General features: G+C 41.4%; 2 protein-coding genes across 2 annotated transcripts; one reads left to right on the forward strand and one right to left on the reverse strand.

The window, feature by feature from the left end:
* Positions 1-1,051: 1,051 nt before the first annotated feature.
* LAMB1 (laminin subunit beta 1) lies at positions 1,052-68,575 on the forward strand. Its single transcript, XM_019745333.2, has 34 exons — positions 1,052-1,201; positions 1,341-1,454; positions 2,505-2,680; positions 5,262-5,397; positions 8,458-8,531; positions 13,905-14,093; positions 14,184-14,247; positions 18,144-18,346; positions 20,295-20,415; positions 22,020-22,208; positions 22,472-22,651; positions 22,788-22,900; positions 24,518-24,597; positions 32,368-32,503; positions 33,780-33,938; positions 34,823-34,950; positions 35,160-35,280; positions 35,712-35,916; positions 37,066-37,209; positions 37,414-37,645; positions 40,366-40,529; positions 41,531-41,755; positions 42,717-42,931; positions 43,656-43,752; positions 52,517-52,886; positions 55,652-55,836; positions 56,774-57,015; positions 60,100-60,303; positions 60,975-61,119; positions 63,051-63,258; positions 63,475-63,616; positions 66,305-66,481; positions 67,932-68,091; positions 68,283-68,575. The coding sequence occupies exons 2-34, from the start codon at positions 1,391-1,393 to the stop codon at positions 68,417-68,419; spliced, it is 5,385 nt and encodes a 1,794-aa protein (XP_019600892.2). The 5' UTR covers positions 1,052-1,201; positions 1,341-1,390; the 3' UTR covers positions 68,420-68,575.
* A 2,647-nt stretch (positions 68,576-71,222) lies between these two features.
* On the reverse strand, positions 71,223-94,051 carry DLD (dihydrolipoamide dehydrogenase). The gene is made up of 14 exons (XM_019745334.2): positions 93,896-94,051; positions 92,298-92,376; positions 85,763-85,842; positions 85,198-85,266; positions 84,561-84,630; positions 82,756-82,856; positions 82,318-82,461; positions 81,775-81,876; positions 75,172-75,362; positions 74,111-74,281; positions 73,609-73,798; positions 73,046-73,183; positions 72,090-72,179; positions 71,223-71,997 (listed from the first exon to the last, which is right to left on the reverse strand). Exons 1-14 carry the CDS (start codon positions 93,932-93,934, stop codon positions 71,932-71,934), a joined length of 1,530 nt encoding a protein of 509 aa, XP_019600893.1. The 5' UTR covers positions 93,935-94,051; the 3' UTR covers positions 71,223-71,931.
* Positions 94,052-144,179: the final 50,128 nt, after the last annotated feature.

The raw sequence follows: 144,179 nt of genomic DNA on the forward strand, positions 1-144,179 counted from the left end.
TTTGAAAACAAGCACAATCTCCTGACTGGACTAACAACTAACTACACTCCCCTCATTCCAGGCACTTTTGCTCAGAGCAGGACTCAAGAAAGCTCAAGACTTGACCCTACCCATAGCTAAGGCAGCAGAATTAGGCGAATTCACAGAATGGATGACAGTCCTGCCACCGGCCTCTCTTCCCGCTCCAACCCCCAGAGGCGGGCGAGCTTATATTTACCCTTATTTAACCAGGCAGGTCACACACTCCTGTTTGAGACCCCATTAGAGACCGCCTCCCCGACCTCAGCATTTGTGTATGTACTATGGCGTTTCTGTCTAGAATTGCCGAGGTGGTGCTATGTGGAGATTGTGGGCAAGTGCGTCTCATGAGAGACCTCCAGCTTCGTGGCTGAGTCAACTCTGTCAAGGAGAGATGGGAAAAGGCGTCACGTAACAAAAGTGTCATTCGAGAAATTATCTGAATTAGAACCATCGTCTAGAATTAGGTAAGACGTAGATTTTTAAAAACAGAATCAGATGGTAATGCATTGCCGTGGCCACCTGGGCAGGTCCTGGATAAATGTGTGCGCCAAGGAAGCATAATGAAGAGCAGTTAAGTTCCTTCCTTCTTATGAAGGCGTGTTTAAGAGGAGCGCCGAGGCCAAGCTCAGCTGTACCGGAGGGTTCGATTCTTTCTCAGGAACAAGCCTGACAGGTAGACCCTCTTTCTAAAGGGTTAACCCTTCTTGCCGGAGTACAAAGTGCAAAAGTTTGTAGCCTTGGGCACCTTTTCGTGACTCATTCCTTACAAATGTAAACTGCACAAGTGCGCGGGAGGTCCCGACCAGTACCCCCACGCCAGGCGTTCTGAACGCCCTCCTCCGCGACCAGCCCAAACGCAAGCCTCCCCGCCACCCACCCACCACCGCTCGGGAAGCGCAACGGGTGGCAGTTCCGCAGCTCCTCGCTGGGAACTGAAAGAGCCAAAACCCCGCAGCGATTGCAGATGCGGCCTTAAAACAAAAGCGCCCCCGGAGGGTGGGACCAGGACCTCACCCCCTCCTGGCCAACTTGTGGCCTCCCGCCGCCCGCCCCTTTGGCCCCGGTTCTCCGAATGCGCATGAGCAGAGGCGCCTCCCTTGGATCCTCCCAAGGCTAAACTTTCTAATTCCCTTCTTTGGCTCGGGGTTGCCGGCCGCCGGGAGAGCGCTCGCACCGCCGGGTGAGCTGAACAAAGTGGCTGCGCGATTTTCCCCCCTCCCCACCGTCCCATCCCCCGCTTCCGTGGGAGCGGCAGGAAATGGAAGGGCCCCTCTCCTCTCTCTGAACATTTACCTCTCCCCCCCACCCCACCTCTCCAGAAAGAAACACGGGAAAACAGGGCAGGCGGCTCGGTGATCACTCCTCTGCGATGTCCTCTCGGCTGCAGGGACTGGACATGCTGCTGTTCCAGGTGTTCGCTCTCAGTGTCTTAGGTAATTCCGAGGAAACGGTGGGGGAAGGGGTGGACTTGGATGTGGGAGAAGAAAACCCCAAAGCCGATTGACCCTGCTTCGAGGGCACCTGGGGGATCGGGAGAGGGATGGGGTGGAAATTACGCCCTGGGATTAAACGCCCGCGCCTTCGGTAGCGGCTGAAGACGGCGCGCGAGGATCGTCCCGGACCCGCATCCCGGGGGCTCTGTGGCCAGAGCTCCGGATCCCGCAGGCTCCCGCGGCCACGACGCGGGTCTTTACACCTTCGGCCGGTTCAGGCTGGGGCTCTCCACTGCGCGGGACAGGCTCCCTGAGTTGGAGGGACTCGCCATGGAGCTCTTGCCCCAGGAAAGTGCCTGAGCTGAGCGCAGGCTTCGTCCTGGGAACAGATTGGGGCCATGTGGCTTTAATTAACCAGCTCTGTTTGCCCCCGGATGGCGCCAGAAACAGCTGGACCCAGAGCTTCCCTGGAATGGCGAAGCGTTGAAACCTCTCCAAAGTCTCAGGGATTGTCCTCTCGCCTCTTGCTTGGGAAAGCGGTGTCCGGGGCGCGCCCCGCCACTTTGTCCCGCACGCCCCCGCGATCTTTGCGCGCGCACGCGCGCACACACTCACGTGCCCCCACGTTCACGAATTTACGCGCTCACAAACACTGGCACTCACACCGAGGATGCACGGGCTGCCACGTGCACACGGGTTCACACGCGCGCGCCGTTGTGCGGCGTTTGGCCACTCGCGTCCCTGTACCAAGGTCTGGTCACGTCGGAGTGGTGGGTCGGCACATCCATCTTTTGTGGCCGGAGGTGCTCCCCAGGGGCAGATAAGGGTGGGCGCGATGCCCTTGGCTGCTGGACAAACCTGAGGTGTCTGTTTCTTTCCGAATCCTCTCCACGTCTTTGCCTTCCCGGCCTTTCCCTCGCTCCTCTCTCCATTGTGTCTTTTATGTGCGTTCTGCTGTCTTCCGACTCTACTCTGTCCCCGCCCCTACCTGTTCCTTTTGCTCGGGCTCGCTCTATCTCCCTTCCCCAACCCACCCTGCCCCTTCCGCAGCCCTGTTTCGAGCCCGAGTGCGTGCTCAAGAACCAGAGTTCAGCTACGGCTGCGCGGAGGGCAGCTGCTACCCAGCCACTGGCGACCTTCTCATCGGCCGAGCACAGAAGCTTTCGGTGACCTCGACGTGCGGGCTGCACACACCCGAGCCTTATTGCATCGTTAGCCACCTCCAGGTGAGGGAGGAGAGCCCAGCTGGACGCTCTGCTCTGCGCGTGCCTCCACCAGTCCAGATCTACCGTCAGAGGCAGGCCCAGGGGACTATGTATCCTGCCAGCTATCCAGATAGGAAGCGCACAGCCAGCCAGGGAGGCCCGGGATTAGGCTGGTAGCTCACCCATTTGCCCCATCTCAGTTTGCACAGTTGCATCCGCCAACCGTTTCCTGCCGGTCGGCACAGGCAGTATGGAATGGCAGGGCTCCAGACAAATCAGGCCCCTGCACCGTGCCCTGACCCAGGAGCTCCGAAAGTCCTATGTGTGTGTGGTTTTACTCTTTCCCTTTTGGAAATGTGTATAACAGATGGTTTATCCTTTCTTTTTTTTTTTTTTTTTTTTTTTTTCAACACTGAGTAGTAATCTGGGGTTTTTTTCCAAATCTTTCACTTGGGTGAAGGATGTATTCCAGCACTGACAGACACCTTTAAGGTCACTCTAATCACTGAACCCGTTTTTCTCTCCTTTGATGCTGTTCTCCCATCTATCTCTGTTAGATATTAACATCCGGTGCTTTCTTTTTCAAAATGCTCTCGTTGTCACGGTACCCTTATAGATGAAGACCAAAATAAAATTTCAGGGTATTTTCTGTGTCTGAAAGTAGAACCAGATTTTAGATTTCAGAAGTCACATTTTCACAAAATAAAAACTAATTTTAAAATAAAAACTAATTTTAAACAAAGTGTAAATTGTCCAGAATCAGAATCCCTTTCCTGGATTTTTCAAAAGGAGAGTGATATCTCTGGCCTCTAAGGAAAGCAGAAGGTGTCAATCCCACAGGTAGGGCAAGTTGTTCCAAGCCAATTGCTCTACCTTTGGTCATGTCACCCAACTGTAACCCCTGCCCTTCAGGGGTAGGACAGAGTGATGCGGGTTGCACAGCAGATTCCTTAAAATGGAGTCACTTTTACAAAGCAGAGAGCCCATTCTGGAGTCCTGATAAATTAAACTGAAGGAAGGTGATAAAGTAGATTCCACTCATTTGCTTCCAGGTTTGTGCAGAAATGTCTAGACGGCTTCCTCTTGATTAGAAATGAGGCTATAATTAAACTTTTTTTTTTTCTAAGTTCTGGTAATTGTTTTTTGGTATTAGTTTCCTTGACTACAAGTTAATGAAGGCAGTTGATGTTACCATTTCTAATATTAGCGTGTAAATTTTACCTAAAATACTACGCTAACGTTTACCTCAGAGGCCAGGACATCCTGTAAATGAATCATCAGATTCTGGAAGCAGCTTTGACCATTATGAGAACTGGTCTGTTTGTGTCAAAATCAAGTAGAGCTGGGCACTCTGGTTTACATGATTAACCATGAAATTGTGGCGTGCTCTCCACAGATATCAGAACCTAAAGAAAGGGACTGGGTACGCACTTTTCTCAGGCATTTAGTGGGTGTACAAAGTGAGTCTTGAAGCTTGCGTATTTTGTCCAGGGCCCCATTGTTTGCATCCCTGACTTTTGATCTCTATATTGTAATTAGTACATTTTGCCAGTCTCTAAATTCTTTTGGGAGGAAGGAGATAATGTATAGCTAAATAAACATATAAAAGTACAATCAGTTGCTGGTGTCCTCATAAGAATATCACCTTTGCTTAAATGTTTGTAAGACGTGTGTGGGTCTCTATAGATTTCAGTCTTAGCATCATTTTCAGATTTCAGAATAATCTGCATTTCGGAAAATTTAGGTAGAGAGAAGAACTCCATGTGGAAAAGCGAACTAAGTTATGCTATTTATGATTTACCATGATGCAGTGCAAAGAGGGTTTTTTGAACTCTCCTGACCCAACTCCCAGGGGGTCCTGTGTCCCCCATTTTAGGGAGAAGGAAGATGAGAAGAGAGAAGTTCAAAGCTACTCTAAACCCTAAAGTATACGTTAATTCCAGTTCAAGTCTGTTTTGACATTCTTTGAGTTGCTCCCAGTTTATAGTGATCCCAACACAGCAGGACAGCCTGACACCCCCTTCCTCAGATACTCGGAGCAATTTGCAATCTGCACACCATCACCCACCACCGCTGGTTCTCCACTGGGGCAAAGAAGAAGCTAAGAAATCTTGTTCTGTATTTCCCAAAGTTTCTTCAATACCTCTGCCTAATTCTTGGCTTCTGCCTTATGTAGGTTTTAGAAAATCAGGACAAATGACTTGTTTGTTCTTTTTTTTTCCTTTTATTTTCAGTTTGCTTTATGTCAGCAAAAATTCTCTAATACCTCTTTTGCATTTTACTTTAAGAGCAAGCTTTTCTAGCTATTAATTGAGATTAAGAGATTTCATTTTGATTAAGTTAATAACTGGTAGAAACAATGCCTTCTTGTACTTTTGACCTTGAATTTGCAAGAGAAGAGGACATTTTCAGGAGAATTCCATGCTCAGTATGTTAAAGTGAAAGATATGTGATATGTCATTTAAGTAATTTTGGCACATTCATTTTTCTCGAAACAGGTAGATTTGATTTTTTTATTGTAGGCTTGATTTTTGTTTTAGTGTGTGTGTGTATGTGTGTGAGTGATTCTTTCCTAGACTCATGAAATTAACTTTGCTTTCAGGAGGACAAAAAATGCTTCATATGCAATTCACAAGATCCTTATCATGAGACCCTCAATGCTGACAGTCATCTCATTGAAAATGTGGTTACTACGTTTGCTCCAAACCGCCTTAAGATTTGGTGGCAATCTGAAAATGGTATGTGGTTGGTGTGGGAACAAGTTGGTGAAGTGTGATTGGTCACTTGGGATGGGTTTATAGGCTCCTGGGTGTTTGTAATTACGATGGACCAAGGAATCCCCGTGGCTTTTGGAAGATTTATTGCCTGAAGCACTAACCTCTCTGGGTAAAATCTGGTTCTTCTTCCTGAAGCAGGCACTTTCCACAAGAAAGCAGTCTTTCTTGCTAGACCAAAGTATTCTGTAGTTCTCATTCTGAGGGGAGCTTTGGGGAGTGTGTGTATGTGCTGGGGAGGGCGTGGGAAGGCTCTGTACTATCTCAGGCTCTTATTCTTCCACAAAACATAGCATCTCTCATTTTGGTCAACCCCAAATGAAAGGGCAGAATCAGCCCCCACCACTAGCAACATCTTCCTTCTATCTAAAGAAAATTGAATAATAGTACTATGAGTAAACACTAGATGTGATTTTTCAAAGACTCTTTGATCATGGATATGACTCCAAGTCAATTTCCCCAATGAGTGTGTAAATTCATTCCTTTGTCCTTTCTTTGCCTTTTGGGTTTTGATTTAATAAATTCATCAAATCTGTTACTATTGCTGTGAAACTAAGCCAAAATTAATTTTCATTTGTTTCAAACTTGAATGCTGCACTTTGGGGAATAAAGATAGAGTTATTGTGTTTTGTTAATTAACAATGTGTCAATAGCTCTTTTTTAAAAAGTTATGAGAAAGGGCTCTGAGAAGTGAACCTAAGCCTGGCCATAGAAAGCATGGACACCACCAGATCTCTTTATTCTATGCCCTATACCTGAGAACCTTTTGGATGCTCACAGTCATTCATCATTCTGTAAAGAAGAACTCCCTTAATAGACTTCCTCATCATTGACTGTGAAATCCCACATGCTTTCTAGAAGACTGTTGGTTTCCAGGGAGGGTTAATTATTCATTGGTTGGCCTTGAGACTCCATTGGGGACCAGCTTGACTGAGATAGGCTGGTCCTCAGAAAGCATGTATCAGAGCCTTATTAATTCTTATAGGAGGATATCTTGGTTGATAGTTCAGTGTGAAAGAGAAGTTTCTGTAAACCTGCAGCAGAATCGCAGAGGACTTCTAAAATAGCATAGAGCTTATTACGAATAGACCAGGAGCATTTCCTGACTGCACATTCTTCTAGTGAAATGGAAAGACAGACGGAGGATGCCTCAATGTGACAGTCAAGACTGTTCCTCTTTTAGGTGATAGACATTAAAATAGCCCATCACGTGTTGTAGTTCTAGAAGAGGAGTTTTTCTTGGTTACATCAGGAGTTTATAAATTTCTACAACTTTGATTTTGTGTGGCAAGAGAGGCCAAATGCCAGAAGGAAGGATTTTCAATTAGAGGGGCTTGAGTTCGCTCACTCTCTGACATAAGATTAGATGAAATTAGACTGATGGAACTGAGTTTTTAGAAAGACCTATTGTTACTGTCCCCTGTCATGTCTCTGTTGTCTGATAGGTTACAATTAAGGACTCTCTTCGTCAATGTGATTTGATCTGTTTTCTGTGTGTTTTGTCCAAGTTGAGCTTTACGGGGCGGCATTAAATAATCAGTGCTCAGGCACAGACTCAGGCCTGGCATGTCTGGTTACTTTTAACTTACCCTGCGTGATGGTCTAGTCTGGAGTCTGGCAGAAATCAAATGCACCAGAGAAGAATGATCTTGTTTCTCTTCTCCATGGATTTTTCTTCCCACGTTAAAAAAACTGTAGTGCTTTATCAGGTTATAAATCTAAAGTGGAATGTGCTTTTAGGGCACACGCTGCAGAGTATGTTCTTATGTTACAGAAATGGTGCTAGTGTTGTTTGTACTTTACATTATTTCATTATCTCTTCATTTTAAGCAAATACTGCAGGGTTTTAAAAGCCTGGGAGGGGAGAGACATATAATTGCTTAGCTAACATTTCACTCGGAAAGAAATGTCCAAAGTAAGTTTTAATATGGTTCTTTTTATTAAAGTTAGTATGATTATAATATTTTTCTTTAACATTCCAACTAACTCATATCCGTTCCAGTGACCACTTCCCCCTCCCCGCAATTGACTTGGCAGTTTTCCAGAGTAGAGTTTATTTCAAAAGTCTACTTACTAATTTCCTGAAAATACACCAGCCGGTGACATAATTCACTCTGACACGTTTCTGTCTTCCTACATTTAAGACTTCTTTTGCTCTGAAAGATGGACCCCCAAAGCTCTCTGAAGTGCAGGAAAGGTGGAAAGGTCACCTTTACCAAACAGGCAGGCTCCAGGGCCCAAGAGATTTGGGCGGAGGTTTTTCCATCTCTGGAATTCCAGTGACCTTTTTAGTGTGTTAAAGCGGGTCCGATGGACCCTCAGGGGATAGTGCAAAGGCTCATTTGTTTGTTCAGGCTCCCCCACCAAAGCAAGGATGTTAGTATTTGTTCTGGGCCAGTTTATTTATTGGACTGATCCTTTGTCTCTTTTGCATTGTTTTTTAATTGTAGAAATGCATCCAAAGCCTTCCCCATCAGGGCTGGGATTTTCTAAATCTGAGTATAACCAACATGTGTGGTGGACTCTTATTTATTTTTCCTTGCTGCTGAATAGAAAGAAAAAGGAGTATTTGTGTTTCTCCTGGAGAAGGATTGTGTCCCTGTGCTTCAGACTGCAAGCTGAACCCCTGCTGTGCACAGGAAGTACCCCCTTTTTTTTTCCCCTTGGAGAGCCTCTTGGCTTAGAGGCTTGGGAAGATGTTTCACTGTTTCCTAAGTAAAGATGTCCTCCTTGACAGCAGCTAGGGGCGTCCTGCCAGATGTTTTCTTGTTCCAGGGAGCAGATTCAATATGTTGAGCTCCAGGCTTTGTGGAAGACCGAGGGATCCTTCCGGCACTATGTGCTTGACCACCTAAATCAGGACAGAGGTTTATTTCATGCTCTCCTCTGCAGCTTCAGCGTAAGATAGAAGGCAAAGACGATTCTACGAGGAGCATAAAGATAACTTGGGAAAATAGTCTTATCTGTCCAGAGATATTCCTGTTTACCTTACTGTTTCCTTTGTTATTTTTAAAAAATCTATAGGCGTGGAAAATGTAACCATCCAACTGGATCTAGAAGCAGAATTCCATTTTACTCATCTCATAATGACCTTCAAGGTAAGGAACCCATAACTTTCTCACAAATGACACGTGAGAACACCATGTGATCCCCTTTGAAAACGGATGTCTGTTGTGAGTTGATCTAAATGGAAACTTAAACATTATTGTTGCCGTAAATTGGGATAATTGAGCAGTTTTTTAAACACGGGCATGAATTACTATGCTTAACTAATACTCTGTCTTCATAGCAATAAGCAGAGAAAGCCACTATTCTAAGGTAATTCAACTGTAAACTTTTAATTAGGTATGTTTTTATTTCCCCATGCAGTGAGACTCTCTCCCAAACCACGATAAAACATCTGGGGAGTAAATCATTGATCCCTTGTGTTGATGATTTAATGCTGAGTTTGGTAACTTAAAATGAAGTGGATTATCTTGAGTTTCCAAGGGTTTGCAAAATTTGTGGGAACAGTTTTATAGTTCCTTAAGAAATGTGGATTTTCTCATCCTTTTCCTTTTAGAGATGTAAAATGACTCCAGGACTAGGGAATGTCTCTGTACAAAGTCCCTTTGTTTCTCTTTAAGCAGCTGCCTGGAAATGACAGACTTCACATGGCTTCGAGTACTTGTTGGTACACACAAAACCCATAATTTACTTATTGCTTCTCAGAGTAAAATCACTTGTGAATAGTTTTCATTTGGAGTTGAGAGCCTTATCTATACCCTCTCAGGTTAGGAGAAGGTGCCGGGCATAGATTTACTGTGTGGGCAGGTAGCCGTGAATGTCTCATTTGTGTTCTCTACCGAAGCCTGGGAGGCCAGGGGCATGGGTGGGCATAGAGGTCAGGATGTGACCGGGAGGGGTACTGAGCTGCTGGTTCCCAGACCCGAGCTCTTCATCCCCTTGCCCCCCACCCCCAACCCCCAGGAACATGCTGTTACTGGTTTACACTGTGACACCTGATACTGAGACGGGTAGGAGGGCTTCCATTAAACACACTTCTTGTCCCCTCATTGATCACACACTCAGCCTGGTGGTTAGTCTTCACGTTATATGACAACAAAATACACTTGGTCATCTTTATTAATGTTTACGGTCCTATCTTTTACTTTGGAAAGGGCATCTGTTTGCAGGAACACATAGTTCTGAGTTTCTTTTCTTTTCTTTTTTTTTTAATTTATTGGGGTGACAATTGTTAGTAAAATTACATAGATTTCAGGTGTGCAATTCTGTATTACATCATCTATAAATCCAATTGTGTGTTCACCACCCAGAGTTAGTTCTCCTTCCATCACCATATATTTGATCCCCCGTACCCTCATCTCCCACCCCCCACCCCCCTTACCCCCTGGTAACCACTAAACTATTATCTGTGTCTATGAGTTTTTGTTTCTCATTTGTTTGTCTTGTTCTTTTGTTGTTTTGGTTTATATACCACATATCAGTGAAATCATATGGTTCTCTGCTTTTTCTGTCTTAGGTATTTCGCTTAGGTTCTGAGTTTCTTTATCTCCAGAAGGCACATATTTTGTAGTTGAAACTTATTCAAGTAAATACAGTGGGCCAAAGATGGAGTTCTGCTCAGAAGTACAGAAGGTGGGGTGCGGGGGGGGGGGGGCACAATTGAACTGAGATGTGAAGATGGGTACAAGTTGTCAGACTTCAGTGTATGAGAGAGAGCTCACCCTTTGGGTTCTAGCTCATGTGTGAAAAGCAGCATCTGTGGGGTTGGACAGACTTGGGTGTGAGTCCCCTTTCTGCCCCTTACTGGCATGTGTGGCCAGAGCTTTGGCCTCCCCCATGGTGAAGTGGGAAGAATAATAACACACATAGGGTTGTGTGACATACCCTTCTGCTCAGGAAATAGGGACAATCTTGCTACCCTGGCTTATAGTGGGAACATGGTCAAGTGTACAAGCTGAGTAACTGGGAGGGTGGTGATACCACGAATAGTCGTGAGGATGGGAAGGAGGTGAGGCTGAAGAACATGTGTCATTCTTATCTGAGTTTGCCATGGAGATGGCTGATTGCTAAGTGGACTGGGTTTTCTTAGGCTAGCAAAATTCGTTTAGCATATACACAGTATGTTTTTGTACACAGCCTGGTGTTTCCACACTCATAGCTTTTTTATTTCGTATAAATTCAGAGGCAACTGTGCAGCAATGTGAGGCCTAAAAATGTTGGTGACAAAGCAGAGTGTGGAAAGGCTTTTGTTCTGTAGGTAAAATGTGTTGTTCTGGTTTCCAGCGGTTTCTTAATTCCGCAGGAAATTGGAAAACTCGTCAGTGGCCCTTTGGGACTCAGAAAATTCCAGAAGGGAGGGAGAAGGAAGCACAGCCAGGACTGCCTGTAAGGCTTTTCCTCTCTGCTGCCTTGTGATGTAGGCGTTAGGCTCGTCTCCCCAAGTGTCACCACCCAGGACCCTGCTCTCATAGGGAGTTTGCCCTGGTTCACTTAGTTACTGGAGTGTTTTCCCCTTACTTTAAAATTCTTAGCCTAATACTCTTGAGTCTGATAAACTGTCATTTTCTTATTTTCCTGAATAGGTAAAAAATAAAAAATAAAAATAAGAACTTAACAACTAATAAGTCAAAGAATCTGTCAAAATGTGATCTTCCCTTTTCTTGCCTTGTCTCCTTTTATCGGTGAAAAAGACCATCAAGATCATTAAAGGAGGTGAGAGGAGGTCTGGGAATAGTTTTGACCATTAGTCGTCCCCCAAAGTGCTGTCAAACACTGGCTTTAGCTCAGAAGTGTCTGTTCAGGTTGTGTTTGGTAGGTCGCCTTGACTTTCTTGATCTTCCTCCACTGTGCCCTGACTTCCACTTCCTGAAATGCACTTACTCCGGTCATCAGTGTTGAAGGATTTGCCCACTTTTAATGCTCGTTCTGCTTCGTTTCTTATTTCCCGTTGACCCCGTTCACACCCTCCTAAACCTCCGTCCTGCCTTGGTTTCTGGGATTGTTGTCTTTTTATTCCTTACTCTTTGGCATCCATTTTTCAGTCTTTTATTATGCCAACGGCCAGTGAGGTAGGAGGAGAGGTTTGGTCTTAATTCAGCTTGCATTTGAATCTAAGCTCTACCGATAATTGGCAAGTGAGCTGATGTCTCTGAACCTCGGTTTACTCATCAAACGTGAGGGTGTGTTATGGTCTGCCATGACAAAGGGCTGCCATAACAAAGGGCTGCCATAACAAAGGACCACAGGCAGCATGGCTTTGGCAACAGTCTGAGATCGAGGGTCCGCAGAGTTGGCTTCTTCTGTGGCCTCTTTCTTTCATTGACTTGTAGATGGCTGTCTTCTCCTTGTGTCTTCACATGGTCTTCCATATGTACATGTCTGTATCCTAATTTCTTCTTATAAGGACACCAGCCATAATGGATTAGGGCCCACTCTAATGACCTCATTTTACTTTAATTATTCTTTTAATGACCCTATCTTCAAATACAGTCACAGTCTGAGGTACTTGGGGTTGGGTTTTCAACATGAGAATCTGGGGAGGACACAATTCAGCCCATAACAAGGTTAAATGAAATAATATAATTAAGGTTCCTGGCACCACTCTCTTTCTTTGTCTAGCCCTTTGTTGCTGTGTTTTCTTGGAGCACCAATTTTGGATCTCTTTTATGTTGCCCTTTGAATTTTGGTGGAGAATTATATATTTGAAGGTTTCAAATATTGTATGTGTACAATACTCCCAAATCCATGTTTCAAGCTCCATTCTCGTAGCCATATGCCAGCCCACTGTTTCCAGTCGTCCAGTGGGCTCCTCCATGTCTCAGATGTTACTAGTCCAAAACCAACGCCCTCACATCTCTTCTGTGTCTTTGTTATTAGCAAACACAGTACCCCCAGCTACCCAAGCTCACGTGCCCATGTTTCACTCTCTTCACTGAAATCTACTTGATCACCAAGTGTAATTCAATATATTTTACTTTCACTAAATTTTCAGAGCATTCAGTTGCATCCCTTTATCTCTATCCAAACTGTAATACTTGAGTTAAGACCTTCATCTTTTTCTATTACTTGGTTTCCTTGTCTCTTGTTTTGTCCATGTCCAGGAACTCTGCCACAGTTATTTTTCTAAAGTGCAATCTGATCATTTCACTCTGTCCATTTAAATCTTCCAGTGTTTCCCTTTCATTGCATAAAGATAAAGTAAACCTGTTAGCATGACAAACAAATTCCTTGCTACCCTGCCCCAACCAACATCTTCTGTCACCTGCAGCCATCTACACCCCTCGCCTAGAAAACACCTACTTACCCTTTTAAGGTCCAGTTTGATGCCATCTTCTCTCTGAAGCATTCCCTAGCTTTGTGTGTGGTAAAATATACATAACACAAAATTTGCCTTTTTAACTATTTTTAAGTGTACAGTTCGGTGGCATTAGGTATATTCAGAACATGATGCAACCATCACCACCATCTACTTCCAGAACTTTTTCATCACCCCAAATAGAAACTCTGTACCCATTAAGCAGTAACTCCTCATTGAGCCCTCCCTGCAGCCCCTGAAAACCTCTGATCTACTACCCATCTCTATGTACTTGCCTGTTCAAGACATTGCCTATTCATATGTGTAGGGTCATACAGTATTTGTCTTTTTATGCCAGGCTATTTCACTTACTATAATGTTTTCAAAGCTCATCTATGTTGTAGGAAATATCAAAATTCCATTCCTTTTTATGGCCAAATGACATTCCCTTACATGTATACAAGCCTTTTATTTATCCATTCATCTGTTGATGGACATTTGATTTGTTTCCACTTTTTGACTATTGTGAATAGTGCTGCTGTGAATGTCCATGGACAGCTGTCTATCTGGTCCCTGTTTTCACTTCTTTTAGCTATCTAGCTAGAAATGGAATCGCAGGATACCCCAGATTCTCCAGTTAGTAATTCCCTCCTCTGTTTCCCCAGGCGCACACATGTGGTTCTATTTTGGTGTGTGACGTATCGTGTTATAAATGGCTTATACCCATATCAGTTTCTCACTGGGCTATCTACAGCATACAGACCACTGTCTGATAGTGCAAGCAGTCATTACACATCTACTGAAGGATCAAATGAACGAATGAAAGAATAAGCACTCAAGCTAACCAATCATATTATGGGACTTGTGACTAAATATACCAAAACTTGTCTGCTATTAAGGCCTGTTTATAATCAACTTCTAAAGAGAAACAGCTTACTGATCTGTGGTAGGATGGGAGAAAGTACAAATTTAGAGGCTAGACACTTTTCCTTACAGGCGGGGGCTCCGTGGAACAGCTTGAAGTATTTGAAATCCAGCCATAGCCTGAAATACCAACCACATGCAGTCAGGGTTGTGGCACACAGTTGAGTGGTATTTTCATCTGAGATTAAAAAATTAAAAAGATAACCAATAAAAAATATCAAACGAACCTTTTCCACCCTGCCTCTAGACATTCCGTCCAGCCGCTATGCTGATAGAACGATCGTCTGACTTTGGGAAAACCTGGGGTGTGTACAGATACTTTGCCTATGACTGTGAGAGCTCATTTCCAGGCATTTCAACTGGCCCCATGAAAAAAGTCGATGACATCATTTGTGATTCCCGATATTCTGACATTGAACCCTCAACGGAAGGAGAGGTTTGTTTGCTTTTTGGGGATTACATTCTACTTGCAAATCTAGTTTTGGATCATTGCAAAAATACCAATTACTCTTATATCTGTTTTTAGGTGATATTTCGTGCTTTAGATCCTGCTTTCAAAATAGAAGATCCTTATAGTCCAAGGATACAGAGTAAGCTTGTTTTCAAATAAAAGTTTGATGGAAAACAGCAGTCATGGAAGAACTCTTACCCATAGCACTCCTACCCAGAATCTAAATATTCAGTGCTAAATCCACACTCTTCTTTTCTTTCTTTCTCTGCAATACCCTAACAGAGGTGCTTGAAATTGGCAGTAATCCAAGTCCTGATGGGGAACACATTTTGATAAGTAAAGAATTTATGTCATAGGTACTCAAACAGTTATGCTGGTCATAATACCTTATTTATTTTATTGCTCAGTATAATATATATGTGTATATATATTATAGATTAAGCTGTTGTAACAAAGTGTCCCAAAAAATACAGTGGCTCAAATAAATGGACGTTTATTTCTCTTACAAAATCACCCAGAGGGATTTTCAGAGAAGAGTAGCTCAGTTGTCAGAAGCAGGCTTACCAGATAAAATGCAGACTGACACACAGTTAAATTTGAATTGCAGATAAACAATGAATTTTTTAATATAACTGTGTCCCATGTAATATTTGTGACTAGTACAAGTATATCCCATGCAATATTTGTAGTTAGTATAACTATGTCCCATGTGATATTTGGGACAGACTAACACTGAAAAATGATTGTTGATCTGAAATGCAAATTTAACTGAGCATCTCATATTTGTATTGCTACATCTGGCAACCATAGTCATTAGGTCACCCAGGTTCCCAGGTTCCTTCTGTCTTATAGTCTTCGTCCAGATGTTTGAGCTGGACCAACACCATGTCCTTGTCCCAACCTGTGAGAGGGAAGGAAGTAAAGAGCAAGTGACACAGAAGCTGTTATCACTTCTGTTCACATCCCATTGGCCAAAATTAGTCACATGGCTATTCTGCCATGTGATACTGGGATACTGGGAAACATCTCTAGCTAGGTGGCCGTGTGCTCTCTCAAACTTTTTGTCTAGGGCTCTTTTTGTCAAAGGAAGAAGAGAAGAAAGTACCGTGTTTCCCTGAAAATAAGACCGGGTCTTATATTAATTTTTGCTCCAAAAGACTCATGAGGGCTTATGTTCAGGGGATGTCCTCCTGAAAAATCATGCTAGGGCTTATTTTCCAGTTAGGTCTTATTTTTGGGGAAACACGGTACTGAGGGGAAATCAGAAGTCTCAGCCATGTTCAATATGCTCAATACAGTGAAGGTTGTATTTCCATTTTACAGATGAGTAAACTGAGTCTCAGAGAGTTAGAAATCATTTATAAGGTGACATGGCTATTTAATGTCAGTCAGATCCTAAACTTATATGTTACGATTCTCAGTTCAGAGCTCTTTGCAGTATTCATCGACTATTCTTATGTTTTTTCAGAATTACATTTTGATCGTGGGAGGCAGAGTGTGCACTAATTAAAAGAATGGGGTTTGGAATCAGAAGATTTGGGTTTGACTCCCGGTTCCAGCATATTATAGCTGTGTGACCTGGGGCAAGTCGTTTACTTGAAACATTTTTTTAAGCCTCTGTTTTTTTTCCATTTGTTTGTAAGTGTAGAGAACACTATTGGTGTTAGGGTTGTTATGGAGGGAAAATGAGATAAGGTATATAAAACACCTACCACAGTGCCTGACGTGTAGAAACTTCCGTAAATTCAAGCTACATTGCGGCTGTTGGTGACGTTGCCGTCAGCTGTGGCTTAGATCTTTGTAGACCTGGTCCTGTAGTCAGAGCGAAAGGGTGAGGGCCTCCCGCTCTTGCTTTCAGGGTGCAGGCAGGTGAACAGAGGCAAGCCTGGCTGCTCCTCAGCTTTCCCTGCTGAGTATGGCCCTGTTTTTGACCAACGCCCCGCGGAACTTCCCAGTCTGAAGTGTGGAAGAATAGAATGGAAGAAGTCCAGGAACTCTTGCCAGAGGAGTGCCGTTTCCCCACTTAACTTAATCTCACATGTGGCCCAGACTGTCTCTTCTCTATGATTTACTCATTCATTCTGTTGTAAAACAAATATTTAATGGCACGTCCAGCCCTGTGCTATTGCTGAGTGAGCTCAGTGAGGCCCACCCTCCCTGCTGTCAACATCCATTTGTGAGAAATGTCCATTTGAGCCCCCTCAATAAACTGCCCCTGGGTCCCTAAAAGGACTCACAGTCTGCTCTTTTCTTAGGTGAAATTTGTGGGACTTGGGGACTGTGTTGACATTATAATTCTCTTGTCTTCTATTGTTACCTGGCATCAGAAAACCCATTTCTCTATTAAAGAAGCATCCACTTTAGCTGTTTATGCTTTTGATTTATTAGGTTGGTGCAAAAGTAATTGTGGTTAAAAAGGTTAAAAATAATTGCAAAAACTGCGATTACTTTTGCACCAACCTAATACTTTGTTTCCAAGGGAACAGTATACCTTTGGTTGCCCCTATTGTTGAGGCCTCTGAAACTCACTTCAGAAGTGATTTTGCCTCTTAGAATTAGAATAGCAGTCAATGCAAGGCGTAGTTGTTGGTGAATATGGCAGGAGAGAGTGGAGAGGAGTGTATTTGCTCTTCTGAGAGCTTCCACAAAGATCAGTTCGAGGGTTTCTAAATACTCCAGCTGCTCTTCAAGTTTGTTGTTTGGCCTCTCGTCAATAGGCGCTTGTGCTTTCTGTGCAGGAGCATTTGTGAAGGAGGAAATGCTGGCATCCATCAATTCCATTCAGCTCAGGAGGCCACTGAGGTTTCTCTGTTTAGTTTTTGATGTTACAAAGAGCCCAAGTTTAATGCATGGACTCATGGACTTTCTCTTTCAACCCACAGCTCTTTCTATGGTCTTCATTGTAAGCTATGCATAGATTATAAGTATTTAAAATTATATTTGGACTTTGAAAGGATCTGATGCGCTGGGCCAATTCGCTGTTGTCCTGTGTTGGAAATGATAAGACCGCATCAGCAGAAATGAAAGTAAAGCTTAGGCTACAGAGCTAAGTGGGAGGATAGGTGGACCTATCAATCTTTTGGGGTCACTTCAGCAAGGGCAACTTAGTAATGAATGAAAACACTGGTGGAGAAGGTTGAATGGCTCTTGGTTTGTAAAGGTACTGTAGAATGTAATTGCCAGCCCAGCTTCTATAATCAGCATAGGTCTATAAGCCCAGGAAAAAGAAGATAAAATAAGAGAAATTGATGCACAGGTAACATATTTAGGAAAAAATTATTTGCCCAAGCACCCTAATACTAAGCTCCTTGATCCTTATGCCACTATCTAACATTGGTAATTATATTGGTAAATTTATATTGTAAAACTAGAACAGAAAAAGTTATATATTGTCATGTTGCTTAAAAACTTGGTTGAGATATTCTGTTCCTGGATTGTGATTATCCTATAGTGTTAAACCTATTTTAGTAACTTGGACTTCATCTAAATGGTGGGAAATTTCAGATAATATTTTCCTCTCCAGAAATAAATACAAAATATGTTTCTCTCTAACTATCTTATAGTAATGAAACTTGGGGTGATTTAATAAACCCTTTCTCACTTCCATGGAATTTTCAGGTTTTGAAACTAATTGCTGTGGGAACCAGATGGTATAGCAATAGTTTTGATTATTAGTCCCAGTGGGTTCTGGCAATCATGTGATCACATTCTTAAATTTTTCTGCTTTCACACTTCTTCCTGAAACATCAATCTGCAAACACATCTATCATGGAATAAACATTCTCATTAAACTAATGAAAAGGTAGTAACCTTCCTTCCAGAGACTGTCACATTATGTTAAACTTTACTATTATGATCATGTAGATCGTACACGGGGGGTAGGCTTCACTTAAGCCCTTATGTAAGCTTACAAATTATGTAAGCTTCACATTATTATTTGTCACACCTTTGTATAAAGAGAAAAAATGTCGTGTAATTGCAAAAGAAGTCTTACTTGTTTGAGCAGACTTTTCATTTTCTTGGTGCCTTCCATAGATCTCTTAAAAATAACCAACTTGAGAATCAAGTTTGTGAAACTACATACTTTGGGAGATAACCTCTTGGATTCCAGAATGGAAATCAGAGAAAAGTACTACTATGCAGTTTATGATATGGTGGTTCGAGGAAATTGCTTCTGCTATGGCCACGCCAGTGAATGTGCCCCTGTGGATGGAGTCAGTGAAGAAGTAGAAGGAATGGTAAGCAAGCACTCCGTGAGGCGTTCGCCTGTATACAGGCGACTGAAAAGCCAAAGCCTTTCATGTTTTCTAGGGGTTTCTTTCTCCAGACTTTCATTTCGCCCATGTGACCATTGTAGTGGTTGGTTATTGATTTTCTCTTTGCTGACTTTCTTGGACTATAAGAATATAAGGACTGCTCATTTCATAGACACAATGAATTTTTGGAAATTGTTGCTGCGGGCTGCTGCTGCAGTAGATATTTTAATCAACAAGGATTTAAAAGCTTTCAAAATAATATTACATCTTTCTTTATTTTAGGGAAGATTGAAAACCACAAACATTCCAGTCTTTATGCTAGTAGGCATAAATTAATCCCAGCCCAAAGAAACTGGAAGTTTGAACCTAGAACCACAGGATGTCATATAGGAATCAAATGGACTTTGTTTCTTTATATCTTCTAATTTCATTCTTTTCCCACTTTTATGCTGTGCTTTCAAATTATGTACTTTTTAAAATTTGGAATTTGCAAAATGGATAAAGTTAGGTTATTTTTCCAGTTTCTAAGTAAACTAGTTATTCTTATAGACCCATAGGATTTTAAAGCCAGGCAGGAGTTATTAAACCAAGTGTCCTTATTAGAAGAAGCCAGGGATTAAGTAATTTGCCACAGAGCCTGAGTATTATAAGTAAACGGCAGGTGGAAATTCAGCTCCGGCTCTCCTGTTTCTGCCCCAGGGTTCCTTCCACTGGGCTGTGGGTCTCCCTTCCTAGTGAAGGGTGTGCCTGGCTGCCCTGCCGTTTGCCTTTTCACAGTTTGTTAGTCGTCATCTAAGAAGGTACAGGACTGAGTACATGCGACTGGCTGAAACTTCTGCTTTCCCTTTACTCCAGTTAAAAATTTATTGCATAAATAAAGTTGAATTTCTGATAAAGCCTACAGGGTAGATGTTTCCTAATCTTGTTGCTACATCGTTCAGAGAACGCTATGAAGACTATGTTTACTTCTCAGTGTAATACATGTGGTGAGGAGCTAATGTCATACAGCCATGTCACTATCACACATCTCACAGTACATTGGACTGTTTATTCAGACACTGTAGAGTCCTGTGGTATGTGCGTTGAAACTGTTTTTCAGTCTATGTGCAACCACCTTGTAATGACAGGAGTTTAGTCTCCTGCTAACTGCATTCCTGTCAAACTAAGTCTAGGGTGGGACCTGTCTGTCCTGTTCCCGAATTCCACTGTATAGAAACTAATGTTAAGGTGAGGTGTCTGTGTACGTGCATATTTGGTAGACTGAAGGAATTTACTATTTATGTGCCTCAGGCTTCAGCGTGCCTTGGAGTGGCACAATGCAAAGTAGTGTATCATGGGCCCTCATAAAGCAAAATAATTTGTATCTCTTTCTGAGATTCTACATTTTCTTTCTTAAAGGAAAAAAGTAAATGTAAAAGGAGAAATATAAATGTAAAATAATTGGTTGAAAAAAATTTTAAGTGTGTGCCTGAAGTCAAAAACAAAACAAGCCAACACAAACCTTTCTTTTATATGGCACAGTGGTAGAACTTATAGTAACGTGGTGTGTATACATTTAGTTCTGCATTATAACTTTTGTTGATGTCTATCATAATAATATGTTTTTTAACTCTTAAAAAACTTTTTTTTAAAATTCTTACATTACTAATTTTGTTTATCTGGGTTCTTTTCATTGATACTTCAATAAAGTGTTTATTAAGTATCCATTATATAATAGGAACTGTTCCTAGAGATGGGCATTACAGTATTCAACACGACAGAATTCACAGGGCGGGGGGGAAGGAGGGACAAGATAGAAACAAAGAAACCCTCAGTGTGTGTGCTAGAGATGAGGATTAGTCTGAAAACGGGTTTATATTTCTCACTGAACGTGGAGAAAACCTGACCCTTAGTGTATCTCTTACTTCTCCCTGTTTTTATAACTTGCAAGGTTCATGGACACTGCATGTGCAGGCACAATACCAAGGGCTTGAACTGTGAGCTGTGCATGGATTTCTACCATGATTTACCATGGAGACCTGCTGAAGGTCGGAACAGCAACGCCTGTAAAAGTAAGTCTTGGTCAAAGGGACATTTCGAATCAATTCAGACTCCAGTATCCATTTTTTGATTAGAGGTAAAATAATAGTACCCTATTTTGCAAAAGTTACTACCCTTTACCCAGCTTCACCCTGATAATCCTAGGAAACCAATATCCACTCAATTAAATTAATAAACTAGTATTTACTGAGCAGCACCTATGTGTTTAGCAGATTCAGTAGAAGATGGAGATGTTTTCCCTACTACTGTACCTGCTTTTAAAGCAAGATGAGCATGATAGAAAAATGAAAGAAAAATATGGCATGATAGATCATCTGGAGTGTTTGGCCTTGTTTCTTTGCCAGCCCAGCTGCAGCCTCTGGCTTCCTTCCTTCCAGCCATCCACCCATCCATCCACCTATCCCTCCCTCCCTCCCTCCCTTCCTCCCTCCCTCCACCCAGCCAGCCAGCCAGCCAGCCAGCCAGCCAGCCATCCACCCACCCAGCCATCCATCCAGCCATCCCAGTGGTATTCTCTGGGCAGAGGTGTTGTTTAAAACCACCCCCTACACACAGTGATTCTGATATACTATCCCCCCCTTGAGTGGTCCCCCACGGAGAAGGGCTGTTGTAGAAGAAATTATTGAGAACGCAGTGAGGGCTGGAGTGGTCACGGTTTTGTTAGTAAGTACCACCCAGCTGGCCCTTGGTGAATAGTTAAGATTGTTTAGGTAAAGAGAAGGAAAAGTTAAGAGGAAGGTGTAAGGTACTTCGGGTAAGGAGAACATTTAGCACAAGGCCCCAAGGACCTTCTTGTGACCACAGCAGTCTATGCTGGGAAACGATTCTGAGGTTTAATTCAACCAGTGTATCAGGGGCAGTACTCTGCTAGACGCTGAGCCCACATCAGCGGGTAGACCCAGCCCCTGTCTACAGGACGTCGTGTTACAGCGAGGAGCCCGATAAGGCTCCAGTGCAGAGCCCCGTGAGGGCCAAGCTGAGTTGAGTTTCGTTGTGAGAAGATAAGAGGAATCATGTGGCTTGTTGGCCATGAGAGTGAGATGATTAAAGCTAGGCTGGACCAAAATGACTGCCAAATAGGCTAGAGGAGGAACGACTGCACTCAAGCAGGCTAGATGGTTGTTAAGCAAACCTTACTTCTCACTAAAGAGCCTGGTTTGGTGTGGTGATGGGAATGGGGGGAAGGGCGGCAGGCCTTCATACCATGTTCCTCCAAGCTGGCCTCCCAAACAGACTTTTCAGGAGCGTACTGCCTAGGAAATCCTCTAGAGGTATATTCCCGTCCCACCCTGAGGGGACCCAAAGGGTTCTCCATGCAGTTACAGCTTCCCTGTCAATAACCTTCCAAGGGGACTTTCCCTAAAGGTTTTCAAGTTGTTGTAGCCCATTGTCTTCCAAAGAGGGTAGATCATTGTGTTTATTTCGTGAAGTACACACTTTGAAGGTTTCCAGGATTGAAACTGATATCATAAGTAGATGTGTCCTTTTTCATCACAAGTGCCTTCTTGTTAATTGCTGTTTTGCCTGAACTGAATGAGCTTTCTTCCTAGCAACCCCATCCTCCATTGATAAATAGATTTAAAAGGCTTTTCTTGACATCGGTCTTGTCACGCAGAGTGTAACTGCAACGAACATTCCAGCTCATGCCACTTTGACATGGCGGTCTACTTGGCCACTGGAAACGTCAGTGGAGGAGTGTGTGATGAGTGTCAGCACAACACAATGGGACACAGCTGCGAACAGTGCAAGCCGTTTTACTACCAGCACCCCGAGAGAGACGTCCGAGATCCCAATTTCTGTGAACGTACGTGGGAAAGGCCATGAGATGGGACCTATTTCGGGCCACCTTTCTATTTGAATAGTCTGGTAGTCACCATCCTGCTCTTGGAACTCCATCTTGGCATCAGACCCAGCGTTGTTTTATCTGCTATATAGGATGCTGGGGGTGGAGTTTACTTGGTAGTCCAGCCTTCTTTCGTCTATTTTTGTGACATTTGGAGGATGAAGGGAATATATGTATTTATACAAACACCGATTGTGTCACCTGGCACTTTTCGTTCTTCTTAGAATGTACCTGTGACCCAGCTGGTTCTCAGAATGACGGAGTCTGTGACAGTTACACTGATTTTTCTGCTGGCCTCATTGCTGGTCAGTGTCGGTGTAAATTATACGTGGAAGGAGAACATTGTGATATTTGCAAAGAAGGCTTCTATGGTTTAAATGCTGAAGATCCATTTGGTTGTAAATGTAAGTATATTTGTTAAAAAGTTTGGGAGTTCTCATATGTGCATAATTCCTGTTTTACTTTGCAATTCTAAATCCAGCCTACTTCTTCAGATTCCCTTGGTTTATGTTTCTTTCCTTCATTTTATTTTCAACAAAGCTTGTGCCTGCAATCCTCTGGGAACTATTCCTGGCGGGAATCCTTGTGACTCTGAGAGTGGTTACTGCTACTGTAAGCGTCTGGTGACTGGACAGCATTGTGACCAGTGCCTGGTAGGTAAATCCTCATTACACGGGGTGTGTAGTTAGTGAACATGACATGTTTTAATATAGAATGCTTTTCGCTATTCTAGATTCTACCATCATCCTTATATGTAAATGTTAGAAGACATGAGTGGACACTTCACAAAAGAGGGATTGCTAATGAATAAGTTTGACAAGATATTCACTATCACTGTTAGAACTGTAAAAGAAAACCACAGCGAAATATCATTTTCACAAAGTTAATAAAAGTTTTTAAAAATAGGAATGCTGACTCTTTGTGAGGACAAAATAAGGGCCTGGTACTCATGCTGCTGATGCAAATGCAATTTGGTTAGTACTTTTTGAAAAGCATTTTGGAGATAATGTATCAGTAACCTGTGGAAAAACACATACTCTTTGACCCAGTAATCACACTTGTGGGAATCTATCCTGATGAAATAGTAAGAAAATTGGACAAAGATATATTCACCAAAAGGCTTATTGCATCTTTTTTTTTAAATTTACTTTTCAATTACAGGTGACATACAATATTATATTAATATTAGTCTCAGGTGTACAACATAGTGATTAGACATTTATATACCTTATGAGGTGATCATCCAATAATTCATTGCATCTTTTATTACATAGCAAAAAACTTAGAAGCAACAGTGGGGAAAATAGTTAAGTCAATTTTGAGACTTCTGTACAGTGTGATATTTGGTTGCCACTGAAAATGACTAACGCGGAGAAATGCTTGTGCTGGTATTTAAAAAAAAACCCTCAGAATATGAGTAGTATCTTGATTATGTAGGAAAAACAAAATCTGGAAGGAAATACACCAAGAAGTTCACTGTAGTGAGTACAGGTAGAATAATTACGAGAGAAATTTTTAAAAATTATTCTGTATCTTTTATAACATTTTTGTGATTGCTTTTGTAATATGGGAGAGGAAATCTCCTGAACCCAAACTATGCTTATGATGACTAAATATGCATATTTGCATATATCCTGATTGATTCTTACATTTCTGGAAGTCTGATTTAAATTGGTGTACCTGGTTTTTATCACTCATTAGGAAATAAGTATTTGCTGAGGTGCAAAGAGACCTTCTCCCCTGTATAGACTCTGTCCCTACAGAGATCTCATTACCATCTCCCGTGTTCTCAGGACTTGGTGATCTCACTTTTCAGTTGTGAGAACAGTCCTTGCTTTACACTGTTTCCACACAGACAAATCCTTGAAGAACTATGTGGAATTTATGACAGACTGAACAAAAAAATTAAAGGCCTGCCAAATAGTTGCCAAAACTCTTACTGCCAGAGTAATTTTAATGAAGAGAATTGGTGTCTTTGCTGTTTTCTCATGGTTATTATTGGATGCATGCTATCTGCAAGGGCAAAGAAACACCTCTGATCTGGCATTACCGTGTGATTATGTGTAACCCTCTCCAACCTCAGTGACCTACAGCTTGGGTTTCTTTTTTCAGAATACTCATAGTCATTTCTTTTGTATGCTTTCTGCTTTCATGGTGCAAATGAATGTTTGGTGGAACAAACAAAACATGCCATAACTTGTTTCTTGCTCTTGAGTCTATTGTGTAATTACAAGAACCCACCGTTCGATGTTTAATCTTTTGTTCTGCAGCCAGAGCATTGGGGCTTAAGCAACGATTTGGATGGATGTCGACCTTGTGACTGTGACCTTGGGGGTGCCTTAAACAATAGGTGAGTGTAGCTTCATTTACATTCTTGTACTCAGTCACCCAGGAAAGCCCTCATGAGCCCTAGGAGAAGTGACTTCAGTCTCTGAAGAAGATATGAGAAGTACATTCACCTTTGGTTTGAATGTCTGATAATCACTCTTATTTGTGGTCTCAATGTTTTCAAAGATTTTTTCATTCCAAGAGTTAGCTTTGAAACCTTCTAGTATGTTTCTGTTTCTCATTTTAGTAGTGTTGTTACTTGCTTTTGTACTTTTACTTTACAGTAGTTTTTTTTTATATTATGGAAACAATGTATGCCCGTATTTTTTTAAAAATCAGACAGTTCAGACAGGTATCCCGCCCTTTCTCCCCGCAGGTTCCACTGCTGAGAAGTTCCACTGTTAACGTTTTCTTGGATCTCTCCAGAAGTTAATAGTAACACTCAAAATACCTGTTAAAAATTTCGATTTCTTTCCTCTAATTTCTTTTAAAATAACATGTTAGGTTTTTTTTTAGACAGACAAGTACAAAGGAAAAAAATGATTTCCCACTTCGCTTCACTGACATTTTTGAAAATCAAAGTAACATATGTTATGTACATAATTCTGCAACTTGCTTTTTTTAATCTGGAGATCTTTTTCATATCAGCGTGTATTCATCCACTTTTTTGTGTTCTCTCATGTGAAAGTACAATGATTTATTTATTGCCAGTATTTTTACTTTTTAAAAATGTTTCAGTGAACACCCTTGTAGATGTAACTTAATGAATGTTTATAGAGATATCTATTGATTAGGTTCCCAATGACAGAACCATAAGTCAAAGTAGACGTGCATTTTTTATTTTAATGGAGAATGTCAGATTCTTTTGCAGATTGTGCTAATTTTTCTACCAACCAATTATAAAAGTACCTTTTTCTCTGTTCCTACCAGCAGTTGGTACCATCAAACATTTTATTTTTCACCAAAAATGAATTCCTATTTTGATTTGTGTATAGAATCTCTTCATTTTCTTCTTCTTTTCTTTTATTTTTTTCAACATCCAAGTTTATTATTGAAAATTACGTATACTAACATTTAGTTACTTAAATATGTTGGTATTCCTTGAATAGATGAGACATGAAGCTCTATCAGAAATTATCATAATGCACATTTGGCAAGATGTTTAATTTGTCGGAGTTTAATTAACCAACTTTGAGTCAATGAGAGTTTTGGTCTCTGTTGGTTGTGGGATCAGATTCAGAACATCTGGTGAAGACAGTGTGCGTGACTGCTGAGAAAAGGCCAGATGTTTCCTTGCAGCCCTGAGTCTGCCCTGAGAGAACATGTTGAATTCACTGAGCTTCATGGGCTCAGGAGCTGACTGTCTCACAGGATTATTTCCCAACGCCATAGTAAGTAGTCTGCTGGGAAGGAAGGAGATCTTAGGCAGCAAGAACATGTGCTGTTTGGCCTCTGTATTTGGATTTGTCCTATTCCAGATCATGCAGTAAACAAACGCAGGACAGCATGTAGCCTCTGAAACTCCAGTGTGAATGTTTGTTCTTAGAAAACCTCCAGAGTTGGAAGGAAGCAAGGATAATTCCATCCAAGCAGGGAAGAAAGGCAAACCGCTTGTCTGCTTATGGAATCTCTTCTCTGCCTTTCCTTTGTGACTCCCAGAACCCATGCTGATTCCTTTAGTAATCGATTCCTCAATTCACATCTTCCATCACAACTAAAATTCTTCTTGATTAGATGACAATGGCATCCATAATTCTCCAAATTATGTCATAAACTCAGGAATGTCCTATGTTTCTTTACTCTAAATGGTTTCTATTACTTACATTCTTTTCCTCTATTCCACACATGCTTCCTCTCTAAATCCACCCACACACTGCCTAGGCTGCCCCTAGTCGCTCCTGCAACAAGTTATAAAAACCATAATGTGCTAAGCAAGAGAGTCTGTGAAGCAACATTTTTTAGTGAAGATTTTAAAGCAGGTAATTTGATCTCTCTAGCATGATTGATGAGGCATTCTATCTTTTGGCATCACTGATGGGAAAAAAGCTTTCAAGGTGCCTCTGGTCCTGTGACTCTGCAGTGTTTTGTAGTGATCCTTTTCAGAGTTTCCCCCACGAGGACTCTCTCTGGGAGCCCATAAGGGTGGCAGTGGCTCCTCTGAAGCACCGATTCTGCTTGGAGAGTGCTTAATGCTGAATACTTGCTGAATGAATGATGTGTTGTCACCACTCATAAATATCTTCTCCCTGATAATATTCCTTTGCTTTGCCTTGGACACATAGTAGGTATTGAATACATGTTGATTGAGTTAAAGAATTTGAGAAACAAATGATTCTAAAGATACGAATAGAAATATGCACTCCTTAAGAGAGGCAATCTCTAAAGGTGATCCCAAGCTTGCCTAGTTACTTTGGCCAGAGACAGACTCAATGTCAAAGTCATGTGAAGTGGGAAAACTGAAAATGCTTTGTATCATAAGCCAAATGGATTTTGGTAGAAAAATTAAAGCGTAGTAATCCATGTCTACTATGTTGACAGCTAATCTGAACTTTTGAATATTTTCAAGAGGTAAGACTTAATTAAATAATGTAACTCAAGCCAGGTTAATGAAGCTTTTCTTCTAGATAACCTGCTTTAATGAATCAATAAGAATGGTTGCTAGGGAAACACTACTTGCAAATGTTTAAAAAACATTGAAATATACAAACATCTTCACATCATCCTTCAAAATCATTTCAATTAATTTAGGACTTTGATATCTGACTTGAAACCCACCACTTTTTTAAAGGCTTCTAACTTCCTGGTCTGAAGTCCCTAGCCCTCCCTTGATGTTTCAGAAGCACATTACTTCTGCATCTCTTTAAGCACTTATTCAGTTTTGTATTATAGGTGTTTGTATTGCAAGGGTCTCTGGACAGGGATTGTGTCTTATTTGTTTTTGCATCTCCCTTCGTACCCAGCACAGTACACCTTGCAGGTGCTCAATAAATGAGCAACTGAAATGTATTATACTTTGAAACAAGAGCAGAAGTTAATATGTGTATTCATCAGTATATTGAATGATTATGATATCTAACCCTTTATTAATTATATGGTAGCTGGACATAAAAGGATTAGAGAGCACAGCTCCTACCACTTAAGAAAGTATCCAAGTCTGCGGGGTGGGACTACTCTGGATAAAAAGGATGGATAATGCTGACTGTTAATCAATGTAGAGCCAACTCTTATTTGTAGTCAGAATTTTGGAGGAGAAATCAGTGTTGAAAAGAGTGGCGATTCTTCTGAATGATGCTTTTTATCCTTTCCCCCCCACACCCCGATTTCTTAGTAATAGAGAAAAGTTGAAACTGTACAGTATTTACTCTGCTCATCACTATTTGAATGAAATAGAATTTTCCTTCCAATAGAATCATTAAATAAGTTGTTAATTTCTATTCTTATGAGAAATCTGTGTTTTTAAATAATAATTTTAGCCTTCATCCATTAAGAAAAATTAGGTCTTGTATTAGTTTTCTATTGCTGCCATAGTAAATTACCACAACTTAATGGCCAAAAACAAATACATTTATTACATTTATTATATTACAGTTCTGTGTGTTAGACATGGTCTCCCTGGACTAAAATCAAGACGTTGGTAGGCCCTGTTTCTATCGTAAGGCTCTAGGGGAGAATCCTGCTGATTCGAGTTGTTGGCAGAACCCAGCTCCTTTCAACAGTAGGATGAGGTTCCTGGTTTCCTTCTGGCTGCCAGCACAGCATTCCCAGTGTCTGCTGGCTGCCCACACCCCTTGACTCATGGCCTCCTTCTTTCATCTTCCAAGCCAATAACTGTGGGTCAGATTTTTCTCATGTCACATTTTTGACCCATTTTTTGGCTTTCCTCTTCCACTTTTAAGAACTCATGTGATTAGATTGGCCCCATCTGGATAATCCAGGATAACCAACCCCCGCCCCCCATCTCAAGGTGCTTAATCATATCAGCGAAGTGCCCTGTGCTATGTGAGGTCACTTATCCCCAGATTCTGCGGGCGAGACCAGGGACATCTTTGGGGGCTGTTATTCTGCCAGCCACAGACCCTGATTTGTTTTGTCTTAAATCATTGCATCTTATTTGTTTTTGCATCTCATTACTGATCCAATGAATTGAATCTGTATCTAGTTACAGGGAAATTTGTGGGCTGGAACATATAAACTTAAAAAGTGTACCATTTCTATCCAATGTGATTTTTACTTGAACACAGAAAGAATAATTAATTACATGTAATAACTTTTTTTATCTCACTATGGAGGAGGTAGGATTTGAGCTTGGCTTTTGAAAGATGAGTGAGACTTTGAGAGGTGTGACAGGTGGGCAGGAGGGCCTTCTAGCTGAGACTGGTGAAGGCACAGAGAATGAGTATGTCAAGGTCAAGATCTGGTTGGATCTTCACCATCTCTGCTCACATTCTTGCGTTACTCCTCCTTGCTCCTGTCATTCCTGTCCTCTCTGCCTGTCAAGATGCTCTGACCAAAAAAAAAAAAAAAAAATCCTCTGCAACCTTCAGAGACACCTCTCTCCTGATGCTGCCTTTAATCAGATGAACAGTGTTTTCCTCTGCACCCTTAGTATTTTGGTTGTAGCTCTATCTAGGTACTTGCAACATTTTGATTTGTTGTATTGGTCGATTGCTTTATTATTTATCTCCCCAATTAGATTGTAAGTCCTTTAGGACAGGGACTATTTTCCCCCCGCTTTTCTTTCTCTTTATCATTTTGCCAGAAACAATGGACTTTACCAAGAGAGTAAGGATTGATCTGGAAGAAAGTTGACAGTGGACTGAAGAGTGTGAGTGTTAACACCAGGAAGCACAGATTCCAGCACCTGTATTTGCTCAGTAAATATTTGTGGAAGAGAATGAGGAGTGTGGCTCTTCTGAAAGCCAAGGGCAGGCACCACAAGAAGCAGCAGTTGTTTTTAGAGGATGGGTTATAGAGGCTGCTGGAGACCAGGCAGAGGCATCCTGGCTTGGTAGGATAAGAAGGAACAATCGTGGATTTTTGTGAGATGATGAAAGCAGTGCTATGGGAAGATTGGTTTGGCAGTGCGGACAGGATGGCTGGGCAGGGGGAAGACAAGTGCTTGAGAGGTTGGGTTGGGAGGTTGCTAGGGTAACAGATGTGGAATGATGTCATACTGGACTAGGATAGTGGCGAGGACAATTAGCAGAAACTGCTAAGTTGAGAATCATCTGGAAATAAGACTTGGATATTGGGGATAAAGGACGGGGAAGGTTATGTCTCACCTACATCAGAAGAATTTTAAATCTGCTGACAGAAATAACAAGATAAGAAGTCAGTAGGAGTTGACGAACAGTTTGGGACAAGATAAATTCGAGCTGACTGACACCATGGAAATGTCCCATTCATGGCTGGAAAGGTACAACCAGAGCACAGTTGAGTAAGAGCTAAGAGCTGTAGATGTGAGGGCCACATGCACAGAGCCAGGTAAGCCACGAGAATGAGTTCACTGAAGCAGTAGGTGTGGAATTGGAGCCATGCCTGGGAATGCCAGCAATTCAGCTCTGGACACGAAGTGATTGCCAGGGCTGAGGTTAAGAGAATTCCTTTTACCTGATCAGGGTCTCCTGAACTTCTTTAGAATTGGGCTGCAGGAAAAAGGCCACCCCAGGAGTCTGCCCACTCTCCTTATCCTCAGCTTTATTTGCTAATTCTCTAGTGATTAAGAACTCATGTGGTTAGATTGGCCCCATCTGGATAATAGTGATGGCTTGGGAAGAATCCAGTTGTTTTCTTCTTCGGTGGTTCATGTTTTGGACATTTGTTCCCTCAGTAAACAGCTGGGGAGGAAAGAAGGATTTTTTTCTTTTTCTTTTCCATATGGTGTAATGTCTGATGCCTGGATTTTTGCAAATGGCTTTTGTTGGTGGACTGTACCAAAAGAGGCCTAGGTCCTAGTTGGAACAAGCTTTCCTCCTCTGGGAATTGGCTACAGGATGTTAACTATTCGTATTCTTGTAGGATAAAAATGGTTTTACATGATATACTGAAAAAGACTTCAATTGGACTTGCCTTAGGCACTTGGTTTAAAATGAACTTTGGGATGAGAAAGAAAAAATAAAATAAGTCTGGGAATGGGTTTAAATTAACAATTTCAAACCACTTGACTGTAATGAAGTAAAAATGGATGTATGTAATTTGGTTTTACCTGGTGCACAAAATCATGATACTACTAAGGAAAAAGACCGACATAGGCTGAGAACAAAATGTATATATTATAGGGGCCTTTATTACTGAAAAGAGCAATGAGTAATTTAAAAAAATTTTATTATTTACATTAAATCTCCTATTTTTCTTTTTTTAATTCAGAACTATTCTTCACACGTTTATTTGTTCACCCAGTGTTTGAGTGTACTGCATGTGCATAGCACTGGCCAGGCCTTACCGGGGGCTGACCAAGGTGAATAAGTCACAGACCGGGTCCTCAGGGAGTTTACAGTCTAGTAAGGGGTTGGGTTGGTCTGTCAATAATTGCACTGCGAGATAAGGCGATAAATGTCTGAACAGTACAGATAAGGAACAATTGAAGTCTCAGGCAGCACTAGAGACTGGTAGAGGGACAGAACCAAGCAAAACCATGAAAGGGGTGAAAGTTGAACTAGGATTTGAAGATACAGGGCCTCAACTTTAACAAACACCTACTGTGTGACAAGCTTTGTTGCGGATGTTGTGAATACATTTCTTATGCAAGGAGGTGGTGGCATGAAAGAGAAAATGTGTCATTCTGTGAAGTGGAGGGTGATGGTTAGGAAGTGCCACCACAGGAGTCCTATATGAGCTGAATCTGGAAAGAAGGGTGGTCGTTTGCTGGGTCAGTCAGGGGGAGGGGCATTCCAGGTCGTAAGAACATCACAGGCAGAGGGAGGGGTCAGGAATCACCCAGCACATTTGATAAATTGTCAGTAGTTCAGTGTGGTTGTGAGGGGAGGGGTGGGATGAGGCTGAGGAGGTAGAGAAGGACAGATTATGGAAGTCCTGTTGTACCTCCCCAAGGCCACTGTGCTAGGAAGTGACACAGTTAATGCACCTTAGGAAGAAAGGTTCACCTGGGCAGCTCTGTGTGTGGCGGTTTAGGTCGGGAAGTTGGAAGAGTGGCAACAAGTGTACTGAAGAGAAGACTAACTGCTTTTACTATGAGAGAAGGGAGAAAGGCGTGGTCTAACCCATGGAAAGGGAGGAGAGACGCACAGATGCTGGGAGGTGAAACACAGGAGTTGCTTCCTGGTTGACTATGAAGAAATCCAGAGAATAACTGCCCGGTTTCTGACTTGGTTGACTCAGCGGCTGGTGGTGTCTTCTCAGCAGAGTCGGGGGAGGGATTGAGTGCTGCCCTGTCGGATCAATTGTTAGCCTCAGGGACAGCGAAGCTGGAACTGTCCTCCTGGGTCTGAGGCCCAGGAAAAGAGCTGTAGTTGGAAATAAAGCAAAAATGACAGGCTATCAAAGCAAGAAAAGACTTGTATCTACAGAAAACCCCACCCGGGTGTGGATGCAGCATAGTGAAGAGAAGGCAAGGGACATGCCCGTGAGCAACCAGGTCATGCAGAGCTTTCAACCTCGGAGTTTGGGATTCATTCATAGGCAGTATTTTTTCCATGTACTTATTTTCTGAAGGAAATACGAAAACCCCCCTGAATATTTCACGCCATTTAATGTATAATACCAAATGCACAATTGCCCCCCGCGGTTCCTTAGTGAGCGGTGAGCGTGGCTGACCAGCTGTGGTTCCTTCCAGCTGTTCCCCAGTGTCCGGCCAGTGCTCATGTCGACCCCACATGATCGGACGCCAGTGCAATGAAGTGGAATCTGGTTATTACTTTACCACCTTGGATCACTACATCTACGAAGCAGAAGAAGCCAACTTTGGGCCTGTAAGTAGGGGGCTGCTTGGCAGACTGGTAAAGCAGTGTTTGGCGGCAGTAAACGGCATAGACACATTTTGTAAACAGACCATTTAAGAAGTGTTTTGTCAGTGAGCCCAAAGAAGGATCAGGACCATGCCTTCTTGAGAACAGTCATATTTAAAGCCAACTAAATCTGTAAGTCCCAAAGAAACTTTGGAACATTCACTCTTTACGCTTTTGGTGTTTGGGGGGCAAGCTTGGGTTTTTTTTTCCTTCCATTTTTCTCTCTACTTATGCCGCAGTTATTGTTGATCTAGTAGAGTACTCAGAGAGACTATGGGTTCATTTATCAATTGTTGTGTAATAAGCCATCCCAAAATTTAGTGGCTTATAATGTGTGTCTGGCACTTCAGCTTGGATGGCTGAAGCAATTGGTGCTGGCTGGGCGTCTTTCTCTGCATGACCTCTCTCCCCATGCAGCTGTCCTGAGCTGCCTCACAGCACCGTGGGTCAGCATCGTGAGATTTCTTACTAGCTTCCAAGAAGGTGTCTAGTTTCCAAGGAGGAAACAAAAACTGCTCAGTCTCCTAAAGCGTGGGCTCAGAAGTCCCAGAATGTCATTTTCTCACATTTTTTTAGTCACAAGTCACAAGGCCAGACCAGATTCAAGGGCGGGGTAACATAGATACCACCTCTTGATGGTAAAGCCGGACACACATCCATATGGGAAATGAAGGACTTCATCTTTGGAGATGACTACTCACAGGTATTATATATAACCCTGTGAACAAACTCAAAAGCATGCTGGAATTAAGCAATTCAAATTGATCAATGCTCATTCTCAGTGACAGTCAGAATTAACTCATCGCTAGTGAACATTCATGACTATATCAAGTTTCTTCACTTGTACTTGGAGCTTCAAACAAATGCCAATGAGAAAGACAGACAGAAATAAATCCACTAGATACTGGACTGACCTTGTAGGAAATCTGGGACATCCCTTGTCACTCCTAGGCTCCCTTATAACAGCAGTTATGATGTTCTCTTTCCTTCCTTTATGCTCATTCACCTGGTGACATCATAGAAAGTCTGCACGAGACGTTTGAGTCCCATCACCAATGTCCCAAGACTACCTTAACCAAAACCAAAAAGAAACCAATTTGCTGTTTATATATCAAAACTTTGTACAGTCTACTGGGAAGATGTGACTGCAAAAACTAGGGATAATATCTACAGTTTTGGACCTTTGGGTGACTTCAGATTTCTTTGACTGTTACATTTCTTTGAATTTCATTGTCCTCAGGGGGTCAGCGTAGTGGAGCGGCTGTATGTGCAGGACCGGATTCCTTCCTGGACTGGAGCTGGCTTCGTACAAGTGCCTGAAGGGGCTTATTTGGAGTTTTTCATTGACAATATACCATATTCCATGGAATATGACATCCTAATTCGCTATGAGCCACAGGTAAACCCTTGGTGAACTATTGTGGTTGGGGAGAATATTGGTAGAAAAATCTTTCTTTTAATGGACATGATGGTTTTGTGAAACTTGGAAATTACATTGGAATATGGGAAACCCTCTCTGACTTCTAGCCTCCATGGAAGTGAAAAATGTACATTTTTCTTGAATTCAGTTTCACAAACTTTCAGCTATCTCTTACTAGGCACTTAACATTGCTGAGAACTGAGGTGGTGATGAGAAAGTATCAGATCCTCTCCTTGCCCTCACGGACTGCACTGCCCAGGAACAGACACACACCCCTAACTATAGTAATACACCAAAGGTGGAAAGTGTGCAAGTAGAGATACAAACAGTGATGGAAGATGAAAAGTTCATACCAGCTGGGCTGGGCCAGGGGCTGCCAGAATGTTTCAAAGAATCAGACGTCAGCCTTAAACACAGATGAAATTTTGACCTAAGAGGAAGTCAGGAATAGCATGAGCAGAAAAGAGGAGAGTGTTTTGAGAGTCGTTCCACGTAGATAGATAAGGGATATGGTTGGACATGCTGGTAGAAAAAATGCCAGGATCGGTAAATGAACTTGGGCTCTATATTAAAAGGAAGCTATTGAAGGGTTTTGAGCAGGGGGTTGTCATTATCTGAGCTGTGTTTTGAGGTGGGTAGAAAGGGACATAGGGAGAGGCTGGGAGGCAGTTTCAGGGATTAGGGCTAGAACTGGGACAGTTCTAGAGGCAGTAGCAGAGGAAACGGTTAAGAGGGAAGGGAAATGCCAGCAAGTGTTTTTCAATTAAACTTGGCAGGTGATCGATCAGGGGAGGTCTTCATGAACAGACAGGCAGCAGTGGGCCAGTGTGGATGGTCCTTTTGATTATTGTTTCTTATTCCAGCTGCCTGACCACTGGGAGAAAGCTGTCATCACGGTACAGCGACCTGGGAAGATTCCAGCCAGCAGCCGATGCGGTAACACCGTTCCCGACGATGACAACCAGGTCGTGTCCTTATCGCCTGGCTCAAGGTCAGTGACACAGTGGTTTGCAGCTCAACAGAACTGATATGCAAATTACTCTTTTCCGGTATCTTGCCTTGTGAGTTGTGCAGTTACCACTTCAGAGCCAGAGCCAAATACTGACTATCGACTTTCTTCCTTCGGAATGAACTGCGTAGAGCTTTGATTGACTGGATACTTAAAGGATGACTTTTGTTGTTCTCTTTGTCACGGGGCAGGTACGTGGTCCTCCCACGCCCTGTGTGCTTTGAGAAGGGTGTGAACTACACAGTCAAGTTAGAGCTGCCCCAGTACACCGCCGATGGCAGTGTGGAGAGTCCATACACACTTATTGATTCCGTAAGTGCAAGGTCGTTTCTGACACGTGCAGGGAGGCCTGGGCAGAAAGGGTTCCTCTGCTTCTGCAGAGGGTTTTGTGGAGGGGTAACCCTGAGAGACTCAGCAGAATCATGTTTTTTTGCCTCCAAGTCCACTTTGCTTATATATTTTAGCAAAACTCGACCCTCTGATAAGGTTTTACTCAAGCTGATTCTTTCTGAAAATATGAAGTGTCTTTAAAAATGACATTTCCAAAAACCATCAAACTGTGGAAGGTCTATCTAAACTTTTTCTGGAAAGAATATTTTAAGAATGGGCAGGTTTATTGAGTGAGTCTAGTTTTTCCTTTTCAAGAGTCAAAGAAGCATTTGGGGTTTTATGTGTTTACTTGCTCTAACTGATGACATGGGACACCACCATAAGAACACTTTCCTGTTCTCATGTCTTCGTAGCTTGTTCTCATGCCATTCTGCAAATCACTGGACATCTTCACTGTGGGAGGTTCAGCAGATGGGTCAGTCACCAACAGTGCCTGGGAAACCTTTCAGAGATACCGTTGTCTGGAGAACAGCAGAAGCGTCGTGAAAACGCCAATGACCGACGTTTGCAGAAACATCATCTTTAGCATTTCTGCCCTGTTACACCAGACAGGCTTGGGTAGGTATTACTGTAGCTAATTCTGCCCCCTCTTTCTTGAGAGCCCAAAGGACACTTGGCGCTACGAGATCTGGAGGAAAGCAGGCCCTATCGCTCTATGTGAGGCAATCAGCACAAAGGCGAGAGTGTCTCAACTACCGTTGGGCTTTATTTTTTTATTTTTTTTAGATTTTTTTTATTGGGGAAGGGGAACAGGACTTTATTGGGGAACAGTGTGCACTTTCAGGACTTTTTCTCCAAGTCAAGTTGTCCTTTCAATCTTAGTTGTGGAGGGTTCTGTTCAGCTTCAAGTTGTTCTTTCAGTCTTAGTTGTGGAGGGCGCAGCTCAGCTCCAGGTCCAGTTGCCGTTGCTAGTTGCAGGGGGCACAGCCCACCATCCCTTGCGGGAGTCGAACCGGCAACCTTGTGGTTGAGAGGACGTGCTCCAACCAACTGAGCCATCTGGGAGCTCAGCGGCAGCTCAGCTCAAGGTGCCGTGTTCAATTTTAGTTGCAGGGGGCGCTGCCCACCATCCCTTGCGGGAGTCGAGGAATTGAACTGGCAACCTTGTGGTTGAGAGCCCACTGGTCCATGTGGGAATCGAACCGGCAGCCTTCGGAGTTAAGAGCACGGAGCTCTAACCGCCTGAGCCACTGGGCCGGCCCGGGCTTTATTTTTTTTTTAAGAATATTTGAGTGATAAAGCACCATTGCAAATGCGATCAATAGTCAAGAAATACACACCAGGTGACCAGGGGAAAAGTCCGTGAGGATGTAGCGCTTCCATAGGCAGGTGGGCAGTTGGGATAACTGAAGTTTGTTTTTCTCTTTGAAAGGTCAGAGCAGCCCCCAGAGGTCGCTGGGCTTTTATCTAAGGTCCTGTGATATTTGAGCTTTGAAGGCAAGGGGAGAAAACCTAAATGACATTCTTCATAGAAAAACTGTTTGTTATCTGCCAATTCAGCCTCCTGTGGTACTCTCCTGCTTACCACAGGGATGAGATTGTATTAAATGGGAATTCTGAATATACCCAGGTATTAAAGGATCAGGAAGAGCCCAAGGGAACGGACAGGCCAGTTCAGAGCCGGGTGTGACGTATTGCGTTCATTTCTCTGGGGGGGGGAGAGCAGTTGCTCTGTGTCACAGGTTCTGGCGTCTTTTTCCCCTGCAGCTTGTGAGTGTGACCCTCAGGGCTCGTTAAGTTCCGTCTGTGACCCCAACGGAGGCCAGTGCGAGTGCCGGCTAAACGTGGTTGGAAGAACCTGTGACAGATGTGCTCCCGGCACCTTTGGCTTTGGCCCCAGTGGATGCAAACGTAGGTTAATCAGAAGAATTGTAATGATTATCTGAGGAATACTGGTGTGGGTTCCACAGCTTCAGGAAGCAGTGCTTCATTATGGAAGTTGATCACGTGAGCCCATGAGTATTCTGAACTAGGCACAAGGGTGCTTACATGAGGGATGTGTTTACATTTAATAAGTTTCTCAATGTGGTTCCTCGGTTGCCTATCTCTCTTCAGCTTGTGATTGCAATCTGCAAGGATCTGTCAATGCTTTCTGCGACCCCATCACTGGCCAGTGCCACTGTTTCCAGGGGGTGTACACTCGGCAGTGTGACCGGTGCTTACCTGGGTACTGGGGATTTCCGAGTTGCCAGCCCTGCCAGTGCAATGGCCATGCCGATGATTGCGACTCAGTGACAGGGCAATGCTTGAGCTGCCAGGACTACACCACGGGCCATCACTGTGAACGGTACGTGGACATGGCCTCTCAAAAGTAAGAGAACGAGATCATTTTTGGCTGAACAAACAGCGTCTTAGAGAAACCCCAGGATGAACCTCTACCAGACTCCAGATGGCTCATTCATTTCTGACCACCTCAGTATTTTCTAGGAACTCAATCATTTATCCAACACATATTTAGTTTACACCTTCTGTGTGCCAGGCATTGTTCTGGGGCTGGAAATACGGCAGAGAACAAACCCAACATGAAACTGCCATCTTGGCGAGTCATCCTAGAGGTCACCATAGACCTGTACAGAAATCATCTCTCTGTCTCAGCAGATTCTGGCCTAGGATGAGAGTTGTGAAATGTCAATGCCTGATTCGGTCCAAGTAGAAACCCAATCCAAACGGGATTAGTCATTTTCAATAGCTTTGTTTTTCTAAACATTTTATGCAGCTACAGTTTCCAGGAGACCACATAAAATGTGCAAAGTAGATCTGTTCTCCAGTTAGCAAATGTGAATTGGATAATTATTATGGATGCAAGGCACCGCAGTAGATAATAGTAAGAATAGGACATAGAATGTGCTTCTAATGACTTTAGAGTCCCACTCAGCTGATAAGAGATAGTCCACATAAGAAAATGACATGCTGACTTAGACTTTTATTGCTAATTAAGAAAGCCAGACATGCTATCAGAACCTCCTTTTTTTGGAGTACTAGTCTCCACTTTCCATGTCAATAAATTTTCTCTTTTAATATCCATCCACCCTGTATAGGGTTTTTGTTTTAAAAATCTCAGCAAGTGCTTTAGTCAGTACAAAAGTTGCTGATCAGATGAAAGAAATCGTTAGTGAAAATTGAACATGTGATTAACTTATGGCATGAAAGTAAATATGTGGCTCTTGGCTATGCTAGAGTGTATTCAAGGACTTGGAGGTTCCAGTGATTACTCCCTTAAGTAAAAATGACTCCTTCCAACCACAAAACCGTGTAGTAAAAGGATAGCAAGGAAACAGTTATACAAGACTGAAAGGAAGGCATTAATATATTACTGCCATCGTTTGTTTCCTGCATGAAGTTTTCCATTACTGTTCTTTCAATGGAAGATGGAAAATAAGTTTGAGAAAATGAGACAGATGAGAAAACCAGAGTATAAAGGACATGAGAGTGGGATGGGAAACAGAAAACAAAGGTGGTTGTCCACATGCCGATTTGAAATCAACACACTCTGCAGTGTATTCATAAGAACATCCTGTGAGAAAGGCTTGGTTGATATTTGTGACTGTTCTTGGATTTTACTTGTAAGCATTTTTATTTCTTGCAGGAGAATGTGAGAGGGTGTGGGAGGAGGAAAGATTTTTCGCTCTAGTTTGATTCTGCTGTCTGGTTTGAGCCAATTTCTCATCATTCTTTTTCTTTTTCCAAGATAATTAGTGTCATCCCCACGAATTTAAAAAGAAGCTCTCGGCTCAGATTGTTCCCGAAGTGGGAAGTGGGCAGGGAGGCAGGAAATGAACACTCAGTTTCTATCATGATGCATTTGGATTTATTTCACCTAGAAAACTTTCTCAGAAGCCGTTGTACACAATTGCTTCATCACCGCCAATTCCCCCAGCGTATAATTGGGGAACATGTTCTTGTATTATGTCTGTGTATAATTTCCTCTGAAGAATTTTCCCCTTCTATTTCGTCATCCTTTCCCCCCATTTAAAAAATATTACCTCTGCCTCAAAAAAAAAGAAAAAAAAAAAAGAAGGAAAGAATAAAGAAAAACAAACTGAATTGGAAACCCTCAGACCTGAGCTCCAGGCTCGGTTCTGCTTCTAACCCACTTTATTGCCTTGAGTGAATTAGCTCACCGCTCCAAGTATCCCACTTTCTGTTAGTAGCATAACTGGGTTGTATTAGGTGATCTTCAAATTCCTTTCAGCTTTTATGGTCTAGGAAGTAAAAAGACTCACCTAAGTACCATTCGTGTTCCATGACATAGTCAAATAATTCCTTGCTGAAAGTCCGGAGGCTGAATTCAAATCCTGGCTCATTACTAACAAATTGTGTAAACCTTGCAAATCACTTAACCTCCCAGAGTTTCTTATCTGTGAGGAGAGGAGATGGGACCTGCTGGGTTTGGGAGTTGAAAAACAGCATCCATCATCCCCGCCCAAGTTTGAAACCACAAGAGGCAGTCACAAGAGTCATGCAGCTGGACAGCTTCCTTACCAGCTCTGTTACTGGGAAAGGCTGGATTGCTTCATGCCACCATGGGCTTGCCAACCCGTCACCTTCTCAGGCAGAGGCAAAGAACAACCACAAGCTTCACTCCCGCCCCCACCCGACTCCTTAATGCAAAGAGGGAGCTGGCTAGAATGCTCAGGGCGGATAGGCAGCTCATAGGACAGTAGGGTGCATGTGGGAGTGAGGGAGGGTCCAGGTGAGGCCAGGGGTGTCACCCTAATGCAGTAGCCCTGCAAGTGTGATTCCCAGAACAGCACCCTCAGCATTACCCAGGACCTACTAAGTCAGAAACGGGAGGAGGCCAGCAATCTGTGTTGTAACAAGCCCTTTTAGGGGATTCTGATAGGAGCTAACGTTTGAGAACCACTGCTCCAATGGAAAGTCCTGCATGTAGACCCATGAGGAATGGGGAGTGAATATTCCCAAGCAGAGAACACAGTTCCTAAAGCTTTTTTGTGACAGGTTCCTCACAACTCTGGCTTCTGGTCTTCTCTTCTGTGACTAATGTAGGTGCTTGGCTGGTTACTATGGTGATCCCATCATTGGATCAGGAGATCACTGCCGTCCTTGTCCTTGCCCAGACGGTCCCGACAGCGGACGCCAGTTTGCCAGTAGCTGCTATCAAGATCCTGTTACTTTACAGCTTGCGTGCGTCTGTCATCCTGGGTACATTGGTAAGTCATGTGGAGACTCTGGAAGGAAAAGAGGTGTCTTCATGAGTTAGTTGTTAATGAAGAAAATAGATGTGAAGAGTGAGCCAATTTAGTTTCATTTTTGCAATCCTTAATTAAAAGTGAAGGGATCTAGAAAGATGCTCTTTTCCTGCTTGGGGTAGAGTAATTCTTGAGTCTTTATGATAATGTTACAGTACAGAGCACGAGAGCAAGCTTGTTTAAATCCATAAATGAATCCCTGTGAACATTTCTCTTATTAGGCAGTAGAAAAATTAATTTACATTTGACTTCTCCTTTCCTTTCCAACTCCTAGCCAAAGAGTCTTAAAGTAGTGATGTGGCCCAACATTCGGCAGAGGGAAGAAAGCGTGCTGGGGGTCCCCAGATAACTGAATCGGTCAATGCTAGTCCAGTCTTCATTGTTTGTTATACTCACATTATCGGTGACACTCAAGGAGTGTAGCAAGGTGTGAAAATAAACTCCCTTTGTTTCATGCCACCCTTTCACATACTAGTTATGCTAATCCAGAGCTCAGTAAATGTTTGCCTGTAGTTTCAGGATTTCTTAAACAGGAAAGTTGGTCATCATGAAGGACCCCATTTTTCATGCAAGAGCAGTGATTTTTCAGTTAATGTAGTCCTTGGATTAGGATTTAACGCCAAGCTAAACTTTCCCCTGCTAGGTCATTATCTGCTCCTAATCTGCTCCGTCCCTGTGTAATGAGAAGCTAAAGTGCCATGCGCTGGAACACTTACAGCTGTCCATGCCCCACGGTGGCCTCTGAGCCAGGCTGCAGCAGTGTTACAGGGGACAGAATACTTCTTTCCCCTCAAACTAGAAGCCGGTTTTTCTCCCCAGACCATGTGGTCACCCCGAGCTCAGTCATGGGTGCTGTGAGGAGTGCAGCACAGCCTGGGTTGGCTCTCTCGGCAGGAACGTGGATGGACTAGACCTTTCAGTCCGTGAGCTAAAGGTGTTGTGCTTGGTTTTATGGATGATAGGTTCCAGATGCGACGACTGTGCCGCAGGCTTCTTTGGCAATCCCTCGGAGGTTGGGGGCACATGTCAGCCTTGCCACTGTCACCACAACATTGACACGACAGACCCAGAAGCCTGTGACAAGGAGACAGGGAGGTGCCTCAAGTGCCTGTACCACACGGAAGGGGAGCACTGCCAGCTGTGCCGCTTCGGGTATTATGGGGACGCCCTCCAGCAGGACTGTCGGAGTAAGACGCACGTTCATTTTGCCTGCTCTTTGGAATGTTTTCCACTTTCTTCTGCGTTGGGGCATTTCATTCTTCTGGGATTTATTTCCTTTGAGAATACACTTGTTCAGAGAGGTCAAATTTCACTTTCAACAAAAGGAAGATAACACGGATCTTTCTTTTTTTCTTTGCATCCTCATTTTCTAGCAGGACTGAAGTCTTAAGATGTGACTCAGTACCTGACAGAGACAACCAAAAGGAAAAACTATGTAGCTGTCACCATGATAAATGCCATCCAATAAAGTGTGTTGATTTTATGTTCTACCCAGGACCTGATTGGCTAGGACCATTGGTCCACACCTTTTCTCTGTCACTGATGGGTAGAGCCTTCCAGTTTAAGGAAAAGTAAGAAGTAACAGCTCTAAAGTCTCCTTCAGCCTCCATATTTCTCTCTTATCAAGCGATCAGCCAGCATTTCCTCCTGCTCCTGCTGCACAGCCAGCCCCCAGGCCCCTGTCTTCGTTGATCCAAACACGTGTGGAATGTTGAGGAGCAGTAGGACTGGATTCCTGCGAGCTATAGTAGCTTAAAGGGCTTCTACCTGCTCTGTCTGGTACATCCATTACTGCTGCTCCCTGCCAAGGGTTTGAAATCACTAGATAGCTCAACTCCAATGACATATTTTTTATTATTTCCAGTTAAATCCTCAATTTAAAAATGATTCACCAGCAGCTTATTATATCTGTGTCTTTTGAAAATACTGCTGGCTTGTCTGCCTGGGAGATGTCAGAACATCATCAGAACTTCCGAAGAACAATAGTCGTAGATTTTATCACCTCTATTCCTTCCGCGGCTTGTTTGCGTTTCCAGGTTGAAATCTGGAGGGGGAAACATCATAGCTGTTGGGCTGGCACTAATCTTTGCACATTGCCTGTGTGTTCTATGAATGTGACAATATACGTAATTGTCTGCTCTTTTTCAGAGTGTGTCTGCAATTACCTGGGCACTGTGCAGGAGCACTGTAACGGCTCCGACTGCCAGTGTGACAAAGCTACTGGCCAGTGCTTGTGTCTTCCGAATGTGGTTGGACAGAACTGTGACCGCTGTGCGCCTGACACCTGGCAGCTGGCCAGCGGGACTGGGTGTGACCCGTGCAACTGTGATGCTGCTCATTCCTTCGGGACGTCTTGTAATGAGGTGAGGTGCTACGGCCGGCCTGGGTGACGCCGTCATGCCACAAGGAGAGATGCCTTTATGAGTTCAGGTGACAGATAGTTGGTGCGTTTTCCCCAGTTAGAGAAAGGCACACCCTCCTGTGGTGGCAGCCTTGCCCCAGGGCACACAGCTTGGCAAACAGCACAGACTGGATGTCAGCCCTCACTTGTCCCACTTGGCTGGGACTACATAACCACGCTGGGAGGCCCCATCTGATGCACCCACAGCATTTTAATATGGGGCCCCAGCTGCACACTCAGATTAGAATGGAAGGGCTGTGCTGTTTCTCGTCAATCCCGGGCTGCTGAATCAGGCTGTTTTCTTAGCCACACAGCCTGAAAGGAACAAACAGCCACACTCAGCATTGTAAAAAGTGCTTGTTTCCTGACACACACTCAGAATGAGGGGCTCCCCATGGCAGATGAGTCCCAGGTGGCCTAGTTGATTTGTGAAGAAACATGTAAATAAACAGTAACGTGCTCTGGGCCTTTCCAGCCTCTGTTGCAGAAAAGCAGTTAGCAGATGCTGGCAGGGGGCTCTCAGCACCCAGGATAGAGGTACGAGTCCCTTTTCTTGTCCAGGATGTGGAGACCTTCTCAGGCACATGGTGGGGTCCCACCTCCCCTAACTGGCAGCTGACAAAGAAAGTGCAGGCTGGCTTCTGCCCCTCAGCCACTCTTGACCAAGCTCTGTTTTCTGGCCACAGTTCACAGGGCAGTGCCAGTGCATGCCTGGGTTTGGAGGCCGCACCTGCAGCGAGTGCCAGGAGCTCTTCTGGGGAGACCCCAACGTGGAGTGCCGAGGTGAGGCTGTGGGCGATCTTGGTGTGGTGCTTGATCAGAGTGGAGGGAATAGATGTCGGCTCGGGCATTTTGTAAATTCTAAGCACATCATAAATTAATTTATCTATAAAAACTCTTCAATTGCAAAAGAAATTCATGCTCATTGTTTAAAAAAAGAAAATCTAACAATCTAGCCCCATAGATATGTGGGCAGTAAAGAGTGGGCCTGCTCATCTCTCCAGCTCCATCCTCCAGGGGTAACGTTGGTTTGTTTCTGTGCAGAAAGACACACTTACACACCACAGATATACACAAAACTGCTTTTTAAAACGCTTTTAACCCAAATGGGCTTATATTAATCAGGGATTTCGGTTAAATTGATTTTCCCCCCCTGTGAACAGGATTTTGTGGCCAGCTTTCTCGTCAGTACATGCAGAGCTAAATGGTTGTTCAAGTAAGATCGTTTGATTCCGGTGAATCGAGTAGACTCTGCTGCTGACAGAACCCTCAGCGTTTGTACTTTGTGTAATGTCCCTACGAGTGGGAACCAGAGGGTGTTGTCATAGCGCCTCTTTGAACAAGAAGTCAAATAGATGACACAAGCTCCAAGTCTATTAATGAGGATAAAACCCAGGGTCCCACTTAGGCTTATAATCAAATAGGACCAGGAGGGAAAACTTGACTTTTTTTTTTAAGAACAAAAACTTGTAAAATCATATGAATCATAAAGATTGCTTAATTTTTATGCTGTTGCAATGTTTTTTATGACCTGCTGGATTACTTTTCATATCTTCAAGTAAAAGTGTTTACAGAAAAGATTTTAATAGATTGTTTCTATTCTTTACTATTTGGGTTTTCATCCCTGTTTTAAATTTATAACTATGGATAAATATCTTTTATAGTTTCGTATTTCTTCTTTGTTACACATTTTCTTTGTTTGTTTTTCTTTGTTACACATCTGAAATTCTAGGTCTCTGTTGGACTCTAAATTTTAAAAAATGACCTTTTTCTTTCTTGGATACAACTGTAGCAAGAAATAACACAGACCTTCAAGTTAGCAGTTCATTCAGGATCTCTTCCTATCAGAGGTCAGAAGCCTAGAAACAGTGTGTTCCTTCAGTCAATAGGGCTGTTCCTTAACAGCAGGAAAATTTCAAACAGTGGACAAGACCAGAAGAAAAGGCATGTGATTTGTTTTTCCAGTTGAGGCCCTTCCTATTTAGCTAGAAGGATTTGGGCAGACAGATTAGATTAAGGTTTGTTCCACAGAGGAGACGATGTTTGCTGTGTTAATAAACAGGTGCTTTTTCGTTCATCCTTCTTCAGCCCCAGTGTTGGTTCTTAAATGGAGCTGATTTTCTCACCTCCCCTAGAAGGACTGTGACATTCAGCGCAGCACATGCTCCAAGCCTCTTCTGCAAGTATAACCCTGCTTGAAATCTGGCTTCTCCAGAGTTCTAACCACTGTTCTGTTCAATTCCTCAATCTTGTAATGGCCTTAGCGCCCCAGGGACTTGATTTTTTCCAGATAATGGTTCTATCGTTGCTTATGGCCTGATTCTATCAGCATGTGTCATTGGAAAAATAGCTTTGGCTGCCAAAGCTTTCTGACCTTTTGCTCTGTCTAAGCTTTGTTAGTATGAAAGGCCTGTTCCCCAGAATCAGAGTCAATCAGAGAATTGTTCATCTAGTCCTCAGAAATTTACCCCCTTACCCTTTAATCTTTGCTTTAAACTTTCAGCTCTCAATCTGCCAGAGAAATTGTGGCTTTTAGGAACAGTATCAAACGGGTTTGGGTCAAAAGTTGACCATGTTTTAGACACTTTGCAAAGAATGAAACCCATGGCATCGATGTTTACCACTCGTTTGTTCATTTTCTCCAGAAGAAAGGGCAGCCCGTTGCAGTAGAAACTGTTGGGACCCCCGTGCTTTTGACACCGTGTGGAAGAAGCTCCTAACTTACAAAACATCAAGAGACACTGAGAATTGATTGAACAGTGGGGACTCATTGCCAGCCTTGTGCCAGGCTTGTGCGTGCAGGCGGGCAGTGGGAGCAGGACCAGTCAGATTTGATAGGGTAGAGACAACATGCAGAAGCACACAGAGTTCAGGGCTGTTAGATGTCCTCGTAGGTCGTCACACATGGAAATGGGAGGACAAAGCCTGAAGGGACTGGGTCCAGCAATCAGCAGGACAAGAAGAGATGTCATCCGAAATTAGGTGGAACTATGGGCAAAGAACATGACCACTTTTCTCAAATTACATAAGTAATTGCCAGTCTTCCGTTTCAAATCTCTTCATTGAACAGGGTACAAATTTAGACTTTCTGGTGCCATCTCATTAACAATAAGGTTATAGAAAGACTTACATTATAGCTAAGTATTCTCCTTATGGGAAAAAAAAAAATGTAGTTATGTAAAAGACAAATGAGTTGAGCCTCAAACTTATAAATTGTTGAATGTTGCTATTGTCCAGGCGGGTTGGGGCTCTTGGCCAGTCGTGCCAAGTCTGAACAAGCCCACCACTGTGCTGGGATGGGGAGAGAATCTCATCCACCCACCACCGAACGTGCCAGAGGAAGCCTCAGCTGGGAGCTCTGCGTGGTGCCCCCACCAGTCACACAGTCACATGAGGAATCTTTCCGTTGATTCACAGATAGCAAAGAGCCTCTGACTCTTGGGAAAAGCAGTGTCTCTTAACCCCAGGAAGACTGGAAATGTGGGGCCTAGGTAGGGGGCTCTGGGTAGTGGCCAGCATGCTTGTTTTTCGTTTCAAAGTGTTTTAGCAGAGAAATGAAGTCCATTTCTTTGCTCAGACATAAGTGTTTACAATGCTTGTATTCTTTTCTCAGCCTGGAATTCATTTACAATCACCCACCTTTTTATTTCTTGTCAGTGTGACTCAGGAAACCAGATTTAATTTGATTCTTTAGAGACCCACACATACTCTTGTTAGGAGAGGGAAGGCTTGTCTTCTACGATCCGAAGCCCAGAATCTGGCCCTAAGTGCAGGGCTAGACCAGAGTTAGGCAAACTGACCATGTGCCAAATCCAGCTTACTCTGTGTCAGTCAGGTTTCTGTGGACCCAGCCAGGCCGTTTGTTCCGTGTCATCCTAGGCTGCCTCAGGCTGCATGGCCAGAGCTGAGTTGTGTGACAGAAACCATACGGCCTCCAAAGCCTAAATATTTACCATCGGGGCCTTTATAGAAAAAGTTTGCCGACCCCTGGACCAGACAGCCAGCTCATTTCTGCAGGTGAGGTCAGTCATTCTCTAACTTGCATTTCAAAACCGAGGTTGTATCACTGAGTTATATTATCAAAAAAAGGTGGGGCTGAGGGACATAGAGGGTGAAAGAGAAAGAAAATCACATTTAAGAAATTAAAAAGTATTAAAATTTCCCTTGCTTATAGTAAAATGGAAATGCCTAGGTAAAGTATCAGGAAACCGTTCGGCATGAGCAAATCCTGGAGTCCCAGGTCCCTTTGAGACAAGGTCCATGGCAGAAGAGAATGGGCCCTGTTCCTGACCGTAGGATGCAGCACTTTCTCTGTTCCCAGGCAGACTGAAGTTTCCAAAGGAAACATAGGGAACCAGCACGACACTGAGTGCTGCCCATGGGGTGTAGACACTCAGCAGAGAAAAGCTGGCGCCTGAACAGGAGGCGTTTGCAGGCTCCCTGGGGAAGTGGGTGCGTCATCTCGTGATGGCAGGAGGCAGGAAACAAGTGGTGCAGGCCTTTTCACTGTCAGGCAAGACGTGTAGGAACCGGAGTCCCTCGGCAAGGTTTCATGGGAAAGGTTAGCTCCAGTGGCCATTTATAGAGGCTCTGCTCTCTGTGTGCCGAGCACTTTTAGGGCGATTACATGCATATTCTTGATTTTATTCTTATAACAACCAACCCGTGGGTGAGTATCATCTCTGTCCACAGCTGAGAAATCTCAGGCTCAGAGAGGTTAAGTGACTAGCCCAAAGACACACTACAAGTAAGGACAAAGCTGGGATCTGAAGTCAGGCCTGGTGGTTCCTCGATGGCAGTGATAGTTAGAGAGGGAATTACTATCCTGGAAAAGGGGGTGGGGATGCCCTCAGGAAACCGTCTTACTGGAGAGTCATGGAGAGATTTGGTCTCACCAGATTGTAAAAAGCCTTGGATGCCAAGTCACTGAGGATGGACTTTCTTCAGTGGGCAGAGGAGGTCTGGAGATGCAGAGGGAAGGATACAAAGAAAGCAGAAAAGTTGTACCTACTGGTGAAGAGGTACATAAGCTGTTTTCCTCTAGACATCAAGGTCTATAAAATGGGTGCAATAGTCTTCATTTACCTATCTTTCAGAGGTCCTGTTTTAAATGATGAGAAAACTTAGTAAAAATAGAGGAAACCTACTGGCTACGTAACAAAGAATGTATTTATAGGTGAAGGTAGAATTCTTATGGCTCAAATTAAAATGATTACTGTCTCCTTTTTAAAATGCTATTCTTCCTCTTCATGATTTGTTCACTTTTGCTATACACACTGTCTTTTCCAAGAGAAAGTTTTTGCTCCTCTGCCCAGTAATCCCATTTCTTAAAGCAGTGCTGAGCTGCAGGTCCGCCTGGACCCCTGTCCGTTTCCCGTCAGAGAGGAGAAAATCCATGGACCTGTCGGAGACTGCCTGAACCGTTAGTCTGGAATGTCATAGGTCCCAGTGAGTTTGAGAGGTCATTGGAGAGTCTCCATAATATTAGTGTCCGTGAAGTTTTAAATTGTCAGGTGAGAACCAACCTTTCTGCTTCAGTCAGAAAAACTCTTGGGGGTTCTTTTTACAAGGTTGTAAGTGAGGCTTCTGGTGCTTGCCTCCCAGGTGGTCCCATTAGAGAAGCAGTTCTGGAAACTCAATAGGCAGGGAAGGAGGCATGTCCACAGGGGCTTTAGCAGTTTCCCAGCTTCCGTTTGAAATTAAAACCTAATGCATGTTAGAGTAGTCATTTGGTATCCTTCCAGAGAAAGTTCAGGATCGATGTTTTCTATGATGAAACTGCACTCCAGCATCTGTGAAATGTGACTCTTTCCTTTTCAATAGAAGGAAAGGACTGTTGGTCAGTTGAGCTGAACCGGTCCTTGTCTTCTGGAGAGAGCTGAAGCTCTGCTGGCCCTTCAGAATGCTGGCCTTTAAGGGACAAGGCACAGGGTCCAGAGATCAGAAAGGACAAGGACAGGTATCCTCCAAAATCAGATGGCGCTATGGGAGAAGAACGTGACCACTTTTCTTAATTATGTAGTTAATTGCCAAGTATGTCTTCAATAGCAAATCTTTCTGTTGAAATGGTTTGTTGGATGGTGCGACTTTAGACGTTCTGGTGCCACCTTGGTAACAATATGCTAGAAAGACTTGGGTCATGGCTCAATATTCTCCTTGTGGGGAAAAAAAATGTGGTCATGTACAAGACAAATGAGGCAAACCTTAATGGGAGATCACTTGCCTTTTAAACCGTACTGTTTGGGACCAGTATTTTCCCCCTCAAAGATGTCCATGACAAAATGAGAGCAAGATATGCCTTTACCAATGAAACGAATGAAACATTATTAGCAAAATTAAAAATAAACATATGCACACATTTCCTTGTCCCAAGCATGAATCCAGTAAAAACCTCTTTAGGACTGAACTAAATAATACCTTTGCATTATCTATGGAAAAGCAATAATTTTACAAGCAAGCTGAAAGCATGTGCAGCGTCTGCCTCAGTTGTCCCAAGCCTGCAGGGGCTGGTAAAGTAGGCACAAGCCTCTTGAGACCCATAGACCCCACACAGGCAGCCAGTGGGCCTGCTGGCAGGAGCAGACCGAGAAGCTCATTGACTAAATGGCATCATTAAGGACCTCTGTTTACAGAGGTCCTCAGGTTAGTGCATCAGCCTGCATTGCTGAACTTCCAAAGGCATCACTACTGCAGGCCACACACACTCTTTCACCCCTAAACAGACACATTAATGTACAAAAGGAAGGCTGGAACAGATGGGAAAATAATAGTCAGTACTCCTCAAGATGCCGTGTAGTGACCCGCCATCTCGGCATCGCCTGGCAGCTCTTATGCAGATTACCAGGCCCCACCCCAGACCTACTGATTCCAGATCTGCAGGTGGAGGGTCGGAGAGCACTTGTGTTTCATGAACCCTCCAGCTGATTCTGCTGCATGCCTAAGTTTGAGAGGCAAGGACCGAGATGACCCAGGTACCTCGCTCTTTGGAAGGTGACTTAATTTTACCAGATGATATGGAAATCCATTCCTGAAGTCTAAACAGCATCGGCGTTCAGACACAGCATCATCTAAGTTCTTCCCATTCTCCTGATCTCAGAAACTGATGAAGGCAGTGGTTGTCCCAAGTCTTCCTCATTAAATCTCTGGGCATCACTAGGCATTCCGCTAGAAAAAACTCCATGGTCAAATGAGTTTGGGATATGACTGGGTAAAAAAATGTGAAACAGGGTTTTTCCCACAGACCTCCTCAGAGTCTTTAATTTGCTGATGTTTGTTTTGAATCTTTAAGAGAATGATGTAGAATTTCCCAAACCTACTGGATTATGGAACTCTTATTTCCGGGAACATGTCCTCGAACTAATGATCTAGGGAACACACTTAAATGTATCCTCCAGCTCCCCTACACTGCTTCATGACTCATGAGAATGCCCCAGAAGAACGCAGGAAACATGAAACATGCCTGAAGTGCCTGGAAAGAAACAATATGCTTAAGGGAGAAAAGTTTGAAAACCCAAGACACCAAGAGAATACTATACACATATATGTTTTAGATCCTAAAGATTGAGAATATTCCAAATTTCAAATATTTGAATACCACGATGTTATTCAGAAATATAAAAAGATAAACGTAAGGAATGCCATGACAACTTTTCGTTCCCCTTTGTCCAGTGGAAATGTGACCAAGCAGGTCTTTGTGCAGGAGACCACCTGACACTTGCATGGACACAGCAAGTGACAGTAAGGAGAACATTTACTGAGTGCCTACTATGGGTCAGACACTCCTTGAAGCAGTTTAGAATTGTTATTTCATCCTGAAAGCACTCCTGTGAAGGAGGGGTAATCATTACCCCTTTTGTACAGACGTGGAAACTGTGATTCAGTCTCCTTGCTGCCCAGAGCCCCACAGTTGGCATGTGGGGAAGCAGGACTCAGCCAGGCAGCCTGAGCCCACAGCTGTGCTCTGACCATAGCACTGTGCTACTCAAACTTGCAGCTTGAGAGCTTGGAGTGTAGTTGGCCAACAAAGGCAATGGAGAGAGAAAGCAATGGAATGGGACAGGCCTCAACACATCTCTCTGGGTTTAGAGGATGGAGGCCTTGCGAGCAGCTCTCAGGGCCATCAATGAAACTGGTTCTGGAAGGTGTTGCATTAGAAAGTCTTTCAGAGGCAGATCGTATCTAGTGACTACAAAATCTTAAAATGTAAGATTTTATAAAGATTTTTGAGAGACTATGAATCTGTTGTACTTTGTCACGGTTGACATTTTAGGAGGATTATTTTATAGGGGCACGTGAATGTCCCTTGCATACATGTACCAAAAATGAGGTTAGGGCCTCGTTGGGCGAAGACAGCTGAACTCCAGTTTGCAGGTTAACCCTGTGTTCGGTGCTGAGAATGGAAAAATGGTTGAAGATGGACCCCTGCCCTTGGAATCCTCAGTCTAGTTAAGAAAACAAGATATTTGTTTGTTTGCGGGGTTTTTTAATTGTTTGGGGTTTTTTTTGCCCCACATTTTTCCAGAAAGGATTGAAAGCCAGAGGTAAGATGTGTGTACAGGCTTTTTGTTATTCAAACACTATACAAATACTCAGAAATGTCAAGCATTGATAAAATGAGTTAGTCACCTGAGAATTGGGACTCTAAGCCAGGGTTCAGTGGCACAGGCATTGTGACAAGTAATCTCAGTCACAGTCCATTGGCCAAGCACGCCAATTTGACTCTGTACCGTTGGAATCTACCTAAAATGCCAACCTTACTGGGCCAGCAAGAGATGGGGACTTGAGTGGCTCCCCAGGTCCCTTCTATCACTCTGATAGTTTGTGAGCCTGTGCATTTAGTGCTGGGGTGGTTATCACAATGGCAGATACCCAAGAATTAGATTACATACAGCGGAAAGCCTTTGAACTAGATGCTTAGAATTCCTGTGACTTCTCCCTGATTTACTTTCCGTTTTCTCAAGTTTGTTGCATTTCTCCAAGTATTCATCCTTCTGTTTGGGGACCAGGGAGGGTGAGGTGTGTTAGGAACTGCTCGTTTGTGTTGTATCTTACGCCAGATGCATCATAGCATCAGATGTCGCCTGAATTGTCTATATTGATAGGATCCAAAGGAAGTCAGAGGAAGAGGAAGGCAGAGGCAGGACAGAGCTTAAAAGCACAGGCGCTGGAGTTGCAAAGTGCTAAATCGGAATCGTGTTTCAGCCATTTCCTTGCTGTAAGACTTGGGGTGGGTAACATGTCCCACACGGTTATTGAGAGGGTTAAATGAGATGATTGATGTGTGTAAACCATTTCTACAATGCCAGGCGCAGAAGTGTGTGTTACCTTACAAAGAAATATTTGTGTTCTATTATCATCAAGAACTGTCAGCGAGGGTTGAGGTGATGCATGTTTTGGCGAAGCTGCTGCGGTCACTACAACAGCCGCTGGTAAATGGTCATCAGTGGTTGACACCTTCCCATTGTAACAGTGACGATTCTAAATGCCAGGTCTTGTCACTGCAGTGTATGGTCCAGTAGATGAGCGAGCATTGCTGTTTCCCTTCCAGCCTGTGAGTGTGACCCCAGGGGCATTGAGACACCGCAGTGTGACCAGTCCAGCGGCCAGTGTGTCTGCATCGAGGGTGTCGAGGGCCCACGCTGTGACAAGTGCACGCGAGGGTACTCGGGCGTCTTCCCCGACTGCACTCCCTGCCACCAGTGCTTTGCTCTTTGGGACATGATCATCACTGAGCTGACCAACAAGACCCAGAAGTTCCTGGAGAAAGCCCAGGCCTTGAAGATCAGCGGTGTGATCGGGCCGTACCGGGAGACTATGGACTCAGTGGAGAAGAAAGTCAGTGAGATCCGAGACATCCTGGCCCAGAGTCCAGCCGCCGAGCCGCTGAAAAACATTGGGAATCTCTTTGAGGAAGCAGAGTGAGTAGTTAATGAGCTTGCCTAAGAATTCACGGTATTATTTCAACTTAATAATAAGCAGCAGCGATGCCTTGGCATGGTGCTTCCGTCCGAAGGCGTGGTTAGTCATGTGAGTACAGACAGATGCTGGCCATTCACTTCCCAGCAGTCTTTACTCTGAGCATTTGGGCCCGTGAATGTTGGCCCATCACTGGGGACCAGATCTGTGGAGGCTGCGTATAGAATGTGTGCGTGTCGTGTTCGGCGCTCCTCTTTGCAAATGGTGCTCTAAGGCAGTAGAATGGCAAGAACATGGAATTCGGAGACTGAGGATCCACGAGTCCCAGCTTGGTTCCTTGCTAGGCTTGTGAACTTGAATGACTCGCTTATTCCTGAGCCTCTCCTTTCTCTCCTGTGGAGGAGTGGCAGATAATATGGCCTTTACCGTACAGAGTAACAAAAGGATTGATCTATGAAATGGATAATGTAATTGCAAAATGCATTATAAATATGAATTGTTACTGTATGCTTTGCTACTGCCAGGGAAATTCCATTACCACAAATAAGACTCCAATTTCCGAGTTCCTTCCGCTGCTCAGCCGTTGGTCCACCCCAACAGTGCTTCATTCATTGAACTGTAACAATTCTCTACAATGAAAAATCCTCCTCTTAGCCCTTCTCTAGGTAAACCTCTCTCTGACTGGGTAGTGTTTATTTTGCCAGTGAAAGCAGAGAGAATTGAGCTGAGTGATGCCTAACTTCTCAGGGATCATTTTTCTACCATTTCTCCTAACCGTATCTCTCATGCTCTCAAATACTCCAGCTGCCTTTACCAAAACCCGCACCGTCAGTTCTAGGCTGAAGGACAAAGATAAAGCAGGAAGGGGTAGGAAGTGTTTGTGTTTCCTTAAGAGCTGTGTTTTTTTTATTGTAGACTCACCATTTGGCGTGAGCTAGGGGACTGTTTCATAGCTAAATCCTATACACTGAGGTGATTTTACATTATGATAGAACTACAGGAATATTTTTTGTGTGATGGGACTGTAGTCAGCATCTCTAAGATGCCAGATGGACTTTTCATCTCAACATGATGTATGAGAAGCAGGCAGGGAACAGCTGACCTTAGCACAAGTTCCTTGCAGAAGGTGTTTCCTAGACCGTCTCGATTTAAAGCAACTGGTCCCTCCACTTCAAAGCTCAGTTTTGGTGCCCAAGACCATGTGGTTGCCCTCGGTGCTATGTAGTGTCTTTGTGGGGTAATAGGTATTTAATGAGGAGTTTCACCTCATCAAAGACTGTGGTGCTGCTCAGCCTCCTAACAGAATGAAAAGTTTTGGGAGGCCGTGATCTGAGTGCAAGCCTATTTAAGAAATGATTCTTGGCCTTGGTCTCATGTACCTAAGGGAGAACAAAAATATATGGTGTCCTTTGAGAGCCGTCCAGAAGAGAGACTGCACTCATGAAACAAACAGCTCGTTTCAATTTACAATCAGGTAGATCGTAAGCATCTCAGGAAAACTAGTTTCATTGATCTTTTTTCAATAGGATACCCAAGAATGCATGTTTTAGGATCCAAAGTGGCACTATTTAAAAATATGCAATGTTCAATTTGATTTTTTTTAAAGTTGTAACATGGTGTGAGAGCTGAGAAGAAATGAAAGCTTTCTGTGAATCAACAGATTAATAAGAGTAAAGCACTGAAAAAAACAACTATAATAGCCTCAGGAAAAAAGTCTTTGGGTTTCTAAAATGTAATTGAACGTACAAATCCTTTTATGTACTTATTTTCTGAATTGGGGCATGGTATTATCTCAGCCTTAAATATCATTTTTCTAGAGGCCCTCAACCTTTCAACATCTCTAAACTTTCCCAGTTTTTCATACTGTTATATTCCTGAGAAGACAATTATATTCAGTAAGATGACCCAGTAATACCCAGAGCAGTGGTCTTCGCAGAGATTACTTTCATAGTCACACACACACACACACACAGACACACACACACACACACACACACGAATACTGTATGTACAAGTAATATACATGTAGATGCCCAAAGTACAGATTTGGAGATAGAAAGACACAGAACAAAATGCAGTTTAGATTCCAAATGAAATATTGCGAAAATTAAATGTTACCATATTTCTTTCTCAGTGGATGCTACCTTCTTCCTTATAAAAAATAAAAGGGTTGCTTGTTGTTGGAAGGAGGTTCCTTTGATGGACCTTGCTTAAAGGGGAAACTGCGTGACCAGCCTGCCGGCTCCTGCGTGACCAGCAGACTGGCTCCTGCCAGCTTGCTGCTGGCTGTGGGGCTTCCTTTCTGCATGTTCCATCTTGCAGGAGATCCTTGAGGTTCAGATAAGCATATTTTTGGCAGGGGCTGGAAGGCATAATTCTGCACTGGAGTCACTTATGTCTTCTGAGTTTATGGGATTGAATGGGCTTGAAGCTGTTTACGTGCGGAGGTGGAACTCCACAGTCTGGACCCATGCTCATACTGCAGCAGAAATCTAGACTCCTTCAAATGGTCCATCTGCCATAGCACAGCTGAGAGGTGCTTCTGTGCTTTTCTTCAACGTCTTTGAAGAAAGAAAATGTGTTGGATTTAGTACAGTCTCTTGATAAGGAGATAAAACCAGTACTAAGGGATAAATTGTTACCAACTATTGAGTTAGTTTGAAAGTACAGAGTAATGGATACAGTATTAGGAGAAAATGTGAAAATGAGACTTCAGAATTCCCCTTTGGTTTATTTCACTTGGGTAAACTTACCCTTCTCTGTACAGGAAACTAACCAAAGATGTTACGGAAAAGATGGCTCAAGTAGAAGTGCAATTATCTGACACGGCTTCACAAAGGAACAGCACAGCCAAAGAGCTAGATTCTCTGCAGACAGAAGCAGAAAACCTAGACAACACCGTGAAGGAGCTTGCTGAACAATTGGAATTTATCAAAAACTCAGATATTCGGGGTGAGCATTTTCTGTGCAAAGAGTCAATCCTGAACCATGGATTTAACCATCTGTCTAACCTCTTTAATGCGGCACTTTCAGAAAAAAAAATTGAGTGCTTTCTAATAATTTTAAAGCTTTTTCTCATTGAGTCTCTGACACAAATGAGAATTAAAGTCTTCATTTTATAAATGTGGGACCTGGGCCACAGAGAGGCTAAGAGGCACAGCAGACGTCCCAGTGTTCATTTCATTGGAATGGCATTTGTGTCCTGATTTTTTTCAGTTGGTGGTTTAACCTCCTTGGCTTTACTTGAAAAGGAGCTCTTTTGAATAGTTAAGAAATTCGGTTGATACTTCTGCAAATGTCTTACATTCAAGAATATTGCTTGGTCAGGAAATAATTTTGGCAAATCCTTCATCTATTATTGTAGTCCATAATAGAACCCTCCCCCCAAAAGCAGAAGAAAGTAGAAATAGATCAGATCACACTATCCATCCTGTTTAATGCATGATTACTTATTTGTTTTTTGGCTAGGTCCTTCAAGCCAAAACTTGTCATACTATTTTATGTATATAATACAAATCATTTGAGTGGATCTAAATAAATGACCGAGGAAGGGAAAAATTAGCTGGACATGTAACTTACAGGCTGCCGGACACCAGCTGCTTAGAAAGAACTGGATGCTGGCCTGTGTAGAAACAACATCATGCTTCACTTAATTTTCCATCCAGATGTTTGGCGTCCTCTAGAGCCAGAGTAGGTGCTAACGGGACAAAGTATATTCATTGATCGTGAGAGGAAAGTTGTATTTCTTTCTCCATAAAGATTTTATTTCTTGAATTTTCAAACAAAACCATACAGTAAATTCAGGGCTGGAAGATACCCAATATGGACACTGCTTAATGAGGAGATTGAGTCCAAGGGAACTAACTGGGCAGTTCTATTTCGTGCTTAGGCGCCTTGGACAGCATCACCAAGTACTTCCAGATGTCCCTAGAGGCTGAGGAGAGGGTGAATGCCTCCACCATAGACTCCAACAGCACTGTGGAGCACTCGGCACTCACTCGAGACAGAGTAGAAGACTTGATGCTGGAGCGAGAGTCCCAGTTCAGGGAAAAACAAGAGGAACAGGCCCGCCTCTTGGATGAGCTGGCAGGCAAACTACAAAGTCTAGACCTGTCAGCCGCTGCGGAATTGGTAAGTATAGGGGGTGTGGCCTCAAGGCTATCCGTGATATTGGAGAGGATAAAAACACTCTGCTTTGTCTTTAATATTGTTCACTTTGCAAATGAATCAGCAGGAGTGAAACTCCCGGGCTAGTCTGTCACAGTACGGGGTGTCCATGACCAAGCCAGATTATAAACCACAGCTGTGTGTGTCCCATCTTCCTTCTCTTCAAGCGGTGCCTCTGGGACAACCAGAGAATCGTGACTACTCTCCTGTACTCTTGTACCGACTCATTGACTTCGTATTTAAACTTGGCCCTTTGTATACTGTGGCATTTCTTTTTTACTTTGTTCTCATTTGAAGTGCAAACTCCATCTCAGTGAAGCAATTCAGAATCATTCTGGGAGGAATTTCCTAAAAAAATTTAAGGGAGCTAAAGAATTTTTTCCATGGGTGTTAGTTAAAATGTTCCTTTGTTCCAGTAACTTTACCTGGTGAAGATTAATCCTGAGACCAGCCCAGAGAGTAGATTCATTTCCCAGAAGCTTTTAAAAAGTAACCCTGGAGCCAAATGAAATTGAGTAGCGACTTTAATGAAAATCAGGCAGAAGGCCAAAAACAGCCACAGTAAGCCTGTTTACTCCCCCTGATTCCTTACTGGTTTTCGCGGAAGAGGACCTATCTGAGAGAAGTTGGAGGGTGTTTTTATAGACTTTTATTTTGTAAGGGTTGTGCGCCCTTAGCTTAGTAACAGGAACAGTAAAAGAGGGGGATGTGAGTGCACAGGAGACTGAAGGGTTCAGACTTCATTACAATTATCTTAGTGACGGTTCCTCTCCCTCCCTGCCTCCTTCCCCACCACTCTGAAATAGACAAAAACAGTCTGTATTGTGATGAAGTTAATTGATGCCTACAGTAGATATTCATTAAGAAACTAGCATCTCATGGAAATAGAGAGTAAGTAGATCTCCTGTCGCTATTTAACACAAAGAAAAATGGAGGCCGGGAATAGTACGTAAACTGCACCTACCGTGTTTCCCCGAAAATAAGACCTATCCGGACAATCAGCTCTAATGAGACTTTTGGAGCAAAAATTAATATAAGTATATTATATTATATTATATTATTATATTATATTATATTATATTATATTATATTATATTATATTATATGTTAAAGACCGGGTCTTATATTAATTTTTGCTCCAAAAGATACATTAGAGCTGATTGTCCGGCTCGGTCTTATTTTTGGGAAAACACCGTACTAGGAAATAAAATTGTTATATTTAAGCATGAAATGCCAATTCTTCAAATCTTATTTCCTTTCGATCTTGATTCCTTCCTTACAAATTCCAATAGAAACCAGTAATCACAAATAAAATCTCAGCAAACTATAATGAAAAGCAGCTAAGCATGCTAAAGGATGTTTACTTTGCTATGGAGAAGGGTCTGGGGCGTGGCTGGCCGATGGGCTGGTCCCTCCTGCCACGTGTGAATGGGGCCGTGCCCTTCCCTGTGCTTGGTTTCCTTTTTTTTTTTTAATTATTTTTTTCAGTTAGTTGACATTCAGTATTATTTTATATTAGTTTCAGGTGTACAGCGTAGTGGTTAGACACCTATATAATTTATGCGGTGATCCCCCAGTTGGTCTAGCACCCACCCAGCACTCATAGTTGCTGCCACATTACTGACCATACACTCGATGCCGTCCTCCACATCCCGTGACTGCTCTGACTGCCCATCTGCATCCCTCCACCCCCTGCCCCAGCCCTTCAACCCCCTCCTTTCCTGGCAACCATCAATTTGTTCTCTGTATCTACGCTCTGTTGCTTACTTTTCCATCTGGTGTGCTACCTAGGGATTAACCAGTTTACCGTCTCTCATTGTATGTTTCTCTCTGTTAATTAGTTGTCCTATGAGAACTCCATACTGCCACTTCTGAGCTAAACAGATTTTTGTCCCTTTGTGTTTTTTCAAGTGCCTTCAGTTCTTTGTCTTGTCTGTTTAGCTATACCCATGCTGTTTTTTCATGCCTGCAGAAGTATTTAGGTTGGTGCAAAAGTGATTGTGGTTTTTGCAATTTTTTTTTAACCTTTTAAACCACAATTACTTTCCCACCAACCTAATAAAACATAACTACATGTCTTCTAGTGTTTTGTCAGATTGTTTTTAGAAAGCATCCCTGAGGTCTCCTTAAACTGCTCTTGATTAAAGCTCATCTTCCTCTGTAACACACAGAATACATTTTATTGCCTGAAGTTTTTCATGTACTGTAAGCCAGCTATATAAAAGATTTTTATTATTCTGATATACAATGGGATTGTAATTATCACAAGATTATTGGGCTCAAGAGTTGATTCTATTTATTCAAAATGCACCAATTTGCCATGCGCATGCCATGACCAAGCCCTAATCTTTGGAAGTTTCTGGTAGGCAAGAAAGGAAGGAGTTGCTTATTCGGAAAAGTTCGTCCACCTTTGTTCCTGTTTTCTGTCTCCCTCGCACACCTGGAATGTCCTCCCACTCCCCCTGCTCAGTCTCACCAGCAGACACATCCTTCCCCAACTACCACGGCTGTGGTCCTCGGTCCTCCTGCGTGGTCTCTCCTTTGTCTGCTTTCCTTCCTCCTTCCTGCATCTGACCTATTCTTGGCTGTTTTATGTAGAGTGAGCCTGTCTTCCTAATTAGAAGGGAAGGTACTAAAAGGCCAGAGCATGGGTCTTTTATGTCACCCCTTCACCATGCTAAAGAAACTTCTCAACGCCTGTTTCTTTTGTTGAAATCCAACTGGTTAGAACAAAGGGGCAGCGTTCTGTGGCTCTCCTGTTGGCAGACTTGAACTGGTTCCGGCAGACGTTTGTGCCCTGTGCAGAGCCCGTGTGGTACCCCACTTCATTAGGGGAGAAGGTATTGGTGAGGGCATAAGTGTTCGTTGTGTCCTTGAAAATAAGCAAGTTTGTTTATTCCTAAACTCTCTGCTCCTCTCTCCATCCTGAACACTGTTTGCAAGTTGGGAGCCACCTACTCGCTCTCTGGCCCCCCGGGCCCTGCACATCTGTTACGCTGCTACAGCATTCACTCTCTGAATCTTGTGCCTGCCTCTTGCTTATTGCAGACCTGTGGAACGCCTCCAGGGGCCTCCTGTTCTGAGACCGAGTGTGGCGGCCCTAACTGCAGAACTGATGAAGGAGAGAAGAAGTGTGGGGGGCCTGGCTGTAGCGGGCTGGTCACTGTCGCACACAATGCCTGGCAGAAAGCCATGGACTTTGACCGAGATGTCCTGAGTGCCCTGGCTGAGGTGGAACAGCTCTCCAGGATGGTAATTCAGTGGATGGCCTCAGCTTTCACTGTTTGTGTGGTTTCCGTTATGGACTGGAGGCTCTGAAAGGGAGAAATCAATTCTAAGTGCTGGCTAACATTAGAAGGGCATTTCACACCACGTATGGAAGCTCACGTTTTTGTGAGGTCAGGGAAAGAGATGAGGAGGTTTTATTCACAGATAGTTTAAGAATTTGCTTCCTTCGCATGATAATAATTTGAGATACCATGTTATTTACTGGGTCCAAGGTTAAGAATACATCCAGCTGTACTACAAAAATTCTATACTCAGCAATTGAGCATTTATTCTTCTAAAGTGATACATGAAGTATTAACTTCATATTAACTGAAGTATTATTTATGTTGATACCAGAGAAAAAGACTAAAGAACATTTTATAAGTACCAAGTGTTTTGAAGGAGTTAAAAACAACTAGAAAAAAATGTATGTGCTAGTCCTATCAATATGAGAATACTGTATAGGAATCTGAATACTGGATACTTTCAGTCTGTATAGGAATATAATACAGTTGAATGGGAGACATTTGTTTCTAAAAGCCGTGATTCCAAATGCTTAGTTTTCAAGATCATTTTCTGGACCATTTTTAATATTCCTGTCTGCTTTAGGAAGAGTGAAGTTGTTTCCTGGGTAATTTACTTCTTTTAATATTTAGGTCTCTGAAGCCAAACTGAGGGCAGATGAGGCAAAACAGAACGCTCAGGATGTCCTGTTGAAAACCAATGCCACCAAAGAAAAAGTGGACAGGAGCAACGAGGATCTGCGAGGCCTGATCAAGCAGATCAGGAACTTTCTGACCCGTAAGGAATTTTTTATTTTACTTTTAGACATTTCTTCCTATCTTGGAATCTAAAACTGTTTTATACCAAGACTGTTTGAGAGGCCATAATTCAAATCACATTGTTAGAAAAGCAATTTCTGAATTTCTGGCAGGGAATAAAGTAACATTTCCAAATTTAAAAAATTCCATGTTAAGAAATGTTTCCATTCCTTAAGAAGTTTATATGTGTGTATGTCAGTCACCTCCCATTTTATGCAGATACAGACACACCTGATGTGATGATACCCAAGCAGCAAATCGAGAAGCGAGAGCAAATCATGTACTATGAGAACTGAGTTTGAAATTTATTAGATCACATATATATCATTAGAACTTTAACTTGAAGTAGAGTTTATTTTCACATTGCCCCCAAAGCTTTGTAATCGTATTACTTACAGGATATTATACCTACGGTAAGACAGATATGTATATATATGTATTTTGTTTTTTTTGGAGAGAGAAAGAGAATCTCTAAAATCTGTGGTCTAAAGTATTGCTGGTCAGTGTTATCAGTAAGGATGGTTTTGGCTGCAAGTTACAGAAAACTCTCAACTGAAATTGACTTAATCCAAACAATGTAACACATGACAGGAAGTTCAGTAGTAGGACAGCTCCATGGTTCTGGCCCATGCACTTTTCATCTTTCTGCTCTGCCATATTAAGCATATCAGCTTTGTTCTCAGGCTAGCTCCTCCTGGTTACAAGGTGGCTGCCAAAGTTCCAGACTTCATATAAAGACACGATAATAGCTAATGGAAGAAGAGCACACCTATTCCTTTGTTGTGTCTGTTTTTAAAGGGAGGAAATCTTCCCCAGAATCCTTTGAGCAGTCATCTCCATAAATCTCACTGGCCAAAAATGAATCCCATGCCCATGCATAAATGTCACTGGCATATGGAATGGGACTACCCTGTTTGGCAGACTAATCAGGATGTATGAGGGCATCACTCCTTCATAGGGTCGCTAGGAGTTGGAGCCGACTCAAGGGCACATAACACGCACAATCAGGATTGAACTCTGAGTTGGTGAGCTCACCTTACCTTAGAGGTAGGTGCCTGAACAAAACCAATGTTCTGTTAGCAAGGAAAGGGTAAGGAGCTAACTGTTGATAAAGATGCCTTATGGAATATTCAATGATATAGTTTTCTAATACTTAAATCATCAGGGGTCCATTTTTATGTTCTTTGACAGTTAAAAAGCTTAAAAATGAGTGACTATTGAAAGCTTAACATCTTTGGGGTTTTTTTGTTTTGTTTTATTTTGTTTTCACCTTTTACATTTAACACTTGAAACTCCTTGGTTTCTGATGGATAATACACTGCCCTGATTCTCTTGCTTCTGACTGGACTTTATCCCCTTCTGCCATTTCCTGAATCCAGATCTTTTATAAGGAATACTGCATTTACAGTAGTTTCCTAGCTATTCTTTCAAACTCCATTGAAAGTTTTCATTGCCTGTTAGGACCTACTGCCAGGTTTCTGCCCTGGCCTCTGCTGTCTTCTACAATCTGAACCATTCACTCCACTCCAATTTCACATAACAGGCTCTGGCCATACTGTTTCTCTAGCCAAAGATGTCCTTTTTTCTTTCAAATACTATTATCCTTCAAAACCTAATCAGTCCCTCATCCTCCGCAAAGATGTCCCCGACTACACATTCCAGTTGTGTATAGTTGGTGCAAAAGTAATTGCGGTTTTTGCAATTTAACCTTTTAAAACGCAATTATTTTTGCACCAACCTAATACTTGTCTGCATTACTTTCTCATGTGCAGGTCTCATCTCCTTGCTCAATTAGATTACAAACTCTTAAACAGGAAGTGTGTGTTGGTGTAACCCCACCATGCTGTCCACATAGATGGCCAGTAAATGGTTGAACGAGTGACCCATCCATGATTTCCACCTTTTTAACAGAGGACAGTGCGGACTTGGACAGCATTGAGGCCATTGCTAATGAAGTATTGAAAATGGAAATGCCTAGCACCCCAGAGCAGTTACAGAACTTGACGGAAGATATTCGCGAACGAGTCGAAAGCCTTTCTCAAGTGGAGATTATTCTACAGCAAAGTGCTGCTGACATCGCCAGAGCTGAGATGTTGTTAGAAGAAGCTAAAAGAGCCAGGTATCTGAAGACATACGGCATTTAGGGGGCTGGTTTTGTGTATCTACTCGTAGCTTGGAGTAGAAAAGCATTTCTTTAACCAGTGAAATTTCTAAGAGCGACCTCTGTGAGTCTCTCTGGGTCATTTCAGGAAGGGTGTTCTTTACAAGAAACAGTCTTTTCTGTAAGGAAGTACTTCTTTCATTTTCACGTATATTGCCTCCTTCTTTTACTCAGCAAAAGCGCCACAGATGTGAAAGTCACTGCAGACATGGTAAAGGAAGCTCTGCAAGAGGCAGAAAAGGCCCAGGTCGCAGCAGAGAAGGCGATTAAACAAGCAGATGAGGACATCCAAGGAACCCAGAACCTGCTGACTTCGGTGAGCTATTACAGCCATTATTATTGTGGGAGAAAACACTCACACGTACTCTTCCGTCAGAAAAGTAAGTGCATGCGATAGTTATCTATGAAATTCTTGTAACTGAACATTAAAGGATTCCTTTAAATAAATCTGAACCACTCCCTTAGCAGACCGTGTTTCCCCGAAAATAAGACCTAACCAGAAAATAAACCCTAGCATGATTTTTAGGATGACGTCCCCTAAACATAAGCCCTAATGCATCTTTTGGAGCAAAACTTAATATGAGACCCGATCTTATTTTCGGGGAAACGCAGTAGATGCTAAATATAACGTTTTCAAGAAAAGACTGTGAAAACACTGGAACATTAATCTCTCTTCCATTTTCACCCCCACAAAAGTTTAAGATAAAACCACAAGTTTCCTGTTCTTTCAAGGAACCATATGGACTATTCAGTAGTATGACGTGCAGTATTAATTTCAGTCCAGTGTTAGAAAACTCCTGTAATAAAGCAGCCCAAAAGCAACTACATGGTTCAGACCAGTGTCTCATGACTTATGAGGTGATCACTTACAAAACCTTAACTATAGTTCTGAAAAGGACTGGAAAGCAACAAAGGTCAAAATGTGTTTCCCATTCATTCTAGAGGAGCCTAATAGATCTTACAGCTAAACAAGCTGTTGTGTTCAGAATGCATGGAAAACTTAATGGTTTGTTATCAGCTAAATACTCCTAGAGACTAGGAGATATTAAAGGCACCCACTAACAAAAGAAGTTTTTCACATGCATTTAAATGCTTGATTCTAAAAATCCTCTTATCTCTTAAAAGTAAGGTAAACATAGTCCTATTATTTTTTTTTTTTAAATCAGTTGTACCGTGTTTCCCCGAAAAAAAGACCTAGCTGGACAATCAGCTCTAATGCGTCTTTTGGAGCAAAAATTTATATAAGACCCGGTCTTGTAACAAAATAAGACCGGGTCTTATATAATATAGGACCGGGTCTTATATTAATTTTTGCTCCAAAAGACGCATCGGAGCTGATTGTCCAGCTAGGTCTTATTTTCGGGGAAACACGGTATAAGCAAATTTTTTTCCTTCCAATTGTGGGAAAGTTCATTTCTTTAATAGTGGGTAAAGAAAATTGATGACTCATTCACGCCTCTCCATCTTCTCAGAACGTACTCTGAAATTAAATACTCTCAGTACAGTCAGCCTTGTCAGGCCAACAACTCCTTAATGTTTAAAACCTGGGAGATGGTTTCTAAACCTGCTTTTCCTGCCCTTAGTTGATACAAACCTGTCTGCCATACTCTATTGCTCTCAGTAAAGTGAGGCCCAGTAGTTCGTCAGCCACTTTCCCTTCTTAAATTCTGAGCATATACAAGGCTTTTTCTTCAGGCTACTCCTTCAAGTTTAGAACACGATATTTTCCCACCAGTCTATGTCCTAACCCTTTAATTATTTTGATTTTTCTGTGTCTAGGTTTTTCAAATTTCTCAGTGTGTTGCTAACATTTTAGTGAAATGTATTTCAGTGACTTTTTAAAAGCTACTGTGTTTTGAAAAGCAAGTTAGAAAATATTAATCGAACTATAGATGAGGTATTTGGCTTGAGGATGTACCATTAATAATGGTGGTTGTGTGTCTCAGACACTGGGCGCAGGACGCGCTTGGGTTAGTAATAAGAAACTGAGAACCTCTAACTAAACTATATACGCTGATTAATGAAAAGCTTGTCAGAAACTATTCACTCATCTAAAAATGAAACTGTAAAACTCATCTCCTAAGAATTATATCTATTCTCTAAGAATTTATTAGGTGAGCTTTTAGGTCGAGTTATTTGATCTGAAATACAAATTTTAGAATGTCCATACTGACCCATTAGTTTCACTGACATTGTTATTCAGAGTTAATTCTATAGAAATTGACCCATCCTTGAAGATCATTTTTAAGAAAAAGTGAATGCTCAGTGAAACTGGTTTGTCTATCATGGGCCAGATTGCTTATTTTGGCTAGCTTTAAAAAAAAAAAAAATCAATGTTTATTCATTATAATTTGAAATCACCAGTTGCCCAGATGATATTTTTTTCCCTAAAAAATTTTATTTATAGTTCCATCTCACAATCCTATAAGTAACTCTTAGGAGTTTTAAAGAATATTCCTGGTCTCCATGTCTTCAGTAATTAGCTAAAAACACTAAAATTAACTTTCTAGATAGTTTCTGAAGTGCCATAGTGTCCACTACTAGTTTCATTTAAAGTTGACAGAAAAAAACTAAAGGTACCTGGAAGTTGTAATTTTCCCACCCACATTAACTGGGAAATTTATGTGGAAATCCCTGTTCTCACATCTGCTTACCTGTGAACGTTGGCCAAAGTTTGCAGGCATCCTTAAAATGCTTCTCAATGCATCCAGCTGCCTACGGGTAGTTCTTAGTGTAAAGAGAAGAAATCATGTGAAAATTTCAGCCTAGATCACCAGAAGTACCAAAAGAATAAAGTTAAACTATGAGATGTAGTAAAGAGCATTTAAAGTTAGGCACTTTATATAAGTGTTCTTGGAATTCTATTTTCTTTTTAGTGATTATTTTTGGTTGAGAGGAAAATGGTAGAGTAGTCTTTTAAATCTTCCTCAACACTTGTGTTCATAGCACTTTCTACCACTTCTCAAATTAATATCATGCTGGATGGTTGACATTATACTTTTAGATCGAGTCTGAAACAGCGGCTTCTGAGGAGACCTTGTTCAATGCCTCCCAGCGGATCAGTGAGCTGGAGCGGAATGTGGAAGAACTTAAGCGGAAGGCTGCCCAAAACTCTGGGGAGGCAGAATATATTGAAAAAGTAGTATATACTGTGAAACAAAGTGCAGACGATGTTAAGAAGGTGAGTAAATCTTTGAACTTCACAGCTATGTTGGTGAAGGGGCCTCCCTTGGAATTGATAAGGGATGCAGACCTACTGTGGTTAGTCTCAGAAACATCCCAAATGACTGTTTGCCTAATTGGCAGTCTTTGGACAGAGATGGAAGAAAATGGGAGTGGACATGCAAGTACCCAATAAGCAGTCCTAGGCCCTTAAACCCAAACTTAAGTGAGAGTTTAGAAAATGAAATTAACTTAGTGGTGGAAGTCTGAAAGCAAGCATATTGGGCATGTGTTTCTGTATTTAATCAGGAAGATGTTTATGGCATACAATAATTTCCTGGCCATTTGGAAAATCTTTAAAAGCAGGGTAGAAAAGCTTAAGAGTTCATGACAGAGAACAGCTAGGAGGAGAAAACTAACATCTCACTCCTGCACTCATTCTGAAATAACCATCCTTGCCTCTCTCTCATTGCAGAGAAAATCTCACGTGACCCAAATTTTTCACTAGAAGCCAAAAAATAATTGAAATACACATTCAATTTCTAAACTTGTATGGGCTTTGTCTCCAAAGAAACCTTTTTAAACTTTTGGAGGAGTGTTGAAACTTTTAAATGAATAGTAGGAAGTTATAAACTGACAAAGTCAAGATTTTCTTGTACGTTATTTTGGCTTGTGGGCATTACATAAGAGTGACTACCCCTCTGGGTTGGGAAGAGAACAGTAAGAAAAGTTCACTGCCACATCTGTCTTTTCCACTATGGTGTGTACTTTCTTTCCTGCGGTTCTGAGAGCATGAGTTTCCCTGGTAGTCTTCTTTCTTACACAGCATTTTGCATAAATCCGATATTTGATTGCAATAGAGGAACAAAAACCCTTGACATGAAATCCTATTATCAGTGGCTATTGTTTGAAGTTTCTCAAAAGAATCACTTGTAAGCATCTTTCCAAACCCACACCAACTTCTCTCAACCACCCTGCATATGCTACAACCTCGCCCTTCCTTTCATTACATCTGCATTTTCCCTCTGAATTCCTGATATCGTTTCTATAAACCCTAGTCAAGAATCCAGATGATCCTCCCATTTCTTCAAAATGGGCCTTTTCTGAGGTCTAAATATTTGGATCTTAGCACATCTACTTTTGGGAAAATCAATTTTTCCACAGAAATATGCTCATTAGCAAAAGCGAACTCCTTGATTTCAGACACCTTGTTGCAACTCCAAGGTGTCTGAAATCTTGTTTGTAAAAATCACCTTAATGTTGTAGGTAATGTTACTGTTTCAAGACCATGTTTTCAGTGACCTACCATTTGAGTAGCTTGAAGCCTGGCGCCCCTGATGGTGGCACTAATCCACCACGCTTGCTGTGCTAATAATGGTCCAAGCTTGCTGTCACACTATGTGCTGCTCTCCACTGTCATTACTGACACTCACTTTATCACCTCTTTGTGTCTAAATGTGGAACTGCAGACTCTGGATGGTGAACTTGATGAAAAGTATAAGAAAGTAGAAAATTTAATTGCCAAAAAAACTGAAGAGTCAGCTGATGCCAGAAGGAAAGCTGAAATGCTACAAAATGAAGCAAAAACACTTTTGGCTCAAGCAAACAGCAAGCTGCAGCTCCTGAAAGGTGGGTCTTTTCATATAGGTTCATGCTTTCATAAAGAATTTTAAAATTAATATATCCAGTTTGTTTTAAAGGGTGAAAATCTATTCACTTTGTCTCAGGCACTTCAAAGAGCCTTATAAGCAGAGAATCAGTATTAGCTTTTGAGATCATCATAGTATAAATTACTCAGACTTTTCCTTTTTATCTCCCAGATTTAGAAAGAAAATATGAGGACAATCAAAAATATTTAGAAGATAAAGCTCAAGAATTAGTAAGACTGGAAGGAGAAGTCCGTTTACTCCTAAAGGATATAAGCCAGAAAGTTGCTGTTTATAGCACCTGCCTGTAACAAAGAAGGGCTGTAAGATGGCTAAGGTGACCAAAGTAAAACAGCTACATTTTAAAAACTGACAGTAATCTTCAGAGTAAAACTCATTGCCTATTTAATGTTTGTAATCGCCACATTTTATATGGAGTTGAATAAAGTATAGTGCTTTTGTATAAATACATGTTTAGTGTAATTCTTAAATTTACTTTACTGATTTAATGTTCATAAACCCCTGAACAAAGAATGTTATTTTCACTGTAAACAAGTTGATTGGCTCCAGGGAGACCCTAATGTCTGTTATGTCTTTAAACAAGCTATTACTCTTCTGTTTGCTAGGTCAATATCCTCCACAAATCTACCCCCAAATCACCTCCCAATGATTTCTGGCCAAGGTGAGAATCACCATTTCAGTGGCTCCTCAGTTGCTCTAATCTCACAACTTCCATAAGCATTCCTTGCTCTAGGACAGAGAAAAGTAGCACTTTTTAGAAAATTGTGGCTTGTAAGTATTACCACCCAGAACAGGGCCAGGGTTGCTGAGGGGAAGGTGAAAATTAAATTGGGCCAGAGTTTCGACATTGCTCCTGCCACCTGAGCAGTGCTACTCAAAGTACAGAACGATACTGTAATTTCAGCTCTCCTGTATTTTATTTCATGAACTAAAGATTCTCTGCTACATTTATGGGTGAGGACAAAGCAATTATGTAACACTTATTCCACAGGCTAAAGAAAATAGCTGGAATGCAACTGCCAAGGCTCTATCAGTTTTATAGCTGAGCTAGCTGAGTAACAGGCCAGGCCTCAGTGATTTTTTTCACACATTTTTCTTAGAGCAAGACTCTTCTGCGTACCATTTCACAACCACCCACATACCCAACACAGCTACATCTGAAGCTGGGCCTGAACAAAAGTTATGTACACAGCTGTGATGTAAATAATAAGGCAACTTCCCTCGGGTGCAAGGCAATTATTTGTCACTTTTATTAAGGTGGGAATCCTAGTACTGTTAACAAAGTGGTCATACCTCGTCATCTACTAGAGCAACCATCTTTCCCCCTAAGTATTTTACTTATAATAGTAGAAACCTTCACTACTCACCATTCCTTTTCAGCTAAAGATCTCACTTTGAAATTACTAATCAGCTTAATGAACTTTGCCCTACTTTTCACAAGCCAGGGAAACATTAAGAATTTAGTTAAGTGAACATTTAAAATTTGTTTTATGCCTAGGAATTCATTCCCACCCAGGTAAATCTGCATTCTCGTATTGAATGGGAACCTTAAAATAGGGTATTCAAATAATAGCCTTAGGTATTATTTTGTGTCTCTACAGCTGGGACTTCATATTATATTTCACTATTTCCTAATTAGAAACGTTTTCCCTAGAGTAGGAGACACGTTTCACGTTTAAATAAACTAGCACTTAAATAAATCACATAATACTGGGATTTCAGAATTTAAAAAGATACAGAGCTCCTTTCCAATACTGGCAAACGGCACATTCAGACCAACCTTCCTGCTGATAACAATCGCAAACTCTAATCAAAATGATTTCCCCCTAAACATCCTGGAGAATAATCAGAAGCAGCCAGAAGATAGAAGGGAGTTCACACTCAAGAAAGATCTCACCGGGTGTAATTCTCATTCTTAACGTTCACTTGAGGGGAGATCCCAGTAAGTGGCAACTTGAGCAGGAGCCGTTTCATTTACTGGTTAAGAAATTGGAGGAGTTTGGAACAATTACAGCAACTGAAATATGAGGGAGGGAAACCCCAGAAAAGAGAGGCACAGAGGAGAGGGCCCCCCAAATTCTGCATAATACTCTGCCCAATCTCTGGTTGACCAGTGAACTACACATGGGGGGTGGGGGGAGCGGCAGTGCATGTATGTATAGCTAAAACTGAGCAGAGGTTTCAGCTGCTGCCCCCCAACAAAGATGAGTTTGGAGTTGGAAATCAGCCAAGTTTACTGCCTACTAAAACAAAAATTAACTATTTTTCAGAGATATGTAACACAATCAAGTTTTTACAATGTATCATTCATAATGGCTGTAATATTAGGTTGGTGCAAAAGTAACTGCAGTTTAAAAGGTTAAAATCGCAAAAATTGCAATTACTTCTGCACCAACCTAATACAATCCAGGACCACTGGACATATTAAGAAAAAGGAAAATGTGACCCATATAAATGCAATTAAAACCTGAAGACTATTATACTAAAGATTTTCCTTTCAGTTATGATCAACTGATGGTATCTATTCCATACGGCTTTCTGATAAATTACATGCTCCAAACTTAAGACTGGTTAAACCTTTAAATTGCAATCAAGTGACTCTCCAGTTTGCGTATTTCTAGTACTATAAGATAGTTTATTTTCCTCTTCGAATTTATAATATCCCAAATTTGAGAACTACTTAATCTGAAATGATTCTTGTATTTAACTATATACAAAAACTATTTGTCATTTAACACTTTAAGTATTTCAAGAAATGGCCATCTTAAATATTTATCAGTAAATACAATTTTATAGCATTCTTTAAAGGAACAGTTATTTACCCGGCCAAGAACAAAATGGAAATGTACACAGGAAAAGAGATTAAAGATTCCTTTTACAGTCTTTCTCCAAAAGTATATGCTCAACAATTTAGTAAGATCACTATAACAGGTGAACGGGTAATAACCTTTTAAGTAACTTAATACTGTCCTACAATGTGGGGAAAAGATACATTCAGGCTTATAAGAGCAATAAAAGTAATAAATATACACACAAAACGCATCATAAAAGAATTCGGACCATTTTGATAATCCACTTAGAATAACCAGTGAATGGATATTTAAGAAATGTTTATTTTCAGATCTTCATTTCCTACTGAAATACATTTGAGTCAGCACTGAATATTTGAATTTTGTAGCTATACCTATACCTCCTTAATTTGGTTTATTTTATACTCCAGACTATAAACCTCAATGGTACCTTAAAAATCTAAACAAATTCTACTGCTAATCTACAAGAATTTGGGGATTAAATAAAACAAGTGAGAGACCATCAGTTTTTATTTACATGAGTTTAGTTTACACATATTTTAATCTTACTCTAATGACTGACTTGTTTCCAATATGAAAACCAAGTTTAAAAGAACTTGATCACCTTGCTTCAAATACAGCTGTTCACATATCATACTCCAGTTCCATCCATGTAGTAAATCCAACTTTACTGTATCAGAAAAAAAGCTACTTAACATAAATTCAGTGAAGTTGAACTTTTCACAAACAGCATGGAAATATGCGTTGAAAAAAAATTTCCAGGATGCTACTATAAGTAGCTTTTTTTCTTGGGAATAGTAATGTACTGAAATAAAATATATTTAAAATATAGATGAGATTATTCCATTCAGTCCAAACCTATTAGACACCTTCCAAAAGTTTCATAATTCAGTCCTAGAAATTCTGTGAGCTGTGAGCATTTCCTGTCCAGAAATGTGACCTCTACAAAAGCTCCCAGAAAATTTCAGAAAAAATATATGTAATCTTCTAATTTAAAAGTTGATTGGTTTGCCAAATGATGCAGCCAGGTTTGCTTCTCTAAAAGCTTCTGATAAGGTCTGCAAAGGAAGAAATTTAAAATTAAAAACCAAGTATTTGTGGGTCAAAAGAAAATTTAGGTAGCAATTAATTCTGTTACATTAATAGTTACCGGATGCGCATGACAGACTCTAGCTATATCTTCACAGGATGCCCCATATTCCAATGCAAGAGCAGCTTCATTTACCATTTCACCAGCACCCTTTAAAATAATAAAACAAGAAGTAATTTTGTCTCCATGGCAAAACTACACACTAATGGGACAAATTAGTTGTGAGAGCCGTTAACTAACCGCCTCTATTCAGGAAACACTTGGCAGAAATGGTGGCATGGAAGTTAAGAGCTTGGATGGCCTGGATTCAAATCCTACCGCTGACCATCTCAGCCACTCAGAGACTGTGCTTGATTCCATTTATTCTCCTCAGAAATGGGAAAAGCAATGCCGACCTCACAGAGTAAACACTCAAATGTTCTATTATCATTACTGTACGGCAGATACCTAGGGGGAAGGCGTACTGCAGATTCAGTGGTAGGAAAGGCTTCTCTTAGAAAGTAACATTTGAGCTGGCCTGAGTAACACAGGAGCCGCTCATGCAGAGATCTGGAGGCAGAGCGATCTAAACAAAGGCTACGACTACAAGCACAAAGGTTCTAAAGTGGGGAAAAGTCTGGCCTGTAACGACATTGAGAGAAGGCCCATGAGGCCGGGAATTACTTAATAAAAGGGAGGAGTGGAAAGAGATGAGGTCAGAAAGGTAGGCAGGACTCGAGTTAGAGGGGACATGTATGTAAGTCTGCAGTTGCAAAGAACCACTAGAGAGTTTTAAGCAGGCACATGGTGCATATTTTAAAGGGACAATAATAGCTGTGGTGTGGAAAGTAGGTGACGTGGGCAAGAGGAGACTGCTGCTGGTACTTAGCTAGAAATGATGCACAAAGAGGCCACATTCAAACTCTACTGGTAAATAATCACCTCAGAATGTAAACCCCAGGTGGTTTTAAATTAATCTACTGAATAGCAATGCTTTCCAGAAATCCTAATGGGGTTTTTGGTTTTACAGTACTCACTGGTCCTAGAATATGTGCTCCCAATACTCTGTCCGTTGATTTCTGCCCAAGAATCTTCACCATGCCATCCGTGTCAGCATTTGTCTTAGCTCTGCTATTAGCAGCAAATGGGAATTTCCCAATTTTGTACTCAATACCCTGTGAGATAGAAAATAAGAACCTACATAAACTCTGAAAAACTTCATTTGCCATGACTGAAATCATCTACCATTGGTTCAGAAAATAAATCCCAAAAAGGTAATTCTTCACACAACATAAAGAAGGAAAGACCAAAAGGCTTGTTAATGAAATATATTTTGGGTGCAAACACAAGCAAATGCAAATTTCGCTCTGTGTACATTTCAAAGCCAAAAAGAAAAGCTCTGGAATTACTAGTTTTTTAATACAGGCAAGTGAATGATCTCCTTTATAATACTACAAAGGAAAAAATACATACACTAAACTATAATGCTCCACATAGTTACTGAAATGCATTAATGCAATATTAATAAAACAATTCTCAGCTCCCAGTGTCATTAAGTCAGCTCACACACTGGAGTAAAACTACCCTCATCCAGGATTACCTCTTCTTTCAACTGCTCTTCTGACTTCCCGACCCAGGCCACTTCCGGGTGTGTGTAGATCACCGACGGCACACAGTTGTAGTCAATGTGCACAGCGCCGCCGGCCATGCCTTCCACACAGATGATGCCCTCATCCTCCGCTTTGTGAGCCAGCATGGGGCCCGCAACCACGTCGCCAATAGCATAGATACTGCCACAGAGATCGCGAGAAACACGGTGAACCTCTGAAACCACACCTTCCCCTTCAGTGTTGCCATGGTAACAAAATTATAAATTGCTAGTTATGATGTCACAAGAAAATACATTAAATACAGCGCTTCAAATATCTGAGTTTGGGTTCTAATCATCTTTAGGTAATGAAAAAATTCAATTATTTTTGCTTTAACATATTATAAATTTACTAATCTTCTCCAAAGCCAATGCATTTTTTAAGCATCACAAAAGTCTTATTTTCAAAAGAGCATCTGATATAAACTTTAAAATTATTGAAAATGCAACTTACTTTGGAATTTTAGTTTGGAATCTGGTATTGACTGGAATTCTACCTCTAGGATCTAGGTCAATGCCAAGGTCTTCTAGTCCCAAATTCTGAGTAAAAGGTCGTCGGCCAATGCAAACCAAGAGTACATCACAAGTGATAGTTTCAGCTTTCCCACCAGAAGCAGCTTCAATACTAGACAATGAACAGTGTATAACTGTTAAACACACAGCTACATAAATAGCTGACAGACTTGGACATTTAAGACCAGACATTTCTCTCTCTGCACTGTACACCTGAAGCTGGACAATAATGAATGCCAACTATAACTTTATACATACATATATATGTATGTATGTATGTATATGTATATATATATGTGTACGGTTACAGGAAGCGGAGTACAGCATTTAGGAATAGAGACAGTGGAAATGTAATGGCTCTGTGCGATGTCAGAGGGATAGTGGATGGGGGAGGGGGGTTCACACAGTGTGAGGGATATAAATGATAAACGTCTAAGTATTGCTTTGTCTTGTGCACCTGAAACTAATAAAATAAAATAAAAATAAAAATCAACAAGGAAAAAAAAAAAAGACCAGACATTTCTCAAGTGCTAATGACATTCTAACAGTGAAGTTTATTTTATTATAAATATAACATAAACATAAGGGTCAGGCAAAGAAAACATGTACATATTCTCTAGAGATCTAGCATTAAAGTCACAAAAACAGGCAGTATAACATGGGTTAAGAACACAGGTCTTAGAGACAGAAAGATTCAAATTCAAGTTGTGGCTCTGCCACTGACCTTCAATAACTTACTTCATTAAGTTATAAGTGTTTAATAAATAGAGTGCCAAGCACATAGTAAGCAATGTAATTAATATTATTATTACAGATTTCCCCATATATCTGTCTAAAAACATTGGATTCATTTTATTGAATGTTGGGAGTTTAAATTTTTCTGAATGTATACTATGAAAAAGTACATTACAGTGATAACACTGGACTAATTTCTCTAGCAAAAATTGAAGGTTTTTCTTAAAAACAGACAAGGATATTATAAAACAAATGTAGCATACTTACGAAACATCAATTTTTCCATCTGACTTCTTGGTAGCACCAGTAACTTTTGTACTCAATTTAAATTTAAATCCTTGTTTTTGAAGGATGCGTTGAAAGTTTTTAGATATCTCCATATCAATTCCAACTCCCCCAACATGACCCAAAAACTCAACTGCTGTCACATCTGCACCAAGTCTTTGCCAAACTGAACCCTGAAAATAACAATTTTTTAAAAATGATTAAAAATAAAGGTTTCTACAGCAACTTGTCTACTGAATTAAATAATTTATTGTAAGATATTTTCTTTTGTTAGTATGTTCCTATTAGAAGCTCTGAGGTTTAAAATTAACACCATGGCAAATATATATAACTTCATATATTTATTCACTCATTCATTCAACGTTTACTGAGCACCTACTATGTACAGGCACCATTTCAGATGCAAGGCATGCATCTGTGAACAAAACACTGCCCTGAAGAACCTTCTATCCTGGTAGAGGAGACAGACAAGTAAATGAAGAGGATGGTTAAGTGCTATGAGAAAAATAAAGCAGGAAGTACAGCCAGACTACCGAAAAGGAAGGAATGACAATTTTAAATACCATGGCTGGGGAAGGCCTCACAGGTAGTGACATCTGCACAAAGACTGGAAGAGAGGGAATGAACCTCACAGGTAACTGGTCCAGGAAGAGAGAAACAAGTGGGAAGGAAGGTCCTGAGGGGGCCTCTTATTGCTACTAATTACTGATGTTTGCAAAATATTAAACTGGCTTCTAATTTTATTTTCTCAACAGAGAAATGTTTACTTTTCCATTCAAATTGTAATTTAAACTGAATGCTGGGTTTTTAACAATATTTTAACAACTATAACTTCTGAATACGTATATGTGAAATAGGCAAGAGGACATAAATAACAAGCATAAGCAAAAGTTAACTCAAAATTAACTTAAATATAAAACACAAAACTGTAAAACTTCTAGAACATAAGAATCTTCGTGACCTTGAATGATGCAAAGATTTCTTAGCTACAATACCAAAAGCAAAATATAAGACACAAAAAGGAAAAAAATGCATATAAATTAAACTGCATCAAAATTAACAACTTCTCTTCAAACAATAATACTAAGAACACAAAAAGAGAGTGACGTCAGCATATGGAGTGAGAAGACCTCTTGGTTTCTTTCCTTTAAAGTTACAAGTTAGACAACTATAATTCAACAAAGGATTCCCTGCTCAACACACAAACATGTCTGAGAGATGCATGCATTGAGACATCTGAAGGTGGGTGTATCGGACAGCAAAGGAGGTGGGCTGGGAGAAAAGACAGAGAACGGGAACACAGGCCAGCATCTGCTGCAGCCCCAGCTGAGGCGGCAGTGGGGAGAGTCTGGCTACAGCCCTAACACGGCAGCCAGGGGGTCCAGAAGGGCAGAAGCAACATTCTGGCTTAGGTGGCCAGCACCCATTGCAGTTAAACGTGGTGATAGGACGGAAATGCAGCACAGCAGTGTGGCAGCAGTGGACTAGCAGCCACCATTACTATCAAAGTAAAACAGCAGATTTGCAAACCCGCCTCGCCCCACACACCCCTCCCCTACCTGTCACAGTGGAACTCGGTAGAGCAGCAGACACCTCAGACAGCAGTGTGGCTGGCAGCCTCTGGTTACAAGGAGCCAGTGCTGGGAACTCACAGGCCCGGAGCCCCATCACCAGTCACACCCTATCATGGGTAGGGTACCCTAATACCCAGGTGACCCGGAAACAGATGGACACCCAACTCCACGGGGAATACAGGGCATTTTGCTAAACTGAGACTACCTACACAGACCCACTGAGATCTCAGAGGTGGCAGTAGTGCAGGTAAGAGAAAATAAAAACTTGCACTATAGCACCACCTACTGGAGAAAAGAAAGCCGTCTACTTAACCTGCTGAATATTGTTAAGAGCAAAACAATATCTACAAGAGTTCACTACCTTAAATCCCCAGGTAGAAAAACAGTCCATCAGGTACTATGAATATCCAAGGAAAGTAACAAGGTAGCACAGAAAGAAAATGAAAAATCTCTAGAAACCAAACTCCAAGACATGGAAGTCTGTGATGTAAATGACAGAGAATTTAAGATTGCAGTTATGAAAAAACTCAATGATACACAAGAAAACACAGAAAGGCACTTCAGTAAGCTCAGAAATAAAATCAACAAACAAAAGGAGTAATTAACCAAAGAGATAAAACTATAAAAAAGAACCAAACAGAAAATCTGGAGCTGAAGAACTCAATAAATGAGGTGAAAATGGATTAGAGAGCATCAGAAACAGAACATACCAGATGGAAGAGAGAAATAGTGAGCTCGAAGACAAAAATCTAGAAATGACTCAGGTGGAAGGAGAGAGAGAAGTGAGAGTTAAAAAAAGAAAGAAAGAAAGAAAATGAGGGGCGGCCGGTTGGCTCCGTGGTTAGAGCGCAGTGCTCATAACACCAAAGTCGCCGGTTCAATTCCCACATGGGCCAGTGTGCTGTGCTCTCCACAACTAGACTGAAAACAACGATTTGACATGGAGCTGATGTGTCCTGGAAAAACACACTGTTCCCCAAAGAAAAAAAAGAAAATGAAAGAACACTATGAAAACTATGACTCCACTTGAAAGAGAAACATACGAATAATGGGTATACCAGAAGAAAGGGCAAAGGGAACAAGAGAGCCTATTCAAACAAATAATGAGGGGAGCCTATCCAAACCTATGGGAAGAGCTAGACTCACAAATTCAAGAAGCTAAAAGAACAACCAACCTAAGTATCTCAAAGCAAAAGGACCTTCTCCAAGACAATTATATCAAAACTATCAAAAGTTAATGACAAAGAAAGAATTCTCAAGGCAACCGGGGGGGCGGGGGGGGGGACACTGCAAACTAGAAAGGAAACCACATTAGATTATTATTGGATTTTTCACCAGAAACCTTACAAGCCAGGAGAGAGTGGAGTGAAATATTCAAAATATTGAAAGAAAGAAATCCCCAGCCAAGAATAATATATACAGCAGTTATCCTTTAGATATGGAGAAGTAAAGCTATACCAGACAAACAAAAGCTGGGGGAATTTACCACCACAAGACCTGCATTGTAAGAAAAGTTTAAGCTCTTCTACCTGAAACAAAAAGACGAAAGTGTACAAAACTTTGAGTAAAATCACAGACAGAAGCAGGAAATTGCAACTCCCTTTCAGAACAGGGTATTAATTATTTAATTATTACATAAAGATTAAAGGAAAGAAAACATTTAAAAAAAGACTAGAACTTTTGCAATTTGGAAATGAACACACAGAAAAAGGGATAACGTCTGACAACAAAAACATGAAAGAAGAGGGAGAAAGGAACTGAACTTGCACAGGTGAATGAAAATAAGATACAGTCAGAAGGAAAAAGACTACTCTATGTACGAAACAGTTTTTTTTGTACATAAATCTAATGATAACCACAAAATAAAAATCTAGAGCTGAGACAGGTAACATAAAAAACACAGGAAACTGAAAAAAACAATCACAGAAGGCATTCAAATATAAATATTTAGACGCAAGAAGCAAGGATGAGGCTGCAAATAGTATTTATAAGCTGTTGGGTAACTGAAATAAGAATGAAAAGAGTATTCTCTGGAAAGAAGAAAACAGTCTGAGATAGAACCCTAAGACAGACTCTATTGTAACACTAACAATTCGAGGGAAGGCTGAGAAAAGGGAACCTGCATACGAGATAGAGAAGTCAGCCCAAAGGACAGACAGAAAACCGACCGAGTATGGAATCAGACAAGCGAGTGTCAAAGACAAGAAATCAGCAATGCTGACTGTTAATGAAATAAAGCAGTGCAAAAAACAATCCACTGGACTAGCTAATAAATTCATTCATGTCCTTTCAACAGCAATTTGAGGGCACATGAAGCCATGAACTGAGGAGTGAGTGGGAGTTGATGAAAAGAGTGTGGACGACTCTTCCAAGAAGTTTGGTTGTGAAAAGGTGAGAGGGAAATTGGTAACTGAAAGGGGAAATAGGATCAAGACAAGGCTTATTTCCGTGTAACGGCCTGTGTCTATGAGCGCAAATGCATCTGAGCATGCATGAATGGCACATAGGTGCCCAGAGACCGGTATGTTTCAATTTAAATGAGAAGGAAGCAAAAGTAGGGAGAGGTGAAGACTAAAGAACACAAAAATAAAAATCACAAAGCCAAGTCCCTGAAGAGGCAGAAGATGTACTACAAGCACTCACAAGCAGAGGTGAAGGGCTCTGTCTCAGGAAAAGCAGCCTTTCCAGTTACAGGAGAGAAGATCAAGAGAACAGGTGTAACAACAGGTGAAAATACTTTCCAATCTGGGGCTCCAAGTTGAGGGGGTTTTCCTCTGATGGTTTCTCTTACATGTGATATTTAGAAGACAAGGTCATCTGCAGGCAGCAGAAGACAGTGTACTGGCAGAGATGTGAGAAAAGTGGGAAACGAAAGAGCCACTGCTGACACCAGGAGAGGGTACCAGCCAGGGCAACACTGGGACTGTCGGGAAGGCTGAGGTTCCTGTTGAGATTTGTGACCAAGAATTCCCATGGGCGTTAATCTGCAGGGTGCATATGGTCAATAGCCTGCATGTGGCATAAGAAAGGCTGAACTCAGCCAGGACCGGAGTTTTGCCAAGCAGGTATGACAGCAAAGCAAGGGACTCAAGACCACCTATCAGAGAGTGGTTAGTAATGGACTATGGAATCTAAGCTGATCTGGAAAGCAGTCAAGACAGGAAAGGGCAGACAGCAAAAACAAAGAGGGATCCATGACTAGAAAACCTGATTAAGTTAAAGAACCTGTTTACTGAGTAAGAGAGGAAAGGAGGTTGTGGTTAAAGAATGAAGTGTCTGAATTTGTGATTTCAGAAGTAGAGCACTTCTTGGTGATTACGAGGTAAAGCAGCCCTGAGAAAGGATAACTGAAATAGAGGGAAGAGAGGTCACTGGGAATATGGGAAAGCTGCCAGATGGACAAGGAAGTACAAGGCACGAAATACCGTAGTAGTTACAGAATTGCAAACAGTTTGACATTTCTCATACATAAGATAAGAGGGAATGAGATGAAGATGGAGAGGAAGGGAAGAGCCAGAGCATGTCAGTCATGGTCTTTACTGAAATGCAATTTGCTTAGAATGAGAGCTGCCTTCTGAAAGGATGAAGGGCATGAAGGACTGTCAGATCTAAATAGCTGAAGGGCTGTCAAGATCTTTAAAAAATTAGTCCAGTTCTAGGGATCAGAAATTGTGAAAGATACAGGAAAACAGATTTCAAAATAAAAGAGAATGTTCTAATAACTATATAAACTGTCTTGAATACTCTTTACTACTACAAGTATTTAAGCAAAATTCAATGCCCATTCATTTATTTTAGCGTTTACTTCCCTTGCCTCAAAAGAAATGAATGGGACTATATCAAACTAAAAAGCTTCTGCACAGCAAAAGAAACCATCCACAAAATAGAGAGGCAACCAATGGAACGGGAGAAGATATTTGCAAACAACGCCTCCAATAAGGGGCTAATATCCAAAATATACAAGGAACTCATACAACTCAACAGCAACAACAAAAAACAATCCAATTGAAAAATGGGCAGAGGACCTGAATAGACATTTCTCCAAAGAGGACACACAGATGGCCAAAGACATAAAAAAAGATGCTCAGCATCGCTAATCATCAGAGAAATGCAAATAAAAACCACAATGAGATATCACCTCACCCCAGTCAGAATGGCTATCATCAACAAGACAAATAGTAACAAGTGTTGGAGAGGCTGTGGAGAAATAGGAACCCTCATACACTGTTGGTAGGAATGCAGACTGGTGCAGCTGTTATGGAAGGCAGTGTGGACGTTCCTCAAAAAATTACGAATAGAATTGCCACATGACCCAGCAATCCCTCTCCTGGGTATCTACCCAAAAATCTGAAACCATTTATCCATAATACACGTGTGCTCCAATGTTCATTGCAGCTTTATTTATTTACGGTGGCCAAGACATGGAAACCAAAGCATCCTTCGATAGATTCGATAAAGAAGATGTGGTATATATACACAATGGAATACTACTCTGCCATAAGAAAAGATGAAATAGTGCCATTTGTAACAACATGGATGGATCTTGAGATTATTACGCTAAGCGAAATAAGTCATATAGAAAAAGTCGAGAACCGTATCACTTCACTAACATGTGGGATATAAAACTGAAAGCAACAAAGGAAAAAGACAAACAAACAAACAAACAAAAACTCATAGACACAGACAACAGTTTAGTGGTTACCAGAGGGTAAGGGGGGAGGGGTGGTAGATGAGGGTAAACCGGGTCAAGTATATGGTGATGGAAGGAGAACTGACTGGGTGGTGAGCACACAATGTGATGTATAGATGATGTTTTACAGAATTGTACACCTGAAACCTATGTAATTTTACTAACCATTGTCACCTGAATAAATTTAAATTTAAAAAAAAAAAGAACAAAACAAAACTTAATATCAATCTGCCTGTAACATTATACAAAGAATCAAATGTTGACCGATAAGTCAAATGGAACCCCATGGAGGTAGTAAGAGACAGAAGAGACATCACTTACCAATTCTACACCTATTACTCCTGCACCAATGACAACCATCTTTTCTGGAACTTTTTTTAAAGATAAAGCGCCTGTAGATGACACTACTGTATCTTCATCAATCTATAATAATTTAAAAAACACAATCAAAATTATTTGAAAGGATCTACTGATTTATAAACTATGATATCACTTAGCATAGTCATTAATAATACTAAGCCATTTATTTGCTTTGAGGTATCTGTAACTTTTATCCATACACTCAATTTTATCAAATCCCATTAAAAATGCTCATTTAAATTTTTATCATTTAGCATTTTAAAACAAAATGGTCAATTTTAACTTCATGTTGAATTAAAATATATCTTAAATGTAAAGTGTTCTATTTCTGGTCAAAATCACTGCAGAATAAAGACGGGCAACTTCCCGAAACTGAATGACTGTTAACATGTAGTATTTCAGTCAGAAAATCTCTCATTCAAAGTTCATAAACAGCAGGAAGACAGTAGTTCATAAATGTATTTCTAAAGAAAGGTTTTGACAGTTGTAAAAAGCATAAAATACCGTGATTCCAGGAAAAGGAGTAACTTCTGAACCTGTAGCAATAAGAATGTTCTTTGTATCAATAACTTGAGTGCTGCCATCAGCTTTTGTAGCGGTGACCTGGTTTTTGCCAGTTATCTTTCCATATCCATTTACATGAACAACCTTTATAAAGCAATATTTGTAAGTTTGTGTAGTTTAAAATAATTTTTTGATAAACAAACATGATTAATAGGAAAAAACTATGCTATTAAATAATTTATCCAATACAAAATGCCCTTACTTAATAATGCTACATACGTAGCAGCAAAAAATTTGAATCTACTTCAGGTTAGCATCCTGTTTTAATCAAATAAATATCCCCCAGCATCCAAGTTCTAATAACATCACTGTAACAGTGTAAAGCTGTTTAATGTGTCTATAAAATCAAGCAATAATCTGAACATTAAACACACGGACCTTATTTTGTTTGAATAAGTGGGCAATTCCACCTGTTAGAGCTTTTACTGCAGTACTCTTCTGCTCCATCATCTTCTCTAAATTCAAGCGAACTTCAGACACTGTAATTTATTAAATAAATCTTTAGTACTTAGCTAAATTCTTGAAGCAATGCATGGTATTTTTCACTAATCAAGGTCTGGAAAATTACTGCCTAATGCTTACAGAACTGTACATAAGGCAATATTAACATTTTTAAATTTAATAACTGATACAAGATTCCTAACTGGCAAAAGGCCAACAGTATCACATCACAGCAACATAATCTATCAAACACTATAAAAAAATCCACCTCTGGGGAAAATGCAGTCCAAAATAAAACATAATATCCCACTGTAACAACATATTCTCCAAACACCTTATAATGATCATAATAAGCCTAGAAGAGATTTAAGTAGAAATGGCAAGTAAAACACAACCTGAAATTTTAAATAAAAGGAAATGCTAAATTTCATGAAAACAAAAATTAGTAAAAATACACGAGAAAATTTCAAATACAGATGCTTAAGAATTTAATGAACTAGATTCTAATCACTCATTTACCTCAGAAGAGAACTCTGAAGCAACAATATAAGATAAAGAAGCTCAACTCATAGAACTTCAGAAGAAAGGATACTTTACTTATCAGCACATGCAACCAACACATATCCCAGAGATGAGGCAGCAAAGACCCTGCGAGCGCTGGTTTACCTCAAGCCAGAGCGAGAACATGAAGCTCTGCCTGCAACGCAGGTCTCTTGACTAACCCTGTCTCTTCTTTTCCTTAGTGGGTAAGGAAAGTGGGTTCTGATTCTATTTTTCACCTAGCTTAACACAATATTTGCTTTAGTGTATATATATCACCTCTACACACACTAGACTGCCTACACTATAGCCCATTCTTTCAGATACCTACCGTGCTTCCCCGAAAATAAGACCTAGCCTGACCATCAGCTCTAACGCATCTTTTGGAGCAAAAATTAATATAAAACCTGGTTTTATTTTACTGTAAGATCCGGTCTTATATAAGACCGGGTCTAATATAATATAAAATATAATATAATATAAAATATATTACTGGGTCTTATATAACAATATAATATAAGACCAGGTCTTATATTAATTTTTGCTCCAAAAGACGCATTAGAGCTGATTGTCCAGCTAGGTCTTATTTTCGGGGAAACATGGTACTGCTATAAAGAAACAAATGAAGGAAAATACAGCCCCCAAGGTGTGTTTAAGCGCTCCCTAGAACAGACTACCCTTCTGGATATATTTGTCAACAACAATAATTGGAGAGAAAGGATGAAAACAGCCCAAAAAGAATGGCAGGAGACAAGACATATCAAACTAAAATGTTATGAAAAGTCCTTTTCCCACCATGCAGCATTCCTCCTTCTCTCCTCTGCTCTTTCCACTACCAACACTTTAGGCAGACTTTCTTTCCTTCATCATTATCTGTCCACAGCACTCAGGAATCCATCAGTACCACCCCCACCCCCAGCCATCCCCAGGTTGCAGGAAAATAAAACTGACTACACACACACACACACACACACACACACACACACACGCACGCACGCACGCACACAAGTTGACAAAGGAACAGAAGCTGTCACGGAAGAAATCTGGATTAAGCCTTCTTTCTTAAGTAAATCTCTACATTTTTAAGATCTTGTTCTTCCTCTGCCCTCACTAAACATGTATTACACTCATCAAGACACATGTAAGTCTTAAAAAAGTCAAGTATGGCTGATAACATCACTAAACATGGAAAGTATACTTACTTTCAATTCCCCTAGATGCAAAATCTTTTCCATGGGCCATGTGGTAATAATGAGAGTTATTTAATAAAGCCTAAAGAAAATAAGACAAAATTAAGACAACCAAAAATAAGACAACCAAAGAACACTTAGGAAATGACATTCTGTACATGGAACAGTACATAGGATTATACCAATTCAGTTTCTGCTCCTACGTAATTAATCTAAGACAAACAATAATGACATAAAAAACATTCAACAAGAAAGAATGAAAAACAAAACATCTTTACTTTCTTAAGTACACACTTCAGGGTGGCAAGTGAAAAAGGCAGTCACGTTTACTAAATACATAAAGTACCTAAAAGAATTTACTACCTATTATCTGTTTCATTGGTAAAGGAAAGCCAAAGAGAAAAAAATGTAACAGCAGAGTCTGGTTGAATGAAAAGGCTACTAGGCATTCTGAAACAAGGAAGCTCTTTCAGGAATGTGTGGCGCACTGGTGACACCACTCTAGGTTTCCCAAAGGAAAAACGTGTTTATCATGCCTGGGTTGTTTTAATTTTCAGTAACTATATAAGTCCAATATTCTAGTCTCAATACATCCTTCTAGTTGGTGGCCAATGAAAACACCTCTGCACTGTACAAAATGTATGCTCACCTTGGAAGGAATACAACCAACATTCAAGCATGTCCCACCAAGTGTTTCGTTTTTCTCAACGCAGACTGTCTATAACCAAAGAAAACATTAACTGCATATAACTGGCAATGTTTCAATTCACTAAAATTCTAAGTGTATCTTAGTTCTTCTACAAAACAAGCTACTCAAGCTGTGTTTGTGAAAATGAAATACAGCTCTTTATAATTTATCATTTGAATACCAAATTCAGGCTAACCCAAAAGTGAATTATTGTAAGAGATATTTTTGTTCGTTTAATATTACCGAATACATGCTTTTAGCTCTATTTCTGTATCTTCCAAAGTGTGATCAGAAGCCAAAATGAAAAGTATTGAAGGAGAGGAAAAATAATGACTTCACTTTCCATTTTATGAGACTACTAAAACTAAATGAACCACCCCTCTCTTCATTAGTCTCAGGCTTAAATATAATTTACAGAATTAAGAAATTATTTACTATTATTATCTAACTACAAAGTATTTTGTGAATATGATCAACTCTTCCCAGATAAAAATGAATCAACATCGAGTTTTAGTCTAACTCTTACCTTGAAGCCTAACTGGGCAGCTTTAATAGCAGCAACATATCCTCCGGGACCAGAACCTATCACAGTCAGATCGGCATCAACTACGATAAAAGCAGATGGATGTAAAACAGTAAATTGCTTAATAATGACCAAAAACAGTACAATTAGAAAAAAACTGGTATTTTAAACCTGCAAGAAAATACTTGGTGTTCTTTGATGTAACTGAAAATGGCAGTTTATGTTTCATTTTCTATCTGTTCATTATGGATATGGAAATACAACTGAATTATGTATCCACTGACCTTGCTAAATTCTACACAATTTTATTTAATGTTAACAGACAGGCATTTCATGATACTGGAATACACAGCTATATAAAGGAAAGAGCCTGGGCTTTGGAATCTGACATACCTGGCTTTAAATCTCAGCTCTGACACTTATTAGCTGTGTGACCAACTGGGTCATTTTTTTCTGTAATATAGAAACAATAACATTGCTTTAAATGATTGATATTAGAATTAAATAAGGTAATTTTGTGTAATACCTTAGTACTGTCAATAGATTTAAGAGTGATCACCCCTTTCAGGTTAACTTCTGAGACATTGGGGGAAGGGGGTGGGGAATCAGCTTCCCCATAACACATGGGAGATATGTGTTGAACTTTATTGGACTATTGATAAATTTTGCATAGTTCAAGATAACAAGCTAAACCTACTCTGGATATTTATCATATAAAGATAAAAAATTAAAAATTAACTCTGATTAGCAGCCTTAGGAATATAATAAGTACAATACAAATATACAAAATAAGACCAATTATTCCCATTCCCAATCCAATTTCAAATAAAGCAACAATGCCTATTAAGAGTTAGGAGAGTCTCCCTTCTCCTCCCCCTCCACTTTCCTTACAACCCCAATTACTCTAGCATTTAGACCGTTTTTAACACACTCTCACATATCTTATCATGTTTGAGTCTCAGAACTTATGAGGAAGGTAAAGATGGCACATATCTGACATTTCACCAATAAGAAGAAATACAAGGTTCAGAGAGGTCAATTAACTCGCCCTAGATCATCTAGCAAGTGAGCAGCAGAGACAAAATTAAGCTTTCTGTCTCTAGTTCCAGTGGTCTTTCCATTATTCAACACCATTCCTTTCCTCAGTTTCAACTATCATAAACTAAAATCCCCAAGAACAATACTACAGCTTTACAATTGCCAGCTACCTGACTTTAGGTTGAGTAATTTGACTTAATTCATCTTCAGGTTCTTCATCTGCAAAATAAATACCACAAAACATCTACCTCTTAGGGTCATAATACAGAATAAAATAATTTATGTAAACAGCTTAGTATAGTACTTGGAATATACATAAGGATTCCCTACAAATACGACAATTTTAATTTCTTATTATCCCCTCCACCACGAAACACACAATCCCTAAGGGACAGGAGTGCGAATATCATTCAAAAATCCTTTGCTGGCCTTGAACAGAATCACAGAACCCATGTTAGAAGATAACTAAGAAGTTATCCAACCCAGTTACCCACAAAAATCTAAGAATTCTTTCTACTAAATAAATTACTAATTCTCCTTGGTTATTATCAGATGATACCTAGGATTACTCAACACATGAACAAAATGTGGCTAGTCCAATACATGAAAAAGTATTGCTTCAATTTTTACTGATCCATTTGTACTTTTTGGCCACACTGCTTGGTTCATTGATTCATGTTCAGAATTAAATATGTAATAAAATGTATTTCTATTTTCAAATCTTGAACCAAATAATGACCTAAACAATATCCTTTAATTTGGGTTCTAAATTGTAATTTCACAGTAATGTAAATAAAAGCTACAAAAACTAGTTTCTTTGCTGAATTTTTAACATATTTTCTAATTATAATACATAGGTTTATTTAATAAATTTAAACACAGAGAAGCTAAAAAACTTGGGTTTTATTTCCCAATTCACTATGTGACCTTAGAATTTTTTTGAACTATAGAAAATGTCAAAAACTCAAAACAGTTCACTTCTCACTGAAGACACCAGATGTACCATTCCATCAGCTTACCACTAAAGTGCTAAGAAGCACAAAAACAAAAGGAAAATAGAAAAGTCTTTCAAGATTTGTCAAATGACAATACAGGAGGTCATAATCCAGTGAAAAACCTTCAAAAATAAGCCAGTATTTAAGGGAAATATAATGATGTCTGCAATTTACGTTGAAATGCACCAAAAAAGTAAGATGAATTGATGGACAGATAAATAGATGGACAGATATGTGATAATGTAAGCACTGGGAAATGTTAGTGGAAGAATCTATGGATGTTCACAGTAAAATTCCTACAACTTTTCCAATGTTTGCAATTTTTCACAATAAAATGTTTGGAAAACCAAACTAGCTAGCTTTCACCTATATCAAAGCTACATGAAGTGAAAGTTTACAACACACGATTCTGTTTCACCATCTCCTTGTCAAGAAGCATTTTTCAGTTTCGTTTCCATATATAGTTTAAAAACTCAGGATACAGAAATGTAGTTAAACGAAATACATTAATCTAAGGAATACTTGATGGAAAATTTCACAAAATTAGCATCAGCCTATAGGAATGAAAAGAAAACTGAAAAGGATATACAAATTGATAGCATGAAAGCTGATTAAGTCAGCAAAAAATGGCAAAAGACCGTTGGATAGTAACCAGCACTTCAGGTGGCAGTGAAATATCAGGAGAAAGCTATCACGTTAATACTTTTAAAAATACTGGGGACAATGAGAGGTGAAGGATTTGAAAAACACAGCAGCTAATGCTATGAAATGAACTGAAAGAGAAAAAGCAGGAAAAAGTGCTCTACAAATTATTCTACAAATGCCACTTATATCATTCTGAGGAAAGTAAACATAGTACGATATAAAGGATACCACTGAAATAAAGGTGTCAAGTTACAAATAAACTATAATCACCAACAAATTACAAGAAGTATCTTAAGAAGTCAGTCTGCAATAATATCTATCATTTGGGTAATCTGATATGTGCCAGGCAGTAAGCTAAATGCTTCAAGTAGTTTCAGTTAGGCCTCATTACATTTCTTTTACATAGTTATTACTTCCATTAAACAGAGAGAAAATAAGGCTGAGAGTAACTAAATAAGTTGCATAAGGTTGCACAACTAGTGAGTGATCTAGCCAGGATTCAAACCAGGTTCTTTCCTTTAGATTCTGAAGCCTATGCTCCTATACCACCCAATATGTTCTCGTGCCTTCCAAAACACTCAGATCCCATAATCTGCTGGGCTATCAAGAAATCCAACTAAAATGACGAGAAGCTCCTTAATTTTCAGAATGAAATCAATAAATATTTATCAATGCCTACCCTATGAGGAAAATATCACTACCTCCAATAACCTTATATTATAATTAGGGAAAATAGGCACGTACTAAAATGTAGATACATCAAAATTATTTTTTTTTAAAAAGAAATAGGGAAAAAGATGTCATAAAGCAGTAGCTATTAATTATGAAATTCACTAAATGAGTACGAAGCTACCTGTAAGGTTTATTTGTTGTTCTGTTGGGGGGGGGCTGTTTTTAAATTATCAATGCCCTTCATCTTCAGTCTACTTCAGTGGCCTTCTTTCACATACTTGTCACCACCCAAAACTGCTCTGCCTCTAAAATCCTGAATTCTAATACTTCACTTTGTAATCATAACCACACAACCTCCTAGTCCATAAGGAAGAAGAAATATAGTAAAAGAAAAAAAGGATTTGAAGTAAAACAAATATGAACTCAAATATGAGCTCCACCACCTGAAAGTCTTGGGCAAATTATTTAACGTCTCTGAGCTCTGATGTAACATAGGGATAACAGTGACAGTACTACCTACATCCCAGGGTTGCGAGGTCAGAGGTAATGAATGCCAAGACCCTGGGCGGACGCCAGGTGCATATTAGGCACTCAATAAATGTTTCTTCCCTTGACAGATCCACCTCCCAACTTTAGTCTTGCAGCCTCCAATCTCATTCCCACCCTCCATAACCCTACACACTGCCATCCCAGTGTTACCCCTGCTAAAACCCCACTCAGACCTTATTCTCCCACTCTTCATTAGTTTCCCTGTCTCTTGTTGGATGAAGTCCAAGTTCCTAAACAAATCTGTTCAGTAACTATTTCTCCAACCTCATTTCCCACCACATTCTGCTTATCCACTAATACCATGCAGTTTAAGCCTCAACAATAGTGAATTACTGTTAGCTTACACCCACAGAACTACACTGGTCTACCTATGTGCATTCTGTTCCACCTACCTAGAAGTAAATCCTGACAACATGCATTTCACATTATAGACACTACTCTAAGCTCTTCGGCTACCAATAAATAGCACAGGCCTGGTTCTTATTATCTAATAAGAGAGAAAGAAAAAGAATTGCAATAAAAACTCCAATCTGCAACCAGAATGATCTTTAAAAACAAACCTAATCATATTATACCCCTGCTTAAAACACGTCAGTGACTTGCAACTACCCTTAAAATAAAGAGTTAGGGTCTTGCATAATCTGGAGAAGTCAACAACTCACCATCTTTAACACATTTCAGTCAAATTGGGCCTTTTCAAGTTTCTCAAATGCACTATGCTCCTCACATCATAATACTGGCATGCAGTACCTTCTCCAACCCTTTTCAGTTATCAAAATCAATTCTTTAGGAAAGAATTTGTGAACATTCCCAATATGTAGATTTCATAGCTCCCTTCGCCTGTGGAGTCCTTATCACAATTATAATGAATCATTTGTTGGATGTTTGTCTTCCCCAAATGGACTGTAAACTCTATAAAAGCTGCATCTTGTCTGTTTGTTCACTGCTGTATCCCAGGAACTAGCCCAACAACTAGCACAGAGTAGATATTCCGTATTTGTTGAACTAATGAATAAATAAGTACTGAGTACCTACTGTGCCATTTGAAATGCTAAACAATAGGTCACTGTCCTTGCCATTAAATAAATACCTCAGATGAATATAAATATGTAAAAATGCTTATTATTTCATCCAACCAGACTTTATACACTGCATCTACCTGGGTACTAAAGGATCTATAATTTACTCAATGTTAAGGGATCACGAAACTGTTTGATTCATGAGCACTCAGTTACCCTCATTCTGTTAAAATCTACGTTCCTGCTCCAAACTGCCTGGCAAATAGCAGGCCCTGAACAACTTTGTTGAATGATTCTAAGAGTGTAGAATCAGCGATGAAAAGTCTGTAAGTGCATGCTCTGGAAATGAAAATCTAACATTTCTCCTGTTGTGTGACTTTAGAATACGTAATATTCCCATTTAAAAAAAGAGACAAATGGGAGTATACCAATTACATCTCAAAAAAACTGAAAGAAGAAAAAGGGACTTTTTTCCCCACCATCAAATTAACATTTTTTAAAGGATTTCTTGACCTGTTCAAAGCTAGGATAAATCACTCACTGTTGGTTATCGATGACGGAATCCTCCCCCTACTCTTTCTTCTAGGAATAAAATCTCCAAAATGATAATAGTTTGACAATAGTTAAAGACACAGGATAAAAATATTTCACAGAATACAGGGAGACTGACGGTCACAGTTCCCCCCAGCTAATGGTTTGTACAACGAAGCTTTAAGACATGATGTGCAACTTCACTTATAATCATATGGGTGATTCCAGTAAATGACAAAACAAGTAATTTCAAATAATCAATGTCCTTGGTACTGAGAGGCCAACATACCTTACTACAAGCCCATTAACTTCCTATTTTAAGTACTTTAAAAAACAAAATATATATATATCATTTCTAGACATGTCAAAAATATTAAAAAGTATGAATATCCATAATCCATAGCTTCCTTTCAGGGCACATCCTTCTATTCTTTAAAATGTGCCTTTGATAAGCCCATCAAGATTTTTATTCAGGATGTGAAAAAAGTCGTCTCACCATTCTAAACAGCAACAAACAAAGCAACAAACAACAATCTGACCAGTGGACAGAACTAACTTTTGAAATGTAAATATATAAAATCACCCCCCTGCTCAAAACCCTTCAGTTGTTTCCCATCACACAAACTCCCTGGCCTGGCTTACAAACCCCTCCATGACCTGATCTCTGCCTCTCTCTCTGATTTTACATTCTATGGTTCTCTGCTCCAGCCACACCAGCCTTCACTTAAATTCACAAGTGAATTCTCACCTCAGACCCTTCTCACTGCTATTTCCTTCTGCCTGAAATAACCTTCTCACTCCCTCACTTCACTCAGGCCCAGGCTCAGACACCATCTCCTCAGCAAAGCCCTGACACCTTATCTAAAATAGCGTCTTTTCCTCCCAATCAGCAACTTTAATTTTCAATCACTTCCCAAAATTCTTAATCTATTACTTGTGTGTTGTTTGTCTGTTCTGAAACCAGACTGTAAGTTCCATAACAGGACTCTGCCTTGTTCACATCCTGGAACACACTAGGTGCTCAATGAACATTTAAGTGGAGAAATAAATGAACAATTTTGAGGGAACACTGTTTTATTAAGTACTCACTTGGTTGATCTGCGTAAGTTCTCAGCGGCACTGCAGAAACTCCCTGGAGGCCATGAGCTATTCGATTGAAATGGCCTCTCTGGAAAAGAAAAAAAAAAGAAAATGTCCTTGTTATGTAAAAAAAGACTTACTGAAGTTCAATGAAAACATGATACGGAGCAAATATATCAAGCACTGATTATTCACGTTATCTTCCATTGCCACCCAGACATTACATATCAATTTCTCCTCTTCGGTAAGAATAGTTATTTAAAGTTTTCAGCTTCAGTTTGGCACAGTATCTTTTTATTATGCATATTCAAACATCTCATGTTTAATAAAATTATTATTCAATGGTGTTTTTATTAAGTTTTCAGAAAGCACGGCTAATTTTTAGTACCAGGGATCATTTTAATGTCATAATTAACGTTCGCCAAGTTCTAACTTAAGTACTTGAATAATCTACATTAATCCTTTTACTTGTAATTATTATTTCCTAACTCAAATCGAACATGTGCAATCTATGAAGATGTTCCTGAACCATCAACTAGCAACAGAAAATTAGACACAGTGATTTAGAAAAATTAAGTAATGCACACACTAAGTAACGTATTCATATTCAAGAACTACTACAGTTTTACAAACTGCATCATAATCTCCACAACAATCTCTAAACAGGAATGACTACTATTTCCTAGAATAGTGAGGCACAAAGAAACAAAACAAATACGTCCTATCACAGCAGGCAAATGGAAGGCAGTGACCAAACCTACACCCATCTAGTCATGTTCTCTATTCCAAGGGAACTCTTGCACCTGAGGTCAGGACAGTAGACCAAAGAGAGGAAGACTAAATGTCAGTCCTGAGTTTTAGTCTCTGCTCTGGCCCGCACTAAAAGCATGACTTGCAGCATATTACAGTAACTTTCGGGAACACAGGCTACTCATTTCCAAACAAAGGAGCTTGACGGCTATATTATCTGTAGGGTCTCCATCAATATAGTACTCAGCCACGATCCCACATATATACTATCTGGCTGTATTTGGGATGCGGATGAAAAGGGAATTCTGTCCTGACAATCACTGCTGCAGTTAAAAATAAGCCCCTGGGAAGGCAGGCAATGAACACTACTAGCTGAAAGCTGCAAACACCAAAGGGACCTTTGAGGAATTCCTGGGGCTACGTGTTGGGGCTGATGGCGTCCGGGTCTTTCACGCAGTGCCCTCAAGGTTACCTGCCCACTGCAGAAAATTAGGCCACTCCGGGGCCGGGGGTAGAAAAAGGTAGAAGGTATGAAAAGCTAGACCATAGGGGGCAAGGGCAATTTCTCCTTCCTCCCAGGTGGAGAGGCCTTTGTGTGACCGCACGCCCTCGGCCCTCGCCTGCGCGTGCAGTGTGACTGCTGGCCGTCACACAACCCGAGGGGCCTGCCTCTCCACAGACCGGGCCTTGGCCTCCCTGCGGCGTCCTGGACTGAGCGGGGTCAGGGGCGGAGCCGCGGTTGGTCCCAGCCAGGCAGCCGGCCTCTCCCACCCCACCAGCTAGGCTGCGTCTCGGACCCCGTCAGCCTGCCTCTCTGTGCCTCTGGCTCAGCACGACCCCATCCAGTCGGCCCTCACCTTGGCCAAGGAGCAGGATACACGACTCCAGCTCTGCATTTTGCCGCTGAACTTTCTTTTCCGCCAATGCTTTCACCTCCCCCAAACGCCTCCGCGGCCTCCACAAGGTCTCCCCGCCCTGCGCATGCACAAACGCAGCTTACGTCATGGGTTGGAAGCAGCGCGATTGGCCAATGCGGTGCGGACCCACCCTTAGGGCCCTCCTGTCAGGCTCGGCGTAGTACACTGTCGTAAAGAGCGTGGCGCTTTCTGGCAGCGGGGAGTTGAGGGACCATTTTAGTGAGTGGTGAAATAGTGTCAGGAGTTGCAATGTGGTCTGCTACTTGGAAGAGGAAGTCAATAAACGGGACTATCCGTTGCTTAATGCACGTTACAGAAAGTATAAAGCTTGACAAGTTTTTGTGTTTTTTTTTAAGATTTTATTGGGTAAGGGGAACAGGACTTTATTGGGGAACAGTGTGTACTTCCAGGCCTTTTTTCCAAGTCAAGTTGTTGTCCTTTTAGTCTTAGTTGTGGAGGGCGCAGCTCAGCTGCAGGTCCAGTTGCCATTTCTAGTTGCAGGGGGAGCAGCCCACCATCCCTTGTGGGACTCGAGGAATTGAACTGGCAACCTTGTGGTTGAGAGCCCACTGGCCCATGTGGGAATCGAACTGGCAGCCTTCAGAGTTAGGCGCATGGAGCTCTAACCGCCTGAGCCACCCAGCCGGCCCCCAAAGCTTGACAAGTTCTTGGTTGCGCTAGGCCAAGGAATCTCGGCGCTTTCCAGGAATTATCTCACTTCATCGTTATAACAAAATGACGGATTTTGAGTATTTTCATTTCTTGGGTGAGAACCTGAGAGTTTAAACAGTATCCCCAAAGTCTCACAAGGGAAAGATGACTGCAGCCTTGAAGTCGAAGCCTTTAATCTTAACTACTGCTTTATAACCTCTCCCCTGAAATCAAATGCCATATAAGGGCTGGGGCCACAGTCTGGCATCGCCAGCATCTTGCTCTAAGTAAGTAAGCAAACTGACAATATGTACAGAACTCACTGTCTCCTACCTCCTCAGTTGGGAGACACGTTTCCCTGGTAGAGCAAATGGCTGGGATGTAGATGGGAATTTAGGTTTTCATAAGAGACAATGAAAAACACTGTCTTCAAGATTGACCAAAGATCTAAGGTCTGATGCTTGCTTTATAATAACTAGTGTGGATAAAACTTAAGTCTATATTTCTGGAAAGGTTACTTCCCAGGCACTGTGCTGGGCTCTGTGAGTTTAAACACTAGCTCAAAATTACTCCTTATCTAACTATGCTCAGTTAGGTAAGAAGAAGGGAAGAAGATAGGAATGATATTTAGTTTGTTAAAGAGGCTGCTAGTTGTCATCCAAACCCATTCTCTTCTTTATACAGCATTTTGTCCACCTTCACCATTTTCATGGCTTTAGCACCTGCCTACATACACTGATAACTCCTAGATCCTTATCTCCAGTCTCTACTTTTCTGATCTCCAATTTCATATTGTCAACTGTCTACTGAACACACTTAACTCTGTGTTACTGCCAGCACTTCAGTTTCCATTATCTAATATCTAAAACATAAATGATAACTCCAAATAGCTAATCACACATAGTAAAGATTTTGTAGCCATTCTCAATGCCTCTGTTTATCCTAATATCTAACTGGTCACTGTTTTCGTTCACTACCCCCAGAAGCAGATCCACAGACAAGCATTTGAGTGCAATGAGTTTGTTTGAGAAACAGTCAAGGAAGCATCAGCAGGGGACGGAAAAGGGATGGAAATTTTTCAGATACAGTAATGAGTAGATTACCACTGTGGGAATCAGGACTCAGACTCACTGGACGCCTCTAGAGACAACCTAGAGAATGCTTCAGAGTTGTCCTCCCCAAAATGTATGCATCAATTTCCGTCAGTCATTGGTTGAGGACTGCTTCCAGGGATTTTAACTTCCTGACACTTCTGGCCTGCCCCATAAGCGAGCTGAGTGAGCACCAGAAGCTAGAGAAATCTCTCAGGTAAAGAGTGCCTGATGCTTGCAATAAGAACACTTTGGGTGAACATGCAGGGAGAAGTGAGTACTAAAAGGATAAAGGAGAGACACCAATAAAATCTGCCACAAACACCAAGTTCTATCAATTCTGTGTGAGAATAAGAGTGAAGGAGACATTGAAGATGGTTCCAAAGCTTCTAGCATTAGATGGCTGGGTAGGTAGTGAAACCAAATAGGCAATATAGGAGGAAGAACAGCTTTGGGGAGAAGATAATGGATTAAATTCTTTAATTTTTTTTTTTGCCAGCTATACAACCCAGTTGAGACCTTCAATGTCGGCTCAGGTAGTAAATGGCCATCAACTGTGATTGCATGGCCATCAGCTGTGGCTAGTTGGCCATTGGCCACTAATATAACTGCTGTGGCTACGCTAGCAAAAAATGGGGGCTAGCAAGAAGATGATGGCTGAGCTAGCAAGAGCAGATTGCAGAGAGGTGGATGCCGCCAGTGAGAATATGGTGGTGTGGCTTCCCTACTTATGGCTCCGTGGGTGTTCCTTTTTGGCCTCACCATGTCCTGCGTTCTTGTGTGGGGAGCAGAGACCCCACAGGCCGCCCCGCACTACAACAAGTCTACAGTTTAGAAACTCCAGACATAGACTTGAAAGTTTGCTGGCATATGGATGGTAGTTGGCATTTTAGGAATAGGTGAATTCACTAAGTATAACACCTTAAAAGGAGCTAATGAGGGAGAGTGAGAAGGAGCTGTCAGAGAGACTGTAAAGTTAGCACAGTCTCTGGCATGGAGCATGTCCCAATTACTATTTGTTAATTTACTTTTAATTGAGCTGCGTGGCCCTCTAGAAGAGGCTGTCGTACAAGTAGAATCACCATATACTGCTACTCTCCTCCAAATTGTTTCAGACAAGCGTGACACCCACACAGTGGCACTTAAATGGCCCTCTGCCCCAATATTTCTACCCCACCCACCACAGACCTAACTCCTGGTCTAAAAGTTATCTATTAAGAGATTCATTCCTGTTGCTCCTTTTCCTAACATTCTCTACTAAAATAAGCTATCAGTTGCTGGCTACAACTCTCCCCTTGGGGGAAAAAAATTAGGAAATTAAGATCTGTTGAACAGATGTTCTGACCCTGTGGTAAAGGTTTTACATAATTTCTCCATTTAATTCTCACCCCAGCCCTGTGAACTGGTTTGTCAGTGGATCTTCTAGATGGTTAGTGAAAGAAATACGTAAGATCCTCAGGTGGGTGGAGGGATTATTCTGGAGCGTAAGAATCTTCCCCTGTTGGGCAGACCTGGGATGGGGGGAATGGAGCAGAGTAGATGACAAATGGACATCAGGTGAAAGGCATAGACAGAAAGAAAATAGGAGCCAAATGTATGAAAACTCAAAGACTTTCACCGGACATTCACCTTGAGTATGTGTATAACCACTGCAATAATAGTGACAACTCTAATAATAACCTCAATTTTCTTTATAGTCTGCAAGCTCTCTTTACCCATTCACTTATCTAATAACCACTGAGAGCCCACTATGTGCTGGGCACTATGCTGAAATCTGGGGAAACGACAGGGAACAGAACCGGAACCCGCCCCTGCCCTCATGGAGTTTACATCCTAATGGGGATGTACGTCAAGCAAATACTTCCATAATAAAATAGAAACATGTAATTATGATAAGTGTTATGATAAGAGGCGATTTGGGCTAGTTGGACAAGTTGGGGACAAGGCTCCCCTAAGAAAATGATGCTTGAGCTAATATCCAAACAATGAGAAGGAGTGTTCTGGGCAGTAAGCTTTATCATCATACTCATTTTACAGACAGGAAAGAACGCCATGAGGAAAACTGGACTGACAGTTAGGAGACTTAAGTTGTAGACCTGACTGCTCTTCATTTGCTGTGTAATCTAGTCAGAGCCATCTCTCGGGACCTGGCTTTCCCAAACTTTAAAATAAGGGGCTATAATCTCCCTTCTACCTATAAAGTTATGCCACTGAGTTGCCGAACTGGCTTTCAGAGAACCACATAATAGTCACAGTAGCTATTTGTAGTGGATGTTTGTTACTCTGGAAGCTGTTGTCTATTGGAACCCCTTTTATATGTTTAACAGATCTATTACAATGTGAGACCAGACTCCACTAGGAAACCCAAGTGGCCACCCCGGATTCCCCTGGCCACCAGATGGTAGAGCAGACACAGAACCCAAGCCCCTTAGATGCTGCCACCAGGACCTGAGTCAGAAGGGTGACACAAAGAAACCGACAATTTAGAGTCATTCCACTGGCAGTTCCAATGGTTGCAGTATTGGTGGCCAGTGGTGACAATGGCAATGTCCTAGTCATACCCTTCTTGTGGGAAATCTCAGCTGGGACCATCTAGCATCTTGCCTGCTCTTCAAAACTTCCCATTGGTTCTGTGGCTACCCAATAACCTGCTAATAAAGTGCTTTCTGCAAAAGTGGACCAGAGATTCTTTCTCAGAGATTACCTGGAATCCACAATCATGATTGGTACACTAACATTTATTTGAACATTATTTTTTTTAAGATTTTTTTTTCAGTGGGGAAGGGGTACAGGACTTTATTGGGGAACAGTGTGTACTTCCAGGCCTTTTTTCCAAGTCAAGTTGTTCTTTCAGTCTTAGTTGTGGAGGGCACAGCTCAGCTCCAGGTCCAGTTGCCGTTGCTAGTTTCAGGGGGCACAGCCCATCATCCCTTGTGGGAGTCGAACTGGCAACCTTGTGGTTGAGAGGATGCGCTCCAACCAACTGAGCCATCCAGGAGCTCTGTGGCACCTCGGCTCATGGTGCCGTGTTCAATTTTAGTTGCAGGGGGCGCTGCCCACCATCCCTTGCGGGACTCAAGGAATTGCACTGGCAACCACGAGAGCCCTTGCTCCAACCAACTGAGCCATCGGGGAGGCAGCTCAGCTCAAGGTGCCATGTTCAATTTTAGTTGCAGGGGGCAGAGCCCACCATCCCTTGCAGACGTCGAGCCGTCGAACAGGCAACCTTGTGGTTGAGAGCCCACTGGCCCATGTGGGAATCGAACTGGCAGCCTTCGGAGTTAGGAGCATGGAGCTGTAACTGCCTGAGCCACCAGGCTGGCCCTGAACATTATTTTTTAACATTAATGCAAGAGATAATATTGAAAAAGGGTTGAATTCTAACAAAGCAAAAAGTTACCAATTATCCACCCTATAGTAAAAAGTGGAAATGCGGACCATTTATAACACATAAATAAACTCTACCTTTACATTTCTGAATAAACTTGTATTTGTTTATTTGAGGGCCGTGTCTTAACTTTTGTTGATAGGGCTTTATGAATTGTGTTCCGAAACTTTTATAATACACACACACATAAAAAGTTACTTGAAATGAACTATTTTTTCTTAATTCTCATAACTGCATGCCGGGTATTCTAACATTATTTTTTAGGGAAGGTAACAGAAGGTCAGAGTTTAAATAACATAGCTAGGGTTGTTCAGTCAGTAAGTGGCAAACTCCAGCGTGACCCTGCTCTTTCCACAATTCCACGCTACATCCATTCATGCCAGATGCAGGACTATGGGTATGGAACTGAGTTCCTTGGCTTTTTCTTTCTACAACCTCATACACTTGTGGTATGAGACGTCATGGATGGCATGGACTAATTGCTTAACCCAGGTTTACTGGGGTTGAATTTCCCTACCTGTAATGAGACAAACTAGCTCAAATGGTCTCAAAGTTACTGCCATGTAGCCCTCTCCCTTGGATATTTTATAGTTTTATTGAGGAAATTACTTCATTTCCTAATCATCTCCTTTGTTCCTGATAAATTTCATTCTTAGATGATGCTTAAACAACAAAATTGTATCAAAATGTTAATATAAACATTTGTGATTGATTGAGTAGGTAACAGTGACTATTGTAAGGGCAGGACCCCTGCAAGCTGACAGGCACCCTACATCCTACTTAGAAAAATATAAAATCCCAGCACGCCTTCTCATTGGTACAGCTGTCCCTATTGGGCTCTGCCCTGGCAAAACTTCCTTTGCCAGAACTCTCTCTCTCTCTCTCTGACTTTCAATAAATCTTTTCTTACTCTTGTAGAGTCTTGTAAATACTTTTCCATTCTGCAAAAGACCAGCGGTTAATTCTATGCCAAGACAGTTCCCTTGAACAAATTTACTGGTCTCTCTAAATTGTTTCCTCACCTATAAAATGGAGAGAATAATATTAGGTTGGTGCAAAAGTAATTGCGGTTTAAAAGGTTAAAAATAATTGGAAAAACCACAATTACCTTTGCACCAACCTAATATTGGTTGATTGCAACATGGAAGATTGTTAAAAGCATTTTAAAAAACTTAAATAATGTACCTGACACATAGTAGGTCCTTAGAAAGGGAAATTATTATGATATTGCTACTGTATTTCCCCAAAAATAAGACCTAACTGGAAAATAAGCCCTAGCATGATTTTTCAGGATGTCATCCCCTGAACATAAGCCTAACGCGTCTTGTTGAGCAAAAATTAATATAAGACCTGGTCTTATTTTCGGGGAAACACGGTATAACATGCTGGGATACCTAACAAGCAGATTAGTTGAATTCACGTTCCAAATCTGTTTTGAGTCACTTGAGTTGTTCAGCTCAGGTTCCTGGGGTTGAATTCTGCATCTATATAATGAGACAAACCAGGAGGTGGTCATGCGGTATGAATCTTTAAGGATCTCGAAGAATGAGTATGTGACTAGCATTTTACAGTTTATGAAATTCTGTCACACACTAGCGCTGGTCTATATAGTGAGACTGACATGGATAATATTAATATTGTTTAGTGAGATGAAGTTACTTGTCTAAGCTCACAAGTCTATTAAGTGATAAAGGATTTCATAGCCAGGATTTCCGATTCCAAGTCCATTTACTCTTTCCATTAAATGATTCTCTACTTCTATTTTAATGGATTTGAACTATACAGTTATATCGTTGAGCTGTTAATCAACTGAAAAATTCCTGATGATTCTCGAATGCCTAGACCTCTCTCTCTCTCTCTCTCTCTCTCTCTCTCTCTCTCTCTCTCTCATTGAAATAAGAGGAACTGGAGAACTGGAGTGTATCCCCCAAGGCCACTTTCTGCCAGTTTATGAAAGATTTCCTCTTCAAGTTTTTGTTCTCACAGAATTTAAACCTCTTCAGGTAGAAATGGTACTTGGGGGGAAATTAGTTGGAAATACCTTTTACCTTATCTCATTCAACATATTTCATTTAACGTTTCCAGTTAAGAAAGAATGCATCCTAACCATTAAGAAGTTGGGGGGGGGGGTGGAAATGAAAAGACCAAAACCCTTAGGATATGTGAATAAATACACGTTGAGGTGAGAGGGGTGTTGCTATATACATCCAAGGACGAACAGAGCAAGAAATAATGTAGAAGAAAGTTGTAGTAGGGTATTAGAAAACCCACGAAGCAGAGAGGAACTGGACCTTGTTCTTAACACAACAGGGTGTGAAAAGGGACAAAGGGCAAGTTCGTGAATGAACTTGATGTAATGGAATTATATGGACTGTGTATATGAGAGATGTAGGTACTGTAGAAATACAGCTATTCCTATGATTAAGCAGGTTCTCTGTTATATTAAAGAACATAATCATCGTCTGCACAAATCAGGCATTCCTTTGATTTCTGTCCACAGGCCCAGCAGGTATTTTCTGCAATTATTTACTAGAATCAAGAAGAAAGATGCTCAAAGAGGAAACGACTGCAATTCATTCTTTCTGCAACTCCTAAAGAATTGCAAATTTTCTCTGAGAAGATGATGTTATGCTTTATCATTATTTTTCTGACAAAATGAGCCTTAGTTGTTAGGCTAAAGCACGCTGTCATCTAACATTTTCTGGAAGCATGTGCAGCCAATCTAAGTTCGTCTTTTTGAAAAGACAATAGCAACTCTCCAAAAAAATACCAAAATTGTATCCCACTGTAGCAATTAATCAACAAATCAAGTAGTATCCACAGTGTGTGTCTAGCACTGTATACAGTGCTGTGAGAAATAGAAAAACTTGTTATTCTTTTTTATTTAAATTTTTATAGAAAATTTCAAACACACACAAAATACAAAAAATACTATAATGAATCTCATATATCTATCACCCAGCTTCAACAATTATCAACTTATGGCCAATATTGTTTCACTCATATCACTCCTCCTGTTTGAGTTTAAAACAAAACCCCAGTTTGAGTTTAAAACAAAACCCCAGTAGTCATATTATTTCATCCATAACTATTTCAGTATGCATCTCTAAAAGATAAGGATTTTTTAAAACATAAGGATTTAAAAATAGAACATAAAAATCAACTCCTTAATATCACCAAATATATAGTCACTGTTCAAATTTCCATTTAGGATTTGTCATTATGAACAATATTATTTACAGAGGTCTTCATATATGTCTGTCACTGTGCCACGCAGTTTACAGTGTGCAATTTAATCTTCACAATGACAATGTGAAGAAGCTAACATGTTACATTTTACAGCTTAGGGAACAAAGTACTAAGGCTTAGAGATGTTAAGAACTTTGCTCTGGCCACTGCCTTCAGAAGATGTACAGGAATAGCTCCAGAAACAATCTGAAGAAACTGAAAGCAGGAACAATTACAAGAGAACACTGACAGATGAATTCTAAAGGTTTAAAGGAGGAAGAAATGTACATGTGCAGCAGCAGGCAGAAAAAAACAACACACCCTGGTAAATGTAGGTCTGAGAATCCACAATACAAGCTATTAAGATGTTTTGTGCTGTGATATGAAGGGGAACTCCAAAGGAAAGTCATCTCAAGATACAGTTGAGGAGGTGTGTTGCCAGGGGTGTCAAGAGCTCCCAAATGACCCTAGTCAGTCAAACTACCCAAGTCAGCTTGGTGGTTTATGTGGCTGCCATATGGGCCACAACCAACAGGTGGCAGCAACATGCAAGCGATATTAAATGTCACTCATTCCATCCATGATCTAACCAGTAACAACCCTGCTTTCAGTTCTCAATTGCTCAAATAAGATCTCTCAGTAGTCCTACCACTATAAATGTCATTTGGAGAACACAGAGAAATAAGAGTGCCTGTAAGACGGTGTTTCTCAGAATATATCTCATAGACCCCTCCCTTTTGCAGTATCATCACTTGGAAGCCTTGCTAAAACGCTGGTTCTGAAAACTTAGTACAAGAAAAGTATGTAAAATATTTCATTAATAATATTTTCTATTGATTAATGTTGACATGATAATAGTTTGAATATACTAGATTAAATGAAATATCATTAAATTTCATTCATCTTGTTTCTTTTCACTTTTTAAGACGTGGCTACTAGAACATTTAAAGTTACATATGTGGCTTACACCTGTGTCTCATATTTGGGACTCCCATTTTATGTTTACTGGACGTCTCCTCTCCAAAGGCTAAAAATAGAGCATGTGACTCAAGCCTGACAATGAGAGTGATACAGTGCTATGCTAGAGTGATTGGTTCAGGGACTTAGGACCCAATTAGAAAGTGAAACAAACTCATGCTCTCTTTTTTGCTTAAACCAGTTTGGGTTGGAATTTCTATCGCTTTTTCGTGCGGGAGACCCTGCTTGCTGCGCCATTTTTCAGGCCAGGCGGCCTGCGGGGTCTCTGCTCCCGCTCCCCACACAAGAACGCTGGATATGGTGAGGCCAAAAAGGAACACCCATGGAGCCATAGGTAGGTTAGTCATACCACTATGGTCTCACTGGAGGCTGGGCCCACCCGACGCGCGACCTGCTGTCCACCTTTCCACCAACCGACCAATGACTCTCCTCCACTCTCCTCAACTCTGTTCCGCTCTCCTTGGCTCTCCTCAGCAATCCTCGGCAGTCCTCGGCTCTCCTCCATAGCTGCAGCAGTTATACCAGCGGCCAATAGGCCAACCGGGCACAGCCGACGGCCAATCAGCCACAGCTGACGGCCATCCACTACCCGAGCCAGCACCCCTCCACATGAGGCCGAGAGCCTGTAAACTACTTTCTGGGGCTCTGTCCCCACAGCTTGCACCAGAAACGATTCCTAATCATTACCTCTTTGTATTTAACACTGGTGATCTTTAGGAGTAAATTTTAGTCAAAAAGAGGTGAAGCCATAATTCAAGGATTAAAGCCTAAATGGTAAGGAAATGTAGGCAGAAACAGTAAACATGACACTTTGTGATAAAAAGAAAAAAAGGTCTGGGTCTACTCAAAGGAGGAATGGGTGAAGGGGAGTGGGTTTTCTGCTTGTTTGAATGGATTTTATTTGTTTGGTTGGGGGAGAACTGGAGTATCTTCACTGCCTTGATTCTCTGGATTTGGGGTCAGCGAGGACAGGGAGGTAGTCTTCTGCTGTCACTCTCTCAGGGGTGTGGCCTTAAAGTCTGGGCTTTCCTCACCTGAGTGGAGAGACCTCTTGAAGTAACCTAAGTGATGAATGCTTGAGGGGAGAGAAGAAAAAAGATTAAGGAAATAGTAAGAATACATAACTAACGAGCTAGTAGTTGACTAGAGGTGGGGGGTGAGAAAGGAGAGCGGTGACCTGACCCTCAGCTTCCGATTTGGGACACTTGATGGTATGGGTGATGTCTGTCACCTGCAGGGAAGCACAGGAGAGGGAGCACATGTGATGGGGGCGGGGTGAGCCGTGTTACACATGCTGGTTCATTTCTGTGCCCTCCAAGAACCACAGGAAACTGGGGTAAGGAAGCCCCTACCTTTTCCTCCCAGTCACATAAGCTGCAGTCCTGCCTTGCCCAAAGGGCTATTCCAGAAAGCCCTGTGCCTCTGGAGATCACTAGACAACATGTAGACACCAGTCTCCACAAGACAGGAAATGCCTCACCTCCAGGGGACACTCATCCAGCTCTCCTAAGAATGAGCAGCTAACTCTCCACCCACAGCAGCACCACAGTGGACAGAAGTTTGGCTACTCAGCCAGGGATCCAGAAGTGGGTCTCCCCTTCCTGCAGGACCTTCAGTCCCTGTGAGTGACTCTAGGAGACTCACAGCATATTGTGTGGGGGTGAAGGGGGGGAAACCTGCCCAACAGAGAGACCCTTGCCTCCTACTCCCCCACAAGTCATCTCCCCTTCCCCAGGCCTTTCCTTCTCTAGAGGCCAGGCAGTGTGGGGGTGGAGATCCGTGGCAATAGGGCTGCTGAGGCTGCCTCTGATCACACTTGTATAAAGTTATATACATATTTCTGTAAGTATATACATATGCATTGAAAGATACCTGAAAGGTGTTCTACCAAAATGCTAACAGTGATAATACCCCCACAGCACGCTTTTAAAAAAAGTCCCTTGACAAAGATTTAGACAAGGAAGTTGAGGCATAGAGAGGTTGACTAACTTGCCAGTGGTCACATAGCTAGTAAGTGATGGAGCAGGGATTTGAATTTAGATAGTCTGCTTCCAGAGTTCATCTCTTAACACCACATAATATTGAAGTGCAATAGCCCCCTTCCCCATTTCCAAGGGGCATACATTTCAAGACCCCCAGTGGATGCCTAAAACCGCAGATAGCACCAAACTCTAGATATAATATGATTTTTCCTATACATACATATCTGTGATAGAGCTTAATTTATAAATTAGGCACAGTAATAGAGTCACAACAATAACTAATAAAATAGAACAATTATAGCAATATGCTGTACTAAAAGTTATGTGAATGTGGTCTCTCTCAAAATACCTTATTGTACTCTATTCTCCCTTTTCTTGCGACAATGTGAGATAATAAAACGCCTACATGATCACATGGGATGAGGCGAATGAGACATTATTAGGTAATATAAGAGTGTCTTGAACACGAGCACAGCAATACCGAGAGAGTTGATCTGATCACCGAGACGGCTACTGAGTGACTAACAGGTGTGAACAGAGGAGTCACATCCCAGAGAGGACAAAGCAGGACGGTGAGGGAGTTCATCACACTACTCAGAACTGTGTACAATTTAAAATTTGTGAATTGTTGATTTCTGGAATTTTCCACTTAATATTTTTGGACTAAAGTTGACTCAGGGTTACTGAAACCATGGAAATCAAAACTGCAGGTGAGGGGGGGATTACTGTACAGATCACCAGGCAATATCTAATAATACTGCCTACCTTTCTATGCTCATCTCATTTCCCCAGTTCCACATTCTGCCGCCACACCGGCTTCCTTTGTGACCCACAAATATGCTAAGGTCTTTCCTACTGCGAGATCTGTTGGTCCTTCTGCCTGAACAGTCTTTCCCACTCTACCTAGCTTGCTTGCTTCACTCATTCATTCATTCTTGCATTCAAACTTTGTACCAGTGCTGTTCTAGGGGCTGGGGATACAATAGTAAACAAATCGGGGGGAGGGGGGAATCCTGAGTCTTTCTCATCCTTTAGGTCTTAGTCTACATGTTGTCTTTGAGAGAAGCAGTCCTTGATCACCTCTCTACAGAAGTGCTTTGGATGAGGTCATAAGGTGGGGCGCCATGATGGGATTCGTGCCCCTAAAAGAAAAAAACTTCTTCTCTTTCTCTCTCTCCTACCACGTGAGGACATAGAGTGAAGGTGGCCATCTAAAAAAATCCGGAAGACAGCTCTCACTAGAACCCAACCATGCTGGCACCCTAATCTTGGACTTCTAGAACTGTGAGAAAAATAAATTTCTGTTGATTAAGCCACCCAGTGTATGGTATTTTATGATGGCAGCCCAAGCCTACTAAGACAAATTTTGGTACCAAGAGTGGGGTGTTACTGTAACAAATACCTAAATATATGGAAGCAGCTTTGGAATTGGGCAATGGGTAGAGACTGGAAGAGTTTTGAGGTGCATGCTAGAAAGAAAGACATTAACAGCGATTTTGGTGAGGTCTCAGATGGAAATTAGGAGCATGTTATTGGATCCTTGTTATAAAGTGGCAAAGAACTTGGGGGAAACCTGTTCTACTGTTTTGTGGAAGGTGAAATTTGTGTATGATGGAATTGGATATTTAGTGTAGGAGATTTCTCAGCAAAATATTGAAGGAGCTCCTTGGTTCCTTCTGACTGCGTATAATGAAACGCAAAAGGAGAGAGATGAATTGAAGAAGGATGTTGCAACTTTAATCAACATTTGTTAAATGGAGCCGTGTGGTGTCAGATGGTGAGCCACAATTCAACAAAATACTGCCAGGGAAAGTGAAGTAGAGAAGTTTATTACTCACAGGTCCTGGAGTAAATACATAGCACACCTTGATGGGCCATGTGGGGAGGTCAAGGCAGGCTGCAGGTAGAGAGAGCAGGACCTGGGCAACACGCCTTCATTAGGGTCCATGGGTTTAGAGCTTTGAGGTTTCTAGGCTTAGTCTGGATTGGTCAAGTCACACCAGAAAAAGCTAGGTGTTTGATAAGCTTTGAGGGGGAGGTCTTATCTAAGGGGCACACAAGGGGAAGGTCCTGGGCTTTAGGGGAACTCTCTTATTACAAGTGTGGTTGGGGGAGTCATACCAGGAACTTAATATTTACCTGTGACTCTGTGGGCTGCTGTCTGGGAGGGAGGGGTTAGTGTCCGTTCAAGGCCCTGCAGGCAGCTGGGCGACACAAATAGATGCTGGGACAGCCATATTATGGAGTAGTCTAGCGAAGCTCTGAACAATGGAATTGTTAAGCAAAGAGGAACCAGAGCCTTGCAGACACTGCTGCCCCAGAGCTGGCCATGTCTAGCTATGGTCAGCACCACCTTGTTTTCAATATCACCTTCGAAGCGAGCCCTTGAGCCATGTCTCCTTCAAGTTGTTTGCAGACAAAGTTCCAAAGACAGCAGAAAACTTTTCTGCCGTGAGCACTGGGGTGCAAGGATTTGGTGTTAAAGCTTTCTGCTTTCACAGACTGATTCTGGGATATATGTACCAGGGTGGTGACTTCACACGCCATAATGGCACCAGTGGCAAGTCCATTGATGGGGACATGTTTGATGGTGAGAACTTCATCCTGTCACCTTGTCCATGGCAAGTGGTTCCCAACACAGATGGTTCCGTTTCTTATCTGCACTGCCAAGACCGAGTGGTTGGATGGCAAGCATGTGGTCTCTGGCAGGGTGAGAGGCCACGAATATTGTGGAGAGCAGGAGCGCTGTGGAGCCAGGAATGGCAAGGCCAGCAAGATCCCATGGCTGGCCGGGGACAACTCTGATGAATTTGACTTGTGTTTTATCTTAACCATCAGACCATTCCTTCTGTAGCTCAGGAGAGCGCCCCTTCACCCTCATCTGCTCAGAATATCCTATAATCTTTGTGTTCTCACTGCAGTTCCATATTTTCCTTATTCACCTCCAAGTCTATAGCTGGCTTGCAGCGTTAAGTTCGTGATTAAGAAATAAAAACTAAACAACAAAAGGAGCCAGAATTTGAAGATTCAGAAAATTCTCAGCCTGTCCCTATTGAAAAAAGAAAGAGAGAGAGACAGAGAGAGAGAGAGAGAGAGGCAAAGCTTGTTCTTAAGAGAATGCTAAGTGTGTGGCTGAAAGACCATTTGATAAGATTATCGTGGATGTGAACCACGGATCTAATCGTCCATCTCAATCCATCTCAGCAGAAGCTAGGAATAGAGATCTGACTGTATCCACAGAAACTCTGCCAGCTGAGACCAAAGGAAACAGAAAGCGAAGGACAGCTGCAAACTTGCATTATCCTTCAAGAAAAGGGAAGAATGAAACAAGCTGATTCAGTGAGTTGCAGCATGAGAGGTGGCAGGTGTCCTGTGGGGCTGAAGAGACAGGGGTGCTCATCAGAGCCTGGGGGCAGTGGTGCCACCGCAGTGGGCCTGGGGGGCGGAGTATTGAACCAGGGGTTTGGTCTTGAACCTTAAGATCTAATGGAACTTGCCTTGCTAGATTTTGGACTTATTTGGGAACTGTCACCCCTTCCTTCTCTCTTGTTTCTCCCTTTTGGAATGGGAATGTCTGTCCTATGCCTGTCTTTCATTGTATTTGTCTAGTTTCACAGGTTCACAACTGAGAAGAATTTTGTCTCAGGATGAATCGTAGAATCTCACCCATATCTTATTTAGATGATATTTAGATGAAACTTTGAACTTTACAGTTGATGCTACAACATGTTAAGACTTTGGAGGCTGTTTGAATGGAATGAATATATTTTATATGTGAGAAGGACACGACTTTTGGGGGACTAGAGGGAGAATGCAATGTATTGAATTGTGTCTCCACAGAATTACATATTGAAGCTTAAAACCCCAATGTGATGGTGTTTGGAGATGGGGACTTTGGGAGATAATTAGGTTTAGATGGGGTCATGAGGGTGGGGCCCTAATGACTGGATTAGTGCTATTATAAGAAGAGACATCAAAGAGCATCTCTCTCTCTCTCTCTCTCTCTCTCTCTCTCTCTCTCACCACCCTCTCCACCCACCTCTCCCCACCATGTGAGGACACAGTGAGATGACTGCCCTCTACAAGCCAGGAAGAGGATTCTCACCAGAATCCCCCCATGCTGGCACCCTGATCTTGACCTCCAGCCTCCAGAACTAAGAAGAAATAAATGTCTGTTGTTTAAGCTACCCCATCTGTGGTATTTTGTTATGGCGCTCAGAGTTGACTAAGACAAGGGGCTCTCCACTTTCTCTTTGTCATATCACTGCTGTTTTTCAAATCACTTATCACTCTTCTTAATCATCTTGCTAATTTTTTTTTAACTTTCTTGTTATTAACTTCAGTAGGATGGAAGCTCTAAAGGGGCAAAGACCTCATCCACTCTATCCCGAGAGCTTAGAACAATGCCTGGCATACGTGTTTATTGACGAAGGAAAACAAAAGATAAGAGCTAAATATCTTGTAGCTTTAGTTTTTCAGAAATATCTTCTGTTGTAGACTCCCCCCAGTCCTCAGTGCTTCTACTCACTTTTCTCCTTTCTTCCATTCCTTCCTTTTCTGCTTTCAAGAAAAAGATGTAAATCAGAATAATTTGGAGTGGTTTCTAACTGGGAAACAGGAGGAAACAGAAGTAACATCCAGGATCACTTGTACCCCCTTTACATCGATGCTTCACTTGATTTAATTAGAAAAATATTTTCCAGTTCTGCAGAAAGAGAATAAAACTCAAGAGTCAGGAAAAGGCCAAAGATTATAAGTTACATAGATATATATAATGCCTTATGTAAAACTACCATAAAAATGTACCTTTTTGCCTACTACAAAGTTCATATTTTCTCAAAATAGAATCAGTAAATATTCACCCAAAAGTGTGAGTTTTCTCTTATCATTCTCCTATTATGCACTTAAATACACAGAGGCTTATTCTAAGAAGAAAAACACAATGATGTTTTTTACAGAAACTGGAGTCCTGAACTTTTTTTCCTCTGAGTCAATCATGGCTAAAGGGTATTCAAAACAAATGAGGAATTTCTGTACCTTTTCCAGTGAAAACTCAAAAATGGGCTTAAAGTACAGATGCACAAACTGGAAATCCTTGGGCCATAAACCCAGCCCATAGTTATTTTTCCAAAAATTCAAATTTTGAGATTCTTTTCAATCAGCATTTTCAGTGGCAACAGTCAGCTGGAGCTAAGGTGTCACTCTCCTCTGTGGGTGATTGTTGAACTTTAAAATCTGACCAGAACTCACTGAGGTATTTTTCTTGCCTCAGCCCCCTTCCCTTATTTTACATCATTTGCTTGGTTCTTGTAAGTGTTCAAGTTTGAAATCCCCGTCTTAAACTAGGAATCAAAACGTCCTGGTTTACTACCACACTAAAGTCAGGCCACGTTCAGCCAGGTCACAGTGGGGTGGCTGTGTCTGTTGTTTATGCCCACTGATCATTCTGGGTGGGCAGTGCCCAGATTATACGTGATGTTAAATATTTTGCATGTGATTCCTGCATAAAATTCTTCCAGTGACATTCTTAAGTCAGAAATACATATATATTTTTTAACTTGACAGTTGTTTGAGTTGGTATTGTGGATATTCAAGTAAATGAAAACTATTATATAATGGGGGCAAAGAAATTAGACCTATAGGCAGAGTTTGAATCTTGTTATATTTGGCCTAAAAAAAATCAAACGGTGGATAAGTAAAAAATATTTATTAAGTAGAAAAAAATGTGATAATATACTTACATAATTCTTTAGGTTAATCCTGTTCACGCTTATTAAGGTAGTAAAAAACATAGTTAAGGGTGAAACTGATAACTCAATCTTGAAATTAAATCTCATAATCACAAAATATTTGCAGTTATATCCAGCAGTTTTATCTACTTGGCTGAGTTTCATTACTGTGACAAAATTCTTTTCATAATAAATATATTGGTGTCTTTGTCCCATGTCTTTGCTAAATGAGTTGGTGAATGAATTATGTCCCAATTCTTAGCTGAATTAATTGGTTTCAAAGGCACAGATATTCTCAGCACAGTGGATGGGCCTCACCATAATCACAGAGCGGCCTCCAGAGAAAATCCCAATAAACGATTTTAATAAAATAACTTAAGAGAACTTGAAATGATCCATTTCCATTTTGTCCCACTTCTTTGGGAGCCACCACTGCCCTAAGATGTCTGCTTTTCTTAGCAGGGGAGCTGGTGACCAGCGGTCCTGGAAATGGCCTTCGTGTCACTTAAACCTCTGCCTGTGTTGCCTGGTCCTCAGCAGAAATCTGATCACTCTGCTTTTCCTGTACTTTCTTGTCAAATAATGTAAACAATTCAGGGTGGGGGCTTGGGCCCATTGATAAACGGATGCAGTCATTAAATCATGAAATCTTAGAGATGGAAGGACCCTTTATTTAATCTGCTCCATTTATTTACAACTGAGGAAACAGAGGCTCAGAAATGTGAAGTGACTTGCCTAAGAGGTCTTACAGCCAATGAATTACAGAGTCAGTTTAAGAACTAATCTCTGTCATTTCTGATGAGCATATTGGTAGCAGTGCTACCTCACATTGTGGAATCCGCATAAAGAAAATTTACAACAGTAAATACACACCATATTTCAGAAAAACTCTTTATTTCACTCTAAGATTTTATATGCCACTGTCCTAAAGGCATTTTTTTATTGCAGGCTTCTCGTTAATACTGTGCTCAACTTTAATGTTGAGATTCAAGACTTTTGGGAAGATTTAGAAGGCATTTCAACATTTGTACAGTGTGACATGCATAGGGTGATATACAGAGGAAAACGGGCAACTGGTGGCTGGCTGTGGTCAGCATGAATTACGAAAAGGGCGCTCACAAAGGAAACTCCTTGTTCCCTCTCTTGAATCTTTTGTGTGCCTGGCCTCATCTGTTATCTAGAATTCTTTCTCTGGCCTCTTCTAAGCTCCAAGCTCAGCTTCTCTATCACCCACTGGACATTTCTACCTGCAAAATCACATTTAAAATGCCCAGCACTTCTCAAATCATATCTATCATGGTTGCCATCAAAGTATATTCTGCTACCTATTTACACTCCAATTGGATGTCCCCCAACACATCATACAGATCTCCTTCCACGTGTATTCCGACCCACCCTCCCCTCCACATCGGCCCTGCTCCTCCTCCTGTAAATCTCATCTGTCTCAACGAATGGCAATACAGACCTTCAATTGCTTGAGCCCCAAACCTACGAGATAGTCTTGGTGCCTTATTTCCCCTCTACCTTCAAGCCTTCAGAAAGCTTTGATAAATCTAGTTCCAACAATAACTCAAATGTACCCACCAGCCAGCCCCATCTTAAACCATTCCACCTCACCTCTTACCTGAAGTGCTGTAAAAGCCTCGTAAATGTTCCATCTGCTTCCATTCTTGGCCCCTCTCCAGTTCATTCACATACCAGCACCAACAGTGACACTTCAAACACAAGTTAGATCAGGTTAGTCCTTTGCATAGAAATCCTCCCCTGGCCTTCCAATGAGCTTACAATAAACTCAATGTCAAACTATTTACTAAGGCCCTGAACATCTCCCCAAACTTAATTCAAGTGTCTTTTCTATTCACTCACCACTCCATGCAGCTCTTCCCTGAAGCAACTCTTTGTCCCCTTTCATTTCCTCAACGTGCCAAGTTCATTCAGTCTCAGGGCCTTTGTGGCCTCTAGCTGAAACTCTTTCTCTCTTAATGGCTGGCTTCTTCTCATCTTCAAGTCTTGGCTAAAATGGCACAGAGGAGCTTTCCATGACCACCCTTTTAAAAGTATGATCCCCTATCACACTCTGTCTCAGCACCTTATTTTATTTGTAGAATGTGTGACAATTTGTTAATTATATTTTTTGTGTGGGTTTCCTTGTTTTCTGTCTTATTCACTGAACTATAAGCTCCAAGAAGTCTGGGGCCTTGACCATCTTGTCCATATTTTGATCTGTAACTCCTAGCACAGGCCCACAGAAAGTCCTCATTAAGTATGTATTGAATGGATGAATGAATAAAAGCGTGTTTACTTCCCTGCACCTCCTCCTTGTCCATGAGATTACAAACTCTATGAGGGTGGCAACTCTGTCTTATTAGCAACACCTCCATCCCCAGAACCTAGTACTGTGTCTGGCACACAGTGAATACCTAATAGATATTTGCTGAATTAAAATAAAAAGTAAGAAACAGAAAAATCTGCACTTCTTCCCAGGCAACGGAGAATGAGCTACAAAGGTGGAAGAGGGAGTGGAAAGTGGAGAACACAGGCCATGCCTTACTACTGGGGAGACCCCCTTGTACTGGTTTTGCCTTTCTGAGGCACTATTAGGTACCATTACCTTATAAGCACTCCCAGATCCACACAAAACTGGCAGAGGGACAGAGCGCAAGGGAGGCTGTGTGGATATTTATTGCTGGTAACTTACTTTAGCATAAGTTTTTACAGCAGATATCAGTGGAAAGATGATCCTGTAGAGCTAACACTAATACTGATTCTGGAACATGAGTACCTACAGCCCCATATCAAACAGAAGAATTGTGGAAGCACACATTTCTCTTGGTAGCTGTGCCAAATATTTCTTTCAACATATGGCCCCGTAATATTTGCCCTCCATTCTGTAGACTCAGAACTCCACCTAGGCAGGAATAAGTTACAACATCCCACGCCCCCCACGCGCCACCCCCATGCAATTACTTTCTTTAGGTTAGGAAAGGTCCCTCGATATCTTTAGCTGTTTTAACAATTAAGTATCTAGTTCAACTAGATCTGCACAAGTGCAAAAAGATGTATGTTCAAGGCATTCTCTGCAGTGTTGCACAGAAGAGCAACCCCTAAATATCCACAGTGGGCCTGTTGCATCCCTGCCACGCAGTGCTGAAGACATGCGGTAAGTCTCTGTTGAAGACACCTGCTGCTTTAGAGGCTGCCAAGACCTGCTAGGAAGTGAAACAGCAAGGTGAAGACAGGGTTTCTCACTATTTCTATAGAAATAGTTTGTTCCTACTTCTATAATTTAAAATACCTGCCTCTCTCTATATATGTTAAATATATACATATATTTTATATCTATTTTATGTATTTATATAATATATATTTTTATATAATTTATATATTTTTAATATACTTATATATAATTTTATACTTACATAAAATTTCAAGATACTCAACACACTATTAACAATTGCCTCTAGGGAAGAAGATGCATTGGAGGCTAGAAGGGGGAGATCTATATTTTAATGGATACTCTCATATTATTTAAGGTGTTTTTTGCCATTTGCCATGTATTAACTTTTTTCCAACAAAAATACTACTTAATTTTTTAATCAGAATATTGTTTTATGAATTGTAGACTTCAATTCTTATTTAGGTACAGTAATTAACTCATCAGATTTAATCCCTCATGATTAATTGAAATAATAATATGAGAGTAGTACTTCTCAGTTTCCAAAGCACACTCACATACATTACCTCATAACAACCTACTGAAGGATACACTAGCAGTAGTTGTATTAATCACATGTTCTAAGTAAAGAAACACATTCAAGGTAAGCAATCAATTGTGAATTCGGGGCTTGGATGAGGTCTTTGAAATTTGATCTTTCCTCTACACCCAACTTCTCCTCTGTTCACCAAATCATTTCCAAAAGCACAACTTTTTACCTCAACTTCAAATTATAACATAATTATTGGGGTGTTGGCTATCTCTTGAAAGCTCTTTTAATAAATTTCAGGTTTCTTGTTATCCATTGAACAGCCGAGTAGGAATTATTCTATTGTTGATTGATGCTATTTTCTGTTTTACGAGAGAAAATGTTTTCAGGATCCCCCCCCCCCCCATTATTTATCAAACTAATACCAACGTGTCATTTCATAGGCTATTCCTGGGGCTGATCGCAAACAATGGCTACTTCCTATGAGCTTTCGTCGCAGCCCTGCCAGGATCAGAGCAGTAACAACAGGCACTTGACCCTAATGATGTGAAACAGGGAAGGGGGTGCCCAGGATCCCCCTCTTTCGTGTTAGTCTAAGTACCTACAGCCCCATATCAGACAGAGCTTTGTAGACACCCCTCAGCCACAATAAATAGGAAAGGGGCCTTTTCCTTCCCTCCTCACCAGGGATTCTCAATCCTGTTTGTATTATACATTGTAATCGTCTAGAGAGCTTTTAGAGGTGCTTGGGCCTAACCCCACCCCACCCCCCCCACCCCACCCCGAGATTTATGAGTCAGTTGGTCTGAGTATGTACGAGTCAATGCCTGGGCATTGATGTTTTCTAAATCTCTGCAGGGGATGCATTATTAATAAGTTCACATTGTCTGGGGCTGCATTTTGCAGCTGACTTCTCCTGGGCCTGTAGGCATGCAGCTCTTCCCTGAAGCGAATGTTCCCCCAGCCTTATCAGGTCCTCTATTGGCCCTCAGTGTTCTTGACCAGCCTCGTCTCTCTCACTGTCAACCATGCCGAACTCTGGGCCTGCAGCTGACAACTTTCTCAGGCATTGGAGCAGATTCCAGTCAGTAAAACCCTAGCCCTGCCCACGTCCTCCCGGTGTGCCTCTGTAAGCTGTGGAAGGCTCCAGGTCCAGGGAAGAATTCAGGTCTTTCTATTTTTCACAACAAGGTATAAACTTACCCACTGCCAGGCCTGGAATTTAAGCCAGATAGGTATATATTCAACCAGTAACAGAATTTCTACACTTCAGGGCCTGCTAAGGAATACAGCCTGGGAACAACCTGTTCTCCAGTGCCCAGTAAAAGATCTAACTGAAACCTTAATCGATGTTCAAGGTCCATATGCAAATCACCCTCTCATCTAGATTCTAGATGTTCCCTCTCTGCATGGAGCCACCAGATAGTGCCACTCTTGCTCTCCATGACTTTAGATTTCTATACAAATGTCCCCACAATGGTAGCATTTGAAATTATGGCCTTGGATTTTTATGGTGAGTTAATGAAAGGAATCCCAGGGGAATATCAGTCCTTTGATTTTCAGTAAAACTACTTTTGAACACAATAACCTCTGTTTTGTTCAGTGGACAAAATATCAACTATTTTGGTCATTTGATTCAATCAGAAAACATTTATTAAGCACCTCTTCTGGATGCATAGGTAGTGGCCATACCTAGGTAAATCAGATAAGTGTCTACATTTCCAAGAATTCACAGACCAGGGCAGAAAACAAACATAAACAAATTATTACAACCCAATGAGCCAGGTGCAATAAAAGGGTTTAGTGCAAGGTGTACAGAGGGGCCGAGTTCCAGCTTGGGCTGGGCAGTTGCAGAAGGAGGCCCGAAAGGGTGAAATGGGTTAGGCAGGTGGCATAGTTTCTCCAGGCACAAGGTTTGCAGTTAAATTTTAGAAAGATAATTCTGGAAGCAGCTGGAGGTAGATTTATTTAGCAATAGATTTAGCCCTCAGGATGACCCAACCTCTATTTTCAGTGCTTACATAGAGTAACTCATTTAATCCCCATAACAATTCTTTGAGGTAGGAACTATTATCATCCTCGATTTACACATGAAGAAATAGGTACACACAGAGAGATTTGGCAGCTTGATGGAGGTTCTATAGCTATTACGGAACAAAGCCAAGATTTAGACCCAGACAGCTTGGCTCCAGAGTCTCTGCACTTTAGGTTCTGCTAGGTTGCCTCAGGGACAGAGACAGAGAGGGGAGGGGAGACAGGTGGATCAGTTGGAAGGCTGATGTAATAGTCCAAGGGAAATGGCTATCTCGTGCGTAGGAGGTGAAAACAACAGAAAAATAGACTGACATTCACTCCCCGGTTTCTAGCTTGGGGAGCTAGGTAAATTATTAAGCTTTCAACTGAGTTTGGGAATGCTAGAGGTAAAAGTTTTAGCTATACAGGTCAAAAGAAAGAGGAAAAGGGAATAACATTTATAAAATAACATTTATGTTCTAGGCACTCTAAATAGTCGTTGGGCTAGCTACCATGTTTAATTCTTACAACTCTAAGAAGTAGATATTAAATATGAGGAAACTGAGATTCAGAGAGGTTAAGTAAGGTCACACAGTGTGTTGGACATTTGTTAGTTTGCGTTGCCTGGAGTCCTAAGAGCACCCTGATTTTCTCTGGGGGAATCACATCCTTCCCATTGCATGTAGCATAATTCCAAGTACCTGCCTCCCAACGAGTCAGGGAGTTGTGTCATTCCTCTTTACAGCTGGCGGTGTAGTCAAGGGATGAACAGCTGGCCAAAGCTGGTTTGCATTAAATTTCAAGTAAGAAATCCTAACTGAAACACACAGCAAGTGGCAAAGCCAAAATTCAAAGCCCATCTAACGCCCTGTCCATACTTTTCCACCACACCATGCTGCTCCCAAGGTCTCTGTAAGCATCATATATATATATATATATATATATATAGTGACTGTCCACCAATTGTTTAATATGAGAGCCTTTTCTACAAACTATTAGATACTTATTCCATGGTGAGTGAACAAGTGCTACAATAGGATGTGGGATAGAGTGGCAGCAGTGGGCAGGGGGTGCTGATTTATCCAGGGTAGTCTTTTAAGATCTCCTAAAGAGATGTGAATTGAGACCCACACGATGAGATGGGGGCACCCATACAATGATCTGTTGAAGAAGCAAATAGCAGAAAAAACAGCAAGTGCAAAGGCCCAGAGAGGGACCAAGCTTAGTGTGTTTAAGGGACAGAAAGAAGGCTGAAGGGACTGGAATGACAAGGACAGAGAGGCAAGTTATGTGTTAGTTGGGAGAGCCAGGCAGGGTCCCGGTCAGTTAAGCTTGGTACACTAAGGCTGGAGTGTGCGTTTTGTTCTGCTTGTCAGGGGAAGCCTAGGTAGAATTTTAAGGTAGAGAATGATGTGATCTGATTTATACTTTATAAAGACACTTCTCACTGCTGTGTGGTGGGTGGGCTGTGCTGGGAAGGTGTAGGGCAAGAGTAGAGGTTGGGAAATGTGTCTGGAAACTTTCTCAGTGTCTGAGAGGCAGCTGGCAGTGACGTGAACGAGGATTGGAGTAGTACAGGTGGTAAAAAGTACTGGGATTTTCTACTTTTGTGGCATGGCAGGTAAAAAGAAAGAAAAATAATTCACCAAACTGTTAAATTTTAATATTTATTTTAAAATCTTTGATCTTAAAAATCTTATTAGTGCAAATCTGGAGAAATAGAGAAACGTTTAAAACACTCTGTATAGCATAAAGTAGGTTAGTGACTAATATGTACAGTGCAGGTAAACTAGTCTTGATAATTGAGGGTTAGTGTGCCCTAAATTGGGTAATTCATTTAGATTCATTGGTGCACTGACCAAATTAAGCCATTAGCTCACCTCACTCCCTGCATTTTGTGATGTGAGAACAGCAGGCAATGAACTCACAAGTGCCATAGTCTGTATGCACTCCGCAATTCAAAGAGCTCTGCAGTTGACCCTAGAACAATGAGGGGAGTGAGCTGCCGACCCCTTGCACACTTGGAAATCCACCTATCACTTCTGACTCCCCAAAACTTAACTACTAAAAGCCTACTGTTGACTGGAAGCCTTACCAATAGCCAACAGTCAATTAACACATATTTTACATTTTATGTCTTATATACTGTATTCTTACAATAAAGTAAGCCACAGAAAATAAAATGTTATTAAGAAAATCCTAAAGAAGAAAAAATACATTTACAGTATTTATTAAAAAAAAATTCACATATAAGTGGGCCCACACAGTTCAAACTGTGTTGTTTAAGGGTCAACTGTATATGTGGGTTGGATTCTAAAGTAAGAAGAGTAGGAAGAGACTCATTGCGAAGGCTGTACCTGGTCAAATCCCACACAGCCATGCTTCTGAACCTTCTGGCTTAGGGATGGGAAACGTTATAAAGTTGAGTCAGTAATATGGTGAGCCTCTAACCCCAGTAAACTATTAAAAACATTCACGTTTTCCCATGACTTTTTTTTTCTCCTGTGCGATCCCCATTCTATCAGGACATTAAGCCTCATGCAGAAGACACTTGGTGCTGGGTTCTGAGATGAGCATTTTGGGGTTATCGTTTTGATCTACAGCTGACTGCCATTTATCCAGCCAAGACCAGCCACCCTTGTAAATAAAGATGTCAGTTCAGAAGAAATGAAGGAATACATCTTAATGGAGTGAGTGTTCTGTTGCTTTAGCTGTTCAAAGGATTTGAGGACCTTGTTTGTTTTGAAACAAGTAACCAGCCTCCTCTAGCCACATATTGCTAACCAACCAGGACAGCCTGCAGGATGTCAGATGTGAGGAATGGCAGGTAAGCTGGGGAACTCTCTGTTGTTGTTCTCCCTATTCTTACCCTGCTTTTTGTTTGCTTGTCTGGTTTTGCTTTTAAGATGGGTTTAGACCTGACCTGAGGACTTTCTGTTCACCCTTAGACTTCCTGTTAGGGGGAAATATACTGCAAGTGTTAGACAGAGAGGCAATCCAAAACAGGGTCTGCAGCCTTTCAGAGATGGTGTGTCAATTCTGTGTTCACTGAGCCAAGAGGCACGAATGTGGAGGATGGGAACTGAAAAGTAAATAGGATTGTCTATGGGTTCCTCTCCTCCTTCTCACCATGAGCCTTCTCCATGGGAGATGACTTAGCCAAAGCCCTGGAAAAACCTCTGTGGGGCTTAGAAAGATCCCAGAAGAGGACTTTTCCGGTAAGAGATCAGATGGAGGGAGGATAGGGGCATCTTCACCCACTCCTTCACACAGGCGTTCTCTCTGCATCCCCAGCTCCTGGGCCCACTCCATAAAACAAGTATGGTCTACGGAAAGCCATTCCACAGTAAAGGCTTCGATACTTCTGAAACCTTGTCACACTTTCAGAAGCTTCTTTTGAAAGGCAAGGCACTGGCAACTAACCCCATAACCATTGCTGATCATCTATCTAATTGAGGATAAGAGTAGAAAACTAGAGATGTATCCAGAGGAAGAAAAGACAGAAAGAAGGGGTATTAATTGATGAAATGGAATGGTACCCATGTTTCCTCCAGGTTGCCTGAGCCACTCTATTCAAAAGTATCTTGTGAACAACTCTTGGTATATATTCATTTGTTCATTAAGTTAATGTCTTTTTTTTTTGCATCTGACAAGAGAATGTAGCCCTTGGCACATTGTAGGTGCTCAGTACATGTTATTACTATTACTACTAGTATTAGTACTCCTGCCACTATTACTGTAGGTCATATTACACATTGTGCTGGGTTCTGGAGACAGAGAGGAGCAAAACCTAGTTTCTGTCTTCAGGGAACTTACAGTTTAGAAGAGGGGATAGATGAGCGAGTGGCAGGTCATCACATGGTGTCACTAGTGCTGAGCTGGCATGGACTAGACTACTATGGAAGTCCAGAAGATAACACTGGCTAGGGATGGAAACAGATGGGTGCTGTTTCTGGATAAAGCTGTAAGTGAGAGGGTCTCAAAGACCAAATAGAAGCTAGTCAGGTATAACTGTCAGACTCTTAATTACAAGTAACAGAAACAGATTCTGGCCAGAATCTGTGGAGAGGACATCAGTTAGCCACAAAGTTTTGAGAAGGCCACAGAATAATTTAGGAAAGTGGTACCAGTGTGACGTGGATGTTGTTTGTGGTGTGGCGTTGCAGACGGCCCCAGGGATCTGGATACTGCTGCCCTTACCACCATCACAGCCAGGAAGGAGTCTTCCCTTCCCCACTTCTTGGTAGCATAACTACCAGATTCCACGTTTCAGACAGGAACAGTTAATGGGCCAAGCCGAGGCTACCTGCCCATATTGTAGGTGCCAAGATGGACATTAAATTGAGTGTTGGGTCTTCTGTAGAGGACGACATGTGCTGTTTCCCAACAAGATGCATAAGGTGATCTTCACATGTGGGACGAGACTTCAGGGACTGTGAGTCAAAATGTGCCAAATGTTTTCTGCACCAGGTGAGGTGGAGGAAAGGCATTGGTATGGAGGGGCCAACACAAGCGAAGGCTTGGCCTGGGGGTTAGAGACAGCACAGTACATTTGGAGAACTCAGAACTTCAGTTGGACTGGAGCATGAAGTGGGGGAGGGAGGTATCTAAGCATGGAGCCGGAAAGATAGAGAGTCTATCAAGGGAAACCCTGTCATGGTCTATGCCTGTGATGGAGTCTGCTCTTCATTCTGTGAATGAAGGTACAATAAGGTTTTCAGTTTGGGGGTGGGGAACAGAGTAGTGGAGGTGGCATAGATACCAGCAGGGAAGATGAGACTTTTGAACTTTGAGCTGTGTATTCAAGAGTCTTAGAGAATATCATTTTTTTCTGTCCAAGTATTGTTATTGTAGTAAAATTATTGCACAAGTTTATATATATTTCAGGTATAGAATATTATAATTCGATATTTATATGCACTACCTAATGTTAAGTACTAACCATCCATCTAGTTACCACCCATCTCCATACAATTGACCCCCTTTAGCCATTTTTCCCTCCCCCCAAACCACCAATCTGGAGGATATCTTCTTTGCAGTGTTTGATCAGGGATGTTTACTTAGCTTTTCTGGTCATCTTACTAACCACAGCTTCCCATTCAGCTTTTCTGTATCATACCTTAGATCTACTTTTCCCAGATTGCAACTTTTAGAGGTAAATTCTGAGCTGTAAATTCTTCTTACATTTGAGGGAAGTGTGGACACAGGCAAGGAGAAACTGGCAAGGATTGCAAGACTTACATTTGTTTAGATGCAGCACATTTAAGTTCTCAACTACAGCTAATTTCCCAAAGGTATAACACTGTGCTAGGCCACAGAGACAAATTGCTAAAAACAGACAACCTTTTGGTACTCTAACCCAGAGGAGATGTCTGCAGATTTCACAGAGTAAACTGGAAGTGTGGTGACAATCTTGTGAATTCAGGGCTAGTATTCTGATAGAATTTATAGACTAAAGAGGAAATTTAGGACTAGGAAAGGAATTTCCGGTTACGTCCAGTGCTGTAGCTGTCTGGTTCTCTGGCCAGGAGAAAGTTCGGGAACGAATAATGTCCAGGGAGGTGACACTTTCTCTGAGTGGGGCACTGGGAGCTTCTGCAGCCACCAATATCTTTGTCTGCAGCATTAGTGGGAAAAGACAAACAGAAAACCCATTTCTGCCCTTATGGGGGGCGAGAAGGAAATAGTAATTCAGACTTAGTTCAACTTGCCCTCCCAGTTCACCACCTGTCGCCTGCCCACAGAACGAACCATGCTGGCAGTCTCGGAAAAATCCTCACCCGGCCCCTTGCTCAAGAGGAAGTGCTGCTCTGGGTCTGTGGCTGATAAGCACAGGGCTAAGCACCCAATCCAATGACATCTTTTCAGGGAGCCCCACCCTCAACTAGCAGGTCCTTCACCACTGGGGGCAGTCACACTTATTCATGTCTGGAATTCCTTAGTCATGTAGATAATAGGAGCATAATAAGTGAGGGTTATTCTTACACAGTCCTTGACACTGAAGATGCCAGGGGTGTAGTGATTTTGAATCTAGAAAACCCTGTGATTTGCTAGTGAGGTCTCACAAAAGCTTACCATGAAAGCACTTTCAATAGCTACATTGCTACATCTTTCCATACGATTTAAAGTTTGCAAATATTAAAGAAATCTTAAAATCTTAAACCAGGATTTTAAAATAGTGAGGAGAGTCTTCCCTGGGTGAATGTCTTCAGCTTTGGCTAAATTATCTAGTTAACTAATGAATCTAGCTTTCAAAAGATACTTTTAGGAAGTAGGGGGTGCATCACTTGGTACCTTTTTAAACAACATTCACTATATAAAATTTCAGATGTGCACTTAAGTTTGTTTGTTGAGGAGCACCTCGAAAAACCACCACACACATATGGTGAAAACAGGAGTTGTAATCACTGCTCCTCATCCTCATGGGTAGAGTGGGGCTCATGGAAGTTTCAGCCCCACTGTCCGAACATTACAATGACCTCGAGGAAAGCATGGCTGGTGGCGTACTTTGTGACAGTTTCGTAGATAGGCACAGAGCTCACAGCTACATGAACATAGGAAGATGCATCTTTGTTTCATCACAGTAGGAAGTATCCTCTCTTCCAGAGCATTCTGGCTGAGCTTTGGTACAGTTTTGAAACCAAGTCATCTCTACGTGCTTTTTCACATTATGCATTTTTTAAAAAATATGTTTACTTTTTACTATATACTTTACGTTGAACACTTCAAGAAAGAAAATAATTGCAATGATTTCAAAATGCAATCCCTGGACTCAATAGGTATCCTTTATAATTATACTCAATCAATATCTAGAAATGTATATAAATACCAACTCAATTAATGAATAAAAATGAAATAACTATGTAAACTATAAATCTTAGGGAAGGGGGACATACAGTATCAGTTAAGCCACCATGTTTTTGTATTTGTTTTTAAATACGATTCATATGTGTTTCAATCACATATACATCCATTGCAACAGTTAAATTAGACCACTGATGTCAACAACTTACAAGCGAGTCTCAGCACCAATGTTCATAGCGGGATTAGTCACTATAGCCAAAAGGTGGGAACAGCCCAAATGTCCATGAGCAGATGAGTGGACAAACAAAATGTGGTATATACATACAACAGAGTATTATTCGGCCTTAAAAATGAGTTGACTCATTTTATGAGGCCAACATTATCCTGATACCAAAACCTGGTAAGGACAGCACAAAAAAAGAAAACTACAGACCAATATCTCTGATGAATACAGATGCAAAAATTCTAAACAAAATTCTAGCAAATCGAATACAACAATGCATTAAAAAATTATTCATCACGACCAAGTGGGGTTCATCCCCAGGGCACAAGGATGGTTCAACATCCGCAAATCCATCAATGTGATACATCACATAAATAAAATAAAGGCCAAAATTAATATGATTATATCAATTGATGCAGAAAAAGCATTTGACAAGATACAACATCCATTTATGATTAAAACACTTAATAAAATAGGTATAGAAGGAAAATACCGTAACATAATAAAGGCCATATATGACAAGCCCTCTGCTAATCTCATAATTAATGGTGAAAAACTGAAGCCATTTGCTCTACGTTCAGGAACACGACAGGGCTGTCCCCATCACCTCTGCTTTTCAACATCGTGTTGGAAGTCCTTGCCAGAGCAATCAGGCAAGAGAAAGAAATAAAAGGCATCCAAATTGGGAATGAAGAAGTGAAATTATCACTCTTTGCAGATGACATGATGCTATATATAGAAAACCCTAAAGACCCCACCAAAAAGCTATTAGAAATAATCAACGAATACAGTAAAGTTGCTGGCTACAAAACCAACCTACAAAAGTCCATTGCCTTCCTATATACTAACAATGGAATCTCAGAAAAAGAAATACAAAAAACAATTCCTTTTGCAATTGCAGCAAAAAGAATAAAATGCCTAGGAATAAACTTAACCAAGGACGTGAAAGACCTATATGCTGAAAACTATAAGACATTTTTGAAAGAAATTGAAGAAGACACAAAGAAATGGAAAGACATTCCGTGCTCATGGATTGGAAGAATCAACATAGTTAAAATGGCCATATTACCCAAAGCAATATACAGATTCAATGCAATCCCCATCAAAATCCCAACGGCATATATTTAAAAAATAGAACAAAAAATCATCAGATTTGTTTGGAACCACAAAAGACCCCGAATAGCCAAAGCAATCTTAAGAAAAAAGAACAATAATGGAGGTATCACACTCCCTGACTTTGGCTTGTACTACAGGGCTACAATAATCAAAACAGCATGGTATTGGCAGAAAAACAGACACATAGACCCATGGAATAGAATTGAGAACCCGGAAATAAAACCACATAAATATGGACAGATAATTTTTGACAAAGAAGCTAAAAACATACAATGGAGCAAAGACAGCCTCTTCAATAAATGGTGCTGGGAGAATTGGATAGCCACGTGCAAAAGAATGAAACTGGACTGCTATTTGTCACCATGTACCAAAGTTAATTCAAAATGGATCAAAGACTTAAGCATAAGACCTGACACAATAAACTGCATAGAAGAAAACATAGGTACTAAACTTATGGACCTTGGGTTCAAAGAGCATTTTATGAACTTGACTCCAAAGGCAATGGAAGTAAAAGCTAAAATAAACAAATGGGACTATATGAAACTTAAAAGCTTCTGCACAGCAAAAGAAACCATCGACAGAATAAAGAGGCCACCAACTGAATGGGAGAAGATTTTTGCAAACAGTGCCTCCAATAAGGGCCTAATATCCAGAATATACAAGGAACTCATGCAACTCAACAACAAAAAAACAACCCAATTGAAAAATGGGCAGAGGACTTGAAGAGACATTTCTCCAAAGAGGACATACAAATGGCAAATATACATATGAAAAAAATGCTCAACATCACTAATCATCAGAGAAATGCAAATCAAAACCACAATGAGATATCACCTCACCCCAGTCAGAATGGCTATCATCAGCAAGACAAATAGTAACAAGTGTTGGAGAGGCTGTGGAGAAAAAGGAACCCTCATACACTGTTGGTGGGAATGCAGACTGGTGCAGCCACTATGGAAGGCAGTGTGGAGGTTCCTCAAAAAATTACGAATAGAATTGCCATATGACCCAGCAATCCCTCTCCTGGGTATCTACCCAAAAAATCTGAAAACATTTAGAGATAAAGACACGTGTGCTCCAATGTTCATTGCAGCTTTGTTTACGGTGGCCAAGACATGGAAACAACCAAAATGTCCTTCGATAGATGAATGGATAAAGAAGTTGTGGTATATATACACAATGGAATACTATTCGGCGGTAAGAAAAGATGATATAGGAACATTTGTGACAACATGGATGGATCTTGAGAGTGTAATGCTGAGCAAAATAAGTCAGACAGAAAAAGCAGAGAACCATGTGATTTCACTGATATGTGGTATATAAACCAAAAACAACAAAAGAACAAGACAAACAAATGAGAAACAGAAACTCATAGACACAGACAATAGTTTAGTGGTTACCAGAGGGTAAGGGGGGTGGGGGGTGGGAGATGAGGGTAAGGGGGATCAAATATATGGTGATAGAAGGAGAACTGACTCTGGGTGATGAACACACAATGGGATTTATAGATGATGTAATATAGAATTGTACACCTGAAATCTATGTAATTTTACTAACAATTGTCACCCCAATAGATTTAATTAAAAAAAAATGAGTTCACACATGCTACAACATGGGTGAACCTTGAAAACATTATGCTAAGTGAAATACAAGGTCTGCCAATTAAGTTCGCGAACTCATCCTAGAAAAAGTGCTACATGCCTCATTGCTGAACATCACTACGGCCATGTTCCAAGTCCTCCCCTTGGGAAGCTATGCACCGACGCCAGCGCCTAGTCCACCCTTCAAAGCAATTTTGGAACTCTTTTTCTGGAGTGGCCATCAGAACTGTCATCATATTACACTTGATGTCCTGAATGTCATCAAAATGTCTTCCTTTCAACATTTCCTTTTTCTTCAAGGAAAGAAAGAAGTCATTGGGGGCCAGATCAGGTGAGTAGGGAGGGTGTTCCAATACAGTTATTTGTGTACCGGCTAAAAACATCCTCATAGACAGTGCTGTATCAGCTGGTGCATTGTTGTGATGTGAGAGCTCCTGCAGAACCATTTTTGCACACTCCTTTCTCATGCCAAGATTTTCAGTTAAGATTTTCCTAACTGCTTCTCTATTGATGTTCTCTTGGGCTGCTATGCTTCTCACAGTCAGGTGATGATTTTGACGCACAATTCAATGAATTTTTGCAATGTTTTCATCAGTTCTGCTCGTTACTGGCCACCCTGACCTCTCTTCATCAGTGGTGTGTTCTCTCCCCTCAGAAAAATGTTTAACCCATTTGTACACTGCCGTTTTCTTCATGGCATTATCCCCATAAACTTGGACTAATATGTCTCTGAATTCACTTCCACTCTTGCCAAGTTTAACAAGAAATGTAATGTTTGTTGATTGCTGTAATTCAAGCTCAGACATTCTCATGACTGCACACAAAAACACCCAACAAGAATAATGAACGTCACTCAGCAAGACACCGCCACACGTCAACATGAACACAACTGTGAGACACTGATACACCAAGGTTATGAAACCTTCCCGAGCTGTTTGTACTGTGCTGCCAATATAAGCTCATGGTGGTAAGTTCGCGAACTTAATTGACAGACTTCGTAAACCAGTCATAAAAGAACAAATATTGTATGATTCATCTTATATGAAATTCCTAGAGTAGTCGAATCCATAGAGACAGAAAGTTGAATGGCGATTGCTGGGGACGGGTGGACAGGGAAATGGGGAGTTATTGTTTAATGGGTAGTTTCTGTTTGAAATGATGAAAAAGTTCTGGAGATGCATAGTGATGGCCACACAATGGTGTGAATATACTTAATGCCATTGAATTGTACACTTAAAATGGTTACCATAATTAAAGAAAACAAATCAAAAATCATATCTCAAGAGAAGATTCCCAGCCCACTGGCCCTTTTTCTGTTGTTCAAGACCATCTGGCCTTGTCTTCGTCCAGGTTCTTCCCTCTTCCTGGAGGGCTCTTTACAAGCACTTCACATAACTGGTTCCTGGGACATACAGATGTCACTCTTGTTTCTCCTTCTGCAGTCTGTATTATCTTATCCTGTTATTTGCTTACCTATTTATTATCTGTTTGTCTCCCCTTACTAGAATGAAAGCTTCCAAGAAAATTCCATCTGTTTTGTTCCCTAGTACTTAAAACAGAGTCTGATTCTACATCAGTGCTCACAATATTTGTTGAATGACTGAAGGACTGAACCAATGGACACTGGCACTTAAAGGACCAGTGTATGTTCTCTATAAGCAGACTTTATTTGAAGTCAAGGGCATAGACCAGAACTGTGACTCTATTTTCTGGAGCATGTATCTTTATATTCTCTTTTCCGTCCCATTCTCCACTCCCAATTTTCCAAGCCCTAACTCCAGTTTCCTATCTTCGAGTGAGTAATGCCGAGCCTCTGGACACTGACCTCGCCCATGGTAAAGTCCATGCTGTTCACACCCTCCATGCTGCCCTGCCCGCACAGGAGAAGCTGGGGCTTTGGAGGTGGGAAGGGATTTGAAAGGTGGCAAAGTCAAACATCACAGTATACGGGGCCTTGTGGGATGATCCTGAAGCGAAATGAAGCAAGTCTTCCTCCCATAGTCATATTTTGTTACTGTCATGAGCTGGTTTTGGTGCAAGGCCCACTTCTAGCTGTGATGGGCTGAGGGAGTCATCAGGTAGGAAAAACTAGGACCATCTGTACTGGTCTCCGTTCTAGCTTCTGCTCTCACACAGTGGTGCCTTCCAAACTGACATGCTTGCATCTCCAGAGCAGGGCCACACTGTCCACAGACGCACCTGGGACCTAGGGGCTGGCTGTGAAAGACCTGGGGGATTCAGAGTACTCTGTTATTGGGAAATATTTTTGTCCAGTGAGCTTAACCCTTTAGGTTTTACTGGCAGAAAGTTGCACTTATCTTCAGCAACTATGCATCTGAATATTCACAGTCCCCAGGAACCCTATGTAAGGTCAAAGACACAGATCTGATCTGCCATCTGTGCTAAGGCAGGCAAGATGAGTGAGAAAAACATTTATTTCTTACAGCATACTTTTTTCTGACCTAAGGGCTTTACTTGACCTCATTTAATTTACCTGTGATCTTTACCTACTTCGTTAACTACAGACTACAAATCATCTCTAGCCAGTCATGCTGCAAACACAGGTTCTTTGTCACATGGATTATTGGGGAAAATATAAGTTTAAATGCATCATTCTTGGAAAACCTATTCAAAGTGCAGATTGAAGGAACAAATTGACAGTAGCATCCATATATATTTTTTTACTACAGTAGTAAAAGAATGGTACATGAAGAAAATAATATGTGTTTTTTGGATGATTTTGCCTTCAGGTGTGGGCAAAATGAATGAATTTATTCAACATATGCCCCTTCCCGTAACTGCCAACTTACCTCCCTACCTCTTCTTTGTTTTCTCCATGAATCAGGTTACTGTGACTATCAAAAGAAGTAGGGACTCCTTTGAAGTTTTGCTAAAGCAGTTGAGAGGAAAAACAATCTAATATGCTGAACAGAAAAGCAAGCATTGCTCATACCTCCTCAACTACTCCAACTGAGCCTTGTCCACTTCTGTCAGCCGGGGGATTACATTCTCCAATCTCAGTCACCCGAGACCCCTCAAGTGCAATGCCAATGGGAACAACTCACTGCTCTGTTCTCAGTTTTAAAAAATAGCACAAGCATGTGTAGAGGGGAGTGTGTGTGCAGAAATTACACAAGTGAGTAGTTATGTCTGCAAATATATCATGACAGGATGTTGCATGATGAGGGTTTCCACCTTCCTCTGGGGAAACATAGAAAACAAGACAATACATCTTTGACTTTGGTATAGTTTGACTTGAGTGGCCAATGAATTTGTCTTTCAAACATTATTTCAAGGAGATATATACAGATATGAATATATATATATATATATATATATATATATATACACATATATACATATATATATATGTATATATATATCCTCTCTTCTTATATTTAGTTTTCCATTTAAATATTTTTTGAATTTGTTGATGTGTTAGGCAGAATAATGTCCCCCCCAACATGTCCACACCTTAATCCCCAGAACCTGTGAATATGTTACCTTACATGGCAGAGAAACATTGCAGAATTGATTAAGGTTAAAGAACTTGAGAGATGATCCTAAATTATCCAAGTGGGCACAATTTAACTATGTGAGTCCTTAAAAGTGGAAAAATAAGGCAGAAAAATGGGTCAGAAAGATGTGATATGAGAAGGACTCAACCCATCATTGCTGGCTTTGAAGATGGAGAAAGGGGCCATGAGCAAGGAATGTGAGCAGCCTCTAGAAGCTGAAAAAGGAAAGAAAACAGATTGTCCTTGAGAGGCCCCAGAAAGGAGCACAGCCCTGTCACCACCTTGATTTTTGCTCATTGAGACCCACATAGCACTTTTGACACACAGGATTGTAAGATAATTAAATTTGTGACATTTTAAGCCACTAAGTGTGTGGTAATTTGCACAGCAAAAATAGAAAACTAATAAAGCTGGTGATTTCAGTTATGGCTCTCCAGACATTTTCAGCTATCGTATTGGAGGAACAAAGAGAAAATATAGAAGCTTCTATAGTACAAAAGAAATCCTCTGCCTCTTTTTCTTCTAGTAAATCAGTCGGTTTGAAATTTCATATTCCCTTCTCCCTATATCTGCAGAAGAAAGAAAATAGTCATGATTATCACTGTCATTAAATGAACACTTGCTTGTATCCCGCACTGTACTTAGCATTACAAATATTATCTCATTTAATGTTCACATTAACCCTCCTGAAGAAACTGATGCATTAGAAGGTTAAGAATTTTAACTTATCACACTGCTAGAGATTGGCAGAACCAGCGCTGGGACTGAAGTTCCTCTCCCTCCAAAGCCTGAAGAGTGAACACATAACCATAACCCTGGAGCTTTGTCCATTTCCCTAGCCCCATCACTGTTAGAAAGGTAGCAGGACAAGTGGCTCTAAACCTGGTCTGTAAGGCAAGTGACCATTCTGATAATTTTAAATATTCTGGTTCCTTGTCCTCAAATGTCACCCAACTATCCCAGAAATTCTCATGTTTCTTCAAATAGTGAATAAATATTGTAATAAAATATACAGGAGTCTCTCTAAATTTTCTATCAAATCAGATTTCCTTATTTGTGATTCAGAAAATACGGTCCAGGTACCACTGTGTCACTTAGTCCCTTAGACAAGTTATGGAGATCTGATGTCTATTGTATCCATTAAATTCCACTCTGCTCAAATAAGCTGGTTTAAGTAGCATGAAGCAAAGGGGGCATTGGGCCATAATCCCGGCTGTTGGAGCAGTAGGGCACCTCAAACAGAAGGGCATCTCCATACACACAAGTTAGAAACTAAGGAAGGGCATTCCAGTGCACAGGCACCCCATGTGAGTCCAGAGCCACGTGGTTGTCATTTTAGAGACTCTGCAACAACACAGCGAGTTCTGAAGCTGCCAAGATCTGCTCCCCAGTCTCAGATACTACGAGTATGTAGGGTCCATGATGTCAGATTGCAGTCTTCTGGGGCTGTGCCACTCCTCTGAGCCCTGCAACTGGAGCAGCCTAGGGGATCACCTGCCAGGCTGACAGCCAGGCCTACTAGAAACCAGGCCAAGACGTGAGGATGACCTGAGGCAGAAGCAGGGACCATCGGCTCCTACCACTGGCTCTGTGTGTGATCCAGTTATACGTCATTTCTTTTACTGTTATCCACAAAACATGTGACATTCTCTATCCATATCCAAACAACACAGAAACCAATCTAGAAGTGAATGTTGCAAATTTAATAACAGAGCTAGAAAAGAAGGGAAATCTTAATTACCTTTAAAACAAAACAAGCAGAAAAGATTTGTGCTAACTGGCATTGTTCCAGTGCTAAGTGAAACTTTCATACATTGGTGGTGGAAATGCAAAATGATATAGCCAGGCGCCATTTTTGTCACTTCCTTATAAATTAAATAAATACTACCATATGACCCAGCAATTCCAATCCTAAGTATTTAGCCTAGAGAAATAAAAACATATGTTTACCACACACACACACACACACACACACACACACACACACACGAAATATTGAAAGCAACTTTAGCATTACCAAAACCAGAAACAACCCCATGACCTTCAGTTGGGGAATGGTACAAACTGTGGTACATCCCCACTAAGGACTATTACTCAGCAATACAAAGGAGCAATCTAGTGATACACACAACAACATGGATGAATCTCAAATGCATTATGCTAAGTGAACAAGTCAGATTCAGAAAGCATTCTGTGAAACATGATTTCAGTTAGGCAAAACTTGTCGGGACAGAAACCAGATCGGTGGTTGCTGGGAGCTGGGAGTGGAGGAGGCAATAACTACAAAAGGAACTGTTTTGGATGATGGAACCATTCTGTATTTTGATAGTGGTGGTGGCTACGTAACGCATGTGTTTGTCAAAACTGTACACTGAAAACATGAATTTTATTGTATGTATATTGCATCCCAATTAACGTGACTTAAAAAGTAAGTGCTAGCCCCTCTTCATAAGATAAAAGCAAACTCTACTGTTAGCTCCTGGAGGATGACTTTGGATCTGTGTGATTCACGTGATCAAAGGGACAATGCTGGATGGATGTTTTAATGAAACAATTGGTGGAGGCCAGTCGTGTCACTCCACACTTGCTCCGCACACTCTGCTCTCACCCGCCGAGTGCAGTCCAGATGCCCCTGCTGCCTTCTCGCCATCGCCCCCTGCACATGCTTTTCCCTCACTGGGGCGTTCTCTCTCAGCTGGTCTCCTGAGGGGTTCCTTCTGATGCTGCGGGTCTCTGCTCATATGGCACATCCTCAGAGAGGCTCTCCTTGATTCTCCTGAGCTTGATTGAGGGGCCACTGTTAATCTCAGTCACAATACCCCACTGGTTTGCTTCACTACCCATGATCTTTCACTTTTTATTCTCTGTTTATTGGTAGACTTGTTTATCACCTGTGTTTCCCTGGAGATGAAAGTCCTGTGAAAGCAGGCCCCGTTTTTGCCTCGTTCACTGTTGCACCCCCAACACCTCACACACAGTTCGTAGCACAGAGTAGGTGCTATAGACTGAATGTTTATGCCCCACTAAAATTCATATGTTGAAACCTAATCCCCAATATGGTGGTATTTGGAGGTAGGGCCTTTGGGAGATGACTAGGTTATAAGAGCGGGGCCCTCGTGAATGGGATTAGTGCCCTTATGAAAGAGACATCAGAGAACTTTCTCACCTCTTCCATCACGTGAGGGCAGAGCGGGAGGACTGTCTTCTAGGACCCAGGAAGTGGGTCCTCAGACACGAAATCTGCAGGCACATTGATCTTGGACATCCCAGCCTCCAGCACTGTGAGAAACAAATTTCTGTGGTTGATAAGCCACATGATCTGTGATGGTTTGTTACAGTAGCTGGAATGGTCTAAGACAGTAGGTGTTCAATAAATGTTCATTGAACCTAGGAGACCAGGGACCCTGTGTAGAGAGAGCAGCCCAAATCAGCAGCAGCAGGAGTTGAGCTGTATCGTGATTCTCTTTAAAGCCAACAACGATTATCTCCCAGTCTCAGAGGCATGATGGTTGTCTGTAACATGTTGAACTGCACTGAAACCCAAGCTGTGTAAAGCACTACCCACAAATACATTTCTCTCTGTGTTAAAAGACTCCTGTGGTGAATTCTGTAAAGTTTGGGGGAACCAAATCGTGTCTGTTGTGCACTAGAACACAGTGGTGATCTGCGCGTGCTCACAATACCTCCCCCTGTGCAGTGCCATGGAGTGAATACAAACACCTCTAGATGGGGAAGAATCAGGTTTGATCAATACATCATGCAAGGCATTCTCACAGTCAGTAAATTATTAATTAATTAGTAAGTTAAAGCTTTTTTTAATGAGGAAACAACTTAAAAAGATAATTTTCTACTTAAACCATAGTCCAAGATTCAAATATTGATTTCTTCTCTGGCAATCATAGGCCAAATGTTTAATCTGACTGTAGGCAGTTTAATATTAACTATTTATCCCCCTTGATCAAAAACAACGCCTGCAGGAACCACCAAACAACATTTCTTACTCAGGGTTTTCTTCACCATATGTCATTAACTTTCTTGTAACAGAGTCTTTGTACCCGCTATTCCCACTGCTGGATGACGCCTCCTCATATACTCATGGTTTACTCATTCACCCCCCTTGGGATATGGCTTAAAGTTCACCATATCAATAGGTTCATCACTGACCACCCAATTTAATGTTGCACCCATCATTCTCCCCACCCCATACTCTGCAGTCCACTTTTCTCCAGAACACCACACTGTAAGTGGTACTTGCTTGTTTTGTTCACTGCATGTGTCTCCTCACTAGAATATAGACTCAATGAGAGCAGAGATATTTTACTCTGTTATTTACTATTGCATCTCCAGGGCCCAAAACAGTGCCTGATACATAATAAGTGATCAATGAATATGTGTTGAATGAATATTAGATAGATTGATGCAATTTATTATATCAACCATTTCCCATTTCCCCACTAGACTGTATCCATTGGTGCTCCCAATTAGAGGTTATTGGCACATGGGATTTCATGGTTCAAAAGCTGTAAACTCTAGGGCATAAAGGGAACTTACATTTCCTCTGTACTTGCAGCTTCTGAACTATGGACACCTACTGGGCATTTCTCTGAAACTCTCAGCAGAAATCATGCAAGTCTCAGGTGGGACCAAAATGATGGAAAGACCATTGTCCTGGAGCTGTGGCGTTAGGCAAATCCCTTAACCCTCTGAGCCTCAATTGCCTCAACTGTAAAATGGAGACAATTCTTGCTCTGCGTCCCTCATTAGGCTGAGGTGCGGGTGAAATGATAACCCCACCCCCACTTCCCCTGCCTCCCTGCTTACCTTACCCTCTGGGCTCTATTCTGTTGCATATATCTGATAAACTAACCAGAGCTAACAGTTGTTAATGGGTTATTGTGCCTAGGTTTAAAATAAATTTTTTAATGGAGACTTTAGGAAGCCCTTGGCCTTCATTGGGAAGAACAATTTCAGATTAAACCAAGAAGGCAAAAATTTCAACTAGAGTATGAGGGTGGTATTAACCATTTTAGGACCAATGTTCCTTTTGGCACACCCTCACTTAGACTTCAGAATGATCCAAGGAGCAATGGCTGCAGGCTCTGGAGAGTTATTTATTGGATTCTGCTATTTGCTACATGTTTTGAGCACCTACTAGTGTGTACCTGGGACTCCCTGAACAAAAGGCTTTGCTCAGTTACCCTAGCTATACACAAGCTTGGGCCACATCCTAGGGTTTACAATCCAGTGTTTTTCTGCTGCAAAGTAGCAAATCGAAGGACACCTATGGAGAGAATGCCTTCCCTGCCCTCATTGCTGTCTCTGGATTGGTAGGTGGTCTTTCTCCAACCCGGAGGAAAGCGACCGCTGTCCTCACACAGTTAAGATACAGCGGTTACATTTTATTTACCAGCTTCCACATTCCTATCCTTTGTTCATTCCCCTTTCCGGCTGGGTGTTTTGTCCTCCTATGTTTGAATCTAGGTTGGTGGTTGATTTGTGCTGGTAGGAGTAAGGTGGTGGTAGTGGTGGAGGTGCACTTCAAATCCTTACACATTGCCTCACTGTGCATCTGCGAAAATCTCACAGAATCTTCCTGTGGTGTTGGGTTCTGGGTTGGGTTTATTGCATTCTTGGCCAGTTCAGTCCGTACTTCATAAGGAGTGTACCTGATCTGGGTCTATGATATGCATCTTTGCCCTTTACTAATCCTCCACAGAATACTTAGGGCCAAATCTGCCAAGACTTCCCCTCAGAAAAAAATGTAGAAAAAAAAAGTGTGTTATCTCCCCTCTGGGCCTCTAAGACTTTGCTCAGGAGAGGGAAAAAAAACAAAATTTTTTAGCTGTAAACCTCTCTCTAGTCAGACTTCTGGCTGGGGCACGCATGCATGCACACACACAAATGTAATTTTAATATACGGAGATTCAAAATCCAAGTTCTTTCATCCATTCAACAACAATTGATTGTGGTCGTTCTATGTAGCTGCCCATAAGAGTGACTAAGACAGGGTGAAGGCCGGGGAGCTGGGGCAGGGTGGGGAGAATAGTGGCTGAGAGGGCAGAGATGGTCAGGTGAGGCTGTGCAGGCAGGCTATCCAAAGCACCCCCCGCCCCCAAGCTACCACACAACTGACTTCCACTAGGGCTTTTAGGTGAAGACCAGTGTGGTGGGACAGGGATGTCCCCCGCCCCCATGGATCTCATTAATTTGGTGAGGTCAAGGAAGGAATACAGGGCACAGAAATATGGGAGATGTGCAAGAGACATTTTTGAGGTCTAAAACTGCATAATCAGTTCAATTCCAATTTAACCCCATTTAAACAAAACAAAAAAAAACATAAAAGTAGTGATCGGCAATTGGTGCCACTACATATTGCCTGAATTTCTCCCTTTCTGCTCCCCCAGGTTCATTCCTCACCTCCAACATATATATATACATATATATGCATATATATATATGCATATATATGTATATATATACGCATATATATGTATACACACACACAGCGTGCCCAAAAAATGTGTACACATTTTAAGAAAGGAAAACTGTATTAAAATTGTAATACTCAATGTATACTAATAACAAAAGATGAATACAAGTCACGTTTGACTTCTGCAATGACAAGAGGTGCTCAAAGTGGTTACCATCAGGGTCCAGACACTTCTGATTATGGCAAACTCCTGCTTGAGCAACGTTGACCAAGTGTCCACTTGTATATACTTTTTTGGCACCGCCAGTATATATATATTAGGGGTGCCATTTTAAGACAGGAGAAAACTGTATTAAAATGACACTGATGGAAACCACTTTGCGCAAGCTCCTCTTATAATTGCAAAAGTCAAACGTGACTTGTATTCATCTTTTGTTATCAGTATATATTGAGTATTACAATTTTAATATAGTTTTCCTTTCTTAAAATGTGTATACATTTTTTGGCACCCTCTGTATACATATATACATATATATATTTCTCCTATGACTATATCTTGTCTCTAAATGTGGTGTCAGAAATATATATAGAAGTTGGTGTGCCTTGCTGAAGTCAAAACCCTAAAGACATGACAATCCCCTCTCACCCCAGGTGACCTTGGGATATCACCAAGAGAGAAGCAGAAGCCAACTCTAAGGGAGAAGAGATGCAGTCCTGGCTAGAGACTGCTAGACCAGCTGGGTGGCAGAAATGTAAGAGTGACTGCATAATACCCACCATCTCCCACACTTGGCAAGTTTTAGGGATCCTCCTCTCTGGCGTTTATCTCCAGAAAATATTCGTCAGGATTCCTCACACATATAAGGTGGAAGAGGCAGATATTTAGCAATAACATTTAATCTGTAATTCCATGCCAACTGACAGGTGACCTTGATAGCAATTCCTGAAGGATAACCTAGCACATAGTAAACACTTTAAAAAGATAGCTATACCCTGAAATGCTGCATTTATGATGAACTCAATTTCTCCTGTACATTGGGAAAGTGTTCATCCATTCCAGGGTAGGCAAAAGATTTTCTCAACAATTGGCTTGGTATTTGGCCTTAACCTTGTACGATTGAAAACAATAGCAACTATTTATTGACTGCTAAGCATGAATTAGAGCATGGACTAAGCATTTTATCTCATTAATCATCTTGTTTAATCTCCACAGCAGCACTAGGTGGTCAGGTCTAGCTCCATCTCTAGTTTAGAGATGAGAAAAATAAGGCAAGGAGAAGGTATGGAATTTGTGCGATTTATACCCCTAATACTAAGCGGTGACTGTGGGAATCAAACACAAGTAGTTTGATGCCATGCGCTCATCCTAAACTATGTAGTGTCATCTAATTTGCTGACATCAGGGTGTCTTACAGTCCTGGAGCATGGTAGTAGAAAGTAAGTGGGAAATCACAGGAGAGTAGAAGTAATCCAGAGGCAGCAAGAATTGCAGGAGGCATCTTTTGTGCTCCCCTCATTGCAGGAGTGAAATTGCCATACATAACGCCCCACATTCATTTATGGATGTTTCTCTATTCAGGATTTGTGCTTGCCCAGTTTTTGACTTTTGTGTTGCAAGAATTGCACTAAATATGGAAAGGATGGCTTTTTTAATCATAAGGTTTGCATTAATGCAGCTAATGAATTGTGTGAAAAGGAAGTGTGTGTGTGTGTGTGTGATGTTGTTTATATCTTCATTATTTAGGAAAGGGGCAAAAATAATTGCCTCCCTATTCTTCACTCAAATCACACTCAGAAGGATGAACATGGCAGTGACTCTCAGTTGCTGAGCTTTAGCAGTATTGATTTTAATTTCTGTCTTCTAGATCTCTCTTCGCACTATTGTTTTAATCAGCATACCATGCATATGACACACCTACACTCCACAAGTCTTGAACTTTGGGAGTTGTTACAAAGTTAACTGAAATTATTAGACCATTTATAATTACTGCTAAGATGGCTTTGAAAAAGAACACCTGTTAAAACCCTCCTCCCAGGCCGTGCTCCATCTATCTGTTTGTCCCAAAACAAAGTGAGACCAGGCTATGGATGGGGGTTGGGAAAGCCTGGTCCAAGGGGCTTGGATGTGTCTTGACAAAGAAAGAGGAGTTAAGGAACAGTCATTCTTCTACCATTGGCTATATCTGGGGTATCTGAGGAGTTGAGAAAAGGGAAGGTGATTCACAGTTTATGAGTGCCTCCATAAGCCAGGCACTGGGCTAGGAGTGTTTACCAATATTTTACAATCTAATCATTAAAATTTTATAGCTACTAGCAACATTATCAAGCACACTCTTCTAAGTGCTTTACAAGTATTAATTCATGTATGAGTCACAACAACTAGATTAAGTGAATTTTATTATCCCCACCTTAAAATATGAGGGAGTGAGTTATTAAGAGGTTAAGTAACTTGCTCAAGGTCATGTAGCTGATATGTGTCAGAATCAGGATTTAAAACCAGCTCCATAAACATGGCTTTCATCTCTGCCTCAGCCTACCTCTCAGGAAGAGGGAAAAGAAGCGCAGAAAGTTTGCCTGACTCCAGGTCACACAACTAGAATGGTAGCACCAGGGCTCAGAGCCCAGGTTTGTCTGGCATCGAAATGCATGCTTCCTCCTACACCTCACTGCCACCTGGATTGTGTGGTCTCTGGAAATGTTTCATCCTATCCTTTAGAAGCAAATTCAGATAAATAGCTTTTTCTGTTTCTCTGTTCTTCTCTTTCCTTCAGTTCCTCTCTCCATTCTTTCCTCTCCCCTTTTCTCTTCCTCTCCTATCTTCTTTTCCTGTTTTCCCTCTTTTGCTGATGCCTCAAGTCTGCCAGGAACATTCAGAAAGGGCAATGAGGATGCAAAAGCTTCCTGAGCTCTGACCTCATTGATTCCAGCTCAACTTACATAGCTTAAGAGTATTGCCAATCTAACCAAAAGCCTGTTAATAACTGAAAAATGCAACACTTATCTCAAGAAATGTCTACATGATAAATTGGTCCCATTGTTGAGACAAAGGAGCATTTTTATTTTCATTATGGTTATCCTATTGACCAAATAAATAGGATCATTCAGTGCTCACTGGATTAACTATTTAATGATTTGATCAAGGATTTGGTTATTGACGTGGGTATTCAGGTTAAGCAAATTGCACAGCAGGATCCGAGAAAGCCAGCAGACACAGAAGTACAGGCTGCCAACCAAGTTCTCAGGTGGTGCAGGTGGTGAGCCTGCAACAACTCAAGTTTCTGAGATCCAAGTCTTTCAAGTAAAGGCATGTACAGAAGTCATAGACTCTGGAATGCCCATTCGTGTCTACAGTCCTTTTGGTACACAACAGAGCTTGTGCTTATCCTATTCAAGTACCAGCACTGTCCAGGGCTCTGACCTTGATTCTCTTATCTGCCTGCTCATGTCCCACCTCATGCTGATGATGTCCAGATCTGTGTCTCTAGACTCTCGACCAATTTTCAGCATCTTCTTAAAGTTTCTACTTGGCTGTTCCTCAGACATCTTAAATTCAACTAGAACTAATCTCCTGGACCTTTCCCCATATAGTTCTGTTAATGGTGTTTCTCAGCCACACAAGCTAAAATCCTTGATTTGTCCTCGAGTCTTCCCTCTCCTGCACTCCATATTTGTAGGTCTCCAAGTTCTGTTAGTTTATATTCCCAGGACACGTCATCCAAGTATTTCCATTTCTCTATCCCTACTGCTACTGCCTTACTCTTTCATCTCTTACAGGATTATCACCACAGCCTTATAAAGAGTCTCCGGGATAGAGTACTCGTTTGCTACCATGTTTGTTTCCCCTCTTGGTCTCTAAGCTACTTAAGGGCAGGAACTGTGTCTTATTCATCTTTAGATACAGTTACTAGCACAACTGAGCTGGTCTCACTTCTCTTTAGTCCACTATTCATGTTGCTGCAGAATTTCTTTCTCTACAAATCAGTCATCCTTATATTTCCATTAGTTCCTAGCACTTACATTAACCCTTCACTGTCTGGCCACAATTTAATTCTCTACCTCCTTATTCCCACCATTCTTCTCCACCTACCTGACGCTCCAGCTGAACCCAGATGTTTTGATTCCTTGACCATGCCATGCTCTGTGTGTCCCATGCCTTTACACACACCACTGCTTTGCCAAGAACAACCTCCTCACACATCGGCCATACCACTGCCTGAAAAACTGTTGCTTACCTTTTAAAATTCAGCTCAATGTCTTCTCCTCTGGGACACTGTCTCAGATGCCTCCCAGATCACTCTTTCATACCTTGATTCTTATCTCCATGTAAGATATTGTTTTGCAATGATTTACCTATTTGTATCACTGTCTGTATTAGTTTCCTGTGACTGTTGTTAACAAATTATCGCAGACTGGGTGGTTTAAAAGAATACAAATTTATTCTCTCACAGTTCTGGGGGCCAGAAGTCCAAAGTCAGTATAACTGGGCTGATACCAAGGTGTCAGTAGGACCACACTCCCTCCAGAGATTCTAGGGAAGAACTGTTCCTCATCTCTTCCAGCTTCTGGTGGCTGCTGGCATTCCTTGACCTAAGCCACATCACTCCAAACTGTGCCTTTTATCTTCACATTACCTGCTTTTCTTATAAAGATATATGTAATGGCATTTATGATCCACCTGGATAATTCAGGTGATCTCCCTACTTCAAGATCCTTGATCAGGGCCAGCCTGGTGGCTCAGGTTGTTGGAGAGCCGTACTCCAATGCTGGGGTTGCTGGTTCAATTCCCACATGGGCCAGTGAGCTGCGCCCTCCGCTACTAGAATGACATCAATGAGCTCCAGGGTGGCGAGATGGCTCAGTTGGTTGGAGCAGGGCTCTCAACCACAAGGTTGCCGGTTCCACTCCTCGACTCCCGCAAGGGATGGTGGGCTGCGTCCCCTGCAACTAAGATTGAACGTGGCACCTTGAGCCGAGCTGCCACTGAGCTCCCTGATGGCTCAGCTTGTTGGAGCGTGGGCTCTCAACCACAAGGTTGCCAGTTCCACTCCCGCAAGGGATGGTGGGCTGCTCCCCCTGCAACTAACAATGGCGACTGGACCTGGAGCTGAGCTGCGCCCTCCACAACTAAGGTTGAAAGGACAACAACTTGACTTGGAAAAGTCCCAGAAGAACACACTGTTCCCCAATAAAGTCCTGTTCCCTTTCCCTGATTAAAAAATAATCCTTGATCATATTTGCAAAGACAGATATGGAATGTGTTTTATTCATTTTTACTCTCAGCACTAATAGGCATTCAACAAATGTTTAATGGGAGGTTGGGGAATAAATTGAATTAAACACTCTCATCTTGCAGATATTGGCTACTTATACATTCAACAAGCATTTAGTTGATTATTATTACCATGTTTCCCCAAAAATAAGACTGGGTATTATATTAATTTTTGCTCCAAAAGACGCATTAGGGCTTATGTTCAAGGGATGTCTTCCTGAAAAATCATGCTAGGGCTTATTTTACAGTTAGGTTTTATTTTCGGGGAAACACGGTACGCACTAGGCACAGGAAGTACAAGAACAACACAAAACAAGCACAGCTCTGCCTTCATGAGGCTTAGAGTCTAGTGGAGGAATCAGGCATAACAAATAGCACATACCTATAAATAAATGTGTAACTACACAGTGTGATAAGGGTCAGGAAAGGAAATAGCCAGGATTGGTGAGAAAGAATAAAGGGGCAGAGATCAGCAAAGGCCTCTGTGCGGAAGTCACATTATAAGCTGAGGGTTGAGGATGAATAGGTGAAGAGTGCGGGGATTATTCCAGGCAGAGGGAACAATATGTGCACAGGCCATAAGGTAGTAAAGAGCTTAGTGAGTTCAAGAAACAGAAAGAAGTCCAGAAAGGCTAGCGTGTAATGGTTTAGAGGGGTGTGGGGGGATGTACTGGCAAGGCAAATCATGCCAATGATTTGTTGGGATCATGTTAAAGATTTTGAATTTTATCTGTGACATAATAGGAATTTAAGGCCAGTGATTGACATGACCAGAATTTAATTGTAGAAGATGTATCTGGCTGCTGATTTGAAGACTGACTAGAATGGTCAAGAGAGAGGAAAAGGAGAACCTGTTGGGAGGCCATTGCAGGAGTCCAGATGAAAGTTGGACTAAAGTAGTAGCAGCGGATATGGAGAGAAATGCACCAACTTGGATATATTTGGGGGATAGAACAGATAGGCTTCACATGCTAAATCAGATTTTTTTTAAGGTTAATTTCACATGTCCATCTGGTCTGGTCTGAGTAGAGAAAGTGCAATGGTCATTGGAGTATACATCTATAATCAGTTGGTTTTCAGCAAGGGTTTCAGGACCTTCCAATGGCAAAAGAACAGTCTTTTCAAAAAATGATGCTGGGACAACTGGATATCCACAGGCAAGAGAATAAAGTTGGATCCCTACCTTATACCATATAAAAAATTTACAAAAAATAGATCAAAGATCTAAATGTAAAAGCTAAAACTATAAAAATCTTAGAAGAAAATGTAGGGGTAGAGGTGGCCGCTTAGCTCAGTTGATTAGAGGATGGTGTTGATAGCACAAAGCAAAGGTTGCCGGTTTGATTCCCACATGGGCCACCATAAGCTGCACCCTCTTTAAAATCAATCAATCAATCACACACAAAAGAACCAGGAAGAAAGAATGTGTCTGAGGAAGATGAAAGTCAGTTAAAAAAGAAAGAAAGAAAGAAAGAAAGAAAGAAAGAAAGAAAGAAAGAAAGAAAGAAAGAAAGAAAGAAAGAAAGAAAATGTAAGGGTACATCTTTACAACCCTGAATTTGTCTGTAGATTCTTAATTGTTGGTCAAACAATTAAGTTCACAAACTAATCCTAGAAAAAGTACTACATACCTCATTGCTGAATATCACTACAGTCACCTCTGAAGTACTCCCCTTGGGAAGTTATGCACTGATGCCAGTGCCTAGTCCATCCTTCAAAGCAATTTTGGAACTCTTTTTCTGGAATGGCTATCTGAGCTGTCATTGTATTATGCTTGATGTCCTGAATGTCATCAAAACGTCTTCCTTTCAATATTTCCTTTATCTTTGGGTAAAGAAAGAAGTCATTGGGGTCCAGATCATGTGAGTAGGGAGGGTGTTCCAATACAATTATTTGTTTACTGGCTAAAAACTCCCTCACAGATAGTGCCATGTGAATTGGTGCATTGTCATGATGCAAGAGCCATGAATTGCTGGAGAAAAGTTCAGGTCATCTAAGTTTTTAATGCAACCTTTCCAGCACTTCCAAATAACAAACTTGGTTAACTATTTGTCCAGTTGGCACAAATTCATAACGAATAAACCCTCTGATATCAAAAAAAGGTTAGCAACATTGTTCCAACAAGTTCACGAACTTAATTGTCAGACTTCATATATATGCAATAACTACATATATATAGTGGCAATAACTATGTGTGTATGTGAGTGTGTGTGTGTGTGTGTGTGTGTGTGTGTGTGTAGTTTTAAAATAGTCCCTCTAACCTTCCTGGTAATACTGGTTTGGTGGTGATGAACTCCTTTAGCTTTTTATTTTCTGGGAAGCTCTTTATCTGTCCTTTGATTCTAAGTGATAGCTTTTCTGGGTAGAGTAATGTTGGTTGTAGGTTCTTTCTTGTCATCACTTTGAATATTTCCTGCCAATCCCTTCTGGCCTGCAAAGTTTCTGTTGAGAAATCAACTGACAGTCTTATGGGAGCTCCCTTGTAGGTAACTAACTGCC

The sequence above is a fragment of the Rhinolophus sinicus genome, linkage group LG09 (assembly GCF_036562045.2).
Source record: "Rhinolophus sinicus isolate RSC01 linkage group LG09, ASM3656204v1, whole genome shotgun sequence".
Taxonomy (NCBI): Eukaryota; Metazoa; Chordata; class Mammalia; order Chiroptera; family Rhinolophidae; genus Rhinolophus; species Rhinolophus sinicus.

Excerpts from the sequence above, each read along its gene's own strand:
- LAMB1 (XM_019745333.2), top strand. The coding sequence starts at position 1,391 with ATGTCCTCTCGGCTGCAGGGACTGGACATGCTGCTGTTCCAGGTGTTC. Across the intron at positions 37,646-40,365 it reads ACGGGCCATCACTGTGAACG|GTGCTTGGCTGGTTACTATG; the intron begins GTACGTGGACAT and ends TGACTAATGTAG. Across the intron at positions 60,304-60,974 it reads TGGAACAGCTCTCCAGGATG|GTCTCTGAAGCCAAACTGAG; the intron begins GTAATTCAGTGG and ends TTTAATATTTAG.
- DLD (XM_019745334.2), bottom strand. The coding sequence starts at position 93,934 with ATGCAGAGCTGGAGTCGTGTATCCTGCTCCTTGGCCAAG. Across the intron at positions 92,377-93,895 it reads TATCCTGCTCCTTGGCCAAG|AGAGGCCATTTCAATCGAAT; the intron begins GTGAGGGCCGAC and ends TTTCTTTTCCAG. Across the intron at positions 85,843-92,297 it reads AACTTACGCAGATCAACCAA|TTGATGCCGATCTGACTGTG; the intron begins GTGAGTACTTAA and ends CTTTTATCGTAG.